The following is a 144,179-nucleotide window of genomic DNA, read 5'->3' as shown; positions in this document are numbered from 1 at the left end:
ATGTGAAAGTAAATAATTACCGAAAATTTTGGAAGAGAACTTTTTTTCTGGCTATGATCACAAACCCTGATGAATCCCCATGGATAACAAACTAAAAGTTTATTTTACTAATTTTTTAATTTTTTTACTGTTCGGCTTCAACTTTCTTTTTTTCACTCTTCTCCATACAACACACCACCCATCTCTGAGTAATCACTGCTCCCCCATAGATTCCCCCACCTCTGCCTGTATAAACTTTGTTCCCATCTTAGAAGGTTTTCATCTCAGCCCATTAATATCCAATTTCAGTATCTTGCCCAATATCAAATGTTAGAACATTCTATTTAGCAGAATTAAACTTGGGCTCATCTATGCTCTAAAAGTAACTGGCTTATGACTTGATTAGAACACTCTCAATATAAGTAACAAAAACAAACAAGCAAACAAACAAACAAAAAACATGTCTAGCTAACAAAATCAAAACCAGGAGCTTTTTTATAAAAATAAAAGGATGACCTAAAGAACAAATAATCCAATCAAGAAATGGGCAGAGGACATGAATAGACATTTCTGCAAAGAAGACATCCAAATGGCCAATGGACACATGAAAAAATGCTCCACATCACTCAGCATCAGGGAAATACAAATCAAAGCCACAATGAGATACCACTGCACACCAGTCAGAATGGCTAAAATTAACAAGTGAGGAAATGACAGATGCTGGTGAGGATGGGGAGAAAGGGGAACCCTCCTACACTGTTGGTGGGAATGCAAGCTGGTGCAACCACTCTGGAAAACAACATGGAGGTTCCTCAAAAAGTTGAAAATAGAGCTACCCTATGACCCAGCAATTGCACTACTGGGTATTTACACTAAAGATACAAATGTAGTGATCCGAAGGGGCACATGCACCCAAATGTTTATAGCAGCAATGTCCACAATAGCCAAACTATGGTAAGAACCTAGATGTCCATCAACAGATGAGTGGATAAAGAAGATGTGGTATATATATACAACGGAATACTATGCAGCCATCAAAAAAATGAAATCTTGGGGAAAAAAAATGAAATCTTGCCATTTGCAACAACATGGGTGGAACTAGAGGGTATTATGCTTAGTGAAATAAGTCAATCGGAGAAAGACAACTATCATATGATCTCCCTGATATGAGGAAGGGGAGAGGCAACGTGGGGGGTTTGGAGGTTAGGGAAAGAATAAATGAAACAAGATGGGATCGGGAGGGAGACAAACCATAAGAGACTCTTAATCTCATAGAACAAACTGAGGGTTGCTGGGGGGGAGGGGGGTCGGGAGAGGGTGGTGGGGTTTTGGACATTGGGACGGGGATGTGTGCTGTAGTGAGTGCTGTGAAGTGTGTACACCTGGCGATTCACAGACCTGTACCCCTGAGGCTAAAAATACATTATATGTTTACAAAAAAAAATAAAATAATACCTAACTGGAAAATAAATAAATAAATAAATAAAAGGATGACTTAATGAATGCATTCAGAACTTAGAAAAGGGCTTGAAGTAGGAAATCTAGAGTCAGGGACACATGGTATACTGTTTCCATGTGTCCTGTCCACTTTCTATGGCTGATTATTTTGCCCACCATAAATTTGACAGGGCAGAATTTAGTCGTATGTCTATTAAGGAGACCAGCTCAAGCTGCATCTGGAATCTGTTAGTTCTAATTTCATTTCCCAGGGAAAGAGCTTTAATTTGGGTTGAGTTTAATTAGTTGTTATCCTGGGTATGGGTCATGATACAAATATACATTTCTTACTAACTGAGAGGGGCACAGTTATTGTTGGCACACAGACTGATAAACAAGCTCAAAAGTTTCCCGTGGAATTCCCCAAAGGAAAGATCATTTGTCATCTTCATTCAAGAGACATCACATGCTGGTATTCTTTGCAAAGCTGTAATAGTATTATTTTTAGAATAAGGTTTTTCTAGTTTCTGGAAGCATAATACTTTTAGGCAGGATCCTGAGAGGAGTTAACTATAATATAATAAAAGGATTAGATGGTTTAGTACTTGCTTATCATTGGCACAGTTATTGCAGTGGTAACCATCAGTATTTTATTGTCTCCAGTATTTTGCCTTTTTCAGAATATCATATATTTGGAATCAAACAAAATGTAGCCTTTTCAGATTGGCTTAATTCATTTAGTAATATGCATTGAAGGCACCTCCATGTTTTTCATGGGTTGAGAGTTTATTTCATTTAGCACTGAATAATATTCCATTGTCTGAATATACCACAATTTATTTATTCATTCTTCTACTGAAGGACATCTTGGTTGCTTCAAAGTTTTGGCAATTATGAATAAAGCTGCTATAAACACCCATGTGCAGGTTTTTGTGTGGACATAAGTTTTCAATTCACTTGGTAAATACCAAAGACCATGACTGTTGTATCATATGGGGAAAATGTGTTTAGTTTCATAAGAAATAGCCAAATTGTCTTCAAAAATGACTGTACAATGTTTCATCCCCACCAACAATGAATGAAAGTTCCTTTGCTTCACATCCTCACCAGCATTTTGTATTGTAAGCATTTTGAATTTTGGTCATTCTAATAGGTGTGTAGTGTTTTAATTTTCAATTTCCTGATGACATGACATAGAACATCTTTTAATATGCTTATTTACCATCTGTATATTGTCTCTGGCAAAATTTCTATTAGTCTCTGGCTCACTTTTTTTAATCAAGTTGTTTGTTTCCTTATTGTTGAATTTTAAGAGTTCTTTGTATATTTTAGAGAACACTCCCTTGTCAGATGTCTTTTGCAAACATTTTCCTCCAATTCTGTGGCTTGTCTTCTCATTCTCTTGATATCATCTTTCACAGAGCAGAAGTTTTTAATTTTTACAAAGTCCATCTTATTATTTATTTAATGAATTATGACTTTGATGTCCTTTCTAAAATGATATCAACATACAAAAAGTCATCTATGTTTTCTCTTGTGTTGTCTTCTAGGAATTTTATAGTTATGTGTTTCATTATTGGGCCTGTGACCCATTTTGAGTCAATTTTTGTTTTATGAGAAAAAAATATTTATTGGTGTTTCTTAGATTTGGAAGGGAGAGGGGGACTATAGATATTTAATGAATTTTCCCCCATTAAAAAAAATATTTCATTTTATTCAGTGTTCCAAGATTCATTGTTTATGCATCACACCCAGTGCCCCATGCAATACATGCCCTCCTTAATACCCACTATCAGACTCACCCATCCCCCCACGCTTCTCCCTTCCAAAACCCTCAGTTTGTTCATTTTTTGTATGCATGGATGTCCAGTTGTTCCACAGCATTTGTTGAAAAAACTATCTTTGCCTCATTGTATTTCCTTTATCCTTTGTCAAAAATCAGTTGACTGTAGTTATGAAGGTCAAGTTCTAGACTCTATGTTGTTCTATTTATCCATTTGTCTTTTCTTTTAACTGTCCCCTGATAAGTAAATTTTACAATATTTGAGTGTGGGGGTGTTTTTCAAAGATACGGATACAATCACAGAAAATAGTTGACCTTATTTAATTTTGAAGATGACCTGAGGTAATTTGTATTATAAATATTTACCTGAAATAGAGCATGATTGATACTCTGTCCTTTGCATTTTAGATTATTAAAAAGTGAGATAATACAGGAGGGATATGCCCATACCAATGTTTTTTGGAGGTGGAATCCTTCATCTCTATGTGTCAGGCTAACCTTCATTTTATCAACCCATTCCTAAATTCTGAAAAGGCCACTTAACCAGGGGTTGAACTCTTAAACAGCAACAATTACTTCCAGCCACATAGTAAATGAGGCTGGAATCACTCTTCTAAAATTCTTATGTATTATTAATATATTCTATAACAATATAACAGTATAATCACATAATAGTAATTATATCGTCCTAGGGAACGTAGTACATCTGGTGTTCATACATAGGAGTGTGACACATAGGGAAGACATTGTGACATATTTTATAGTTTGTTTTCAACTTCAAATATAAAGAACTTCAGATTTCAAAATGAAAGCTGACTAAGAATTTATATTGGTGACAGAGAAGGAATCTTCTTTGCAAAGGGCAACTAAAATTGTTAGGAATAAATCTCTATATCTTCATCATGGGTTGAAAAGAATTAGGTTATTAATGCTACTTCTCCTAATGGTATCTATGATTTACAAAACTTATGCCATATTTCAAGCTGTGTGTAAGTGCTTTAAATATATTATTTCTAACATTTTTATTAGCCTTGCAAGAGCCTCCATTAATCTTTATTTTATAAAAAGGAGAATGGAAGCTTAGAAAGGCTGAATGATTTGACCGATGTCAAAAGCAAAGTGCTTCTGTTGGACCTGGGAGTCAAACCACACACGTTATCTCCATCACCTGTGTGTTTCCAAGTACAAAGTGACTTCAGAATTACACAGTTAACCACATTTTATTTTTATGTATAATCCTCTGAACCCAGGGGGCTTACCTTGCCCTCTCTCATCCAACAACTAAAGTGTAAATGCTCTGGCCCATCTGATAGCCCACCATAACTCCAGTTCCCGCCTCCACCAGCCAAATTTAATTGAACATCAGCTTTGCTCAGTTTGGTGTGCTCTGATAATCTTCAGGCATTAGAAAGGGTCAGAAATTTCAGAATATGTATTCCTGCTACTTATAAGTCACCAGAACATCCTGCAAATGATCATGTCTTCCAGCTGCAACAACTTTCCATTATCATGATATGAATGAGACTGAGAGTGAAGCACAATATTCCTAAATGACCTATCACAGTTTAAGAATAACTGGAGGATTTAACATTCTTTTATTTTTGGGATTAATTACAATGACATAAAATTTCCAGGAGTTTTATGATTCAGACACTAATTGAAACTTAATCATATACTTTGTATTTTTTATAGACTTTGTCCTTTAATTATGAATCATTTTCACAAATTAACTTAGATATTAATTCTTCATGCATAATCAATAACTTTGTTAATTTTGTATGTGCTTTCAGTGTCATTGTTATAAGAACATTTTATGTGGAAAATTTAGTTTTGAATTTATTCTTTCATTTACTCAGAAATATTAACATCTAATTTGTGCAAGGCTCTTAGATTAGACCGGGAAACACACACTCTCAGAATCATTCTCTCATAATAACTCCAGACTTCTGTGCTCTGGTTGTCCTCTTTTCCATGGAAGACATAGTCAGTGGAGGATATTCTCTTTTTCTCTTTAAGGTTAATTCTTACACAGTTGCATTTGACCCTAAAGCCCCCTTATTGTTTCTATTTCCCCACACAAGTTATACCTTTTCCTTTTCCCATATATTTAACCTCTTATTGCTACTAGAATTTGTTCATGGACCAGCTATAAAAGGTGTTCCAATCATCCCATTCTAAAGCCCACATAACCACACGGAAATTATTTTTCTTTAGTTTATTGCTACTTGTCTCCATGTAACTCCTCAACAATATATATTGATTTTAATAAATTGATATTACAAAATAATACAGATCAGGTATTCAAAGGAAGATATTTTATGTCTATGATAATTAATTAAAAAAAACTTTACATGTAACTACTTATCTGATGATTGAAAATGTTATTTAAAAATACACTTCTGCAAAATTTTTTCAAGGTAGATTGATTATTTGCCTTCTTCAGGAGTGGGGCATATTTAATTTGGTTTTCTGAGTGGTTTCTCACCACAGAATAAGCATTCTCAAATGAATTGTATTTTAATTATTGTTCATTGTTAAATATTCTCCTTGACATGATATTATGAGCCCAAATGGTGAAAAGTGAATCTTCTCCCCCTAAGTACTGTTTGACTAGAATTTCTATGTAAATCATCTAGTTACACTGTTCCTCCAATAAATTATCACTAAGTACCATTAAGGCTGAGCACCTACTTGTGCTTGAGGGGCATGACATGTCATGCCATGTCATTACCATGTCATTACCATGACAGTCTCACTGTGCCACAATCCCATACTTTTATTTCTCTGTGTTCCCTTACATCTATTTGGACCCTTTGGGGCCTGTGCCCTAGCTGGGATCTACAGTACCACCATTCTCTTGTTCATGTCCTTAGTACCTGATCTTTGCAAAGGCTTACATAAGCAAACATATATAACTAGTCTCCCAAAAACCCACAGCCTTCAGAGGAAAGTCTTTAGTGCACACATTTTTCCCTGGATGTTGTTCATTACCTCTCATCCACAATTACTGCTTTGGGTCGCTCTCCAAGGGTCATTTTATGATTGTTTTATCATATTGTTTGTTTCTCTTGATTTTTGTCCCTCAAGTATGACCAAGGGCCTTTTCTTTTTTCTACAACATGAGTCATGGAACCTCTATTACAGAGCAGATATACTAGCTGCTTTACAAATTTAGTCACCATATCTATGCCACAAAATGGGTATTTATATCCTCATTTATATAGATAAATAGGGTCATGAAAAGTCAAATTACTAGATATATTCTTCCAAATATGTACATATTCCTATGACAATTATTTTAATAAATATTATATTTATTATGTCAGTATAATAGCAATTTAAATGAAAAATAAATGTATGCTATTAAACATTTCTAATTTAATTATGGAAGTTATATATTATTAATTCCTAGAAAAACAGCTACATTAAAAACAATGTTAATAAGCTCTTCAAAAGTACTTTACTAAAAACAATTAGATGTAACATTTTTATAGCCTTTGTTTTCATCCTATATGCTTTTCTAAGGATTTTATAAATCTTCTAAAAAAATCAATATTACCAGTTAATAAAACTTTAAATGAAAAGAAGGATGAGATTCCATTTTCTCTCAAATTTTAAATAAAAATTATAATATCTAATTATGTGATAGTCTAAAAAAGCTGCTGAACTAATACATTGGAATATATTATAAATTAACAAGATTACATATTAAAATTAGCAAAATTGTATATTTGTGAATATGAATAATTTACAAATAATATATGACCTATAATATATTTGTAATATAACATATATTTCATGCCTGGGTATGTACTTTAAGAAAATAATACAAAGGAATTAAATCAGCATTCAACAAGATGTTGGATGCTCTGTGTTTCGATGTTAGAGAGGGAAATAACTACAAATATGTGAGGTGGAGATAGAGTTTGGGTGTTCAAATTTCATGGGCTGTTAGACAACCATTCAAAAAAAATAAAGATGCAACTGACTGGGTTCCCAGGAAGCCAGCTCTAAGATGGGGAACAGTGCATGGGAAGTGTACCAGGGAATGCTAAAGAAGGGAATGGCAAGGAAGAACAAATGAGCAGAAGCAGCAGCTCTGACATGGTTTCAATGGAGGACTCAGCCAACTGCATGGGGGTTCTAAGCTCTGGAACACTCATAGCTGTCCCTGGTGGGAGTGACGGGATAGGTGTTTACACAGTCATGCTTGCTAGTTCTTGAATGTGGCCACATCAGAGAGACAGTGACACTGGCTGAGGAACCTCCCCTTAGCTGAAGCTGTTCTTGTCATGGGCAAGTAGCTGAGGGCTTGCTGGTAGAGCTGTCCCAGCCATTCTAGAAGAAATTCCTTCATTCATGAAGGGAGAACATCACAAAATTCACCAAGAAAGATCATATAGTAACATAAAGGATAAAATAAATAAAATAGCACAAAATGCCCAAACAAAATGGAAGCTTTTTTAAAATAAGATTGTATTTATTTGAGAGAGAGAGAAAGAGAGCACAACAAGGGAATTGCAGGCAGAGGGAGAGGGAGAAGCAGGCTCCCTGCTAAGCAGGGGCTCGATCCTGGGACCCTGGGATCGTGACCTAAGCTGAAGGCAGATGCTTAATGACTGAGCCACCAGGTGTCCCCAAAGTGGACACTTTAACTGAAACTTTGCTGAAATATTATGTTCAGATGCAGAGGCCCTAAGGCAACATGAAGTGAATGGTAGTCTGAGAAATATTTCTTTGTATTATTTTTGTAATTTTACTTTAATGTGACCAAAGTCCAGGCTAAATTCTCCAGACAGTCTACTATTTTAGGGAGATTGTTTTCTATTCCTGGGTTCTAATCATTCTTTCATTATTGGGTATTGAAGGTTATTGAATGATTTTGAGATTATTACATGATTCCTCTCCATTTTCTAGTCATATGGTGAGTTATTATTGACTGATTTTCTTATTTGAAACCACTTGCTCAGTGGAATAAACCTGTTCAGTCAGCATATAATTTCATACATAATGAATGTTAACTTGCTAATTGCATCTGTCTGTGACAGAGATTGATTAGTAAATTTGTTTCTTGCCATTTTTAGGCATATGATGACTTCATAAAACGTTTTGGAATGAGTTCCCTTTTTCATTATTATCTGTGGAATTTTCATAAGATCAAAGTCATTTCTTAATTTAATATTTGAAAGAATTCACTGCTCCATCTACCAAGTCTTAAATTTTTCTTTGAGTAAAGACTTACAAGAATGATTTATAATAGGGATATTCAAACTTTATATTTCTTCTTTTGTCAGTTTGGTAAATTATGTTTTTGTTATTGCATATAAATTGTCAAATTGTTGGCATTGAGTTATTTTATGTCTCCAAATGTCTGCAGCAATATCTGCTTTTTTAGTCCTTATATCAAGAAGTAGAATTTTTCCTCATTCTTTTGATCAATTTTGTTAGAAATTTATAAATTTTATTGATTTTTCTAAATGATCAACTTCTGGATTTTGTTATTTTTTTTCCTGATGTGTGTTTGTTTTTTATTACATAGACTTTGTTCTTATCTTTTTTATTTTGTACTTTGTATTCAATTTGGTATTCTTTTTCTAAATTTCTGGTATGAAAACTGATCTTACTGATTTTTAGGTTTTATTTTTTCCTCAATATATGTGATTTAACGTCACAAATTTGTCACTACTGCATATTTTAGATGTATCCAACAAGTTTTGATATGTTGTGTTCTTATTATAATTTAGTTCAAAATATTTTTAATTCCTGCATGTATTATAGATATTATAATTTATGTATTATTTAGGAATGTGTTGTTTAATACTTGAGTTTGAGATCCTTACAGTCTTCTCTTTGTTATTAATTTCTAGCTTGATTCAACTCTAGTCAGAGAACATACTCTGAATGAAATCAATTCTTTGTAAAATATTTAGGTTCTCTTTATGGCCCAGCAGATGGTCATTTTTAATACTGTTTTATAATTTGTTGATGTACATCAACAAATTATAAAATCCTGTCATTGTTCAGTGATGTGTTCTATACATGTAAATGTCATCAAGTTTCTTAATTATGGATTCATAGCTATGTTGCACAATTTCTTAATGTGTTATTCAATTTCTTAATTGTAGTACTCAAATACTTTACATTAGTGAACACTGGTTTTCCTGTCTACTTGAATTTTCTCAGTAATTATGAGATATTTTAACGTCTCCCACAATGACTATGGCCTTCTCTTTTCTCCTTTTAATTATCTCGTTTTTTGCCTTATCTACTTTGAAATTAAATTAGAATTTTTTAAGGATTTTATTTATTTATTTGAGAGAGACTGAATGAGAGAGAGTGCACGAGAAGGGAAGAGAGTCAGAGGGAGAAGCAGATGCCCCGCTGAGCTGGGAGCCTGATGTGGGACTTGATCCTGGGACTCCAGGATCATGAAATAAATTTTATTAAATTTATTTTTATAATTTATTTAAATTAAAATAAATATTTTAAATATTTCATTCTCAAACTTTATCATTTAAAGTGTGAATCAGATATATAGATAGATTATAAATATAGATATAGATACAGGTAAAGATATAGATACAGATATAGATAGATATAATAGAGTTAGATTTTATATTTTTATGCCATAGCATTGTTTGATTTTCCTGAGAAGATCCTGAGGCAGGATTTGGATGTACATCATTTATTTCAGAGTTGATTTATGAGTCATTGCCAAGTGAATAGGTAAATTAGATTAGAGGGACAGAAAGCAATAGTGGGTAACTGAGATAAATCTAAGGGGGTGTGCCTATGACAGACAGCAAAGTATGCACACCTCAGACACACTTCCCATAGGCCAAGAAGTAAAAGGGTTGGTCTGTTCATTCATCAGCTCTGAAGAGGCATTGCTTGAGAAGCACTCCTGAGAGGCAGTTTGGTAGAGTACAGTAGCCGAAAAGGACTGCTTCCAGATAAAGACACATAGGAAAAAAGACTAGAGACTGGCCCCATACTCATGAAAACAGTAAAGGCTAATTGACATGGGCAGACCAATATCATCACCAGCTACATCAAGTTTGTCAAAATTTGTCTTTAATTGATTTATGCATTTATATATAGTATATAAATATTTAGTGTGTATATTAGATTTAGTGTGTATTTATATTTAGTATATATGATATACAGTGAATATATATGTTAACATTTGACATACAGAAATGTATATAATATTAATTAAAACTCAAAGAGCATACCAAATAAGAACAAATGAGAAAACGATGCTTTCATTCCCTCCCATCATGCTGCTAGAGAAAGGTGAAATCTCATAATAAAAACTGCAAGTGGAAAATAATATATCCTATCTGGCTTTGTTAGGTATTGGGCACTTAAACATCTTTCTAAAATATTTACCTTAGAGCATTTCCTATTGATTTTTTCCTTGGAAAAATACTATACATAGTAAAAAGTATTTTTGATGTGTTGTTTTCTGTCATAAATATAACTTCTTTCTTATTTAGGACCATATGTCTTCTCTTTGCTCTTAATTTCCCAGGTCTTTTATGTCTGAATCCTTCAGATGTTGTATTTACCATATTTATACTCAGTGATTGAATAACTATATTATAGGATTATTTATACTATTTATATTAATTATAATAGCATTAATTGTAATAATATGCAATTAGCGTCAATATGCTAATTATAATATGCAAATACAGTAATGATAATACACTCAAATTTGTGCTGTATGAGGGGATGGCATCAAACATGTAGTTATGACTGACTGGACAACTAGAATATAGGTCAGATCTCAAGAAACACAGGTCTAATGAAGATAGAAAGCAATCATCTCATGGAGATCAATATCAATTCGTTAACCCCTGTATGCTGAGGAGCAGCATAATATTTGAGAATGTAGGCATTAACTTAGGTAAAGACCAGTGTTTATAACCTAGTCTTATTACTAACCATTGAGCTCTGGAAAATTTTTTCTACCCTGCTGAATCTTAGAGTCTCTATGCTTAATAGAGGAAATGTTAATACACATATGTTATAAGTGATCTACCAATGAGGGAGATAAGTAATACAATTACTAATTAGTTTGGCATCTGACTCTCCTCACTGCTCAATAACTAATAGTTATTTTTTTTTTTTTAAAGATTTTATTTATTTATTTGAGAGAGAGGCAATGAGAGAGAGCATGAGCGAGGAGAAGGTCAGAGGGAGAAGCAGACTCCCCATGGAGCTGGGAGCCTGATGCGGGACTCGATCCCAGGACTCCAGGATCATGACCTGAGCCGAAGGCAGTCGTCCAACCAACTGAGCCACCCAGGCGTCCCACTAATAGTTATTAATTCCCTGCTGCCCTGACTTCTGGGATTACTTACTGTGTATGCATGTGTGTGCATGATTTAAATTATATTTGTGTGTTTAATTTAATTTAATTTAAATTATACTTGTGTGTTTATGCCACTTACATGTACAGGAGAAAAATTAACTGTGTTGACTGCTGAGTATAAAATCCCCTTTCAGATCTCCATGTCAATTTTGGCCTTTGTCTTGATTCGATCATGAATGGGTTTTGCTGCTATGAAGACAGCTGACATTTTTGAATTTGTGCATTGCACAACCCTTTTATGTAACATGACAGTGAGAGAACAGTGCATTGCTGGATGGCAGTTAGGTTTCCTTCAAGGAACAAAGACACATACATAGTATCTCTTCCACTACACAAGAAACAGCAAGAAATGCCTATGCTTGTTCAGCTATACCTGAAAGTTATGTCATGGAAGGTAAATATTCCTTAGGCAGAAAATAATTCATATCACCTAGACTCAAAACAATCTGTTTTCCAAATTGTAAAAGAAAGAACAGTCATAGAGGAAAAAGAAATATATTAGTAGGTGTGAAACATTAGATGAAGTACTGAAGTGTATTATATGTAAAGTACAATTCTATGTAATAAAGATATGGGGGTGCCTGGGTGGCTCAGTGGGTTAAAGCCTCTGCCTTCGGCTCAGGTCATCATCCCAGGGTCCTAGGATCGAGCCCCACGTCGGGCTCTCTGCTCAACAGGAAGCCTGCTTCCTCATCTCTCTCTGCCTGTCTCTCTGCCTACTTGTGATCTCTCTGTCAAATAAATAAATAAAATCTTTAAAAAAAATAAAGATATGTGAATGACATTTGGAAGGATACAAATACTCCCTTCTCTTTGATTGAAGGATGATGTAAAATGATCTTTACAAATAAGCATTGGTATGCCAGTCATGCATATTTGTGGACATTTAATCCTGCAGTTTTATAGTGGCAAATTCAACCTGTAGTTGTAAATTTTCTGGGGCTGGAATCAGTGTTTCCTTATCCTATGATAATAAATATGCCTATGATTAATATGAGTAAATGTTAATATGATTAATGATATTCAGTAAATAGTTGCCAAGTTAATGAATTGTTTAAAATAGTTGTTCAACTAATAGTTTCATGTTGCATATTTTGAAAACAATAATTTTGCTCAAAAAACTACCTGTACTTCCTTCACTGATTTGTTAAACAATTATATAGTACTTATGGTGTGTCAGGTAAGATTCTAAGTACTTTACATATGTTAACTAATTTAATATCCACAACAACCCTAGGAAGTAGTATTTCTATTAACCTATTTGTTAGCAGAAGAAATCTAGGCAAGTAGGCTTAAATTCCTTGTCTAAATTCTCACCAACACTAAGTAGGAGAACTGAGCTACCACCAGAGTAGCATCAGAGTTCATGTTCTTTTTCTTTCTTTCTTTCTTTCTTTCTTTCTTTCTTTCTTTCTTTCTTCCTTTCTTTCTTCCTTTCTTTCTTTTTTTTTATTATTTATTTGACAGAGAGCAAGGGAGAGAGAGAGAGAGAGAGAGAGAGAGAGAGAGAGAGAATGAGTGAGGGGAAAGACCACAGGCAGAGGAAGAAGCAGGCTTTCTGCTGAGCAGGGACTCCAATGCAGGGCTTGATCCCAGGACCCCAAGATCATGACCTGAACCAAATGTAGATGCTTAACCAACTGAGCCACCCAGACATCCCAGAGTTCGTGTTCTTAACACTATGTTCTGCTGCCTCCTGCCAATGCCAGCCAACAGTTAGCTCCCTATAGATAGTGAATATTAAAATGACACATATTCTCCTTAAAAAGTACTTTCCTATGAAGTTGAAACAGATTTAAAAATTTTTTGCTTGTATTTAGGCCATACAAAATATATTTATATACAGTGAACTGCCAAAGGACACTTCATCTCTCCTATAGAGCACTGAGGTGGTGGCAGGGGCAGAAGAAACTGCTCTGAAGCAGTTGTTTTGGGATTTCAAGCTTCAAGACAGGGTAAAGGAAAAAAAAATACTCATTCCCATGGACACTAGGGTACATAGAATGATTTTCTAACTAAACTGTGGATACCACCATTTTTATGTTCAAAGATAGGTTGCTTTGGTAGTAAACCGTAATCATGGTCTTCATAGACATCTTCAAATGAGGCCAAATTATAAACATTCTCTTAACATTTCAAACTACTAAAGTGGTTGATGGCTAGTTACTTTGTCTTCACAGTGTCTTACCTGGATTATCTAAAGAAGTCATCAATGTCTTTTTCTTTGCTTAGCTTGCAGAACTTATTTGTAGCAATTGATGCCATAATCTCTAACTGCTATCTCTTTGAAAATACATATTTTAAAACAGAATATATTCTAATCTCTTTTTTAAAAGTTACCTTAAATTCTTTTTAAAATTTAATTTAATTTAATTTTTTTCAGTGTTCCAAAATTCATTGTTTATGCACCACATCCACTGCTCCATGCAATACATGCCCTCCATAATACCCACTTTATTGCAATGTACTCTTTTAGCATATGTACATAAAATTTTATTTAAGAAAAAGGCACAAATGCCAAGTCTGGCCTTTTGCTTTATAAAAATAACATGTTTAATTTCTCTCTCTCTCTCTCTCTCTTTTTTCTTAGTCTTTTGCTGAAATTTCTCCTTGGATAATAATGTGCTTAACTGTCTTAGAATTCCAAGACATCTAAGAGATATCATATATTTATAGCAGTTTTAATAACAATGATACCTCACATTTAGGTATTATCTTCTATGGGTCAGGTACTCCAGAAAGTATATTGCATAGACTCGATAAAACAACCTTTAAAGATTATTTTATAATCCTGTTTTCAGAAAAGGAAACTGATCTCAAAGCAATTTTTCTGAGGTTTTGTGGCTTATAAGTTACAAGTCAAAGGTTCACCTCAGCCTTTCCTTTAAAGGACATTCCCAACTCACCCTTTACCATTTTTCAGTGCTTTAACATTCTCAATCTATTTCTTTCTTACAAATTCCCTTAGGAGATGAGAAGTACATTGACTAATGAAGAAATTAAGGTTCAGGAAAGTTCAGTGATTTCCACATGTGAATAATGTTAAAGATAATTTTAAAAACCAGGTATCATGCCTAGTTCAGAGATGGAATCGACATGCCACTGAAATGATTATTTGATCACTTGTTTTAACTTTGACCGAGCAGAAAGATCAGTGTGGTACTGGCATACAGTCAACTCAATGAGGTCTCTGAATTATAATTCTCCTTATATGCCATGTATACTCTCTTTACATCACAGTTGGCATATTCAAAATCTAATACTTTATTCCTAGGGCACCATCTTGATCTAAAATGCCACGAACTGTAGAGTAGCATCACGAAAGTGGTGATACAGGTTGTTCCTGACTTCGTTCCCTCTCACAAGAAGAATAACTATCACCTACTCATGAACAAGACACCACTGAGATAATGCTAGCATCAGAGAATGTGGTTGAAGCAGTCACTGCACCTCAGAGACCAAGACAGACAGCCCTGGAAGGATAAGAGAAGTGGCTACGTGCTCACTGCATTGTCCTTCCCCCAGAACAGTCCACAACCACACATAGATGTCTCCCTTCAGCCTCTTGCTCCTCCAAGGGGAAAAAGAGCCCATAGGGAACAACTATCCCCCTCCCTCAGCATTGGGGTCAATTTGTAGGACCTCCTGATCTGATCTCACTCCAAGGAATTGCAGGGAAACCAGTGGGGTTCAACCACCAAGTACCTGACTGTGATAGAGAAAGGCTTGCAATAGCCAGCACATAGGTCTAGGCAGGCTGAGTTCCCATCTGCAGAGCACAAGCAGTAATTCCAACCAGTGGCTTGGTTAATCTACAGAACCAAGCTTGAAACACCTTCTGACCAGGTAACTTGTTGAGATGAAGATCTTCCTGATCCTTAGACAAGGAAGTGTGCTAGTCCTAGAACCCAGATTGCCCAGGCCCAGATAAAGAGTGGAATCACAGCCTACTGTAGAGAGTGTCTTCTTGCCCCATATGACCAGGAGGGATGGAGACAATTCTTAGAAGCTGAATGGCTCAGCAGCCCTTGAGCTCAGAAGCAGATGGGCAGAGCTGATCACTCTTAGAGCAAAACTAGTACCAGGCATGGAAGATTCCCATGCTTGTCTCAGGTATAGAGATTAATTCATAGCTGAGATTGAGAGTACTCACTAGCCCATTCCAGATGAAGAGTCTGTCTGGGAAACTGACAGTAGCATGGAGTGGCTTCTTCCCCTCCTTTTCAAGCAAGGCATCCTAGAAATAGTCCCCCACACACTGTTGAGATATCTTTTAGCTCCATTTAACCAGAAGGTATAGTGACAACTATTGGAAGCAGTGCACCCCAACAATACTCAATTCTAGAGAAAGGTAGACAGACCCAATAATTTGCAAAGCAAATACAATGGCCCTGTTTGGCTAGGAAATTTGGGGTGCATGTTGGCTTAAAACAACAAAGAATTTTATTGACTTTAGACCAGTTTCCCTTGTTGCTTCCAGGAAGGAAATCTAATTCATAGTATCACTCATTACTGAATATAGCTCTCAGCCCAAGGACAAGGAGCATAACCACATAGCCAATTCATCAGCTCTACAGGCAGTGGCATTTGAATACAGAACATAGCCTTTGGCTTCCCCCATTATGGAACAAAACTTGTGACCTCACCTGAGCAGGGAATTCAGTGCACACCCCAGCATGATTCAGATAATGAAACAAAGAGCTATATAGGCCATGGGTCCTGTCCTACTGCCCTGCCAAGGCAGGGAAACTAATTCATATCCCTAACTATTACTAATATATTACTCAGTCTCAACCATCTATTAAATCTGACCAGAGAAATCAGACAACTACACAGCCCATCCTTCAGGTTCACTTGGATAGATAACAAAACCAGCAGTTCTAGCCAACTATTCTCAGCCAGAGGCACATCCTGCCCCTATCCATGCCCATTCTCAGAACTCAAACATCTGTCTCACCACAAAATAGACCATACTTGCAAGTCTCATCTGCCCAAGGTCCTTACCAGCAGATGCACCCAGAAACCCAAAGTGAGCTGACTGGTAAAAATGGTCTCTGCCAAAGCAAATCTACAAAGTCTGGAAGAGGAACACATTACTCAAATATGCAGATACCAACATAAGGAATTATGAAGGATTATGAACAAGCAGGTAAATACGGCACAACCAAAGGGAATTAATGAAGTTTCAATAATTGACCCTAAGAAATAGAGATCTATGAACCGTCAAAGACTTTAGGATAAGCCCCTTAAGGAAGTTTAGTAAGCTACAAAACAACAACAACAACAACAACAACAACAAAAACAAAACCAAAAAACCCCACCACAGATAGCTAAGTAAAATTAGGCAAATGATGCTTGAACAAAACAAGAAATTTGACAAGAAAATAGCAACTATCTAAACAAAAATAACAAAACCCAGAAATCCTAGAGTTTAAAAAAATAACTGAAGTGAATAACTCAATAAAGTTTCAAAATTAGATTCTACCATGCAGAAGAAAGAATCAGTGATCTGGAGCAGAGGGCACTGGAAATGATCAGTTCAGAGGAGTAAAAAGCAAAAAAAGAGTGAAGAATGCATATAGGAATTATTGGGCATGATAAAATAATCACATTATGTGAATTTCCAAAGGAGTAGAAAAAAGAAATAAAAAGAGAGAGAGAGAGAGATAGAAGATATTTATTTATTTATTTATTAAAGATTTTTTTTTATTTATTTGACAGAGAGAGATCACAGTAGACAGAGAGACAGTCAGAGAGAGAGAGAGAGAGGGAAGCAGGCTACCTGCTGAGCAGAGAGCCCGATGCAGGACTCGATCCCAGGACCCCGAGATCGTGACCCGAGCCGAAGGCAGCGGCTTAACCCACTGAGCCACCCAGGTGCCCAAGAGAGAGAAGATATTTAAAGCCATAACAGCTGAAACCATCTTAAACCTGGGGAAAGAAATGGGTATCCAGATCCATAAGATCTAAAAGACCCTAAATAGGTTGAATAGAGTAACACCAACATACAATATACTTAAATTGTCAAAAGTCAAAGACAAAGGAAGAATTTTGAGAGCATCAAGAGAAAAAAGAAGGTACATGAAAGGGAACCCTCATGAGAGTACTGAAAGTTCTCTCAATAGAAACTTTTCAGACTAGGAGAGAATGAAATGACATATTCAAAATATTGAAAGACAATAGCTGAAAAATATATATACACAATGAAGATGTCCTTCAGAAATGAGGGGGGGGAAATGCCAAACAAACAAAATTTGAGGTAGTTTGTTGGCACCAGACAATCCTTACAAGAAATGCTAAGGGAAATTCTTTAAGTAGAAGTGAAAGAATGTTAATTAACATTATAAATGCTAATTAACATTATAAAATCATAGAAAGATAATCTCACTGGTAATGGTAAATATATAGTTATAGAGTTTTTCAATATGATAGTAATGGTGCATAATCACTTAATAATCTAGTTTGAATAATAATAATCTAGTTGAAAATTATATATATGCATATATATATATATCAAAAATAACCATAACTTCAATAATCTATTGGTTACACAATATTAAAACAAAAACAAAAACAAAAACATGTTGGGAGCTTGGGTGGCTCAGTTGGTTAAGCGTCTGAGTTTTGATCTTGGTTCAGGTTGTGACTCCAGGGTCTTGGGATCAAGCCCCACATTAGGATTCTCTCTCTCTACTCCTTTCTCTGCCTCTCCTGCTTGCACCCTCTCTCTCCCTTAAAAAAAAAAAATGTGATACCCATACTGAAATTTGAAGAAAAGAAGAAGTAAAAGTATAAAGTTTATGAATTTCCTAAAGTTACATGGTTGTCCGTATGAAGTAAGATGGTGTAAGTTTTAAATATTTTATGCAAATCACATGGTAACCACAAGGGAAAATCCTGTAGCAAAATGATTCAATAGCAGCAGCAAGTGGAAGCAGAAGTCACCTGGCTTCTTCCAACATGGGGTGAGGGGGTGGGGCCTGGTCCAGACAACTAATCAACTGAGGGTGTTGGCAGGGGGGTCTCGGTCTCAGGGAGAGAAGATGGGTTTAGGCACATGTCTGGTAGGGAGGGACCCTCCTCTATTGCTAGAGGATGGGAAGCAACAGGGACCAGGGAGCCAAGGTACAAGAAATAAGCACTTTAAAGAGGATTTCCCTTTGGTATGAGTAAGACCCATGGAGACATCCAAACAAAACAAGAAGGCCAGGATTGAGACCTAAACATGCAGTGGAAGGGTGGGCTCCAGGGCTCTTGGCCAGCAAGATGGAGCATGCAGCCTGCACAAGGGACTGTCACTGCAGGTGTGAAGCTGGTAACACCCATGGGGCTTCCCTGTCTGGCTTCTTCTAGTTAGAGCCCAGGATCAGCTGGGGATTATCTACTATTTTAGTCTCAATGCCCTTATTGTTGCCTCCACAGATCAGCCTAGGAAAGCAAAAGAACATAATAAAGAAGTCATAGCATAATGATACTAAAGACATCAAAATACTAAGAAAAGTCAGCAGATTAGAAAGCAAAGAACAATGGGGTACCTGGGTGGCTCAGTTGGTTGGGCGTCCAGCTCTTGATTTCAGTTCAGGTAATGATCTCAAGAGCATGGGATCAAGTCTCACATCTAACTCAGCACTGGCCATGAAGCCTGCTTGGGATTCTTTCTCTCTCTCCTTCTCTTTCTGCCTCCCACCTCAAAAACAAAACAAAACAAAAAAGAAGTCAAAGAACAATGAATCTATAAGACAACCAGATAACAATGAACAAAATGCCAATAATAAGTCCTTACTATCAATAATAATTTTAGATGTAAATGGATTAAATTATCTAATTAAAATACATAAAATGGCTAATTGAATTAAAAAAAATGATGCAACAATATGTTGCCTAAAAGATCACTTTATTTGTAAAGATATGTATAGACTGAGAATAAAGAAATGAAAAAAGACATTTAAGAAAATGGTAGCCAAGGGGAAAAAATGCAGGGATAGCTATACTTAGACAAAATACACTTTCAACTAAAAATGGTACAAAGAGACAAAGAAGGTTATTATATAATGATAAAGGTGTTCATGGATCAAGAAAACACTAAAAGTAGTTATGAGCCAAAATCAAGTCACCTAAATATATAAAGCAAAATAAATAAATAATTAAATAAATAACAGAGCTATAAAGAGAATAAACAGTAATAGAATAACAGTTGGGGACTTAATATTCTATTCTCAACAGTGGATAGATCACTCTGGCAGAGAATCAATAAAGAAACAGAAGATTTGAACAACACTGTAGACCAAATGGACCCTAACAAACATTTACAAAGCATTCCATCCAATAGCAGCAGATTATACATACTGCTCAAGGGCACATGCAACATTTTCTAAGATAAACCATATATTTTGTCCACAAAGCAAGTCTTAGCACTTTAAAGATTAAAATCATACTAAATATCTTCTCTAACTATAGTGGCATGAAACTAGAAATCAAGGAAATCCAGGAAAACTGGAAAAAATACCAGCAAACCAAATTCAACCACATGTTAAAATAATTATTCACTGTGAAGTAAGACTGATCTCTGGGATGGAAGAATGGTTCAACATATTTAAATCAATCAACATGATACACCACATTAATAAAATGAAAGAAATAATCATATGATCATTTCCATAGATGCAAAAAAAGCATTTGATAAAATTCAGCATGCATTTATGGTAAAAGCTCCTAACAAATTAAGCATAGAAGGAACATATCTCTACATAATGAAGGCTATGTATGACAGACTCATAGTCTGCATTATACTCAATGATGAAAGATTGAAAACTTTTCCTCCCCTAAGATCAGAAAGATGACAAGGGTGCCCACTTTCATCACTCCTATTCATCATAGTACTAGAAGTCCTAACTAAAGCAATCAGGCAAAAAAGAAGGTGAAGAAGAAAGGAAGGAGGAGAAGAAGGAGGTGGAGGAGGAGGAAGAGGAGAAAAATAAGAAAAGGAAGATGGAGGAGGAAGAGGAGAAAGAAGAGAGAAAGAAGAGGTGTGAGAATCAGAAAAGAAGAAATCAAATTGTCTCTGTTTACAGATGATATGTATATGTGTGTGTGTATGTATGTGTGTGTATATATATATATGCATGAAACATATACATATATGATTTGTATATGTTTATATGATATGTACATGTTTATGTATAGAAAATCATAAGGACTCAACCAAAAATCTGTTAGAGCTAATCAATGAATTCAATTAAATTGCAGGATATAAAATTAACATACTAAAATTAGTAATGTTTTCATACACTAACAGATTTTGAAAAAATAAATTGATCTGATTTACAATAACATAAGAAATAATAAAATACTTAAAAATAAATTTGTTTTGTTCTCTGAAAACTACAAATCATTGATTAAATAAGTTGGAGAAGACACAAATAAATGGAAAGATAGCCTATGTTCACGGATTGGAAGAATTAATATTGTTAAAATTTCAGTGTTACCAAAACCCATCTGTAGATTTAATCTACACTTAAAATTATAATGGCATTTTTTACATAAGTAGCAAAAAACTCCTAAAATTTATGTGGAACTATAAAAGACCCCTGAACAACTAAGGGAATCCCCAGGAAGAAGAACAAAGCAGGAGACATCGCACATCCTAATTTCCAGCTATACTATAAACCTGTAGACATAAAAACAGTATAACAGTAGTATAAATATAGACAAATAGACCAATGGGACAGCACTGACAGCCCAGTAATAAAATCAAGCCTATATGGTTAACTAATATTTGACAAGGGAGCCAAGAATACCCAATGAAGAAAAATAGCTTTCTTTAAATAAATGGTGTTAGGATAATTAGATATTTACACACAAAAGAATGAAACTGGACCCCTATCTTGGACCACTTATAAAAATTAACTTGAAATGGGTTAAATACTCAAATTTAAGATCTGAAACAGTGAAATTACTGGGAAAAAAAAACAGGAATAAATGTCCTTAATATGGCTCTTGGTAACCAAAAAGAATTTTTTTAAATATTTTTATTTATTTATTTGACAGAATGAGAGAGAGTACAGAAGTAGGCAGAGCAGCAGGCAGAGGGAGAGGGAGAAGCAGGCTTCCTGTGAACAGGGAGCCCTATGTGGAGCTCGATCCCAGGACCCTGGGATCATGACCTGAGGCGAAGGCAGTTGCTTAACCAACTGGGCCACCCAGGGCCCCCCCAAAACATTTTTTATATCTATAGCACAATCACCAAAATAAAAACAAACAAGTGGGATTATGTAAAACTAATAAGCTTCTGTACAACACAAGAAACCATCAACAATGTGAAAAGACAATGTAAAGGATGGGAAAAAATATTTACAAACCATTTACCTGACAAGGGGCTAATATCCAAATACATAAATAGCTTATAAAACTCAATAGCTCCAAAAGCCAAAATCCCAATTAAAAATGGGTAAAGTACCAACACACGCATTTCTCCAAATAAAGGCCAACAGGTACATGAAAATAGGATCCAAATCACTAGTCATTAGGGAAATACAAATTAAAACCACAAGATAAGAGATAATAAATGCTGCCCTGGAGAGAAGAGAACCCTTGTGCAATCTTGCTGAGATTGTAATTTAGTAGCACCACTACCTAAAATAATATGGAGGGTCCTCAAAATTGAAAAAAGAATGGTCATATGATTTAGCAATTTCACTTCTGAGTATATATTAAAAAATTAGATCACTAATTCAAAAAGATATCTGCATCCCCAAGTTCATTATTTATAGTAGACAAGACATGAAAATAATATAAGTGTCAATGGATGGATGAATGGATAAGAACTCATGATGTATACACATATACATGTATATATACACACACATACACATACAAAATATTTAGCCATAAAAAAGGAAAATGGGGAAATCCTACCATTTGCAGCAATATGGATGGACCTCAAAGGCATTATGTTAAATGAAAAAAAAATCAGAATAAATTAATAAGAAAGATATCAGACTTGTGGTTATCTGAGGTGGAGTTAAAGGATAGTGAAAATTTGAAGAAGGTAGTCAAAGGTACAAACTTCCAGGTATAAGACAAATAATTAGTAGGAATATAATGTCAACATGATGCCTATTGGTAATACTAATGTATGATATATTGAAACATTGTTAGGAGAATAAATTCCGAGAGTTTTTATTATAAGGATATTTTTCCTTTCCTCCCTTTTCTTCTTTGTTATACCTTTATTAAAATATGGCTGTTACTTGAAGCTACTGTGGTAATCATTTCACAATATGCATAAATGAAACCACTATGATGTACAGCTTAAACTTATACAGTAAAGTATGTCAATTATTTCTCAATAAAACTGAGGGGAAACATGCTAAATGAATTTACCAGGGGAAAAATGGTTTGAAATATGACATTTACTTACAGTTACAAATAAGAATCACATAGTCCTTTTTTTTCTTTCTTCTAATATGTGTTTATTTTAGAGAGAAAGAGTGCATGAACAAGTCAGGGGAGGGATTGTGGGAGAGTATGTTCAAGCAGTCTCTCCACTGAGTACAGAGCTGATGTGGGGCTCCATCCCACAACTCAATAGATCAAGACCTGACCAAAACCAAGAGTCAGACACCTAACCAATTGAGCCACCCAAGTGCTCCACAGAGTTCTTTTTCCAAAGAACAAATACTCTAATAGGGATGGAAGAGGTACAAATAAAGAGGTTGTTGCTGGAAGTGTATACAAAGTGCTGTGCTCACTGCATCTTGGTTGAGTAAATTTTGCACCACAAAATTGTGTTGATTTTGTCCTCCCCTGCGCTGTAGCAGCTAAGGAAGTGCCAGTCCATCAGAAAAATATAACAATCATAATGCTATATGGGACTAAAATGCATGAGTCCAAAACTGATGGAAATGAAGGGAGAAATAGCTTAAGCAACCATAACTGGAGACTTCAGTATCTCACTTTTAATAATCAATAGAATGACTAAGAAAATGACCAAAAAAGAAATAGAATATTGAGTAAGACTAAAGATAACTAAGCCTAGCAGACATATATAGGCTATACTACCCAACGTTCTCAGACTACACATTCTTTACAAGGGCACATGGAACCTTTTCTAGGATAGAGCACATGGTGGGCCATAAAATAAACCTTAGTAAGTTAAAAATGATAGAAATGAAAATAAATATGTTCTCTTACTGAAATGGAAGGAAATTTAAATAATCAAAACAGAAAGAAGTTGGAAGCTTATATTGTGGTAATTAAAAGTGCACTTCATATATAAACAACAAATGGGCCAAATAAGAAATCAAAGGAAAATTAGAAAATACTTAGACAACATATCAAAACCTACAAGAACTTACAAGAGCTGTTAAAGCAGTGCTTGGAAGGAAATTTATACTTTAATGCTTAGATTAATAAAGACTAAGCATCTTACATCAATAACCTAACTTTTAGCTTAAGATCCTGGAAAAAGAGCCCCACATTTGGCTCCCTGCTCAGTGGGGAGCCTGCTTCCTGACCCCCCCCCCCCAACCTGCCTCTCTGCGTACTTGTGATCTCTGTCTGTTAAATAAATAAAATCTTTAAAAAAAAAAAAAGATCCTAGAGAAAAAGAACCAAAGCCAACTAAAAAAGAGAAATAATAAAGATTAGGGTGGACATTAATTAAACAGAGAATAGAAAAATAATTAAGAAAATCAATGAAAACAAAAGCTGACTCTTTGAAAAGAACAACAAGATTTAAAAATCTTTACCTTGATTGACCAAAAACAAAAGAGAGAAGTCTTAAATTAGTGGAATCAGAAAAAAAAGGAGATATTGCCACTAACTTTATAGAAATAGAAAGTATTAAGGAATGCTGTGAAAAATTGTATGACTCTAGAAGAAATAGATGATTTCAATTGATTTGAAACACTAAGGAGATTAAATTATTAACCATTAAAGGAAAACTCATATCCAGACAGCTTCACTACCAAATTCTACCAATCAATTAAGGGAGAAGTAACACCAATATTCCAAACTCTCCTGAGAATAGAGGCAGAAAAAACACTTCCAAACTCATTCTATGAGGCCAGTACTACCCTAATACCAAATCCAGACAAAGACTTCAAAGGATGCTATAAAGCCATATCTTTTATGAATATGGATTTCAAAATCCACAATAAAATACCACTGAACTGAATCTAGAAACATAAAAAGAATTACAGACAATGCCCAAGCAGGATTTATCTCAGGAATACAAAATTGTATAGAAAAGGGATTTGGGGAAGAAAAAAAAAGTACAGGTACCCTTTTGACAAAAACACTCAATAAACAGTGAGTACAGCATACTTTATTATGCTTTGTTCTATTTTTGCTTAGAAGATACTGTTTTTTTTTTTAACAAATTAAATGTTTGTAGCAACAGTGCATCAAGCAAATTTATCAGCTCCATCTTTCTAAAAGTATTTGCTAACTTTGTGTCTCTTTGTCACATTTTGGTAATTCTCACACTATTTCAAACTTTTTCATTATCATTACATTTGTTATGGTGATTGTTGATCTTTGATGTTATTATTGTAATTGTTTTAGAGTGCCACAAACCAAATCCATATAAGACAGTGTATTTAATTGGTAAATGTTTTATGTGTTCAGACTGCAGACATGGTGGGAATAGCGCGAGAACTAGAATCAGAAGAGAAGTCTGAAGGTGTGACTGAATTGCTGCAATGTCATGATAAAACTTGAACAGATAAGGAATTTCTTCTTATAGTTGAGCAAAGAAAGTTGTTTCTTGAGATGGACTGTTCTCCTGGTGAAGACTCTGTGAAGATTGCTGAAATGACAAAAAAGGAATTGAATATTACATGAACTTAGTTGACGTAACAAACTTGATTGAAGTTTGTTGAAGTTTATTGATAAAGCAGCAGCAGGGATTGAGAGGATTGACTGCAATTTTGAAAGATCCACTGTGAATAAAATGCTATTGGTCAGTATAGCCTGCTACAGAGAAATCATTTGTGAAAAGAAGAGTCAATTTATCAGCAAATTTTGTTGTTGTCTTATTTTATTTTATTTTATTTTTGAACTAGAGGTTACATTTATTAAAAGTAATATTGTCATGGACATCTTTCTCAGTAGATTGTATTTACTCATTCTTTTTTACTGCACACTTAATATTTTAAGAAATTATAGCTACACCAACCTTCAGCAATCACTCCCTTGATCAGTCAGCAGCCGTCAACACTGAGGCAAGACCATTCACTAGAAAAAAAGATTATGACTTGAGAAAAGTTGAGATGACGGTTAGCATTTTTAGCAATAAAGTATATTTAAATAAGGAATGTACATTGTTTTTAATATGAAATACATTAAATTCACTTAAATATAGATCTCATACTAAAACTTATAAAAATCATGGTTACATTAATACAAGTAAATTATGTAAATCCAAACAGTATAAAATAATAACTTAACTAAGAAAAATCAAGGAGTTGGGTGTGCCTGGGTGGGTTAAGCCTCTCATTGGGTTAAGCCTCTGTCTTTGACTCAGGTCATGGTCTCAGGGTCCTGGGATCAATTCCCGAGTTGGTGGGGGGGGGTCTCTTCTCATCAGGGAGCCTGCTTCCCCCTCTCCCTCTGCCTGCCTCTTACCTACTTGTGATCTCTCTCTCTGCCAATTAAATAATAAATAAAAATTTAAAAAAGAATAATCATGGAGTTGGGAGAAGGGATATAGGAAAACATATTCTTTTCATTAGTTAATTATGTCTAAAATTGAAGCATGTAAGAAAAAAAATAAATAATGACTGAAAACTTTTCTTCAGTGTTTCTTCTTATTCTTAGAAGGACAGTTTAAGAAAAAGTATCTCTTGTGAAGAAAGAACACTGAGTCAATGTTCACAGTTTTTTCTTCTGTTAAATTCAAGTGAAATTAAATTCAGTACATTTTATTAAAAGTGGTATGATCCCATTTAAGTAGGTGACATTTATTCTATCTACCTATTTGTCTGTCATCTGTCTATTCACTCATCCATCAATTGATGGGTATGAACAGACAAATGCCTCCTTTGTAGGAGAGATGAGAGAGGGTTCTTTTCTAATCCTTAAGTTGCAAGGACTTGTATGGGGCCAGATGGACAGCTCTGAAATGTGGTCTCCATAGCTGGGAGACACAGAGGACTGGGGTCTGACAGCTGTATTGGAATTCCAGAGTGTGAGAGAAAAACTAATAACTGCTCTGGTGGCAGAGTCAGGGAGGCAGAGAGAGAGGAAGACAATTTTAAGCAGACTCCATGCAAAGTGCAGAGCCCATCCCAGGACTTAATCTCACGACCCTGAGATCATGACCTGAGCCAAAATCAAGACTCAAATGCTTAACCAGCTATGCCATCCAGGCATCTTTAGGAATATACATTGCTTTTTAAGACATAATATTATTGCATACTTACTTATCCACAGTATACTGTTAACATAACTTTTATGTTATAAAAAATTATTTGAGGGGATGCCTGGGTGGCTCAGTTGGTTGGGCAGCTGCCTTCGGCTCAGGTCATGATCCCAGCGTCCTGGGATGGAGTCCCACATCGGGCTCCTTGCTCTGCGGGGAGCCTGCTTCTCCCTCTGCCTCTGCCTACCACTCTGTCTGCCTGTGCTCACTCGCTTGCTCTCTCTAACAAATAAATAAATTTAAAAAAAAATTTAAAAAAATTATTTGACTCACCTTATTGCAATAACTACTTTATTGCAGCAATCTAGAACTGAACCCAAAATATTTCCAAATATGCCTGTAGAGGGAAACACCTTCAACATGATGAAGGGTATCTATGAAAGCCCTAAGCTGGCATCAAATATTCAATTGTGAAATACAGGATTCTTCCCTCTAAGATCAGAAATAAGACAAAGATGTCCACTTTAATCAATTCTATTCAACACTTTACTGTAGTTTATCTCCAGAGTATTAGGTAAGAGAGAGAAATAAAAATAACTTACTTTGAAAATGAAGTAAATCTATATCTGTTTGCAGATGACATGACCGTGCATATAGAGTGCACTAAAAAACAATTAAAACAGGGGCACTTGGGTGGTTCAGTCAGTTGAGAGCCGACTCTTGATTTTGGCTCAAGTCATCATCTCATGGTCCTGGGATGAATCCCACATCAAGCTCCATGTTCAGTCGGGAGACCACTTGAGGATTCTCCCTCTTTTTCTGCCTTTCCTTTTTCTGCTCTCATATTCTCTCTCTCTCTCTCTCTAAAATAAATAAACAAATCTTAAAAAAAAAAAAACAGTTAAAACTAATAAGCCCTGCAAGTTTGTAGGCTATGCAATCAACATGAATAATCGTTTTTATAAACACATGCAATAAACAATATTAAAATCTTAAATACTGTCCAATTCTATCTACAGTAGCATTAAAAGGAATAAAACACTTAATAAAAATTTAAGGGGTACCTGAATGGCTCAGTCTGTTAAGCACTTGCCTTTGACTTGCGTTATGATCCCAGGGTCCTGAGATCCAGCCCCCAAGTCAGTCTCCCTGCTCACTGGAGAGTCTGCTACTCCCTCGGCCTCTCTCCCAAGCTTGTGCTCTGTCTCTCTTTCTCTCAAATAAATAAATAAAATCTTGTCTCTTTTTTAAGAAAGAAATTTAACTGAGGTGATGAAAAAATATATATTGAGAACTACAAAACATTGCTATTAGTATTAAAGATAAAATTACATAGAAAAAAAATCTCACCTTCAGGGAACAGAGAATGTAATATAAGATGGCAATAACTCCCAAATTAATGTACAGATTGAATGCAATACATGCTAAAATCCCAACTAACTTTTATGTAGAAATTGAAGATAAAATTCATATGGAATTGCAAGGGATACAAAATAGCCAAATGAATCTTGAATAAAAAAGAATAAAATAGGAAGATGTGGATTCCCCAATTTTAAATTTTACTATAAAGCAACAGTAATCAAGACATTATGGTATTGGTACAAGAATAGACATATAATCAATGGAACAGAGTTGAGATTCCATAAGTAAAATATGTGTTCATTGATTTTTTACAAGCCTACCAAGAGCATTCTATGGAGAATAAGTAGTCTTTCAGCAATGGTGCTGGGACAAGTAGACATAAACATGAATGGATATTACCTTCACATAATACACAAAGGTATCTGAAAGTGGATCCAAGACTAAAACTATAAACTCTTGGGGCACCTGGGTGGCTCAGTCGTTAAGCGGCTGCCTTCAGCTCAGGTCATGATCCCAGGGTCCTGGGATAGAGCACCACATCAGGCTCCCTGCTTAGTGGGAAGCCTGGTTCTCCCTCTGCCTACTCCAGCTGCTTGTATTCCCTCTCTCACTGTCTCTCTCTCTGTCAAATAAATAAATAAAACCTTAAAAAAATAAAACTATAAACTCTTAGGAAAAAAGGAAGTAGAGCTAAATCTTCCTAATCTCAGATTTTCAAAAGATTCTTAAATATGATAGCAAGAACAGGAACAACAACAACAAAAATAGGTAAATTTGATTTCATCAAAATTAAACACTTCTGTGCCTCAAAGGGAGCTATCAGTAAAGTAAAAAAGCTCACCACAAAGTTTGAGAAAATGTTTGCAAATAATATACCTGAAAAGGGACTTGAATGTAGAGTATGTAAATAATCATTAAAACTCAATAAGACAACACAATTTAAACACAGGCAAAGAATCTGAACAGAACTTTATCAGAGAAAGATATATGAATGGCCAAAAATACATGAAAAGATCTTTGATATCATTAATCTTCAGGAAATGCAGATCAAAACTATTTAAATATTACCTCACACACACTAGGATAGCTAGAATCAAAAGTCAGATAATAGATATTGGTAAGGATGTGGGAAAATTGGAAACCTTTTACACTGGTGCTTGAATTTTAAAATGATGCGTCCTCTTTGGAAAACAGTCTGGCAATTTCTAAAATGATTAAGCAAGGAGTTACCATGCAACTCAGAAATTCTATTCCCAGGTACACATACAAGAAATGGAAATACATGTTCACACAGAAACTTGAACATAAAGGTTTACAGCAGGATTATTCTTAATAGCCAAAAGATAGAAACTAGTCAAATGTCCACTGACTTCATAATAGTTGATAAAACAAAGCATAATGGATTCACACAATGGACAATTACTTAGCCATGAAAAGGAATATAGTGCCGTTGTTAATGCAATGCTGTATCTCTGACCAGTAATACCATACTAAGTGAAAGAAACCAGTCACAAAAGTCCACATATAGTAAATTCATTCCATTTATATGGAATAGCCAGGACAGGCAAATCTATGGAGACCTAAAGTAATTCAATGAATGCTTAGAGCTGAAGGGGAAAAGAGGGATTGTGCTATATGGGGAAGATTATAGCAGCAGGATACAGGGATTCTTTTGAGGTGGTGAAAATGTTTTAAAATTGTGTGTGGTGATGACTGCAGAAGTTCATGAATATAGTATAATCCATTGACTTGTATACTTTAAATGGGTTGATTGCATGGTATGCAATTTATATTCTGCTAATTTTTTATATGGATATAGTTGATACACAATATTACATTAGTTGCAGGTGTACAACATAGTGATTCAACTTCTCTATATGTCACATATGCTCATCACAAGTGTGGCTACCATAGGACACCACATAATGCTATTACAATGCCATTGATTATATTATTTATGCTGTACCTTTCAACCCCATGATTTATTCATTCCATAACTGGAAGTCCCCCATTCTCCTTCACTTATTTTGCCCATCCCCTCCACCCCTTCCCCTCTGGCAACTACCAGTTAGTTCTCTGTATTTACAGTCTGATTCAAATTTCTGTTTCTTTCTTCTTTTAAAACTTAAAAAAATGTTGAAAGAATGAGACATTCAGGTAAAGAAGGGAGACTGTCTACGTATGGCACAGTCTAAGTGCAGAGGGAAGAGTCTCTGGGGAGGCAAGGGAAACAAAGCTGATATCTAGAGGTCCTCTTTAGTGCTAATGAGTTCAGATTTTATGTTGAGAGAATAGAATAAAATTCAAAAATTTTAAACAAGGGAGTGACTTAGTTAGCATGCTATTTTATTACAAACTGGTAGCATGGTGAACACTGGTTTGGTATGAGGCAAGATTGTAGGTAATAACTCCCAATAAGTAACCCAGGAGAGAAGGGTTAAGGACCTGAATTGGATATGGATGATATGGATGGAGAGGAAAGGGTATACCTAAAAGATATTTCAGACATGCAATAATCAAGTCCTGATGATACCTTCATGTCAGCAATGAGGGAACACTGGATAATAAAGAGGACTCTCAGGACTTCATGGGACAAGCTGGATGGTGAGTCCTTTGGTGGAGGGTGCCCTGATCCATCCCCTCAGACTCCTCTGTGCCTTAATGGCTGTTGCTTCTCAAGAGAATTTATCCTTCTGGCTGTGGCTTATTTGTGAAAGGAATTTAAAAATTGGATGCAGTAGCAGCTAAGTAACAAGGCATATAGGAATGTGATAGGCAGGATATTGACTTTGTATCTAAAAGTCAGTAAGAAACAACACAGCATATTGGCAACTTGAAATTGCATCTCAGTGGCAAAGAAATGAGTCAATGGTTTTAATTACAAAGGCTTATCAAGAAAATGTTTTCAGAGAACCATAAAGTAATCAGAAAAATGCATTCCTTTGTTCATTTTTAAAACCCTTTTGAATCAGTTTGCAGTACTTTAAAAAATATAACATTATTAAACAGTACATTAAAATATATTGATCAATATATAAATTATATTTTCATATATCATGTCAACTAGTAATTTAGAAAAAAAATTTCCAGTTTTAGCAATGACATAATTATCATTTTCCAGAAGAGGAAATTGAAATTTAGAGATATTAAGAGATTCAAGTTTTGAGTGGTAAAGTCAGATCTGAATTTCATATATTCTAGCACCAAACTCCATGTTCACATGCTCTTTGACATCTTACTGTCTATCTACCCATACTGTGTATTTTTATTAGCACATATTTGTTTTTAAAAATAAAGTACAGTACCACAGATATTACTTATCTTTTAAAGTTATCTAAGAACTGCCTAAATATAAAACCTCTTAAATCATTTAATTTGGTCCTTTTTAAAGCGAATTGAGAGACTTTATAAATGTAGTCATGTTGTAGCTACATTTTACTTTCCCTAAGAAAGCCATAAATAGGTCTATTGTTGGCCACACATGTTTTTCTTTGTCCACTTTCACTTGTGTAGACAGAAAATTGAGCTTTCGTAAAGAAAAATAATTTTCTGTGGAAATTAAATTGTAGTTTCATACATACTAAGTCATGGAAAGCATGATTTACAGATTGAAGGAGGTGTCAGAAGATTATAGCAACCATTTGGAATTAACATGGGTGGCAGTAAAACCACTAATGTCTTTCTCTTTATCAAGAACAATAATCAGTATTTTGAAGACAAAGAATAATTTGGTATTTTTATTAAGAACTCCTTATGAGATTTTGTCTCAAGAGTAGGAGTTGGGTTTTCAGACCTGGATCTTGAAAATAAATAACTCCAGTTTTGCCAAAACACAAATCATAATGGGCAGGTAGTAAAGGCAGATGGCTTTCCAAGTTATGGATAGTATTGCACGTGGAAGTAATTAGACCTATAATATATTCTATTATGAAATAACACCTTTTGAACAATGATAAATAAATGAGAAACCAGGTAATTTTATCTAGGCTAATAAATGAGATGGTTCTCATGTCTTTACCTCCAATCAGTGCCCCTTTCCTGGAGATTATTTTCCTAGGCTTCTAGAAGCTCTTTTATTGCTGTTGTTGGAATCTGCCTGACATCAGTCTTTATGCACTCTGACCTAATTTTTACATTACATCCGTTATTTTGTGTAGCACTTAAAGAAGTCTCCCTCACACCATCTTCAATCACAAAAGTGACAAATACTTTTATTATCTATCTAAGTGATCTTGAGAAATACATTTAACAGCTCAGGTCTCAGTTTCCTCATCTTTAAAGTTGGGGGAGGAATCCGACATCAAACAATGTAATACAGTTGAGGAATGGAATTTTGTACAATAATTTTCTAGATATTTTACATTTTGATGCATAGTTCCCAAAGTCTTTGAGATTAAAACATAGACTTCAGCATAATTTTTTTATTATGTTATGTTAGTCACCATACAGTACTTCATTAGTTTTTGATACAGTGTTCCATAATTCATTGTTTGCATATAACACCCAGGGCTCCTCAGTGCCTTTATTTTAAAAGAAGAATAATTCTTCTTTAAAAGAGATTTAATTCTAAATCTCTGAATTGCATCAAATATGGGAGCATTCTTTTTGGTTTGTTTTCTCCATAATGCATGACAACAGCTTTTCCTGAGTTCACCATTACCCCCTGTTACCAGCGCTATCAACAGAGCTCCAACTGTAAACTGGTTAAAATGGGAAATCTTTCCCACATTTCTTCCTTCTTTCTCCTTAGGCCACTTCAATTTTGTGACCCAGAAGACTAGCCAGTATAGAGATGATATTTCAAATAGTCTGTTAAAGTGCAAAAATTGCAAATACTTACCTGGGATATCACAGTAATAATGTATGAGTAGCTAGTGCCACCAGATGAGCTGATGTGTCAGAAAGAGGAAGGCACAGACATATCATTCTTTATGTACACATTTCTGATGAGGCTGTGAAACAGTTTAGATAATGTGCATCTTTCCTTGCAGAATGTAGCGGCACCATTTGAAAATAAGGTGATAATTGGATACTTACCTTTGAAATAATGTATTTGCCCAACTCCCCAAGGTAGTATGTACATAAACACAATGCTTGTTTTTCCATCCCAACTACTTCTAATTGCACTCATTTGCTAATGAAAGGCAGGAAACACCAGTGAAAATTTGGCATGCAAAAAGAGTTTTGTTACTTTATGAAAGTCGAATGTACCAGTTTTTTAAAGTTGTATTTAGCAACTGCAAACTGATCCTCTGTTGGTTTCACATGGGTAAAGCAGATTTTTATCTGAATCCTTTCTGTCCCCAGAGAGCAGCATCAATACTATGTTGCTAATTTAAATACCAAATGGGATTTATGCAAATCTCATCTGTATAGAAATTTGATTATTTTAAGGTGTCCTTATTTCTAATTCTTGGTATTATTTGTTATTCTGGTTGATGGAAAAATAACTGCCTAACCACACATGCTTTCCTTCAAGATTGACTTTTTCCAAAGTAATCAAGAAGTGTATCATATTGCAATATAGCCTATTCTTAAGTGCATTATTAAAGTAACATTCTTCTAAATCATCCTGGGAACACCCTGCCTTCAAACTTTCTAGGTAATGAGTATTATACCAAATTTATTCCTTTAGAACAGTGATCTATTAATGGTGAAAACTAGAGGAGGACAGGGTACCCTAAGGCCATCAGGGAGGTCTTGGCCATACTCATTCCAATTGGATATAAATGACATGGTTGGGTAGTACTAAAAAAATAAACTAAGACATATTAAAATTATAAGTATTTATTAGAGGAAAAATCACTTTGAACCAGGTAATGCCAAACTGGAAGTAGTTAGGAGGACTCCACCAGTAGAAGGCAGAGGAAAGATTTGTATAAAGAAAGTGTGGAAGCAAAGAAAGGAAATTATTTGCTTGATTAGGTTCAAATGCCATTGGCTGTTTGTCATGGGTTGTCCTTAGTGCTTTGATTTTGTAACCTTGAGGCATTTATAGGGTTAAATTTTGGCCTCAAGGGCATTAGAGCAACTTCAGTCTAATGGACTCCCTGCTTAATTAATTGAACAGTAGGAGTAACTCCCATAGTCCCCAAGTGGTTGCAACAAACAGTAAGATAGCTTTCCAAAGACTGAGTGAGGCTTGAAACTTTAAATGGTGAATTTCTAGGGTTTTTGCATTTTTTCCCTCTGGGATATATATTATATTTCACAATAAAACTTTGGGACCAAAATAACTAATACATTCTAGGCATCAATTCTGTGGTTGAATCCAACCATCATTCTGCCCTTCACTCAGTTTCTCCTTTTTTTTAAAATCCTTCTTTTTTCTTCTTCATTCTCTTTCTTTCCCTTCTTTCCATACATGTTCTCTACTTCTTTTTTCCTCTCCTTTCTTTTTCTTCCCTCTTTCTTTCTCCTTTTCTTTCCTCTCTCTGATTTCCTTTTTCCATTTGATATGTGGGCTTGCACCACAGTATAGAATTTAATAAGAGGTGGAGAAATAAAGACAAACAAACAAACAAAAATCATTAACCACAGAGGGATTTCTCATATGTTTTTCTCTTTTCCTGTAGGCACCTAGTGAATTTTCTTTTTTTTCTCTTATTTTACTTTATTTATGGAGGTGCTCTGCAGTAAAATCAAGCACTGACAGACAAATGAATCAGGGAAATACTCTCTTATATATCCCTTTTTAATTAATCATAATTTTCATGAACATGCTTAAATCTTTGAAAAGCTAGCACCAAAGGTGGATGGTATTCCAGATGGATATATTATAAACTTACTTGACATTGAAGATTTTCCCCCCCTAAATAATTCTTTGGGATATTCCAAAGAAACACTTTCAGAAAATGTCACTGTATTTCAGTCTCCTGGAGAACAATGGAACAATCCTGGAGAACAATGGAACAAAGATCTATCCATTCTGACCCTCAATACATCCTCCAAGAAAAGGAGTACAAGGTTTATACAAGGTTCCTGAGTTTTCTAGAAGTTGGAATTTGTTTTTCCAATCAAGCTGAAATTCTGTTTCCTAAAGAGCTTATTTAGCTCCTGCTATAATTTTTGGTCTACTTGTCCTAAATCTCTAAAACTTTTTTTTTCCCCCACATGGAAATTATTCAGGCATATAAAAGCTATTTATTTAATCATTTCACTGAATGAACTCTACTCTTAGCAAAACATTACTGATTCTTCATCTCTACTACAGATGGCATAGTTTAAAGTTTTCACCACATTTTTTCACTTTCCATGTATGCAAACATCATTTTTATAAATATATATTTTCTCCATTTGTAACTATTTTCAGCTAATCTATCAATTCAATTAAAGAAATGTTTATTGAGTGTCTTCTAGATAAGAGGCATTCCACTAAATTTAGAAGCTCACAAATATAAACACAGAATGATGTATGAGTACACAATTTATAATCTTTGCTGAGCAAAGATGAGATCAGCATTTAGCACGCATTCTTACCTCCTCTAGTGCATCTTTCCTCTAATGTGTTTGCCTACTAAAGAACACAAAGAACAAAAATGTACACTCTACATATTTTTGCAGTAAGAGTTCTAGATTAAAATTAGATTCAACAATTACTTGAGATTCAGGAGGTAAAAATGAAAAGAAGCACCTATTCTGCCTTCTTCTGCTGTTTGTAGCTGTAGAGCAGGGTTATGTAGACTCCTTTTCTGTATATTTGTTGTCTTCCTTTGCTTTTCTTTTTCTGCCATGGTATTCAAGGATCTAGTTTGTCATTGCAGGCTGATAGGAAGGAAATAGTGATACTCAGCTTTTCTTTTTTTCTTTTAGTGATTTTATTTATTTATTTCAGGGACAGAAAGAGAGCACAAATGGTGGGTGGAACAGAGGGAGAAGCAGACTCCCTGCTGGGCATGGGGTCCAACACAGGGTTCGATCCCAGGATTCTGGGATCATGACTTGAGCTGAAGGCAGATGCTTAATGGACTGAACCACCCAGGCATCCCTATACTTAGATTTTCTTTCTTTCTTCCTCTTTCTCTTTCTTTCTTTCTTTCTTCTTCCTTTCTTTCTTTTTCTTTCTTTCTTTCTTTCTTTCTTTCTTTCTTTCTTTCTTCTTTCTTTCTCTTTCTTTCTTTCTTTCTTTCCTTCTTTCTTTCTTTCTTTCTTCCAGATTTTATTCATTTGTCAGATAGAGACTGCACAAGCAGGGGGAGCAGCAGGCAGAGGTTCTCTGCTTGCTGAGCAAGGAGCCCAATGTGGGACTTGATCCCAGGACACTGAGATCATGACCTGAGCTGAAGACAGACACCTAACCAACTAAGCCACCCAGCCTGTACTCAGACTTTCAATGCTTCACTAGTGATAGAGAGGAACATGTGTCTGAAATATGAAGAAGCTGCCTCATTCTCATTTCTGATCCTTGGAGTTCAGTTATAGTATTGTGTTCTTGATTTCAGTGTCTCCAGTAGTGACTTCCAGACTCCTCAGCTTCACACGAGTGCCATAGGTAGTTCTTCTGATGAATTAGTTTTGGAAAACTTTCTCATCCAGCCTAAACTGGTCACACATTTCTTCCAAAGATTTTGTCAGCACTAATGTATTACATAATTTCTTGCTTAAAATACCTAGAGTGAATTTTTTTTTCTGACACAAAATTTGGATTAATAAGGTATTTGCTACCAGAAACAGTTAATGTCCAAAACCTGGAATGAAGGAAATGTGAGGTGGTGATCCAACTATAAATGAGATAAAGACAGTGAGGATTTATATGGTGTTGAATAATTAGAGTCCAATGGTCCAAGATGCATTGGGGAAAATGAAACTCAAATTGTTGCAATTGCTTTTTTTTTTCCCAGAATAAATCACATTTGAAGATAAGAATTTAAGAAATCAATATACTGCTAGATTAGAAATGGAATCTATCAATCTTCAGGTTGGCCTCAGCTTAACTTTGGAGAGTTTAAAAAGAAGAATGATATGCTCATGAATCAGGCAGCATAGTAGTGTGGATGCAGGTTATGTAAAGACTCAACAGCATTGACTTTCTGGACCAAAGGATATCTAGCTAATGTGACTATGATTGCCCAAATTGTCTAGTGATGAGACCAATGTTGAGACCCCAATATGGAATATTCTGAAGGAAGCAGAGTACACTTTTTCTGGATCTGGAATTACTTTCAATGCTCACTGTGGTCCACTACCATCCATAGATATCCTGAATGCTTTGTCCGTCACCACAGTGTTTCACACATTATTAACTCTGTTCTATAGACTTGCATTTACAGAAGAAGAAATGAATTTGTGGGTTCATACCCATTAGACATATTGTTTCCTATGTTTTGGGATCTTATAGAATGATGGAATAGAATATTTAAAACTCAGTTTTGTCATCAGGTGGTACCTTCTGAGATTAGGGTTTCATTCCACAAGTCTCAATGAAATAGTGATTAATATATACTGTGGTTTATCTTATTGTCAAAGAATAAGAGTTCTGGTTCAAAAAGACCTGTAACATGACACCAACCACAATTCTACTTTAGTGACCCTCATACCAAATATTTTATTTCAATCTTCTTGATCTTAGGGTCTCTTGATTATAGATTTTAGTATTTAAGAGTGAATGTTTCCACCAGGGGGAACTATAATCTTCCTATGGAAAACAAAATTTACCATTTGGAATGCTAATGCCCTGAACCAAGAAATTTTTTAAAAAAGTAGATCCCTCTGTTATCTGCATGCTAGATTTTTATCAAGGCAAGTATTATTGCAGTGATTAGGAAAACATTTATCTAGAGGCCAGAGAGTCATCTGGGATTCCTTCTTGTACTGTCATATTTGGTAGTGAAAGTTAATGGAAAATAATATTGGTCCTATTAAAGAAAACCTCAGACTTCCTAAAAAATGAGGATTTAGTAAACTACCTGATTATTAAAAAATGCTAACTTGCTTATTTTCTGGTTGAAGGCAAAAAACACTTAGAACAGAGGGTCAGGAAAGGAAGTGCTAAATTCCAGCTGTGGCCATATAGAGGAAAGATGGCATTTGTAGTCCATGGATCTTCTTGGTTTGCTCTACCTTTATTTATTACTGTCAATACATTTTTTCTTCTTTCTTTTTCTTTCTTCTTTCTTTATGTACTAATGTACATAAAGTATGTTAGTAGTGGCTCATTTATAATTTAGATCTTACATTGCAGGATATTAATTTGGAATTAATTAGAAAGTTAATGAACACCATCCAGAAAGGATGCAAATACTAATGGTAGAGAGAAGGTGATCATGTTTTTATTTATAAATAGGAAACTTGAATTATGTTATATGGAATGATAAAATTGATGTTACTTCTAGGGTTTTTTTGTTGTTGTTGCTAGGGTAAAATATGCATAATATAATATTTAACATTCTAACAATTTGAAAGTGTGCAATTCAGTGGCATTAAATGCATTCACAACTTTCTATAACTGTCACTACTATGCTTAAAACTTTTTCATGATCCCCAACATAAATTCTGTACTCACTGAACAAAATTCTCCACTCCTCCACCCTGCTTCTGGTAGCCTCTATTCCATTTTCAGTCTTCATGAATTTGTCTATTATAGGTACATCACATACATAGAATTATACACATTTGACATTCTGTCTAGCTTACTTCACCTAGAGGAATATTTTCAAGGTCTGTACATGTATTATATATGAAAATTTCTTTCCTTTTGGTGGCTTGGTATTATTCTATTGTATGTATAAACCATATTTTTTCTGTAGATGGGCACATTGTTTCAACTTTTTGGCTATTGTAAATAATGCTGCTATGAACATTCATGTACAAATAACAATTGCTTTCAAATCCTTTCCATATATACATACAAGTATAAATGTAGTGTCAAGGGGCAGTGGCTCAGTGGGTTAAAGCCTCTGCCTTTGGCTCAGGTCATGATCCCACCATCCTGGGATCGAGTCCTGCATTGGGCTATCTGCTCAGCAGGGAGCCTGCCTCCCCCTCTCTCTCTGTCTGCCTCTCTGCCTACTTGTGATCTCTGTCTGTCAAATAAATAAACAAAATCTAAAAAAAAAAGACATGCAGTGTCATACGGTAGTTGTATGTTTAACTATTTTTTAAAAAGATTTATTTATTTTAGAGAGAGAAAGAGGGAGTGGAGAGGGAGAAGGACAGAGGGAGGGCATCCTAAGCTGACTCCATACTTAACACAGAGCCTGACATGGGTCTTGATCTCATGACCCTGAGGCCATGACCTGAGCTGAAACTAAGAATCAGATACCTAACCAACTGTGCCACCAAGGTGCCCCTTAACTAATTCTTTTTACTTTCTTTTTATATTTTTATTTAAATTCCAGTTAGTTAACATACAGTGTAATATTAGTTTCAGCTGTATGATGTAGTAATTCAAAACTTCCATACAATACGCAGTGCTCATCACAAGTGCCATCTAAATAGGTGACATCTTTGTCACCTATTTAACCCATCCCCCACCCACCTCCCTTCTGGTAACCATCAGTTTGTTCAGCATAGTTAAGAGTCTGCTTCTTAATTTGTTACATCCTCTTTTTCTTTCTGTTTGCTCATTTGTTTTATTTCTTAAATTTCACGTATGAGTGAAATCATATGGTTTTTGTCTTTCTGACTGACTTACTTTACCTAACCTAATGCTCTCTAGTTTCATCCATGTCTCTGCAATTGACACAATCTCATTCTTTCTTATGGCTGAGCAATATTCCATTATATATTCACATACCACATCTCCTTTACTCCTTCACCAGTTGATGGCCACTTGGATTATTGTAGGTAATGTTGCTATAAATTTCATGGTGCATGTATCCCTTCAAATTAGGTGTTTTTTTTTGTTTTTTTTTTGTTTTTTTTGTAAATTACTGGGTCACAGAGTCTTTCTGTTTTTAACTTTTTGGGCAGCTTCCATACTGTTTCCCCAAGTGGCTACTCCAGTTTGTATTCCCAGCAACAATGCAAGAGAGTTCCCCTTTTCCACATCCTTGCCATGTATGTTGAACTATTCAAGCAAGGACTAAACTATTTTCCACAGAAGCTGCACCATATTACATTCCCACCAGAAATGAACACATTTCCAGATTCTCCATATCTTCCTCAACTCATGCTACTTTATTGTTTTTCTTAATTATTGCCAACCTAATAGGTGATAAATGGTATTTTATTGTGGTTTTGATTTACATTTCCATAGAGACTAATGATGTTGAGCATCTTTCCATGTGCTTATTGGTCATTTGTTAAATATTTTCTCTAGGAGAATCTCCATCTTTTACATTTAAATAAAGCTTTTATGTTTAGACTTTTGAGTTAATATCTGTACAAGGTATAAAGTATAGGTTCAAGTTCATCCTTTTGTATGTGAATACCCAGTTTTCTCAGCACCATTTATAGAAAAGAATGTTCTTTCCCCACTAATGTTTTTAACATTCTTGTCAAAAATGAACTGACCACATATGCAAGAGTTTATTTATAGGATCCCTATTATATTCCATTGGTCTATATGTCTGTCCTTATGCTTATATCATAATGCTTAATTAATGTAGCTTTTATAGTATGCTTTAGAGACAGGAAGTGTGAGCACTGAAGTATTTTTGTTCTTTTCAAAGGTTGTTTGACAGTTCAGGACCCATACAATTCTCAATTAATTTGAGCATTGACTATTTCATTTAGGCAACAAAGAAATTTGATAGTGACTATACTGAACCTATAAGTCATTTTGCATACTACTGACTTCTTAACAGCAATTTAAGTCTTCCTATCCATGAATGCAGATGTCTTTTTCTTATTTAGATCTTCTTTAATTCATTTTGACAATGTTTTGTACTTTAAAACATACATGTCTTTTATCTCCTTTTCTCCTACATATTTAATTCTTTTGGATGCCATTGTAAATGAAATCATGATTTTTTTTTTTATTGTTCATCATTGGTATAGAGAAACACAACTAATTTTGGTATTTTGATTTTGTATCCTGGAATTTTGCCGTTTCTTAGCTTTGGTATCTTACTTGCAGATCTTTTGGGATTTTGTATTCATAGAATCATATAATCTTCCAAAAAAGGTGGTTTAACTACTTCTTTCCAATTTGGATACCTTTTATTTATTTTTCTTATCTAATATATCTGGCTAGAAATTCTGGTACAATGTTAGATAGGTGTGAAAGTAGACATCATTGTCTTATTCCTTAAGAGGAAAACTGTCACCTTTCACAATGAGTACAATGTTAGCTACAAGTGTTTCATATATAGCTTTTATCATACTCAGCATGTTTCATTCTAATCCTAGTTTTTTTTTTAATTTCTTTTATCATGAAGGGGTGATGGCTTTTGTCATATGCCTTTTATGCACCAATTAAGAAGATCATTTGATTTTTCTATTAATGTGTTACATTACATTGATTGATGATTTTATGTTGAATCATGGAAATTTAATGTTGGATTAAAGATTAAGTGGTTGTTGGATTCCATTTGATATTCTTTGAGAATTTTGCATCTTTGCTCATAAATCATATTGGTTTAACATTTTCTCTTTTATGAGTCCTTTGGGTTTGGTATTAGAACAATAACTGGTCTCATATAATGAGGTAGATAGAAAATGTTCACTCCTTTTCAATTTTTTGGAATAGTTTGAGAAAGATTGGTGTTCATTCTTTAAATGGTTGGTATAGGTATGTCTGAGTGTCTTGCTCAGTTAAGTAGCCTACTCTTGGCTTTGGCTCAGGTCATGAGCTTAGGGTCCTGGTATCAAGCTCTGTGTTGGTGGGGAGTCTGCTTGGGGATTCTCTCTCTTCCACTGTTTCTGCTGCTCCCACTCCTCACTCACTCTCTTTCTCTCTAAAATAAATAAATAAATCTCTAAAAAATAATAATTGGTTCGTATAATTCACTGGTGAAGTAATCTGCTCCAGGACTTCTCTTTGTATGGAAGTTTTTGACTATAGATTCAATATGTTTTAGTGGTTTTAGTCATATTGTAATTTTCTATTTCTACTTGAATCAGTTCATGTAATTTATGTTTCAATACATTGTTTTCATTATTCCTTATTATCTAATTTGTCTTTCTTGAGCTCTTTGAGCATCTTCAAGACAATTGTTTTAAAGTCTTTGTTTAGGATGCCTGGCATCTGGATTTCACCATGGATAGTTTCTGTTGATTTATGTTGATTTTTAAGTGGGCCATACTTCTGTTTATTTGTTTATTTTATGAGTATTTTGTTGCTGTTGAAAACTGGACATTTGAATCTTACAGTGTTGTAATTCTGGGAATCAGATTCTTCCCCTTTGCCAAGACTTGTTTTTTATTTTTATTTTTCTTCTTTCTTTATTTTCTTTCTGTTTGTTTGTTTCTTTGTTTCTTTCTTTCTCTTTCATTTTTTTCTTTCTTTCTTCCTTTTTCCTTCCTTTCCTTTCTTTTCTTTTCCTTTTCCTTCCTTCCTTCCTTCCTTCCTTCCTTCCTTCCTTCTTTCCTTCTGATTTAACAAAGGAAATTGAAACAAACACTATATCTGCTTTTGCTATTTTTAATTATCAACAAGGGAATGTCATGGTGTGTTTTCTGCAGTGGAGTCTTTAGTTTCTTGGGTAGCAAATTTAGCATTTCAATATCCTGTCACCAATAGCTCCATGAGTGGGGGGAGCTATGGCAGGATTTTTTGGACTGTAGATTGGGCAGTGCATTTGTATTCAGTAGCTCTTAATGTCCCCTATTCTGGGTCACAAAAGAGTGCCAATTTTCTGAGTGTCTGGAGATCTTTTGAGACAGCAAGAGTGAAGCTTCCTCCTCCAATCTTTTTAATGGTCTCAATAAGCACCTCATTTACTGTGTTAGATTCCTTCCCCCTAGACTCCCATGGAATCTGTTCCCTGAAATGATTGTGATTGGTGCATAGGTGACAAATGAAACAAATAGTTGTTATAATCTCTAGAGACAGCAAAGAGAAAGAAGTGATTCATGCTAGTGAAACTTCTTCATTCTATTTGAATTATTAACCACACTTTTGAGTGCATCAGATAAAATACTAACATTGGGCTCTGTTTTTGGAGATTTTGTTTCCAGATAGTCATGTTTGGGAGCATGTGTACTTCCTTTATGACCTTGCTTGGTTAGAAACTTTGTCCAATAAGAGAACTTTGCATTAGATATTAGTAAATTATTTCTATGAATCATCTTTTCATTAGAATAAATTTCGACTTAATAGGAGTAATGACTCACTTGAAGTTACTTAATTCCCCCAAAGAGTAAAATCATCTATGTTTATCTATGCCAAGGAAACACAGGACAATACATAGATGTCACCTGAAATTGCATCTCTTCAATCCTCAGCACAGTCCCCAGCTACTTAATGTAACTAATCTCTATGTGTTAACAAATTTTACTACTATTTCTGTATGTATTTTCATAAATGAGTATGAAAGGTTCTTACCTTCTCATTTTCAGAGGTGACTTGTGTTTTTCATTAATTTACAAATTGGGAAAGAATAATGTAGGCTAATGCTCAGAATAGCTTTCTTTCTAATTTGATTTTACAAAGCTCATAATTTCTGCCCAAAAGGGCTTGGAGTAGAATCTATATATTATGAAATCTTGTATGTTACTCTGGAAACTTTTAAGTGAAATTGTTGCACATAGTTTCATGAATTTACTGTTTGCTGTTATTTAATGCAGATCATGTTCCATTCTACCCCAGATGTCTTCTCCAATGTGTTTCTGTGGAGGCAGTGTTGGTGCTGAATTGAGTATTACTATGATCCTAGGATTCATTTATCATTTTGGTTATACAGAGATTGTTTTGTTATAATGAAATCTGGATAATATTCATTTTTGACAACCTTATGTTTTCCAGTACTTATTCCCTAATTTGATCCTCATAGCAACTCTGTAATTTAGTTAAATCAGTTATCATGATTATCTAAATTTTTATCAATGAAGATAATAGAGATTAAAAGATGAAGCAATTTACACAAAATCACACAATTTAATATGATAATTTGGACACTGGCCTTCACCTCTTAATTTCGTGCCTTATGTTTTCTGTTATAATTACAATTCTTCCTTGGAGCACCTGACTTGCTAAGTTATTGCCTCCCCCCACCCCCATGAAGAGAAAAGGCAAGAATGTGAAACTAAATAGGTGAGGGTACCTGAGTGGCTCAGTCGGTTAAGGACTGGCCTTCAGCTTGGGTCAAGATTGAGCTCTGCATCAGGCTCCCTGCTCAATGGGGAGCCTGCTTCTCCCTCTCCTTCGGCCCGCTGTTCCCCCTGCTTGTGCTCTCTCTCTCTGTTAAATAAATAAATAAATAAATAAATAGACAGATAAAGTGAATAGGTGGTACCACATACCAATGCTTTTCCTGCCTTTCACTTCAAAGGCATAGAGCAGCCATGTGTCAGTGTGTTAAATGTGGTGGGAAAGGGTATAGAGAGAAAGAAGGAAGACAGTAATAAAAAAAGAAATGGAGTAGAACAAAAAGTGATGGTGTTTGCAAAATGTTGTCATGGTTGATGTCAGAGAAATTACTGTCTGTGTTCCCTTCTGGGATATTTATGGTTTTAAGTCTCACATTTAGGTCTTTAATCCATTTGGAATTTATTTTTGTATATGGTGTGAAAAAGTGGTCCAGTTTCATTCTTTTGCATGTAGTTATCCAGTTTTCCCAGCACCATTTATTGAAGAGACTGTCCTCTCCCCATGGTATACTTAATGGCTAGTGTGTGTGTGTGTGTGTGTGTGTGTGCGTGAATGAATATCATGCAGCCATTAAAAAGATTAGATCATGCCACTGTGGCAATATGGGTAAGCTTAGAAGGTATTATACGAGTTGAAATAAATGGGACTGAGAAAGACAAATATCATGATATCACACATTTGTGGAATCTAAAACAATAAATGAAAAAAAAAACAACAAAATCAGGCCTATAAATACAGAAAACAGACTGGTGGTTTTAAGAGGGAAAGGGCACGATGGGCAAAGAGGAGTGGAACATACAGGCTTCCAGTTATGAAATAAAAAGGAATAAAAAGCACATTATAGGAAACATAGTGGTGTTGTAATAGTGTTGTATGGTGACAGATAGTAGCCATACTTGTGGTGAGCAGAGCATAAGGTGTAGGGAAGCTGAATCACTGTTTTGTACACCTGAATCTAATGTAACATTATGTGTCAACTATATTTAAAAATAATTTTATTTAAAAATTGATAGTGCCTAAAGAGTTTCTTCAGCTATGTCTGAATGTACTTTAAGTGACAGAGAAAGAAAGAAAAAGTTTATGTGAAATATTGTCTTTTCAAATATATATATTTAACACTTATAAGGCTTGAGGTGATTTTAGGCTAAGAACTTTCCTTCTAAAATAACATTGTGAAAATTAAAGAAAAAAATCTCATATCTAAAATTAATACAGAGTTGATTCCCCAGTTTCCAAGATTTATTCAATATGAAGGCATTAAATATATCAAGCCATAAAATGAACTCTTTTCTCAACACAATTGTGGTTGTAATCTGAACTTTTAAATATGCCTCCTTACCTACTTGATTCTTTTATTGATTTATACACTCAACATTTTTCTTCAGACATAAGTATTTGGTTAAATCAATTAAGTTCAACAAATGCTTATTGAAAGTTTACCATTACTCACACAAAAAAGTCTGTAGAATAAAAAAGACCATCATAGAATAAATATTTGTCAAGATTTCACATATGTATCTTTTAGTATACATATACATGTATGTATATATGTGGCGTATGTGTTATATATGATATATATTATTCTTTTGCCTTGTCAGTTTTTAAATTTCATATTTAAAATTCATCAGAAAAGTTATCTTCTTTTATTATATTCTCACTGATGTTATTTGTATGGTATAAATATTTGTTTTTCTTTTTTATTTTATTTTATTTTATATTATTTCTTTTTAGTACACCACACGAAGTGCTCCATGCAATGCATGCCCTCCATAATACCCACCACTAGGCTCACCCATCCCTTCACCGCCCTCCCCTCCAAGACCCTCAGTTTGTTTCTCAGAGTCCACAGTCTCTCATGGTTTGTCTCCCCCTCTGATTTCCACCATCTCACTTCTCTCCATCTCCAATGTTCTCTGTGTTATTCCTTATGCTCCACAAGTGAGTGAAATCATATGATACTTGACTCTTTCTGCTTGACTTATTTCACTCAGCATAATCTCTTCCAGTCCCATCCATGTTGATATAAAGTTCAGTATTCATCATTTCTGATGGAGGCTTAATGCTCTATTGTATATATGGACCATATCTTCTTTATTCATCTGTTGAAGGCCATCTTGGTTCTTTCCACAGTTTGGCAACTGTGGCCATTGCTGCTATGAACATTGAGGTACAGATGGCCCTTTTTTTCCCACTACCTCTGTATCTTTGGGGTAAACATCCAGTAGTGCAATTATAGGGTCATAGGGTACCTCTGTTTTTAATTTCTTAAAGGAATCTCCACACTGTTTTCCAAAGTGACTGCAACAACTTGCATTCCCAGCAACAGTATAAGAGGGTTCCCCTTTCTTCACATCCCCTACAACACTTGATGTTTACTGTCGTGTTAATTTTTGCCATTCCAACTGGTGTAAGGTGGTATCTCAATGTGGTTTTGATTTGAATCTCTCTAATGGCTAATGATGATGAACATCTTTTCTTTCAAGTGCCTGTTAGCCAGGCACTTCTTTGGAGAAGTGTCTGTTCATGTCTTCTTTGGAGAAGTGTCTGTTCATGTCTTCTGCTCATTTTTTGATGTGATTGTGTTTTGCATGTGTTGAGTTTGAGTTCTTTATAGATCTTGGATATCAGCCCTTTGTCTGTACTGTCATTTGCAAATATCTTCTCCCATTCCGTGGGTTGCCTCTTTGTTTTATTGACTGTTTCCTTTGCTGTGTAGAAGCTTTTGATCTTGATGAAGTCCCAAAAGTCCATTTTCACTTTTGTTTCCTTTGCCTTTGGAGACATATCTTGAAAGAAGTTGCTTTAGCCAATGTCGAAGAGGTTACTACCTATGTTTTCCTCTATGATTTTGATAGATTCCTGCCTCACATTGAGGTCCTTTATCCATTTCAACTTTATCATTGTGTATGGTGTAAGAGAATGCTTGAGTCTCATTCTTCTACATATAGCTGTCCAATTTTCCTAGTACTATTTATTGAAGGAATTGTCTTTTTCACAATGTATATATATATTTTTCCTTCTTTGCCTAAGATTATTTGACCATAGAGTTGAGGGTCCATATCTAGGCTCTCAACTCTGTTCTGCTGCTCTATGTGTTTGTTTTTGTGCCAGTACCATGCTGTCTTGGTGATCACTGCTTTGTAGTAAACCTTGAAATCAGGCAATGTGATGCTCCCAGTTTTGTTTTTCTTTTTGAACACTTCCTTAGCAATGTTGGGTCTCTTCTGGTTCCATACAAACTTTAGGATAGTTTGTTCTAGCTCTTTGAAAAATGCTGGTGGAATTTTGACTGGGATGGCATTGAAAGTGTAGATTGCTCTAGGCAGTATAGATATTTTAACAATGTTTATTCTTCCAATCCATGAGCATGGAATGCTCTTCCATCTTTTTGTGTCTTGTTCAATTTCTTTGTGTCTTGTTCAATTTCTTTCATGAATGTTCAGTAGTAGGAGTAGTGTGGATCTTTTACCTCTTTGGTTAGGTCTATTCCCAGGTATCTTATGGTTCTTGGTGCTATAGTAAATGGAATTGATTCTCTAATTTCTCTTTCTACATTTTCATTGCTAGTGTATAAAAAAGCAACTGATTTCTGTACATTGATTTTGTATCCTGTCACATTACTGAGTTGCTATATGAGTTCTTGTAGTTTAGGGGTGGAGTTTTTGGTGTTTTCCACATTAAGTATTGTGTCATTTGTGAAGAGAGAGAGTTTGACTTTTTCATGTCAATTGGAATACATTTTATTTCTTCCTGTTGTCTGATTGCTGTTGCTAGGACTTCTAGTACTATGTTGAACAAGAGTGGTGATAGTGGGCTTCCTTGTCGTGTTCCTGATCTCAAAGGGAAGGCTGTCAGCTTTTTCCCAATGCGGATGATATTCACTGTGGATTTTTCATAGGTAGATTTTATGAAGTTGACGAATGTTTCCTCTATCCCTATACTTTGAGGCATTTTAATCAGGAACCGATGCTGTATCTTTCCAATTGCTTTTTCTGCATCAATTGAGAAGACCATGTGGTTCTTGTCTCTTCTCTTATTGATTTGTTCTATCACATTGATTGATTTGCAAATGTTAAACCACCTTTGCATCCCATGGATAAATCCCACCTGGTCATGGTGGATAACGTTTTTAATGTACTATTGGATCCTATTAGCTAGGATCTTGTTGAGAATCTTGGCATCCATATTCATCAGGGATATTGGTCTGAAATTCTCCTTTCTGATGGGGACTTTGCCTGGTTTGGGGATCAGGATAATGCTGGCTTCATAAAAAGAGTCTGGAAGTTTTCCTTCTGTTTCTATTTTTCTTAAACAGCTTCAGGAAAATAGGTATTATTTCTTCTTTGAATGTTGGTAGAATTCTCCAGGGAATCCATCAGGTCCTGGGCTCTTGTTTTTTGGGAGGTTTTTGATCACTGCCTCAATCTCGTTGCTAGATATTGGTCAATTCAGGTTGTCAATTTCTTCCTCATTCAGTTTTGGAAGTTTATAGGTTTGCAGGAATGCACCCATTTCATCTAAGTTGCTTAACTTATTGGCATATAACTGTTGATAATAATTTCTATGTCCTTGGTGTTAGTCGTGATCTCTCCCTTTTCTTTCATAATTTTATTAATTTGGGTCTTCTCTCTTTTCTTTTGGATTAGTTTGGCCAACAGTTTATCGATCTTACTGATTCTTTCAAAAAAAAAAAACCTTCTATTTTTGTTGATGTGTTCTACTCTATCTCTAGTTTCTATTTCATTGATCTCTGCCTTAATCTTGATTATTTCCCTTCTTGTGTTTGGGGTTGGCTTACTTTGTTATTGATTTTTCCAGCTCTTTAAGGTGTAAAGAGAGCTTGTGTATTCTGTTTTTTTTTTCCAGTTTTTTTGAGGGAGGCTTGGATGACTATGTACTTCCCCCTTAGGACTGCCTTTGCCATATCCCATAGGTTTTCAACCAAAGTGTCTCATTCTCATTGGTTTCCATGAATTCTTTAAGTTCTTCATTGATTCCCTGGTTGATCCAAACATTCTCAAGCAAGGTGGTCTTTAGCTTCCTAGTGTTTGAATTCCTTCCAAACTTTTTTTTCTTGTTGAGTTCCAGGTTCAAATCATTGTGGTCTGAGAATATGGAGGAGATAATCTCAATCTTCTGGTATTGGTAGAGCCCTGATTTGTGACCCAGTATGTGGTCTATTCTGGAGAAAGTTCCATGTACACTCAAGAAGAGTGAGTATTCTGTTGTTTTAGGGTGGGATGTTCTGTATATATCTATGAGGTCCATCTAGTCCAATGTGTCATTAAATGCTCTTGTTTCTTTATTGATTTTATGTTTGGATGATCTTTTATTACTGAAAGTGGCATCTTAATATCCCTTACTACTAAGGTATTCATATTAATATGACTCTTTTTCTTGATTAACAGTTGTCTTATGTAGTTGGATGCTCCTGTATTGGGGTCATAAATATTTAAAATTGTTAGATCTTCTTATTGGATAGAAACTTTAAGAATGATGTAGTGTCCTTCTTTATCTCTGATGACAGTCTTTAGTTTAAAATCTAATTTTTCTGATATGAGAATTATTACCCAGCTTTCATTTGTGGCCCATTGACATGAAAGATTGTTCTCCATCCCTTCACTTTCAGTCTGGATGTACCCTTAGGTTCAAAATGGGCCCTTTTATACAGCATATGGATGGGTCCAGTCATTTTATCTAATCTGCAACCTTGTGCTTTTTTATGGGAGTATTTGGGCTGTTCAGGTTGAGAGTGATTATTGAAAGATAATGTTTTTACTGACATCATGCTGGCTGTGAAGTCCTTGTTTCTATAGACTGTCTCTGTATATTTCTGTTCTATGACACTCTGTTCTTTCTTCTTTTAGAGAATTTCCCTTAATATTTATTGTAGTACCAGCTTGGTGGTCACATACTCTTTTAAACCTTGCTGGTCTTGGAAGCTCTTTATCTCTCCATCCATTTTGAATGTAAGCCTTGCTGGATAAAGTATTCTTGGCTGCATGTTCTCAATTATTATCCTGAATATGTCTTGGCAGCCCTTTCTGGCTTTCCAGGTTTCTGTGAACAGATCTACTATTATTCTGATGGACCTTCCTCTGTATGTAAGGAATCTCTTCCCCCAAGTTGCCCTCAAGAGCTCCTGTCTTAAATTATGATCCAACAGTTTCACAATCAGGTGTCTTGATGTCTTTCTGGATTCTCTGGTCTTTGGGGGTGATATTTCTGCCTCTAGGACAAGAATGCTGGTCCCATTCCCCAGACTGGGAAAATTTTCACGGACAATTTGTTCAACTATATCTTCTAGTCTTCTTTCTTTCTACTCCCCCTCAGGGATCCCAATAATTCTGATGTTGGTATGTTTCATGATGTCATTTATTTCCCTAATTCTTTTTCATAGTTTCTAAGCTGTTTGTTCCATGCCTCCTCCTGATCCTTTTTCTCTATCATTTTGTCCTCTAGATCACTAATTCTATCTTCTGTCTTACCGTAGCTGTTAGAGAGTTTAGATTAGATTGGATCTCATTGATAACATTTTAAACTTCTTCCCGGGCAGCTTTCACTTCTGCCCCAGTCAATTCCATGTTGTCATTAATGGTTTTCTCCAACCTAGCTATTGTCTGGATAATTGTTACCCTGAATTCCCTTTCCAACCTACTGTTTATGTCCATATCTAATGGAGAGGACACAGTCCCTGGATTTTTCCTCTGTTGGGCATCCCTCCTCCTAGTTATTTTGGTGAAAAGTGGTTGCGGGGATGTGTAGCTGAATAATCAACTGTGATCCAGGCAAGGTGTTCTCTGGAATGCTTCTGAGCAATTGGAAGTCACCACCAAAAAGAAAGAAAAAAGAAAAAAAATAGAGAGACAGAAAAAAAAACCAAAAACAAAAACAAAAAGAAGACCCATCCAGAATGGGCCCCAAAGATAAGATTTATAAGGTATATACAAACACAAACGGACAAACAAAAAGACCGAAAATAGTAAATGACAAGAAAAAGAAAGAACCCATACAAAATGAACCCAAGTATAAGATTTATATAATACCAGAACAAAAACAAATACACAGAAACACTGACAGAAGAAAAAGATTGTAGGGTCTTATAAACCCTCAATGTGGGCAAGGAAGGTTATTTTGATTCTTCCTGGGTGTATCTTGATATCTTTGTTAAAGGACTCAACTTTCCAAAGATAAAGGGAGATTAAAACTGATTTATATATAGGGATAGTATTGATTAGGGAAAGAGGATTACTTTGAAGCTAGTATCTATATGTATATTTAAAAAAAAAAGAAAAGAAAAAGAAAAACAGGTATATGTATGAAAAAGTTCAAGTTAAAAGGTTATTATGGAATATGTTGCATTAAACCTCTAGTTGTAACAGTAAGCAGGTTCAAAAATATTTTAAAAATAACAAGAATAATGAGAACAAATTAAAAATAAAAGTTGTATCTATGAAATATACAGGTTTTAGAGCAATTCTGGCAGTTTAATATCTTGTTTTCCCCTGATATTGGGGTTTTACAGTTTTATAGGGATCCTGTGGTGGTTGTCCTCTCCTTTTGGATGGCTTCCTGGGGAAGGGGACTGCCACATTGTTTTTCAAGCTGTCTTGCTTGGGTTGAGTCCTTCTGCTCCCTAACAAGGGGTTAGGGTCTGTGGAAACCAGTTTTACAGGCTTTTCTCTGGAGGTCCCCCCCCCCTTTGGTGGCTTTTTGTGGCCTTTTGGAGGATAAGAGGAAACTTATGCAAACTGCACCCAGACCTCCATCTCAGAGAAAAGCCTCCATCTGCTCCCCTCTATGTAGTCCAGAGCATACAGACTCCCCTTCTGCAAGTTCCACTATAGCACTGAGGCTGGCATAGTCCAGACCATCCGCTGGTTCTAGAGACTGCTGGTTAGCTCCAGGATGGAGTTTTCTCAGGGATGGAGGGGAGTGGGTCAGTCCCCAACCATGCAGTGCACAAAAGTTCTAGGGAGTGCAGGCTAGTGTTATCATCAGACTCCCTCATGGGGGACTGGAGTGGCCATGATGCAAGCCATGCAACCCCAGGTGTTCAGCTGCACTCTCTCTGGCTCAGGTGGTCACCAGCAGTTGCCATCCTGGGTCTGTGGATTTAGGCCTGTGCCCATGCCCGCCCAACTCCACCAGTTACCCTTTAAGATCTTTTGCTCTTTTTGAGTGCTTTTAACTAGACTACAAGATAATTCTGGTCCCCAATCACAGGGCACTCCCATATTAGGGTATTACTTTCCAATGGGTCACTTCTGGTGGCTCCCTCCCTCTTCTGTTTATCCTCTAATATCAGTCCCATCATTCCCAGTATGTTTTACCTCCTGACTGGTGTCTTCTGCTCCCGTAGAGATCCAGAAGTGTATAATCCTACATCTCAGGCTGATTTCATGGGTGTTCAGACTGTTCTAGTAGATAATTAGCTCACTTTAAGGCACCAAATGAAACAGGGTCTCCTATTTCTCCACCATCTTGCCCCCCCTCTCAATATTTGCTTTTCTGTTATGATTTCTTGATTTTTTCAGTCATTTCTTATTTTATTCAGGTCTTCCAGATCTATAATTTTCCTCTTCATTTATAAACATCTCAGTGAATACCTTCATATTACTGTGTGTAATTTTTTTGTTCTACATTATAAGTGGTGGTATTTGAGTTGAGGTATTGGTTTGAGACAAAAAAAACATAGCCCCTCAGACAGGATTTCAAAGAATGATATTAATTTAGAGTATTTACTCTGGTTCACAGACTGCTCCAAATAGAGTTAAGCAGAACTTGACCACTGATTCAGGATCATTTAGGGCACAAAATGCTCTATTTCTAAAAGAGAGATGAGAAGACCAGAAAAGCCATGTGTTCGGGCTTGCTTGGTCTGTATTTAGGAAAATCTATACAGAGAGCACATTAAAATGGGGGGGGGGAGATGGTTAGGTTGTGTAATCCTAATAACTGAAATTGCTAGATGCATATATCCCTGCCCTGCACCCCAGGTATCTTTCTGGGGATGGACACTCCTGCTATATCAGCACACCTTTTCTTCCAGACAATGCTGCAAACACATTGACGCACATTTTGTACAATTTTCTTTTCTATTTATTTTCTTTCTTGTGTATGTGTTTTCAGGCCCATGTTATCATCCTTCAACAGAAAAATTGAAATGCCATAAGACCTAGCTTTCTTAGGCATTTTTAATCCTGCCTTGCTGAGATTAAAACTATGTTTTTGAATCATAAATCACTAGACATGATTTTACCTCGCAGTAGATTTATATTTAACCTATGAAATTGATCCCCCCAAAATCTTGTTTCCATACTTTTATTAATTTTGGTTAAATGGTTGCAAGTCCAAAGTCAGTGAGATATTAGCTCCCTCTCACACAGAGTGGAAATAAACCACAAAAACACTTCATAACCTTCCATTATCTATTGAACCAGACCTCCCTTATTGTGTTGGCAAGCAAAGGTAGCTCTTGCATATGCACTCATTTTTACAGAACTATTTTTAAAAACTGATTTGAAATTCTATGTTTCTTTTTATGGTTAATTTATGCTTTATTTCACAGGTTAAGAAAGTGTAAATAAATTTTGAAAATCCTTTGGTGTTTGAAAATGCATAACTGAGAGAACACTAATTAGTAGAATTGTTATAGATTGTTTTTCCAAGGTGAACACTTGACAACTGCCTGTTACCTGTACTCTATCAGCTGGTTTTTGAGAATATAGTATAGTATACAGAGTCACAGTTCAGGTACTGCAGTGAAATTACATAAAATTGGGTAACCAAAAGCTATCATTTTGGTTCTAAGACTGATTTACTATAATGCAGAGATTAAAAGATTTTGAAGCAAGATAAAATGGATTTCTACTGAGAACTTTCTGATCCAACCCCTCCCCATGCACACAACTCATATCACATATTCCTTATAAAACCTCTTATCTTTGAATACAACATGTTAGAGGACTAGGCTTTGAAAATACAGAGATTAATAAGCAAAGCCATCATGAGAGCAGATAAGAAGACAGAAAAGAATAAGAAATCACATGTAGTTTAATTTCATGTAGACAAGAGGCTCTGGAAAAGCTGAGGGTACAAAGGATTTGCAGATGACTATAATGGTGTAATCATAGCTATAATTCAAGAGTGATTAGAGCAGGCCTCTATGAAGAAGGGGTAGGTCAGGAGAGACTCAAATGTGTGTGGGTGGTATTCATGTGGATATCTGGAGAAAAAGATTTCCTAGAAAACATACTTGCAAAGGACCTAAGGCAAATATGAGTTTGGTGTGTTTGGCATGCAGGAAGAAAGCCAATGTAGCTGTGGTGACAGTAAAAGAATAGAGAGGAGACAGAGATTATTCAGGAAGTACTTACTGGCCACAGCAAGATGTTTGAATCTTATTTTAAATGTGGCAGGACAGTGTTAAAGTATGTCAAAAAGGAGAAAATAATAGCTTGATTTATTTTAAAAGATAAATTTGACAAGATAGCAACTTACAGTGTGAAATGTTCCCTAATTATAGAGAGCAACTCTTTGCTCTGTACAGAACAGAGAGTGGGGAATAGGCAGGAATACAGGCAGAGAGACTGGGTGGCAGGCAATTTGGGTAATAGAACATTAAATAGTTGACTATTTAGTGGCAGACATGGATGTAGTGAGAAGTGGTCAAATTTGGGGTATATTCCAAAGGTAGGACTTAGCAACTCTAAACTTTATAGGTCGTGATAAATTAAAACTACCAAATACCTCTAATCTATTATTGTTTGAGAAGCTTGATGACTAGTAGTGACATTTATCAAAATGAGGAAGATGAGAAGGGTAGCTTGGGGGTGGATAGGGACATGGGAAAAGAAAAAGGGAGTATGAAAGCAAGGTATTTATTTGTTTATTCATTTAAAAGATTTGATTTTTTATGAGGAGGGATGGGCAGAAAGAGAGAAACTCAAGCAGACTCCCCACTAAGCAGAGAACTTGTTGGGGGATTGATCCCACAACCTATGAGATCGTGACCTGAGCCAAAATCATGAGTCTGCTGCTTAATCGACTGAGCCACCCAGCTGCCCCAGCAAGGTTCTAATTTCAATACATCTGGATTAGGTTGTTTCTTAGATTTCCAAGTGGATACAGTAAATAGATAAGTAGATACAATGTTCTGAAGTCCTGGTGAAAGGTTCAATTAAATAACTTGGGCACCATTGCATCATACCTATATTAGTATAAACATGACCTTAGAAGTGGTAGAAGTAGACAAAGTTCTGTAAAGATTGGATGTAGATTGCAAAAAAGAGTTCTGAAAATCCGTTATGGAATGTGTATATCAATATTTAAAGGTTAGAAATGGGAAGATCCAGTGAAGAAGACAGAAAAAAAAAAAGAATGAAGAAGAAAAACATAAGATTACAATGTTTTGAAGGGGAAGTAGAAAAAGTGTTCAAAGAATGCAGAGTGTTCAAGTAGTCACTGCTTTTGAGAGGTCATCGATTTAGTACTGAAAATTGTCATCAGTTTTGACAACATGAGACCACTGAAAAGTTTGGGAGTGAAGAAGTGGTGCCAGTAGTCTGATTGAAATGAGCTCAAGAAAGAATAGAAATTTTTGGAGTGATTACAATGTAAAAGACACAATAGATCTTTTCTCTTTACATAACAATAAGACAAATTCAGACAAAATTGAAAGAATACTTTTGTGTTGTCTGTGATGATTTTATTTTCAATAGGCTATACTTCTTCCAGGTGAGTTGCTTCCCTTTAGAGAAAGGAATGGTGTTCTGGCACTGGATGAAGGGGAAACTTAGAAGTAATGGTATGAGAATGGAAAATGTCTATTTCCCTTACCTGTACCATTTTCAAACACTAGAAATAAGTGTAGAGGTGCAAGTCTTATGAATGAGAGTGAAGAGTTGCCTCATAAGAGTTGCTTTATAAGAGGTCAAGATATGGAAGACACTAGAGATGTTTTTGTGTGGATAAAACAAGTAGAGGTATTTAATTCACTCATAGCCTGTGGGTCATTTTGAATGAAAGAACTGTCTTTCTTGACTTGTTTTTTTCCCTATTTTACCCAATGAAATAATTTACTTATTGCTACCTCTTTTATCTCCTCAGCGTTTGAACCACGCACAGTATGTCACAAAACATTTAGTACTGACATGCCCTGTGGAAGCTGAGAACACAGCTACTCTCTTCTCACTGAAATAGTAAATGATGACAAAAGCTATTTTCACTGAAAGGTAACATGTCAGTAATTGAACGTCATACTTATGGTAGAATTCAACATGAGCATTAATAGTTATTGATTTAGAAAGTTCATTTCTTCATATATATATATGTATCATATAACATTACATATAATATATAATGTATATTCATATGAATAATTTAATTATATATTTATATATTATGTAAAATATATAAATATATTATATATATATTATGTTATCATATATTTATTGGAAACTGTGAGCATATATTGTTTTGTATACAACATCATTGCCTGTATCCAGATATTGAGAAACAGTGTGGTAGAAAGAGGAAAGTATTCCCATGAAACACTCATCATGATTAAAGTACAAAATGTGTGAAATTAAGGTTAAAAGTTTATTCAAGTTCAGAAATTTATTGAACATTTTTTGTATGCCAGGAACTATGTGTTCACAACTGCATTTGAAAAACTCACAATCTAGTCTGGGAGAAGTTATTTAAACTAAATACTTCAATATCACTTCAGAATTAAAGGGAAGTCTGTCTAACCCAGGCTTCTTGAGGAGTTCTTAAAGAATTCAATATGTTAAACATGGCTAATAGTATTGGTACAGAACTGTAGTTAATTGTGCATTTGTGATTTTATCACTCTTGTTTGTTTATTCTTGGGAGTCATTCAATAGGCAGTGATATCAGAACCAAATCCTTAGAGATAAATGGCCATTAGCCTCATCAAGGACATTTGATAAGCTTACAAGGAGGAAGGAAGGAATTTATGTTGAAAATTACAGCATGAAAATGGTCTTGAACCAGCTTTGATCATTTTTTTCCCCTCATTCCTGAGATGGCTTACTCTTGACATGACAAAGTGAAGTTGAGCTCCTTAGCTCAGCATCCAATGTCCTATACTTTTGGATTACAGTTTATTTTTCTAAATTCTTCTCATTTTTTTATTTTTCCAAAAAGATATGTATAATCAAATTTACTTCCACTTGTAAGCCTTGTCTTTTCCTGTTCTTTGTGATTTTGCTTATCAGTAAATGAGTAAGGAACAATTTTGTCTTTGTTATTACATGTCTCCTTTCCACTAATCTTTAAAGTAAAGTGAGTCCCCAAGCAACCAGAAGGACACCATTTTGTTTTTTATTAAAAACATAATGGAGGGGCACCTGCGTGGCTCAGTGGGCTAAAGCCTCTGCCTTCAGCTCAGGTCATGATCCCAGGGTCCTGGGATCGAGCCCCGCATCGGGCTCTCTGCCTAGCAGGGAGCCTGCTTCCCATCTTTCTCTCTCTCTGCCTGCCTCTCTGCCTACTTGTGATTTCTGTCTGTCAAATACATAAATAAAATCTTTAAAAAAAAAAACAACATAATGGATTGGACTTTGGCTGGATTACCTGGTTCAGCACCCATCTCTCCTGTTGTACCACTTCAGCTAAATTACCTGACCTCTCTGGCCTCCAGTTCTTAATTTATACAATAGAAATAATAAAAGTCTTTATCTCAAAGGGATTTTTTGAAGAATATATTATCAATTTTATATTGAAAATTAAGTACATTAGTACGCATTGAATAAAATACATCAAAATTGGTATAAACCTCTGCAGCCATAAACTTTTCCCTAACAGTTCTCTAATAGTGATTTCCACATAATAAGAAATTAAGGTGTGACAGTTTATGTGTGCTAGATCAAGCTAGGTAGCTGATTTAGGAAGACTGGACTGTGCTTCAAGTAAGATAAATCTAGGTTTGTATCCAAGCTCTACCATTAACTGATTGTATGACCTTAAGTATATCATCAAACCTCAATGATTCAAAGTTGCTACCAAATTAAATGAATTTTTATAATGATTGTGACATTGTGATTCATATATGATGGGCAATTAATAAATAACCTTATTGTTATGTTTTAATTCTATAACTAATAACAGTAGTAGTAATTATTGTTAAATGATACACACTAAAAGATAATTTGCATGTAAAGTTATAAGATACCTTATATTTTAAGTGTTGAACATTAGCCTTAGGAGTTGAACTTTGAGAATTATTTTGCCTGAGTATCAATTTTCCTTGACAGACTGTATATTCATGTTTCAAATATGTTTGAACATAGCCTTTTAATGTAATTTCTCTTACAGTAGGAATTAGAAAGCTAATTACTAGATTCTACCAGATTGCCTAGTGACTGGGATTCCAGATGCATTTTGGATTTAGCTAGTTAGATGCTGGTGGGAGAACTGGAGAATGTAAGCAAGGCATAGGCTTCAATGTTGCTCACCATGTATGTGCTTTGTGCTGGCAAGCATGTGGATAAACTGGCATTGGGTTTTCTTGCAAAAGTGTTCTGTCACAACCATCTCAAGTGCTGAAAGGCAAGACATTTGTTATTCATTTCCTAATGGTACTTATAAATAAATAGTACATCATAGTTCTTCATCTTGGTCAGCAGCTCAAGTGAGAAAACGTAAGAGCAGCTTACTAGCTTACATTTGAAGTGGTGTTTATTGAAGCTGAGGTTTCAGGGGCATATTTCCAGTTCCCTACTTCTGAATGTCACAGATTTACCATTTTCCTTGGCAGGCATGCTCTAAAGCATTATCTTGAAATCATTTTTGGAGGTAAAACACAGAACAGGTGGGTTGTTTTTTGTTTTGTTTTGTTTTTGTTTCTGTTTTCATTTTTGTTTTTAGTCCCAGCAAAAGGCAGGTAGAATGTTTTGGGTTAATTGCAAAAGTATCCTGTGGTAATAGTGATGGTGCAGGCAGTGGTTTTGAACATGACTGGTGTTCTAAGTTATATTTTTGTTTGTTTGTTTGTTTGCTTGCTTGCTTTTTATGCAACATTAACGAAGAAGAGGAAGAGCAAAGCTGTTGCTTATTGCACAGAGAAAACATTCTTAGATTTTATATCAGGGAATGTTCAGGACATAGTGATTAGTCTGCTTTGTTGGAAGGGCATTTTTAATTAAATGAATGAGTCCTAACTGAAATAGCAAAAAGACTTTGGATAACTTTGATTTTGAATAAACATACAAAAAAGGAGCATCATACAGGTCTGTTGAAGGACATTAGTGCTGGTTATCCGTTTGCTTCCACAGAGCTCTGATGGTTTACAAACTGCTTCAGATGTAACGGAGAACATTCTGTAGGAAAGTCATAGGTCTAGCACATTGTACACATTTGCACTTGTGTAAATTAAAACTGATGAAATGTCTTTAACTTCATTTTAATTTAAATGTTGTCAAAAGATGTACTCTAGGGGCACCTGGGTGGCTCAGTGGGTTAAGCCTCTGCCTGCAGCTCAGGTCATGATCCCAGGGTCCTGGGATCAAGCCCCACATCGGGCTCTCTGCTCAGCAGGGAGCCTGCTTCCCTCTCTCTGCCTGCCTCTCTGCCTACTTGTGATCTCTCTCTGCCAAATAAATAAATAAAATCTTTAAAAAAAAAGGATGTACTCTAGCTGCAATTTTGTATAGTTTTGTATCAAACCATATTTTCCAGGGAAATTACTATAAAGCCCTAAAAATAGAAGTTTATAATAAATAGAAGTTTATAATAAAAAGTGCCAGTTTAATTCATTAAAACCCACAGAAGCACAATAATGTGAATTTCTTCTGTGAATTGCACTCAGTGTATGGCAACTAAAAGTATGCAAAAAAGAAAAGTACTAAGGGAATGCATTGATTTTAGAAAGGGTAACAAACTCTGTTCCTATCACTTTCTGGCAACCAAAAAAAAAAATTTCTAGTGTCTTTATTAAATTGCATGTTTTGTTCTTAATCGTTGTTGTGGCTGAGAAAAATAAAGACCCATGGATGCCAAAAATAAAGAAGCCTACAAGATAGTAAAATTGACAAAATTTATGGTATAATTTCAACTGGCTAGAGAACAGAACCTATTTTAAGGTTAAGCTTTCTTGTTTGAGATCAGAATTTCTTCCAGGTAAGTGTTTTTATTTATTTAAGTATACAGAATATCAGTACCATGAGTTCTCAGAAAAAGGCAAGTAATTTATAGTTCCCAAATTTTGGTAAAACTTAAAAGCACAACATTTGAATGTAGAAAAATATAGGAGCAGAGGATTCAAAAAGTAGATAATTTTTGGCATAAGAGTCTTCTTGTAGTCTTTAAAACAGTATCTTTTTAAATGGATGATGTTTCCTTGTTTAAGTGTAGATGAAATTAGTTCCGCTCTTAGGAAAGAAAAAGGTTAACACAAATAGCAGAAAATATTGAATAGTGCATTAACTCTAACTCTAATTGAATCAACTGGCTTGTTTCAGTGTTAACTTTATAGTCAATGTTATTATTTTCTTGCATCAGTGAAATATTTATTTTGCATCTATGTTTTTGTTAGAGAGTGTTAATTTGGTTGATGCTCTGACCTGACTTATTGCACTATAACTTATTTAACTGGGCAAAGTCTTCCTTAAGTCACTTTTATGCTTAGTAGTGATAGATGACTGATCAGCTGAGTACATGGATTTGCGATGTGGTAAACATTTAACTTTATTACATGTTTTCTACGTTTATTTTGTTTTATTTTTTTAATTTAATTTAATTTTTTTTCACTTTTCTGGGATTCATTGCTTATGCAGCACACCCAGTGCTCCATGTAATGTGTGCCTTCCTTAATACTACCACCAGGCTCACCCATCGCCTCAACCTTCTCCATTCCAAAACCCTCAGTTTGTTTCTCAGAGTTCTCAGTCTCTTGTGATTCATCTCCTCCTCTAAATTCCCCCAATTCACTTTTCCTTTCCTTCTAAAGTCCTCCATGTTATTCCTTATGCTGCGCAAGTAAGTGAAACCATATGATAATAGACTTACTCTGCTTCATGTATTTCACTTAGCATAATTTCCTCCAGTCCCATCCATGTTGATACCAAAGTTGGGTATCCATCCTTTCTGATGGAGGCATAATACTCCATAGTATATACTGACCATATCTTTTTTATCCATTCATCTGTTGAAGGGCATCTTGGCTCTTTCCACTGTTTGGCAACTGTGGCCATTGCTGCTATGAACATTGGTGTACATATGACCCTTCTTTTCACTACATCTGTATCTTTGGGGTAAATACCCAGTAGTGCAATTGCAGGGTCATAGGGTAGCTCTATTTTTAATTTCTTGAGGAATCTTCACACTGTTTTCCAAAGTGGCTGCACCAACTTGCATTCCCACTGACAGTGTAAGAAGGTTCCCCTTTCTCCACAGCCTCTCCAACACTTGTTTACTGTCTTGTTGATTTTTGCCATTCTAACTGGTGTAAGGTGGCATCTCAATGTGGTTTTGATTTGAATCTCCCTAATGGCTAATGATGATGAACATTTTTTCATGTGTCTGTTAGCCATTTATATGTCTTCTTTGGAGAAGTGTCTGTTCATGTCTTCTGCCCATTTTTCTAACATCATTATCTGTTTTTTTGAGTGTTGAGTTTGAGGACTTCTTTATAGATCTTGGATATCAGCCTTCTGTCTGTAGCGAGATTTGCAAATATCTTCTCCCATTCTGTGGGTTGCCTCTTTGTATTGTTGACTCTTTCCTTTGCTGTGCAGAAGCTTTTTATCTTGATGAAGTCCCAAGTTCCATTTTTGCTTTTGTTTCCTTTGCCTTTAGAGACAAGACTTGAAAGAATTTGCTGTGACCAATGTCAAAGAGGTTACTGCCTATGTCCTCCTCTAGGATTTTGATAGATTCCTGTCTCATGTCGAGTTCTTTTATCCATTTCGTGTTTATCTTTGTGTGTGGTGTAAGAGAATGGTCAAGTTTCATTCTTCTATACATAGCTGTCCAATTTTCCCAGCATCATTTATTGAAGAGACTGTCTTTTTTTCCACTGGATATTTTTTCCTGCTTTGTCAAAGATTATTTGTCCATCCTCAAACTACTAGAACTCATACAGCAATTCAGTAATGTGGCAGGATACAAAATAAATGTACAGAAATCAGTTGCTTTCTTATGAACTAACAATGAAAATATAGAAAGGGAAATTGGAGAATCAATTCCATTTACTATAGCACCAAGAACCTAACATAAGATAACTGTGAGTAAACCTTTAATTTATTTTAACTTTTTATTATTTTCATAAACATTCTTATTCTTTTATATTATTTTATTTTAGGATACTTCCATCCATCCTGCACCCACTTCTCAATCCTTTTGAAGGATTTTTGAGCAACTTCAATTAACCATATTTAATATGGTGCCTATAGAAATAGGACAATGTTCTGTCTAAAAGTACACAGTGCCATAAACATTCTTTTAAAACATGGAAAGCTCAAGTATGAAGCTCAGTTCATATTATTATGGGGAGTGAGGCCAGGTACCATGGCCACACAGGATGAGTGGAGGCCAGGAATTTGCTCCACATGGAGGTCACCTTACAAACAATATTAGAAGATGGACAAGAGGGGATCTGGCTATGACAGCTCTGTCTTCCAGGATCACCTTAAATAGACCCCTTTTGTGGCTTTCAACAAATTAATTCACAAATTTTTTCAAATTGTTTAATGAGATTGCCTTATGTTGTCTGTTCCTAGCTTATGGCATTTGTTATTTATTTATATTTATTATTATAATATTTATAAATTTCCCTTCCAGATAGCTACTCATCTTATTATCTTATTATAGGAGGATTATATACTTCTCTTCAGAACTCAGATGTACACATATAACTTTCATATGTTACCCAATAAAATGTGATAATAATGTTCACTAATACCAGAAAAAGCATTAAGACCCCAAATTGTGGTTTACCATATTGCCTTTTCCTGTGTGTGGTAGGCAGAATAATGTCCCCTAATATATCCATCCTTATTCCTCTGAATTTGTGAATATATTTTCTTACATGCAAAAGGGTCTTTGCAGATATGATTAATGTAAGGACCATCAGATGGGGAACACTTACTGACTATGGCAGAAGGAAATGTGACATAGAAGAGAACAAGAGACAGTGGTATGAGAGACACTAGCTTTTGAAGTTGTGGGAAAAGGGATGGAAGCCAAGGAATGTGTGTTGCTTTCTTAGGATTTCTGTAACAAATCACAAACAAAAAATTTATTCTGTCACAGTTCTGGAGGGCAGAAGTCCAAAATCAAGGTGGTGCAGGACCACATTCTTGACATTCCTGCTAAAGACTCTAGGAGAGTGTTCCATTCCTAGCCTCTTCAGGCTTTGGGTGGTTGCCAGCCTCATTGGCTTATGGTCACATCACTTTGATGCCTGTCTCCATCTTCACATCACCTTCTTTTCTTTGGGTCTGTTCAATTTCCTTCTCCCCCTCAGATAATCCAGGATAAATTCCTCCTCTCAAATTCCTTATTTAAACACATCTTTTTGTCATATAATAGAGTATTCACTTTTTTTTTTTTCCCCACGTGAAGTAATATTTGCAGGTTCTGGACACAGACAGAACTTTTAGAGGGCCACCATCCAGCCACTACAGTGGGTGATCTCAAGAAGTTTGAAAAGCAAGAAGATAGATTATGCTAATGAGCTTTAGAAGGAATACAGGCCTACAATCTTGATCTTAGCCTGTTGAGACCCTTGTCTGACTCCTGAGTTCCAGAAGTGTAAGATAATAGATTCGTTTTGTTTTAAGCCCTTGAGTCAGAGATGTTTGATTTAACAACAATACAAATGGAGGCACTGTGCCTAGATAATATTCAATGTTCTAGATGGAGCTGTTTTGTCAACCCAATGGGTAGTACAGATAGTGTGGGGCAGAGCCATCACTGATGGACATGTGGAAGGATCAATCAACCCTTGTTATTATAAATTACAGAGTTTTGAGATATTTTTTAATGGCAGCATAACCTAGCCTGTCCTTGATGATAAACAACTATTTTGTTTTTAGTCTTTATGACTCTGGGAAATTAAAAAAAAAAAAGCAAAATAAGCAAACAGACAAAAGAGACAAAGAAACATAGGATTTGAAAACAGGCAGACATGATCTCTTAAATGTCTCTCTTTTTCTTTTCTATCAAATGGAAATAAAAGTAACTGAATTTTTAGTATTTTCAGTTGTGTTTAAACTTAACAGTTTTGCATAACTATAATTATGCTTAAATGGACATGTTACTAATTATCATTCCTTTAGAATGTTGAATTATCTTTACACTTAAAAAAAAATAGCACTATCTAGTTTCTTCTACTCAGTTTACTCTTATGGTCTCTGAGATTAATATACTCTGGTCAGCAGTAGCTTGTCAGTTTGTGTTTTGGACACATATGTTAAAGAAGGTCCTGCACAGATTAATGTAATTCCTAACTGCATGAGGATTGCATATTTTATTTTGTTTGTTATATGTTAAAATACTCCTACTGAGTTTTTATCAAATAACATAGATACCTGAATTTACAAAAATCTTTCTGTTTTCATTACCCCTGGAATAATTTTCCTTTTGATGGTAAACCTTGAGAGCACTTCTTAAGACAAAATAGCCAACATGTGATAAAATATTATAATTGGCCCTTCATACATGTAAGTTTATTGAATTGAATAGGTCCACTCCTTATAAGCCAGGATGAAATTTCTATTGTCATTCCAAAAAAGATACATTACCAAAGACTCAATAAAAATATCACTATATGCAACAACAAAGAAATTGCAATATCTTCACTGTAAAAATATGTACTATATTCCTCTCTTTTTTATATGTTCATGTAACAAGAAAAAGCAAATATATACATTAATTGCTATAGCTTCTATAAATATTTATATAGGAATATGTTTATCAAAGATATTTGTTATTTTATATGACACTTTAAAAAAAAGTCTGTAGTTTTGATTTACAATTTTGTTTTAAAACATATCCATTTTTCTAAAGCTTTAAATTCCAGGGTCACATTTCTAAACAGTCATTGTTTTGTTTTTAATGAATATTTTGCATTCTTTGTATGGGCATTTATGTGAATACACTTACATATACATGCATTCAGGTAAAAATGAATATTGTAATTACTCTAACTCCTCTGAAAATCTAAATGTAAATTTCACTGCATAATATATATTTGGAAGCATTTGGGCTTTTTTTGTTCTTTTGTTTTGTTTTCTTTTGAAACACTGATGTTGATAATTTATAACTACCAAAACCCATAATTGGAGGAAATAGAAAAGGCTTCTGAGCTAGTAGACTTATGAATACATGCTGTTGGAAATGGAATTCTCAAAAAAGTAACACCAGAAAAAAGCCCAAAGATAGAGTGAAAGTAATATTACTGATAAATGGAAAATATCATTCACTTGGTCTCAGCACAGTTAAAATATGTCCTTCTTAGCAAGTATGAGATATATTCCTGCCTAAACTTCTCACAGAGTTTTCTAATGAGATAATAGTGACTTGGAATGAAATCTTATTGGAAGAAATTCAGTTTTATATATTTCCAGAGGAACAAAATAAACGAGTACCAACATGATTAATTAGTTAATTTTAGCATCATTGTAGCATTCCAACACTTATCTTCTCCTACTCCACGTTTTGTTTTTTTTTTTGTTTTGTTTTGTTTTGTTTTTTGCCTATGTGTATTATATAATAAGGATGAGGTGGAATTGAATGAAGTACCAAGAAGTGATTGAATGTTTTTTGCCAACTGTCACGTCTCAATAAACTTAATTGCTTGTCTACTATGTACCCTCTGAAAACATCAGACTTACCATCTACTTGAGCCATGAAAAGGTGAAAAGCTCAAAAGAATGATTGTTTACATTTTTGCCATTAGTAGATAAGGAAAGCATAATGATACCCTCATTATATGTATGATTCATAGTGGTTTTTAAATTTTTTTAAATTTAAAATTAATGCAGTTACTTTTTCTCCACAGACAACAATTATTTTCTTTGTACTTAAATCTCTGTAAACAAGTTCATTTTGGGACTTCTACAAGGCAGGGGTAGAGAAAAATTTGTGTTAGTATAATAAAGTGTGTGTGGCAAGCTATAGGTGCATATAGACTTGTCAGCTGGTTGTGGATTAAGGAATAATTGACTTAGAAATTAATTTTTTTAAAGTATCCAAATTCAGGCCCTGACATGAGAACATCTTTTATTCAAATGATGAGTTGAATAGTAAGATTTTCCCTGGAGTCAACAATTGTTTTATAATTGGAATGTTTAATCCATTAATATTGAATCTACTTATTAACATGTGAGTATAGATGGGTATGTTTTCATTATGGACTTTTTGTTGGTACTCTGTTCTTTTCCTCCCTTCTTGTGGATTGGAAAGGGAAATCATGATCTTATGACCTTCAATAAAGTTCTGCTTCAAAACAAAACAAAACAAAAAAACAGAATACAGAATAGCCAAATAATCTTTGGAAATCTTGGAGGAACACTTTCATTCTTTATCAATCTATCTGCCTCCTCAAAAATATAGTAGTGCAAGATAATGGGATCTCCTCCTCCTAAGTGGGAGACTATGTCATTTGTCACTTCCAATCCATCTTAATACATATTCTGAGCTGCTAGATTGGAAGCTCTGGCTGACATTGGGTTGTGGTGGGAGAGGAAAGGGCTTTTAAATTTCACATGAGATAGTGTTGAAATGAATAAATCTGAATTTTAAATCAAATTAAAATGTCTTTTTAAAAAATATTGTGAAAATAAATTCAAGTGTTCATAAATAATTTGAGAACATTTTAATAGAAACCACATTGCTGCTCATCTTCAATAATTATCAACATGTGGGTAATTTTATTTCGTGTATAAGTCCTGACCTTCCAATTATTTTCTCTCTTGCTGAATATTTTTACACAATTCTAAGACTTCAGTTTAATCTGTAACTCTTCAGTACATATTTCTATGAGATGAAAACATAATATCCAGTTCATATTCAAAATTTCTCAACCAAACCATAAATAACTTTTTAATCAAAGTTTTTTGTTTTTTGTTTGTTTATTTGTTTTTTGAATTAGGCTAAACATAAGGTTACTATGTTGCATTTGGCCTGTATGTCTCTTAAATTTCTATTACAATATCCAGTTCCAAATACTTCCTTCTTTGTTTCTATTTATTTGTTAGGAAATAGGGCTTCTGTCTTGAGAATTTAGTACATTTTTCAATATATGATGCTTGCCCTGTTCAATCTTTTAGCAGGTTTCTGTTGGTTCATAAGCTCCTCAGGAGCTTCCTGGATGTGATCTGAAACTGACCTTCTTATACCTGGAGGGCAAGGAGAGACCAAAGAAAGAGGCAAGTCATTCTGGCTGGGTGGGTGGCAGGTTTAATAAGCAAGGGAACTTATAGACAAGACTTGTCTTGGGGGACAGAAAGGCAAGTGGATCACACCTTTTTACCAGAATCTTAGAAGTTTATATAATACAGGCCTTAATTGGGCTCTGTGATGCATGTTGCCCAGATGAGCTCAGCACCATGTCACCATCTTAAAGCTGTGTTCTTAGCACATCCTTTGGGGGTGGGGAAGGGAAGTAGAATACATATTCCAAGGATAGGGAATGGGATGAGGAACCTCAAATTGACCTATTTAGCTTCCAAGTCAAATGGTCATGCCCCTTTGATGACCTCCCCCCACAGTCCACCCCTTGGTGACCCACTCTTACACTTTCACAGGTACCCCTCCCCCCAAACCTTCTGCAACATGTCCTGAGCCCAAGTAGGGGTTTCATGAGATTGGAGGTGGTTCCTTCGACTGCTATCTAGCTGCACTGGAGGCAGGTGCCACAACAATACAGGTTCATGAAAGAGAAAACACAGATTAAGACAATGATTCTCAAAATCATTCACAACTTTTTCTGTCAAGAACCCCATGATCTGAACCACTGCTTTATTAAGTTTTGTATACTGTGGTTCAATTACTCAGGGCATTCACTTGTGTGCTCTTGTGATTTAATAAATGTGATGCATTAGAAGTCTCATAGATATGAACACACAGCATTCTGTTTAGATAACAGTACAGTGTCTCCTTGTGAAGCAGTTATAATGTCCAAGGCTATCCTACTTTGAAGGACAGTTTTCATTATCAGAAACATTTCAGTGTTGAGTAAGGACAGGTTTTGTTGGCTATCTTTCAAGGCTTGTTGAGTGAATTTAGTAAGGCCTTCTATGTGTTCCATAATGTCCCTGAGGCCAGTGGAGAAAACAAAGATGGCAGCTCAATGATTATATCAGTGAAAGACAAAACAAGCCCATCTGACCTTGAGGAAAGGAGGATTGGCAGCCATTATTACCATAAGGCAGATTCTTCCCTGTGCCCAGGGAAAGCCCAGGGAGTAACAGCCCATTCACCCAGATAGAAGCCATGACCAAAGAACTGTACTCCACAACCATCAGTCTCCATTTGGTGTTACCCAATAAATATGTTGGAAGTATGACCAGTCAATGTCAAACCAGTGAATATCCCTTAACATCAAAGAAGGGGACTACACAGTTTTAATAGTATCCACCCCAATATATTTTGGTACAATTGAGTTGATTTCTTTGGAGTGGTTTTTCTATTACTAGCATAGGGGTGCATGGGTGTTCAAATGTCCACAACCCAGGGTAAGCCATGCAAATCTATCTCAAATCTGGGCATAGCAACCCATGGCTCTGATAATGGTATTTTTAGGATCTTTGTGGTCAACAATTTGATGGGTTGATGTTATAGTTTGTTTGACAGAAAAAAATACCCTACCCAGTGTTATTGATAGTATGTGCCATAGGCCATGTTTCTGTATTAGTGTTGGTAATATCAGATGGCCTGAGTAGTAGCCCTACTTTGTTCTTTAATGTACAGCTTTCAGATCTTTCAATCCATTCTTTGGAGTGGTCATAACCACCATGGCAATCCTGATGAGCTACTGAGGGGCATCTGCTCCAACAGTTGGATTGATTTCTTTGTTGGGCATATAAGTTGCCCACTGTAGAAAGGCAATTCCATCAGGCACCCATCCCGTGGCCAGACACCACAGGCACAGCAGAAGTCTAAGGTTGAAAATACAGATAGCAGAAACTTGTATGGGAAGGCCTTTTTATACTATAAGAATTATTTTATGGCCTGATATTTTAGATGTTAATGTGGCTGCAGCTTTAAGAATTTGACCAGTTTGTGCATACCAAACATGTTGGTTGGAAGAGATGGACTGGGGAAAGGATATGCTAGACAAAGACCCTCACCTCTCCTCTCTTTCTATAGTTTTTGTTCCATTTCATGCATTGTTTGTTTCTAGCTTATAGTAAGATGTTGGGATCTCAGCAGAGAAGTGGTAGTTCTCCTTCACCCAACTGTACAAAGCAACTCACCCATGCTGGCATGATAACTCACTGTAAATTCTAGTAGACAACTCCTTTTCCAGGTGTGATGAGGCTTGGTGTTCTCAGAAGTATAGCATAGCACATTGATCCACAATGAGAGGGCAATGGTTGTTTTCTGGGACTCCATACCTTTATAGTATTGAGTGCCTTGGCAGGATTCCCTAGTTCAGCATATGGGACCACAGGCCCTACTGGTTGATCATTCAAATGCTTTAAAGCCTGAGACAGTACTTTAGTCTACCCAGCCAATACGGTTTTACCTTTTAACAATTTAATTGGCTGCTTTAATATTCCATTTTTCCTTTTTACCAATACTGCTGCTAAGGGAGATGGAATCTACATGACATTTCATGATTTTTATTCAACCCTGCGTATCATGACCTTTGAAAAGTGATCCTTGAATTTTGTCCACTCAACAAGGATATCCATATGTGGTACTCAGCTTCTCTAATTCCTGAATGGCAGAACCTTGGTTTAGGCCAGATTCAGTGTCCACTTGAGCCAAGGTAAATTTTAGAACGGTCACATAAAGGGCAGGGGCCAATGTAACCAAATTGCCAATCCTTCACAAGCCAGAAACTCCAGTAGATTGCCCCAGATTCCTTTGGCAATGCTTTGAGCATTGTTTAGAACACACAGGATATGTTGTTACTCCATTAAGCAAGTCATTATATTTCAAGGGCAAATCATCATTCTTTTTTTTAAATTTTTTTATTTTAATAAACATATAATGTATTTTTATCCCCAGGGGTACAGGTCTGTGAATCCCCAGGTTTACACATTTCACAGCACTCATAGCACATACCCTCCCCAATGTCCATTTCCCCACCACCCTCTCCCATCCCCCCTCCCCCCAGCAACCCTCAGTCTGTTTCTTGAGATTGAGTCTTTTATGGTTTGTCTCCCTCCCAATCCCATCTTTTCATTTTTTCTTTTCCTACCTCTCCCCAACCCCCCCCACCTTGCATCTCCACTTCCTCATATCAAAGAGATCATATGATGGTTGTCTTTCTCCGATTGACTTATTTCGCTAAGCATGATACCCTCTAGTTCCATCCACGTCGTCGCAAATGGCAAGATTTCATGTCCTTTGATGTCTGCATAGTATTCCATTGTGTATATATACCACATCTTCTTTATCCATTCATCTGTTGATGGACATCTAGGCTCTTTCCACAGTTTCGCTATTGTGGACATCGCTGCTATAAACATTCGGGTGCACATGCCCCTTTGGAGCACCACGTTTGTATCTTTAGGATATATACCCAGTAGTGCAATTGCTTGGTCGTAGGGTAGCTCTATTTTCAGTTTTTTGAGGAACCTCCACACTGTTTTCCAGAGTGGTTGCAGCAGCTTGCATTCCCACCAGCAGTGTAGGAGGGTTCCCCTCTCTCCGCATCCTCGCCAGCATCTGTCATTTCTTGACTTGTTAATTTTAGCCATTCTGACTGGTGTGAGGTGGTATCTCATTGTGGTTTTGATTTGTATTTCCCTGATGCTGAGTGATGTGGAGCATTTTTTCATGTGTCTGTTGGCCATCTGGATGTCTTCTTTGCAGAAATGTCTGTTCATGTCCTCTGCCCATTTCTTGACTGGATTATTTGCTCTTTGGGTATTGAGTTTGATAAGCTCTTTATAGATTTTGGATACTAGCCCTTTATCTGATATGTCATTTGCAAATATCTTCTCCCATTCTGTCAGTTGTCTTTTGGTTTTGTTAACTGTTTCCTTTGCTGTGCAAAAGATTCTGATCTTGATGAAATCCCAATAGTTCATTTTTGCCCTTGCTTCTGTTGCCTTTGGCGATGTTCCTAGGAAGAAGTTGCTGCGGTTGAGGTCAAAGAGGTTGCTGCCTGCATTCTCCTCAAGGATTTTGATAGATTCCTTTCTCACATTGAGGTCCTTCATCCATTTTGAGTCTATTTTCATGTGTGGTGTAAGGAAATAGTCCAATTTCATTTTTCTGCATGTGGCTGTCCAATTTTCCCAGCACCATTTGTTGAAGAGGCTGTCTTTTTTCCATTGGATATTCTTTCCTGCGTTGTCGAAGATTAGTTGACCATGGAGTTGAGGGTCTATTTCTGGGCTCTCTATTCTGTTCCATTGGTCTACATGTCTGTTTTTGTGCCAGTACCATACTGTCTTGATGATGACAGCTTTGTAATAGAGGTTGAAGTCTGGAATTGTGATGCCACCAACTTTGGCTTTCTTTTTCAATATTCCTTTGGCTATTCGAGGTCTTTTCTGGTTCCACATAAATTTTAGGATTGTTTGTTCTATTTCTTTAAAAAAAATGGATGGGATTTTGATAGGGATTGCATTAAATGTGTAGATTGCTTTAGGTAGAATAGACATTTTCACAATATTTTTTCTTCCAATCCATGAGCATGGAATATTTTTCCATTTCTTTGTGTCTTCCTCAATTTCTTTCATGAGTACTTTATAGTTTTCTGAGTATAGATTCTTTGCCTCTTTGGTTAGATTTATTCCTAGGTATCTTATGGTTTTGGGTGCAATTGTAAATGGGACTGACTCCTCAATTTCTCTTTCTTCTGTCTTGTTGTTAGTGTAAAGAAATACGACTGATTTCTGTGCATTGACTTTATATCCTGACACTTTACTGAATTCCTGTATAAGTTCTAGCAGTTTTGGAGTGGATCCTTTTGGGTTTTCCACATATAGTATCATATCATCTGCAAAGAGTGATAGTTTGACTTCTTCTTTGCCAATTTGGATGCCTTTAACTTCTTTTTGTTGTCTAATTGCTGAGGCTAGGACTTCTAGTACTATGTTGAACAGCAGTGGTGATAACGGACATCCCTGCCGTGTTCCTGACCTTAGCAGGAAAGCTTTCAGTTTTTCTCCATTGAGAATGATATTTGCGGTGGGTTTTTCACAGATGGCTTTGATAATATTGAGGTATGTGCCTTCTATCCCTACACTTTGAAGAGTTTTAATCAGGAAGGGATGCTACACTTTGTCAAACGCTTTTTCAGCATCTATTGAGAGTATCATATGGTTCTTACTCTTTCTTTTATTAATGTATTGTATCACATTGATGGATTTGCGGATGTTGAACCAACCTTGCAGCCCTGGAATAAATCCCACTTGGTCGTGGTGAATAATCCTTTTAATGTACTGTTGGATCCTACTGGCCAGTATTTTAGTGAGAATTTTCACATCTGTGTTCATCAAAGATATTGGTCTGTAATTCTCTTTTTTGGTGGGATCCTTGTCTGGTTTTGGGATCAAGGTGATGCTGGCCTCATAGAATGAGTTTGGAAGTTTTCCTTTCATTTCTATTTTTTGGAACAGTTTCAGGAGAATAGGAATTAATTCTTCTTTAAATGTTTGGTAGAATTCCCCTGGGACACCGTCTGGTCCTGGACTTTTGTTTGTTTGGAGATTTTTGATGACTGTTTCAATCTCCTTACTGGTTATGGGTCTATTCAGGTTATCTATTTCTTCCTGGTTCAGTTGTGGTAGTTTATACGTCTCTAGAAATGTATCCATTTCTTCCAGATTGTCAAATTTGTTGCCATAGAGTTGCTCATAGTATGTTCTTATGATTGTTTGTATTTCTTTGGTGTTGGTTGTGATCTCTCCTCTTTCATTCATGATTTTATTTATTTGCGTCCTTTCTCTTTTCTTTATGATAAGTCTGGCCAGGGGCTTATCAATCTTGTTAATTCTTTCAAAGAACCAGCTCCTAGTTTTGTTGATTTGTTCTATTGTTTTTTCAGTTTCTATTTCATTGATTTCTGCTCTGATCTTTATGATTTCTCTTCTCCTGCTGGGTTTAGGCTTTCTTTGTTGTTCTCTCTCCAGCTCCTTTAGGTGTAGGGTTAGGTTGTGTATTTGAGACCTTTCTTGTTTCTTGAGAAAGGCTTGCACCACTATATATTTTCCTCTCAGGACTGCCTTTGTTGTGTCCCACAAATTTTGAACTGTTGTGTTTTCATTATCATTTGTTTCCATGAATTTTTTCAATTCTTCTTTAATTTCCTGGTTGACCCATTCATTTTTTAGAAGGATGCTGTTTAGTCTCCATGTATTTGCGTTCTTTCCAAATTTCCTCTTGTGATTGAGTTCTAGCTTCAGAGCATTGTGGTCTGAAAATATGCAGGGAATGATCTCAATCTTTTGGTACCGATTGAGACCTGATTTATGACCCAGGATGTGGTCTATTCTGGAGAATGTTCCATGTGCACTAGAGAAGAATGTATATTCTGTTGCTTTGGGATGGAATGTTCTGAATATATCTGTGATGTCCATCTGGTCCAGTGTGTAATTTAAGGCCTTTATTTCCTTGTTGATCTTTTGCTTAGATGATCTGTCCATTTCAGTGAGGGGAGTGTTAAAGTCCCCTGCTATTATTGTATTACTGTCGATGTATTTCTTTGATTTTGTTATTAATTGGTTTATATAGTTGGCTGCTTCCATGTTAGGGGCATAGATATTTAAGATTGTTAGGTCTTCTTGTTGGACAGACTAGTTGAGTATGATATAGTGTCCTTCCTCATCTTTTATTTTAGTCTTTGGCTTAAAATCTAATTGATCTGATATAAGGATTGTCACCCCAGCTTTCTTCTGATGTCCATTAGCATGGTACATTGTTTTCCACCCCCTCACTTGAAATCTGGAGGTGTCTTCGGGTCTAAAATGAGTTTCTTGTAGGCAGCATATTGATGGGTTTTGATTTTTTTTTTTTTTTATCCATTCTGATACCCTGTGTCTTTTGATTGGGGCACTTAGCCCATTAACATTCAGGGTAACTATTGAGAGATATGAATTTATTGCCATTGTATTGCCTATAAGGTGACTGTGACTGTATATTGTCTCTGTTTCTTTCTGATCTACTACTTTTAGGGTCTCTCTTTGCTTAGAGGACCCCTTTCAATATTTCCTGTAGAGCTGGTTTGGTGTTTGCAAATTCTTTCAGCTTTTGTTTGTCCTGGAAGCTCTTTATCTCTCCTTCTATTTTCAATGATAGCCTAGCCGGATATAGTATTCTTGGCTGCATGTTTTTTCTCGTTTAGTGCTCTGAATATATCATGCCAGTTCTTTCTGGCCTGCCAGGTCTCTGTGGATAGGTCCGCTGCCAATCTAATGTTTTTACCCTTGTATGTTACAGACTTCTTTTCCTGGGCTGCTTTCAGGATTTTCTCTTTGTCGCTAAGACTTGTAAATTTTACTATCAGGTGACGAGGTGTGGACCTATTTTTATTGATTTTGAGGAGCGTTCTTAGCATCTCTTGGATTTTGATGTTTGTTCCCTTTGCCATATTGGGGAAATTCTCTCCAATAATTGTCTCCAATATACCTTCTGCTCCCCTCTCTCTTTCTTCTTCTTCTGGATTCCCAATTATTCTAATGTTGTGTCGTCTTATGGTGTCACTTATCTCTCAAATTCTCTCCTCGTGGTCCAGTATTTGTTTGTCTCTCTTTTGCTCAGCTTCTTTATTCTCTGTCATTTGGTTTTCTATGTCAATAAATCTTTCTTCTGCCTCATTTATCCTAGCAGTGAGAGCTTCCATTTTTGATTGCACCTCATTAATAGCTTTTTTGATTTCAACTTGGTTAGATTTTAGTTCTTTTATTTCTCCAGAAAGGGCTTTTATCTCTCCGGAGAGGGTTTCTCTAATATCTTCTATGCCTTTTTCGAGCCTGGCTAGAACCTTGAGAATTGTCATTCTGAACTCTAGATCTGTCATGTTCCCAATGTCTGTATCTATTAGGTCTCTAGCCTTCGGTATGGCCTCTTGTTCTTTTTTTTGAGGTGAGTTTTTCCGCCTTGTCATTTTGTCCAGGTAGGGTTTGTTTTCTCCTGCTGTGGAATTCCGCTGTTCTTGGTGACTGAAGTTGGTTTTGGATGGGTTTCTTGTTGATCTTCTGGGGGAGGGGCCTGTTGTAGTGATTCTCAAGTGTCTTTGCTGCAGGCGGAATTGCACCGCCCTTGCCAGGGGCCGGGCTAAGTAATCAGCTCAGGTTTGCTTTTGGGAGCTTTTGTTCCCTGAGTGCTTTCCGTAGAGTTCCAGAGGACGGGAATGAAGATGGCGGCCTCCCAATCTCTCGGCCCGGAGGAGATGAGAGCTTGGGGTTCCGCTCCTCAGTGCACTCTCAGAGCAAAGCACCCAACCGCCCCGCCTCCCTGGCCTGCGGTCGCGCCTTGAGGAAAGCAGTCAATTGCTGGAGCTGGAGAAAAGCGCCGGGTCGCTTTCATCTCCGTGGCCTCCGGCCGCGCTCCGAGCCCACCCAGCCTGCGACCAGCACAAGATAACCCAGGGCTTAGAGCTCGCTCCTCGGCTTTGTCACTGTAGCCAGCTTCCCCGCTCTAATACCTGCGAGCTCTGCGGCACTCAGACACCCCCAGTCCTTCTGTGACCCTGCGGACCCTGGGGTTATGCTGGCCCCGCCTGGGTTTCCCCCCAGTTTATCCTCTGGAGCGATGTTTCCCAGTGGAGCCGACTTTTAAAAGTCCCGATTTTGTGCTCCGTTGCTCCGCAGCTTGCCAGGAGCTGGCCCCTCCCCCCGGGGTCTATCTTCCCGTCGCTTTGGATTCACTTCTCCGCAGGTCCTACCTTTCAGAAAGTGATGATTTTCTGTTTTTAGAATTGTTGCTCTTCTCTTCGATTTCCCATTGGATTTGTAGGTGTTCACAATGGTTAGATAAGCTGTCTAGCTGATCTCCTGCTACCCGATGTCATCTCAGCCTGCTACCTCTCCGCCATCTTGACTCCTCCCATCATTCTTGATAATATACTATCTCACCCAAGCTCTGTGGTGGTAACTCTTTCTATGCATTCAGACTGCTCTATTTATTGAAGGGTCAGTTGTCAGAGCTCCTAACTGAACTAGGACATTACCTTCCTGATTGCTAAGGGATGTCATGAACTTGGACATGAAAGACAGTGAAGACAACCTCAGGCTCTTACAGATAGACCCAAATGCCTTTCCACTTATCCTGACACAGTAAGAGCTAATTCATGATCATCCATTCCTTGCTTCCCACTATCCAAGCCATAGGATTAATCACTTAAGAGTGGCTCACCTGTAAGTTCAAAGGGTTTTTTTCTAGGTCTCATGAGTGATCACCAGCCAGATAGCTTTGAGCTCTACTAACTGCTGTGTTTTGTTCTTGTTTCCATCCCTATGATGTCATTATTGAGCTGAATAGTGACTGCAATCCTCTACTGGACCCATCATTATACCAGGCATCAGCAAAAATTTCTTGCTTTGCAGCCTGCAGAGGACACCACAGGAACAGGGGTGGGGACATCTTGGAGGATCTACATACCCTTCAGGTCCTAATAGCACCCAAATTTTAGAGACAGTGGTCTGGTGGACAGAGTGCTCCTGAGCTGTAAATAGACATGCCTCTTAGTCAGTGGGGGTTTAAGCCATGGCAAAAGTGGATCACTGGAACATTTTTACAACCCATCTCTTGACAAGCAGGGAAGATCTTGTCTCAGTGTGCTCTTCATTAGTGAGAGGTTCCACCTGGAGGAATGCTGGTTGCACTGCTAGGAGCTATTCTATAGGGACATAATTAGGTTGTGCCCCGCTCAGAGCTGAGACCAAAAGCCTAGGGGTACTCTCCTTCTCTTGTTTCTGCCACATGCCCAATCCACAGCTGCTGGAATCAAAGACACATCTAACTCAAATGGTAACCCCGTGTATGGGATGCCCAGAATTTTAACCTGCTTCACTAATATTCCTGCCTTCTCAAAGGTGGCTTGTTGCATAAGCCAGTCCCTCATGTGTCCTTTCTTTACCAGGTGATATGAGGGATTAAGGCACTATACCAAATGGGAAATAAAAGTCCTCCCCAGGGGTGCTTGGGTGGCTCAGTGGGTTAAAGCCTCTGCCTTCAGCTCAGGTCATGATCCCAGGGTCCTGGAATTGTGCCCTACATCAGGTTCTCTGCTCAGCAGGGAGCCTGCTTCCTCCTCTCTCTGCCTGCTTCTCTGCTTACTTGTGATCTCTGTCTGTCAAATGAATAAATAAAATCTTTAAAAAAAAAAGTCCCCAAATCCCCAAATCCCTATAATATCTTATGCCTTTTTCACATTCTTGAGGGCTAGGCAGGCTCACATCCTATCAGTCATAGCTTCTGGGACAACATGAATCTTACCTTACCAAATAATTCCACAAAACCTTATGATGATGCCTAGTCCTTGTTTCCATATATATATATATATATATATATATGCACACACACACATATATGTGTGTATATATATGTATATATGTGTGTGTATGTGTGTGTATGTATGTATGTGTGTGTGCATATATATATATGTATGTGTGTGTGTGTGTATGTGTGTGTGTGTGTATGTATATATATATATATATATATGGTTTATTGTCCATGCTCTCCCTTGCAGATGTTCCAGCAAAGCTTGCAGACTACCCTGCAGCAGAGGCAAGTTTTCACACATTGACATTATATAATCAATGTAATGAGACCATTTAACTGATATGGGGAAAGAAAGCAGGGACTGCTCTTTTGCTATCATCCTCTGTTATATGGTGGGGCTGTGCAGGTAAACTTGAGGAAGCACTTGAAAGGTTATCATTGCCCTACCCAGGTGAAGGTAAATTGATCTTGTGACTCAGTGGCCAGAGATATACTGAAAAAAAATGCTAAATTCAGCCTGGCACAATACATTCCTAGGACCATGGCCAAGGTATCTAAGATGGTGGCAGTGTTCGGCATAGCCACATGGATGGCAGCACTACTTGCTTCAATTCGTGGTAAGCCATTGTCATCTGCCGTGAGCCATTTGGGTTTTTTTACTGGTCATACTGGGCTGTTGAAAGCATTAGGGGCAGGGCATACAATACCCACTCAGGGCAGTTATTGGATGATTTCTCCTATTTCCATATGCCCCTTGTTTAATTTATATAATTTGGAGCTTACTACTCTTTATGGAGGTGGTAGACTTACTGATTCCCTTTGCACTGGTTTGATTAATCTAACTCAGAGGCAGAATTCAGCAACAGAGGTTTGTACTTTCACCTTGTAGGAAATCAATGCCCAGTATGTTCTCTGATATTGGAGGGATAAAACCCTCCCATTCCCCAGGGATAATGCCCAATTTCCAGGGTCAAAAAGACCTTCTTGGCCATAACTGTTTGCTCTCTGTAACCATCATTGGCACTAAGGGGATGAGAAACTTCTGAGGGTTATCATGTATTAGTACATCCAGCTTCAATGTCCTCCAGGCTGTTACTTGCTGTTTATTTCTGGGGAACCAACCAATAGTAAGTTCAACATGGGACCTCCAACTGCCCCCAGTGACTCTCAGTTGGAGGCAGTCTTGGCTGCATCCTCTACCCAGGTGTGGAAAGCACCCACCCCAAATAGAATCATATCCCTGAGGCCTCTACTGGAAAATGTGAGAGTATCAGGGATGGTAGGGACAGATAAGGTAGATCTGAACTGTTGTTTAGACTTTAAGGCTTTCCACAGGCAAACCAAAACAATACTGGATTGTCAGTCTATCTTTTCAAGTAGGGCCCTAGCAGCAATGAGGTCAAACCACATTTACTTCTGGGTTACTTTTAGTGGACCCTTTATAGCCAACTGGGATAAGCTTTAAGCTTCTTGAGTTCCCTCTCTGTCTGGGGTCTTTCCTACAGCCTGTACTCATTCCTGGGATTTGTCAGTTTCCTCCAGATCAATAAGAGACTGTCCAACATCATATGTCCTTTTCCATGACTGGGCTCAACATAGATATCAATGTCCAGTACCAATTGCTGGAGGCAAACTGAAGTATCTTGGCCTCTGTTCCTGCGGTGAATGTGACCAGCACATTCAAAGACAGAGGCATAGATGTTCTGTCTCATTCTCACCTCCCTAAGGATTTGTTGTACCTCCTCTATAGATTTCCAGTGTTCCACATGTCCAAGGAGACCCCCTTCATTGTGTCAAGAATCCCTGCAGGAGAGAATGATCCTATTTATAAGGGAGTGAATGCCTTGGACCCTTAGGCACCAGGCAAGTGCCACTGGAGGGCAGTATATGTAGTGATATTGCTCATTTTCTCTGCTTTCCACCTAGTCATAGAAATGTCATTGCACACACACACACCCCCACCAATTCCAGAACCGCACTAACCATGCCTGGATACTTTCTCTGACTTTTTGGTTTGAACTTGACAGCTATGTCAATAAGCTCAGCAGGCATATATTCTCTTATTATGAATGTTTCCTGAACTGGGGTTACCCAAATGGCCAAGGTTGTTGCTGTGCTTTCTGTTTTCCTTGGTAATAAGGATTAGATGGCATGAGTGCTTTATCTATTTCATTGTCAATCACCATAACAACCTCTTCTTCACTGTATTCATTTTTCCAGAGACTCCACTGCTTAGCATCCCAATCAGGTTTTGTTACAAGAACTCAAACCTTAATCTGAGGCAGCTTGTGCCCTCTTAACTTTGTAAAATAGCACATTAAGGTCTTCACCTCTCCCAGTTTTTTTGTTAGCCTGAAAGCTAGCAGAGTAATGGACATCCACACACCCTTTTGTAACCTAGCCTTTCTTCCAACTTTCTAACTTGAACTTCAACTTTTACTTGGGCATTGTTGGCCAGCAGAATAGCTTACAGTAGAGACCATCTCACTGCAACATCCATCCATCTCCCTTCTTTGCCACAGTGTGCAATGGACAGTTCCCCAAACACACACATTAAACCAGACAATGGTTTCAAGACATCCCTGCACTCATGCAGCAGTCCACAAACATCTAACATATGCACCACCACTCATCCCCACATAGATGTCGATGGCCAACCTGGGATTCCTTCTGCAGATGACTCATTCTCAAGGTCCATTTCTTTGGCCCCTTGTCTGGCTCACCAATTGTTGGTTCTTAATCTCCTAAGATGCTTCTCAGGTATGATGTGAAGCTGGTCTCTATCTATGTGGAGGGCAGGAAGAAATAAAAGAAAGACAGAGGCCATAGCAGATTGGTAGGTATCAGTTTAAATAAGCAGGGAAACTTGTATATGAGGCTTCTTGGATGGCCTCAGGAGGAACACATCTCTGCATGTGCCCACCAAATCTTAAATGTTATTTAGAGGCCTCAACTCAGTTCAAATCACATGTACTGCCCAGATGGTTTCCACACATCACTCTCTCAAGGCTACTTCCTTGGAACAGCCTCTGGGAGTGGGGCAGGCAAGAGGAACTCACATTGCAAATATAAGGGAGCCTCCAATTGCCCAGGTCCAGTTCATGAGTCAACCAGTCACACCCTCCCACAGTCCCCCATCCCTTATTTGCAAGTGGTAGTTAGATCTAGAGGACTTGGCAAAAAGCTTTCTAAGGTAATGATGTGTTACTCCTACAGCATCATACCAGGAATCCTATAATTTCTAATAGCATTTAAATTAGTCACATGACTCAATTCGGGACATGACAGGATAACTTGCCACAGATCAAGATTCCAGCTGAGAGGGACGCCTGGGTGGCTCAGTTGGTTAAGCGGCTGCCTTCGGCTCAGATCATGATCCCAGCGTCCTGGGATCGAGTCCCACATCGGGCTCCTTGCTCAGCAGGGAGCCTGCTTCTCCCTCTGCCTCTGCCTGCCTCTCTGTCTGCCTGTGCTCACTCTCTCTGACAAATAAATAAATAAAATCTTAAAAAAAAAAAAGATTCCAGCTGAGAGCTCTTAGAAAATCTAGATGATTTAAAAGCAAATAAATAAATAATTTATTTAAACGTAATTTGGGGCATGACAGATAGCTTGCCACAGATCAAGATTCCAGCTGAGAGCTCTTAGAAAATCTAGATGTTTAAAAATAAATAAATAATTAAATAAATAATCTCTTTAAATGTATCTAAGATTTACTGAGATCTGAAACAGCCCAGAGCAGAATGTCAAGTTTGTAACAGTGGAGTCACAAGAAGAGACAAGTTGGCAATCTGCAGCAACCTTTGTCTTGAAGCCATTTTCCAATTTAGGGAAACAGAAACAAGGCCAGTTTTCTATCAAAGAAATTGCCTTTGGAGGTGATGGGTATGTGTATTACTATTTGCAGTGATGGTCTTACAGGTGTATGCATATTTCTATATTCATCAAAATGTATGCATTAAATATGTACAACTTTTCATATATTAAGTATAACACAGTAAAGCTGGAAAAAAAACATTATATTCTACTTTATAAAAAGAAAGAAAGATGAGAAAGAATGAAGAAAGAAAGAAAGAAAGAAGAAACCTGTCCGATTCTGAAGTGGTGTAGTATAGCATGCTAGGAGCAAACATTAATCTTCTGAAAATCAGAACGTTATTTCTTCAACATTGTAGCAAGAAACAACAATCAAACTTCAGAACCTACCTAGGTGAAAGAGTTCTGCACACATCATTATGTCATTTGGAAGTTTTGGTGGATTTTACCCCAGTTTCAGGCCAGCACCAGAACAGACAGACACAGCACATTTATAACACAGCCCTGCATGACTGATCAAGTCATCCATTACCACTGTGTCTGACTAGTAGAGGGTAGACTTTCACAGAGGGAGATAATAGCATCACTAACTTTGCTTACACAAGTAGCTGGCAACAAGTCAGTTGCTGCACATATAAATACTATGAACTGTATTAAAATGCAAAAAAACAAATTAAAACACAGAAACTAAATTAAAATGGACTCAAAACTAATACCTATATGGTGTTACCAACAAAGACACGGACAGAAAATAGATGGAAAAATGTATGAAAGAAAAGCTAAATTCACCAGAGAATTAGAATTTGTAAAAATTCCGAGTGAAAATTATAACATATAAATTAACAAAAAATATGAACTCAATAATTGAATTTAGCAATAGACATAAGAGAATAGACCACTTGGGAGGTGTTATTATTTAAAGAATGGAAAAATGAACAGGAAATCAAAATGTTTTGGGAAAAATAAATTTGAAAGGAGGCAATGCCAGTTGACATGCACTAAGAGAAATATCAAAGACAATGATTCAGGTGGAAGAAAAATGATTGCACATTTGAGCACAGAAATACACAAAGAAATAGAGAATATATGTGAAATTAAAGCAATTATGAGATCATTATGCAAATTAGGGGTAATTAGGTTTGAAATGTTCTGAGATTAAACATATTTAGGAAATTTAGATACACCATATGTATTAAATCACTAAATTGTAACCATGAGCCAGTGTTGAGATACTAACTTCAATTTCATTTAGACTTTTTCACCATTTTCATTTTAATAAGGGAAACAATTTTATTGTCAATGCCTACCAAGTGCAGAGGCTTGCGCTCTTTTTAACTCATGCTCAGTAAAGAAACTTTGATTTCACATGAAATTCATTGGTTGATAACCAGAATAGAATTTATTTAAAGAAAAAAATGAAATATAAGGATAAGAAAATCAATACTATGTAATTTATAGGGAATTCCATATAGGGAAGCTCAGAGCAAAGATTAATTTTTAAATTAATCTATCTGTTTATTTTTATTTTTATCTTTTTAAAGATTTTATTTATTTATTTGACAGACAGAGATCACAAGTAGGCAGAGAGGCAGGCAGAGAGAGGGGGAAGCAGACTCCCTGCTGAGCAGAGAGCCTGATGCAGGGCTCCATCCCAGGACCCTGAGATCATGACCTGAGCCGAAGGCAGAGGCTTAACCCACTGAGCCACCCAGATGCCCTAATATATCTGTTTATTTATCATTTGTGTCATTCCCATAAGTACTTGGGATTCCCAGAAAACATATTTAAAATGTAGAGAGACTGAAAAAAAAAATGATGCTTACCTGGTGATTCTCTTTACCACAGTGGTAAACAATATCTTGCAACAGGCCATATAAAAATGTATCAGAAATGTCTAACATACTATTATTATACCTACTGTGTTCATTTACTGCTCCACAATACCTAAGTTATGTAGAATTTCTATTTGAGGAGAAAAGTGGGTATTTTTCCACATCTGTTCAACTATTTTGAAATCAGTAAAATACAAAAAGTCTATGCCATGTCCCTTCCTCCCTTCTAGAAATCCAACCACCCTCGTTATCTCTATTGCTGAAGAAGATAGAGGTCAGGATAGAATAAGATGAAACAAGGGAAGGGGACCAATGACTCTACATGGCATGTGTTGTCTTTGATTCATCATAGTTATCAGGCTTCCAGGAGTTTCTACATCTGTCCACTTATTTCTTTAGTCCTTAATAACTAAAAATAATAAATTAGTTCATTTAATCTACAAAATAAATCTTTATAGTAAGTATGAAAGTTAGTAATGTCATCAACATGAAAAGAAGAAATATGGGAGAATGAATGAAAAGTTAAATTGATTTGGCCAAGGGTCAAAAGTCTTGACTGCCCATTCAGTTCTTCCATTTCTGCATCTCAAGGATAATCTCACTCTTTACCTCTCACATATATGAACACAGACTAACTCTGCACAATGGCAACCAACTTTTCTACCTTGCATGACTTTAATTAGTAAAGATGTGGAAGCAAATCATGATTATTTTCTACAGTTAAATTCTACACTTCTCTCTCCCCTCATTTCCCCTTTCTGACCATTTCTGTTTCTCATTTCTCTTACTGGGAGTGGTCCTTGAGAACACTTCTTTGGATGTCACACCATTGAGTCTTGCTTTAGTCCAAGTGCTCTGAACCCCGAAAGATTACAGATTGATGGAATGCTTAGAATTAGGCCTGATGACCTTGACTTGTGAGATGCAAGATATGGATAGCCATTAAAAGCAAGACAGAAATGATAGGTTCCTAGTGAAATCATGAGCTCTCTGGAGCCAGCACCAACTTCCAGGCCATGACCAGCCAGGATCCTACAGGAATGACTACTGGTAAGACTTGAATGTTACCTGCCATTGATCATCTCAGATTTAGATCATACATCCTTACATGCAGATGTGGTGTGCTACCCAGGCCATCTCACCTTCCCTAAGCTGTCAGTATCCCCAGCAAATTCTTTGTCTCTGTAACCTTGTAGTCTTTCCAACATACAAACAAAACTCAAAGCAAGTGATAGTTTTACGGAAGAAGAGATTTATTTGTCTATCTTGTTTTTGAGCTCTTCCTGGCTTCAAAGCAAAAAGAATACAACAACAAAAATATAAGGTAATTATAGTGATGATGGACTGGACATGACTCTCTTCAACTTTGAAACATCATTTCTGAGACACCTGGCAACATCTGTCCTCATACAACTTACACATGGTTTCTTGTTTCATGTTTTTGGTTATCCCAACATATTTCCTGTAACCCGGAACATAGGTTGTTTGGACATACAATCTCTTTTTGCTGATATTTCAACCTTTACATACTTCATAAACCAATGACACAGCTAACTTTGGCAACTGACTGCTGGTATTGGTTTGGAGTACAGTGGAGACTAAGGAATCCCATGACTGAAGTCCCGGAGAACAGATTTGGAGAGATACACCATATACAGTTATGTCTTTGTGGCTTTATTCAAGTTCTTCCTACCAGATCAAATATGCTTCTTCTAGCCTCTAATCCATCAAAATCTCGCCAAACCTCCAAAAAAGACCCATATTCCTTATGATGATGCACGTTTCCCTTCTCTTGTTTTTCTTAATGTTCATTTCACAGTTTTATAAATTGTCTGTCTCCCTTGGTTTACAGATTCTTGAAGGATGAGGCCTCCTCTCTTAATCAGTTAGACTAGTTCCCCATCAGTCCCATTGCAGATGGGGCACCTGAGTGGCTAAGATGGTTAAGCGTCTGCCTTCAGCTTGGGTCATGATCTCAGGATCCTGGATCGAGTCCCACATGGGACTCCTTGCTCTGAGGGGAGTCTATTTCTCCCTCTCCCTCTGCCTCTCTCCCTTGCTCATTCTCTCTTTCTCTCTCTGTATCAAATGAATGAATTAGAAAAAAAATCTCATTGCAGTTATTTTATTTCCTCTCCAATCAATGCCTCCAAAATGTTTAGTAAAAAACATGTGATCATGCCAGACCTTGCTTAAAATATTAGAATTACTCTCCAGTGCTGAAAGGAGAGTATCTAACTTCTTCATACCTCAAGGGGTACATGGGGAGGTCAAGAAAAGGTACAGGCAGAGAGAGGGACAGAATCTGGGACACATAGCTTATTAGGGTCCATGAGTAAAGTATTTTGGGGTTCTCAGGTAAGGTCAGATTGGTAAATTCAAACCAAAGAATGCAGGATTTTGGTAAGTTCTATGAGGTTTTGCATGGGAAGTCAGGGAGACTGTTGATCACAAGGCCATGGGGAAGTCATATCAGGAAACTTCCTTTGCTTGTGACTCTGTGGGCTGCTGTCCAGGGCATGCATTTGCATTGTGGGGGTGAGGGGCAGAGGTGGGGCTAGTGTCAGTTAAAGATCCTTGCAGGACACTTGGCCAACTAAATGGATGCTGGAGCAGCAATACTATGCACTGTCTTAACTGTAATCTTCTCAGTGATGCATAAAAAGAAAGTTTTTTTTTTTTTTTTTTTAGGAAAGTAATAGCAGTCGATTTTCAACTAAATATTAACTTATTCCTTTGGTACAGTTTGATGAAATTCCCCTCACACTGAGGTGACCTAGGTAGCACACCACAGCTGCATGTGAAGATGCATGATCTAAATCTGAGATGATCAATGGCAGGTAACATTCAAGCCTCACCAGTAGTCATTCCTGCACGATCCTGGCTGCTCATGGCCTGGAAGCTGTTGGTGGGTCCAGATTGCTCATGATCTCACTAGGAGCCTATCATCCCTGTCTTGCTTCCTATGGCCATCCATATCTTGCATCTCACACTGTGACTTGGAATTTTTAAGTCTCTTCCTAATCTGTCAGTGAATTCCCAGATGGTTGTGAACCAGTCACTTTGGTTGTCTTGGTTACTTTTCATCTACTATGAAATGAAGGGTTTTGACTGGATTATGCATGAGATTCTAATATTCAACATTTAGGGACTTTGACTTGAGGAATATTCAATTTTAGGGTAAGGGAAATAAAGAGAGAAAGATACTAATTATGGCAGAGAATTGAAGTTATAGAAATTTAAAATTAAAGAAAGGTAGATGACAAATATAAATAGGTGATGATAGAAGATAGATTTTATAATAGGTTAGCATTTTTTTTCTTTTTTTAAGATTTTATTTATTTATTTGACAGACAGAGATCACAAGTGGGCCGAGAGGCAGGCAGAGAGAGAAGAGGAAGCAGGCTCCCTGCTGAGCAGAGAGCCTGATGCGGGGCTCGATCCCAGAAGCCCAAGATCATGACCTAAGCCAAAAGAAGAGCCTTTAACCCACTGAGCCACTCAGGCACCCCAGGTTAGCATTTTTTCTTAGATGATTTTGAAATACGTATTTTCTCCTTATTTCAAGACCCTGTAACTCAACCACATAATGAAGCAGGGGGAAAAAATGCACTTTATGAATGTAGAAAATCTAATTGTGAAACAACAATTGTCTTCCAATCTCAACTTTAGAAACTTTATTTTAGAATTCCACTTAGATATTGCTATCCATACAAAAAGATAAAATCATATTGTACGGTCTCGATAATTTTTTCTAAGATGACGTATATAATCTAAAATTCAACCAGTAGTAAGATATATTAAGACTTTTCTAATTGTTTTCCTTTTTTTCTGGAAACATATTTATTATGCAATCAAATATAGTTTCATACAAAATATCAGTTTCTGATGGGGATGTAGTAAACACTCTGTAGTCCATGGAACTGAGAATTAGGAATTACATGGAACATTAAATGTTACTGGAATTCAGAAATTTCCTGTTTAGAAATTATGACTGTTGCATCATAATATTGCACTTTGCCTTTCAAACAAACATTATTTTGGGAGAGCAGAAATCACTCTGGTTTTGCTAACCATTGATGGCACTGCACTTGGTAAGTCACAGACTAAGTCCCAATGTCCTCCAACTGAAAAGTGGGATTTGTATGCAAATTAAATTATATATGAAAAGCTCCAAGGATAATGCCTAATGCATAGATTTGTAGACATAATTTTATTACCATGTTGTGAAAATCCAGAGAGTTTCAAAAAATTGACTAAAAGGGCAACATTTTAGTGGTGGAACTATCCTTAGAATTTACATCACTGGCTGGAAATTCTCTTCTTTTCTTTTTGCCAGTAATTACTCTCCTGGTCACAAGACACCTGAAAGAGAAGGCTAAGCACAGACATTGGTAAGAGAAAGGAGGAAAGAATGTAAACACGGATTATCTATAAAACTGGCAACCATTGAAAATAGAATAGAATAGAGTACCGGTAATGAAAAGTCATAGCAAATGGACAGGAGTGATTGTGGAATATGAATCTTATCTATTAAAATAATATAATTTGTTTCCATTCGTTTTACAGGTTTTGCAGCATGTTCAAGTACTAACTACTGTTACTAAAGAAGACCTCCCATTCCAAGAAGGCTCGTTATCAGAATCATGTGAAAGCAGTTGTCTTCCAGATTATCCTGATTAGGATGTCAGCACGCTGGTCCCTTGCAGCTTCTCAGCACCCAGAACCTCTCTCCAGAAGCCTACCTGCCAGTTCAGCTTGGACGGACTCATTCCAGAAACACTAGAATCTACGCAGCCCTAGAGCTATTGTTAATTCTAACTTCCTAGGATCTTAACTTTTTGGGATGTTTGTTTGTATGTTTGCCAAGGTTTACAGGTTTGTAGAAACTATGGACACCTTGAACATTGTCAGATTTATTGGAAAAGTTCACAATACAAGATATGAAATTTGTCTTCAGGATGTAGCAACAAGGAGATCAAAGATGAGTTTTCAAAGTTTTTTTTTTCCAATAATATATGCAAATGTCAGAGTGCATTGTGTAGAATGCCCTGGAATTTCACCAAAGTTGGCTCACAAATTGCCACCCAGAGAGAGGTTATTTATGTAAATTAAATGATGAACATACAGAACCAGGAAAAGTCTGAAAGAATATAAGAAAATCAGTAAATTATATTCTTGGAGTATAGTTTAATAAATTCTTAAACCAATTCATACCTTAGCATTCTACATCTTTCAGGAATCTATGCATTTTTTAAAAAGGGGTTACTATACTCCTTGTTAGAACAAAAAGTAAAATATTTAAATTCATTTTATAACATTAATAGTGCATTAGAGTTTTGCAGTTGACTAAATCATAAATGTACACTGATGTGGGTAAAAATTCAACTCTTCTAATAATATTCTTGTTTTGAGTTTAGGTATCAGAGAAAACATTTCAGAAGGTATTTGTTAAGAAAATTACCTTAGTAAGAAAGGTATCAGATGTATTGCTTTTCAAAAAATTAATTTAATCCTCTAATTTGTTAAGAAGAAAGTATTGTATCAGTAATAGCATCATATCCTGGGAGTTTTCATTTGCACTGACTATTTCTGAAAGTGATTATATTAAAGAAAAGTATTTCCTTTGACTACAAATATTCTCTACCCTCTTTTATGACTAATTGATTCTCTAGCTAATTTAATTCAAAACCTATAAAATATATTTATTAATGTCCAAGTATCAAAATGTGTAATTAAGAAGGAACTCATTGAACTTACATAATGAATTTCTGAAAATCTAAAATTATCATTTGATGTACTTTAGAATCTTTAATCAGAGTTCCATAAAAAATGTTCAGTTAAAAATCAGTAACACATTGACTAAACATTTCTTGCACGCTCTGGACTGGATGTTATATCAGGTTACATAAAGAGTGACCAGTGTGATCCTACACTGCCACTTTAGTATTTTATGTGGGGCCACCATCCTAACACATCCCTACACAAACACCCAACCTACTAATTCAACAACAATTACAAAAATCAAATAATAAAATATCAGTTAAGGTGAATCCATAGAATTTGTCCAGCAGGGAGTCTGAAAGGTTAAATTTTAAATATGTCAGAATAAAATATTTTCTTTTAAAAAGCGAGCTGCTTCTAAGGAAATGAAGAATTAGCTAATGTTGACAAAGGCCATCTTTCTCTAAAACTCTGTCTCTAAATGTTGTTGAAAAGTAGTGTGAATATATTCATTGGAGCTAAGATTTTTTTCATGAGAAATGGGATCAAGACCCTTATTCATTCTGCTGCAAAGTTCAGACTTGTTAGAAGGACTCATGGATTTATGTGGCCCTGACTGAAGTTATCTGGCACTGGAATGCACCTTTATCTTAACAGAGAAACTCAACTTCAAAAGTTGTTTTTTTTTTCCTCTTTCTTCTTTCTTTCTTTCTTTCTTTCTTTCTTTCTTTCTTTCTTTCTTTTGAACAAGTATCCTGGGCTTAGTATTAGAGCCACACCTTATAGAAATTTGGCTAAAGGTTGCTCATAGGATGTGGTGTGTGTCTGCCCCAGCAACACCCGACTAGCTATTGTGGACCCATGGGGTGTCAGGGAGGGGATGAGGTATGAGGGAGGGAATGGACAGAGAGGGGATGGGGTGTTAGGGGGTGGGAATGACTCTGTGTATGTTTGTGTGAGGGGTATTTGTTAAAGAGAGAAAGCAAAACATTAAAAAAAAAAGTGTTATTGCAAATCTGGGTCAGTTTTGATCCTGACAACTTTGTGCACTCTAGAATTGTGAATTTCTCCAGAACTATGAGAAATTCCATGGTGTTTGGGCTCCTTTCATAAGAAGAGCAGCAAAACCAGAAAAATGTAGGTTTTCAGACTTTCCAGGTTTCAGTTAAGCCCAGACCCACCTCCAGTACTGGTAAAAATAGCAAGGCAGTCCAACCTGAAACTTCAGCATCAAGGGCAGTTTGTTAGCCTTAGGGATTGGCCTGAGTTCTGACTCAGAGGACAAGCTACAGGGTACCTGAAGTAACACTGCTTGAGTTGTTTTAGAATCTTTTTATAATGTTTCAAAAGGGCTCTAGGAAAAGATAAATGAATCAATGTTAAATAAAATCCAATATTATTTCTTGTTTTGGTCTGGTGAGATGTCACCTATTTATTATACATATGAACTGATATAGATTAGCTTTTAGGTATTAAAACTGAGTTGCTTAGAGTAGTTGGCCTAAGATGGAATTAAGTTGAAAAATTAATCAAATAAAATGAATTTTCTGAGAGTATATCTGTATTCACCATGAAGAGAAGAGAGAGAGCAGACTCACGGAGATAGTAGGGTATTAGTCACACTCAGTCTCAGTCTATGTGACATATCAGTCACACTATACGTCACAGGTGAGTGGAAGTGGAGGCAATGAGGAATGTTGGATCCTTGTTATTTTTTATGCTTCCATTGACAATAATAATACTAGCAAAAAATAAGGAAGCAGACCTGCCAGGGATGAGCTGATAGCTGCTCTGGCTCTTGCAACTACCCCATGGTGTTCTGTTGTCAAACAAGTGATTTCATATATCACATTGGACAAACATCCTGTGACTGTCATAGAGTAAGGGGAAAAAAGGAATGCTTTATGGTCAAATCTGAGCTCAGATAAATATGAAAAATGTGCAAGCCAGAAAACACCCTGAACAGCCTCTTCCAGCTAATATGAGTACCTGTTACAACTTTACCAAGTACAGCTTTAATTTTTCCCAGTGCCCCCTATCTCCTAGATAAAAATTATATAGATACTTTATTATAGAAATGTCCCTATTCACAGCCTCCGATCTAGAGCAAAATCATGAATCCTTGCATCTTCCCCCAATCATCTAATTTCAAGTCCAAATCCTACCACAAAACCTTCCAAACATCCTCTTATTGAGATGGCCCATGGTCCCTCATGATGTGGATTCTCCTTTATTGCAAATATTACGAATGAACAGACTGTTTAGATGCAGGTGTGTTCCTCAAGATCTTTGGCTGATGAACATTGGCAATAGTTACGCCCTTCTAAAGAGATTAGGGGTTGTTCTTATCATCTCTTACTTTTATAAACACTACAAACAGCTGTTATTCATTAAGAACCTACCAAATTGTAATGAATTTGGATAAATACTTAAGAATGGTCAGTAATATCACATATTAAGTGATATCATAACATATTTATATGTTATATCATAACATATTTATCCTATACTTTATGAAGTAGTTCACATTTTATAGATGAAAATATATTAACTAATTTCACCCGACTTCACAACTTTATGAGGATGATATTAATTTATCATGATATTAATTTATCTTTTAGATAAAGCAGTGGGGCACAAAGAGTTCAAGAAACTTACATAAGGTCACTTATCTAATGCATAACTGAGTTAAGATTCAAAATCAGGAATTGGGCCACAGACGCCATATAGCTAACTATTGTTCTTTACTTCAATTCTATATATTATTTCATTGAGGGACTGGAGAAGCTAAGTAGTAGGGTCAACAACATGACTGAACTCTTATTCTATGGCACTTCAAAACACATATGTTTACTCATCATTTAAATGCACTTCTCTTTTACTATTAACTATAGAGAGAAACTGAGTGTTGCTGGAGGTGAAGTGAGTAGGGGATGGGTTAAATGAGTGATGGGTATAAAAGAGGGCAGTTATTGTGATGAGCACTGGTTGTGATGTGTAGAGGATGGATCTGAATTCTACTCCTGAAACCAACATTACGCCATATGTTAACTAACTATAATTTAAATAAAAACTTGAAATAACAAAAAAAAATGTGTCCTCTTTTTCTTTTCCTCCAAATTCATTTGTTTTGTTTCTTAAATTCCACATATGAATGAAATCATTTGGTATTTGTCTCTGTCCAGCTGACTTATTTCACTTAGCATCATACTTTCTAGGTCCATCCACATTGTTGAAAATGGCAAGATTTTGTTCTTTTTTATGGGTGAATAATACTCCATTGTATATGCCACCTCTTCTTTATCCATTCATCAGTTGATGAGCACTTGGGCTCTTTCTATAACTTAGCTATTGCCGATAATGCTGCTATCAATATTGGAGTGCATGCGTCCCTTCAAATCAGTATTTTAATATCCTTTGGGTAAATACCTAGTAAACCGAGTGTTGGATCTTAGAATAGATCTGTTCATTCGTAATATTTGCAATAAAGGAGAGTCCACATCATGAGGGACCATGGGCCATCTCAATAAGAGGATGTTTGGAAGGTTTTGTGGTAGGATTTGGACTTGAAATTAGATGATTGGGGGAAGATGCAAGGATTCATGATTTTGCTCTAGATTGGAAGTTGTGAATAGATCTGCTGGATCTATTTTTAACTTTTGAGGAACCTCCGTACTGTTTTCCAGAGGGTTTGTACTATTTGCATTCCCAGGAACATCCATACTGTTTTCTAGAGTGGCTGCATTCCTACCAACATTGTAAGAGTTTCCCCTTTCTTCACATTCTAGTTAATGCCTTATTTTTCTTGTATTGTTAATTTTAGCCAATATGACGAGTGTGAGGTGATGTATCATTATAGTTTTGATGTATATTTCCCTAATGAGCAATGTTGAGCATCTTTTCATGTGTCTGTTAGCCATCTGGATGTCTTCTTTGGGAAAAAAAAAAATGTCTCTTTATGTCTTCTGCTCATTTCTTAACTGGATTATTTGTTTTTGGAAGTTGAGTTTTCTAAGTTCTTTATATATTTTGGATACTAACCCTGATTACTTGCAAATATCTCCAATTCTGTAGGTTGTCTTTTAGCTTTGTTTATTATTTACCCCACTGGGCAGAAGTTTCTTATTTTGATGATGTTTCAATAGTTTGTTTTTGCTTTTCTTTCTGCCTCGGGAGCCATGTCTAGTAAGAATTTCCTACAGCCAATGTCAAAGAGGTTGCTGCATGTGTTCTCCTCTAGGATTTTAATGGTTTCCTATCTCACAATAAATGTCCTTCTCTACTTTTATTCGACTTTCCCTCATGACCTACTTACTTCTAACTATTGTAATTTTTGAATTATGCAACTAAAGCTTGAAGGAGCAGGAAATGGGAAGGTTAGTGTCAGATATCACATTACTACCTGGCACCACCACAGAGTTCATCATGAATTCAAGATTACAGGAGCATTCAAAAGTTACCCAAATGCTGAAAATAGGTGAGCTTGTTAATTCATTGGACAATACCTGTACCATAACTTAGCAACTTATAATTAATAAAGTTATTTGGTGATGATTTGGGTATTTTGTGGTTAGAGAAGTTGACAAAAATATGTGAAATAACATCCTGAATATATGTAAACCACAAACAGAGAACTGACTGGACAGTGAAGATAGACCATATAGCTTTTAAACAGAGTCTGTTTGAAAAGTAGCACCAAGAATCATTGACCACATTGTCATACATGTTTTCTTCTTCCTCAAGAAAATATACATCTTCCTAATTACTTTTGATATACTCCGATTGTCAGTAACACATGCAAGATTGAAACAAAAATCAAATTTATAGAAAACCTTAAGGAGTATAAAATATTTAAGAGGAAACCAGTAAATGACAGACAATGGAGAGATTTGTGGCTGTTACCATTTTAAGAAGATAGTGATTTTCCCGAATGTGTTGTAGATTGTTTAATGTGTAGCTTTCAACATATCCCTAACATAAGAAGCTAGAGATTGTCCTCAGATGTAGAGTGAGCTGGGATTTCTGGATGGCATTTTAGCACAAGGCATTTCTCTTGTTTCCCTGGACATTTTCTCAAGACTTCTTCACTCAAGTGAGTAAGATGATATTAGAGCTGAAGACTGGTATTTTTGTTAAGAACATTTGACTCATTAGTGTGTACTTTTTTCTCTATTTGTATATTTTCTTCTTATGAGACTATAGCATCTTTATAGTTATGATTATTTGTTAATATTTATTATCTATTTTATAATGATATCATCATGAAAGATACATATTTTTCTCTATTTTGCAATACTTAAAACACTCCCCCCCCCAGGGATACTTCTAAAACTCATAAAACTTTTTTTTTTTAAATCAGCATATAAATGTTAAAAAGATGTTCTGAGATGTAATATTGAATGTTCTCATTCTTTTGTGTGGGTGATTCTATTTTAAGAAAATTGCAACAACCTCCCCAGATCACATGCTTTTCCACCATGTGATCTTGCCTCTTTGCCTTGCCCTTGAGTTGAGGAAGGCTCATTTCCAGAGTATGGTAGAAGTGATCTGGTGAATTCTGAGGCTTTCAGAAAGGCCATGCAGTTCTATTTGGTTTTCTTGAAGTGCTTATTCTAGAGTCAGTCACCTACTGAGATGTCTGAGTGCCGTGCTCGAGTCTACATGAGCTACATAGAGGTTCTGGTTAGCAGTCACAGCTAGTCCCCACTAAGTTATTAACTGTGTGACTGAGTCATCTCATATGCTCATACCTACCTTCTTGCCATCTGAGTTCCACCGCAAGGTATCAGTGTACACCAAGGGGAGCAAAATGAAATCTGGCTGAACCTGGACCATAGCAGCTATGAGCATAACAAAGTGACTGCTATCTAACACCACTAAGTGTGAGGTAACTTTTTACACAATAAGAACTGAAATTATTTATATCAAATTAGCAATGGGTTTTAAAATGATATTTGACAATTATTGAAATGTATATTGGTTTATCCTTGATGGGAAATAACTTTGTAATATATCCAGACTTTTTAACTCTGTGAAACCACCCTTAGGATATGACTGGGTATACAGATGAAACCTCAAAGTACAAAATACTAATGGCAACATTATTTATAGTAATTTTCAGTTGCATATAAATCATCCAACAATAAATAAACCTTTAAATAATTTCATTCAAGGAAATCACAAGCTCATTAATTTATACTACATAAGAGTTTTTAGTAATGTGTGTACAAATGAGAGTTTAACCATGAAAGAGAAGCAATTCTAACTATTTAATCACAGTTAAGAGGAAAATTTATACTGACAATTGGTTTGACATGTAATATACGAAATGAGAAGCCAAATTAAGGATGGTGGAGCACTGCAGAGATCATTGAGAGCAAGCTGCAGGACATAGGTAGAGTCCCTGTTCCCAACACCAAGGGTGGAGTCACCTAAGCAGAAACCAGAAGCAAACCAGCAGGCTTTCCAGGAGGATTTGGAAGTAGGGAGAACACTCTCACAGTGTGGCTTTTGCCAACTATAAAAGAGAGAGAGGAAGAGAAGATATGCCCCAAATTCTCCCTTCTGTTGTCCTCTAATTAAATCCAACTAGAAGATTGCTGATCTAGAAGCCAAGTACAGCACACAAAGTATGTCCCTTGAAGTAAAAAGGTGAGCAGAAGGGGAGAGAGTGGATCTAAGGAAAATAGGCTGAAGACTCACACAAGATGTGGGTTGTGAAAATATTACTGCAATGGCAGCCTGAATGTATACATCTGGACATGTGCTCACACATACCTGTATGATGATATCAGTCCATTATTTTAAATAGGAAGGTGGTGGGTGGGGGGTGGGTTAAATGGGTGAGGTTATTAATGAGGCACTGGTTGTGATGAGCACTTGGTGTTGTATGTAATTGATGAAGCACTAAATTCTGCTTCTGAAACCAATATTACACTATATGTTAACCAACTAGAATTTAAATAAAAACTAAAAAAACGAAGGGAAGCTCAAGAAATGTGAAAAAAACCAGAAATAAATAAATAAATGATAAATAAAGTATTCTTTTAAAGTGATTTAACTTGAGGGAAATGTTAACGATTTTGAAAGCTGACAAAACCTTAAATCAGAGTTGTCAATATTGATGAATTTCAGTTAATAACACAAGATTTCAAAAGAAACTTCACTGGACTAATTAATTTTTATTCAATTCTTTCTTCATAGAAAAAACTACAAATTTTTCTTTTTTGTTTATTCGTTTTACAGCCATTACTTTAACCAGCATCTTTTCTCTTCTACTTATTTTTTAAGAAAAGAAATATACACATATCAATTGTCTTACTATTTGTTTATATCAAAATATAGTGATCAGAGTTTCTGACATTTTACATTTTCTTTTCTCCTTGTTTAACTTTTAAAAAAGGTGGTAAAACCACATGGCGACCTAAAACTATCAGAGCCAAGAAAGTGGGGTGAAAGATCCAGAAAAATCTCACTAGGACCAGGCCCTCTTCCTAGAAAAAGAGGGAGTAGCTATGTATGTGGGAAACTCATGCTCTACATGCCATGCTTATAAAATAATGCAGTTTTAAGTAAAATATTTTTAAAGATTTTATTTATTTACTTTACACAGAGAGAGATAGCAAAAGAGGGAACACAAGTAAGGGGAATGTGAGAGGGAGAAACAGGCTTCCCGCTGAGCAGGGAGCCCAATATGGTGCTTGATCCCAGGACCCTGGGATCATGACCTGAGCCTAAGGCAGATGCTTAACTGCTGAGCCACCCGGGAGTCCCAAGTAAAACATTTTTAATCTTACTCTTCTAGGACTTCTGAAATCATGAGGTTGTTTGTGCAACCACCACATGGTCCTACAATACTGCATGTAACAATCCAGGAGACACCACTTCCCCCAAGCTGTTGGCTTCTGCTTTAAGCATCTAGAAACTAAAAATTCAAAGTTCACAATGAAAAAATAAAAGAATATGTGTTTAGAAATCATCTTAAGATCTTGGAGGAGTAAGATAACAAGGACATAGAAGAATAGACATAACATATTGGTTTGGGCAATACAACATATTGTCATAGATCACACCCCTTACTGGGGACTCCTGGAATGGACCGCACCTTCCAACACAGATCTCTGGAGCCAGTACAGCAATCAATCAGCTCCTGTGATGCAGAGTGCTAACAGCTGACAATTCACCCTCCTTATGTCCTGCAGCTTGTGAAGACTGTTACAGGGTTATAGAAACCAACCTCTGACTCAAAGAGAAGCAAATCATCTGACTTGCTCCAGAATCCTTCCCTGGATCAGGCCAGAGGCAGATGTCGCTGGAGATCAGAGTTTTACTTACCTCCCATCTTTATCTTTCCTTCACACGTTTTTCCTTAAAAGTTCTCAATAAATCAAATACACCCAAACTTCCTAGAAACTATCATCCATTACCAGAGGCTGTCCTCTACTCCTAGGTGGCATTCTCCACTCCCAGAGACTGTCCTAAAACCAAGAAGCCTAGACTCCTAGAGGTTATCCTCCACTTCCAGAGGCTGTTCTCCACTCCTAGAGGCTGTATTCTACTCCTAAAGACTGTCTGCCACTCCCAGAGATCATTCTCCACTCCTAGGGGACACCCTCCACTCTCAGAGGCTATCCTCCACTCCTAGAGGCTATCCTTCATTCCTAGATGCTTTCTTCCATTCCTAGAAACTGTTGTGTACTCTTAGAGGATGTTCTCCACTCCTAGATGCCATACTCTACTCCTAGAGGCCAACTTTTACTCCCAGAAGTTTTCCTTCACTCCTAGATGCTATCTTCCACTCCTAGAGGACATCCTCCAGTTCCAGATGCTGTCCTTCACTCCCAGAGGCTGTTTTCTACAAGTTCCTCAGCCTAATTGCTTACTTCATCAAGCCAATGAGAGCTTTCTCTAGAATAAGTGGTTAGTAAGACTGAACATTATATGAGGTAATACAGTCATGAGAGTGACATCTCATCTCTTTCACTATATTCCATTGGTTAGAGGCAAGTTCCAGGTCAGGTTCTGCCAGTATTCAAAATAAGGTGATTATGCAAAGGTGTGGAATTTGGGAAGTAAGGATTATTATGGGGCTATCTGTATGACTGTAAAGTTTCCAAATGTAAGACTCCCAGACCCTTTTTATGGCAGAGACTTATGAGTAAGGAGAGAAGAATTCTGTTCAAAATAGGTGGTTCCAAAAAATAGAAAGAACACAATAAGGTTTTTTAAATTATTTTTCTCATCACCCAAATAAACATTTCTGAACCATGTTAACTTAGAGGTAGTTTTCAAGATGTTAGAAAGAGTAATCTAAAATATATGATTTATAGTTAAGTTAAACCAGAAAAAAATCTCATCAATATAATCCAGCATTATTTCTCACCTGACACATAGATGTATTCCAAAGTATACTTAGGAATTTGTATAAATGATTCAATATTTCATATTTATTTATTGTGAAATTGATGTAATTGATTGGCTCTATTGCACTTAAGTATAATACTTTAATTAATTAATTAATGATACTTTAATTAAGGAAAGAAAACTAAATAATTATCAAATCAACCTTGGCTTTAAAAAAAAAAAAAAAGATGGATTTAAAGCCCAAATGAAAAATGCTTTTGGATTTGTTTTTTGTTCTCTATTTTTACACTTGAAAGAATATATATATATGTGTGTGTATATATATACACACATATATATATATACATACATACATAGATATCTATATATATAGGTTATATCATGTTTACTTGAGAGAGAAATGGAGAGCTGGGGCAGGGAAAGGGGCAGAAAGAGAGAGAGAGTGGAGACAAACTTTCTACTGAGTTTAGAGCCCAACTTAGGGCTCCATTTCATGACCCCAAAGTAATGTCCTGAGCCAAAGTCAGTCACTTAATGACTGAGCCACCAAGGTGCCCCAAAAGAAGACATAATTTTAAGAGTTAAAAAAAAAATGCAGCAAAGAATATTGTGTCTCTGAATAGAGAATAAGCATGTGGAAGCAAAGAAACAATGTCAGCTTGGGGTAGTTGTCACTAGAAATTAATCCATCATGTGTTGTTTCATTTTTGCTTTTACTTATGAATTTTTTTTGTTGTTTTGTTTTGTTTTGGAAAACAGTCATTTTTTCTTTGGTTACTGCTTGGCTTTGTTTTTGATTAATTTTAAATGCATACCATTTTCATATTTCACATGTATAGTCAAGTCTTGGTAGAAACTGACTAAAAAGAAGAGGAAATAGTTTAATCTAGTGAATAAAACTGAGCAAAAACAACTGAGTTTTGTTTTTGTTTTAGGAAGAAAACTTTTTAGTCATTTCCTTGGAAATATCACCAACTGTTGAGGACATTAGCAAAAGTGGTACCTGTTGAAAACATGAATGAACTTCTATATTCATAAAGATTTCTAACATCATAACTCCCAGAAATTAATAAAGATTATTTTGCAAAGTGAAGAGTAGAAAAACAGAGTCTTTTGTAGAAGAGATAAGAAATAAAAATGCTTTATAAGAAATAAGCCAGAATAGCCACACTATCACACAGTTTTGATTGGAAAACTCCATTTCTCACCCCCCCCACAACCAACGGTAAAAATTACTTTTAGTGTGGTCAGATTTATACTATGAGGTGAATATATGGTCTAAATATTTTAATTAATAATTCAATTTAAATTATATAAATAATTTATAAAATAAAATATTTAATTAATACTATAAGTAATTTAATTTAAATAATTAATAATTTAATTAATAAATTAATGGTCTAGATATTTAAATATTTTATATATTTATTTGAGAGTCAGATAAAGAAAGCATGAGCAAGGAGGAGAGGGAAAAGCAGTTTCCCTACTTGCAGGGAGCTCAATGCAGGGCTTGATCCCAGAACACTGAGATCATGATCTGAGCCAAAGGCAGATGCTTAACCGACTGAGACACCCAGGTGCTCCTGATTAAATGTTTCTATGCAAAGAACATGAAATTTAAAAAGCCCTATAGATCACACTACCTATAAAAACTCAGCATAAATAATCTGAGTTGGAGTATATTCTTAATGCAAACCAGTTTAAAAACAAAACATTTTTTAATGTATGAGACATAATCTGATGACTTAAAATTATAATTAATTATGATTTTTTAAATTCATTCTAAATCCAGTTTGTGTGTGTGTGTGTGTGTGTGTGTGTGTTGTGACTTTGTATGTCATATATTCTTGTAACTTAAATTCAAACATATACATTTGGATTTATAGTATTTTCTTCTTATGCTACTGTATAAACATTTTTGATGTGGTGAGTTAGTTCATACACTTAAGTGTTTATCCCAAGGAAGTTGAAAACAACCTAATCTTTTAGATACTGAAGTTTATATTCTGTTACAAAGACATAAATGCAAATTAATGTTAAGTGTTGGATTTAAAATATCCAAGTTAGGGGTGCCTGGGTGGCTCAGTGGGTTAAAACCTCTGCCTTCGGCTCAGGTCATGATCTCTGGGTCCTGGGATGGAGCCCTGCATCGGGCTCTCTGCTCCGCGGGGAGCCTGCTTCCCCCCCCACCTGCCTCTCTGCCTACTTGTGATCTCTGTCTGTCAAATAAATAAATAAAATCTTTAAAATAAAATAAAATGTCCAAGTTACCACCATAATTTAAATAACTTTATTGGACTGTAATGGGAACATTGCAAGATAATACCTCTGAGAATAGTTCTAGTATAAGAATTATATTTTTAGTTTATTGTAAGAATAAACTTTAATTTTAAATGCCTGTCATGGGCTCTAAGTAAATCTAGCATATTCTATCTTTTAGAATTTAAGAGGATTTAATAGTAACTTGGTAAGCCTTATAGCCTTTTCTTAAAATTGTAGGATTGTAGCAGGATTGTTATTTTCTATATATTCTTGCTATTGCCAATTAGAGAAGAGAATTACTAGAAAGAAGATTGATTGAATCTTTTTTTAACATCTGAATGAAAATTTTTAGGATTAAAATTTATCCAGCTTTCTAAAATTGGATTGTCTGTGGGCAATCTCCTAAATCAAAGTATTTTGCAATAGAGAGAATGAGAAAATAAAGTAATAACACTTAATTCATTCAATTTGTCACCAAAGTATAAAAGATTAATATCATTAAAAGAAAAATAGAAGTAAAAATCAAATGGAAATTTACTATGACTATCAAAAAGTAGAGCTAAATTTTTAAAATATTAGCCTTACATGTAAATGAAATACACATTTTTGCATACAAATTTATTAATGATTTCACATCATGTGTCAAAAGCTGTTTATATGTTCACATAACAAATTTGCCTTGCTTAGAGCACATCAAAGTCCTTGAATTAGTTTTTTAATGGAGTTTTTCATCAGTCAGGAACATCCATTTTGGAGTGAGTTAAAAATGAACTCCTTTTGTAAATAAATACAAACCACTATTCTCAGCAACTATTATAAAATTTGGAGATTGTGAACTTTGAATTGTTTTGAAATAAAATGTAGCTCCAATATTAGAAACTAAAGGTTAAACAAAATATCAACAGTTTGAGAACTGAGTGTACAAAATGGCTATATATATATACACACACACACACACATTCTAAGAATAATTATAACAATGTAGTTACAAAAACCACCAACAATTTATTAATATTAGATAATGTGGTAATACAGTATAAGAGAAGTACCAGAAGAATTACTAAAAACCAGTAGAACTTAATTTCTGACTCTCTCAATGTAATCTTTTGTAAATTACTTAAATTTTCCATCTTGCTGCTTCCTTTTCTATAAAATGGGAATAATAAGGCTTTAATATGATTCTTATGAGAATTGACTGAAATAGCCAATGTCTAGTCTGTTGCACATAATAGTTACCTTGTACATTTTTGTTCTTTCTTACTTTAACTAATTAAAAATGAAATAAAATAAAATAAACTACATGAAAAATATTATAAGGAACTGCATTTTCATGCAATAATAAATTTATTTTGTTAGGATGACTCAAAATTGTAGTTTCTACACCTCCATTGAATTAAACTTCAACTTTCAGAAATTAGTTTCAATTGTTTTAGAAGCATTTGTATAACATCAGAATGCACACATATTTTAGAATTTTAACTATATTCTTAATAATAAATAATTTTATGATGATGAATACTCAATGTAGTTTCTTAAGATGACCACTGCAATTTTACTTTTTATTATGATCATTTTAATTTAAAGTAGTGATAATAAAAATAATAGTTAATATTTATTGAGTGGACTTTCACCCACAAAGTATACATTTATTATCCTACTTGATCTTCACAACAATGCTAGCAAATAAGTACCATTATTATTCTAATTTTATAGATCAATAAACTAAGGTTTAGGAAAACAAAGTAATTATTCTATATCATTCAATTAGTAAGTGGTAGAGCCAACCAAAACCTTGCTTTTTGCACCATAATTTTCACTAAAGTCACCAACTTAATTGTAATAAAATTTGTAGACTTCCATATGAATACACATATGGGTGTCTTTATTTTTAATGTAGATTAAATAATTGCCTGGGGAAGTGCATATATACATATTATAAAATCAATAATAGATTAAATAACATAGTTAATTATTTTGTACATCCTGAGGTCTATAGTTTAGGCACAGCAAGCCTAGGGAACAACACTCACAAAGAACCTAATGTAGAAAACAGGTTCAGTATATTTGAGAAAATAAGAGTCAATGTGTTCAGAGCAAAATGGAAGATGTGGTTGAGATGAAGCTTTGAAAGGTAACTATATTGCATGTGGCCTTGTGCAGAGTAGACCATGATAAATTTGGGTAACAAAAAAAAAAGTTTGCTTCTCATTTTACACAAAGCAGAGTCTTATTTCTTATATGTTTATCAGCTGCAAGCAGTGTATGACAAAAAAAAGTTTTATTTGTTGGGAAAATATCCTATTTTGGAGATGAAGGATGATCTGTTCACACAAAAAATGACAGTGTCCTTTCATCCTCCTAGTGATTCATCTAAATTTGGTGCTGATTAGAATAATTTAGTGAAAAGGAAGGAGGGAAGAATGGAAGATGAGAAAGAGTAGGAGAAAAAGAAATAAAGAGATTAAGAAATTGAAAGACAGTTGATGAAGAGATTTGGAGAAAACATGATGATCAAAAAGCAAAGCCTTGAAAATGCCAGCAACTTCAAGAACAAAAGAAGGGATTAGTGTCATATGAGGAAGGAAGGGTAAATCCCTTACTCTTAAACCAGGAAGGATAAATAAGTCAGGTACTGGCACAAGTTGATTCATAGAGTTGCTGCTGAGAAAATAAGAGATATCCCTTCAATTCCATCAAGGATTATACAGTTATCCATAATGGGGAGTGGGGTGTGGTGGTGGGGGAGTGAGGGCAGAGAAAGGTTATGAAAGACTTGTTTTGGTGAGAAAGAAGCTAAAGAGAAAAATGCTCAGAATAACATAGTAAAGAACTTTAAAAACTCATTCCTACAAATGAAACACAGAACATTGGCAGTGTTGTCATTCAACTTTTTCAGAAATCTTGAGATTAACCAAAGGCATGGAACAATGCAAAGAACATTTATTCAAGAAAAACCATTGAATCTTGATAAGAATAGCAAGTTTTGTGGCTTCTTAACATGCCCTATTAATCACTCCATAGATTCACAGTAGACTGGAAAACTAGCTGCAGCCTTACAGGCACAGCACCTATGAAAATCAATAGCCAACCAACCACTGGACGATGTAAAATGGAGCTTCCCAAAAGCAACACCCCAGAGGATCTCACAGCTTGTCCTTATGTGATCCAACTCAGAGTTCACTTTGTATAAACATCCCTATCCTCAGGTAATTCATCAAAAATAATCAGTGCAAATGATTAACATCAGAGCTACTTAGGTGGCAATAGCAGATGGGGGTACCAAGAGGGTGAACAAAAATCTTAGAAGGAAAACTGGAACTAGGTCTGACATAGTCATGAGAATCTAAAACATCATCTGTGTGTGCAAAGGTGTGTACATGTTGAGAAAAGTCCCAATCACACCCGAATTCTCTCTGGCTGACCTTGAGGCCCTGTGCAAGCTGAAATTGATGGCTAAAAGAACTGGAAACTCAGGGGCGCCTGGGTGGCTCAGTGGGTTAAAGCCTCTGCCTTCGGCTCAGGTCATGATCCCAGGGTCCTGGGATCAAGCCCCACATCGGGCTCTCTGCTCAGCAGGGAGCCTGCTTCCTCCTCTCTCTCTCTCTGCCTGCCTCTCTGCCTACTTGTAATCTCTGCCTGTCAAATAAATAAAATCTTTTAAAAAATTAAAAAAAAAAGAACTGGAAACTGGAAATCACCTGTTGGAGTATTGAAAAATGAATCCAAAACACACCCAGGGCCACTTGGAAAAGACTGGGAGACAAATTTATTCAAAGCATTTATAGAAGTTCTTACACAATAATTATCTAATCACTAAGCTAATTGAGCAGATGATTTAACAATCACACCATGAAAAAGAATACAGACTTATAAAATTGGTACAGGAGACTAACTACAAAAACAAATAAGAGAATGACAACAACAACAAACAGCAATAATAATAAACCCTGGGGTGGGGCTGGAGGGTCTGATGTTATCAATAAAAAAAATTAGGCAAAGTAGGAAAGTATGGTCTCTATACAGACAAGTTAAAAGTGATCAATAGAAACTGTCCCTGAGGAAACCCAGACATTGTACTTACTGGACAAAAGCTTTGGATCAGTAATTATAAATATGGTCAAAGAAGAAAGGAAGGGAGGAGCAAGATGGTGGAGTAGTAGGAGACCTAAATTTTGTCTGGTCCCAGGAATTCAGTGAGATAGTTTATCAAACCATTCTGCACACCTACAAACTCAACAGGAGATCAAAGAAAAGAATAGCAGTAACTCTGTGAACAGAAGAGTGACCACTTTCTGTAAGGTAGGAGAAGGTGGAAAAGTGAATCCAAGGCAGTATTTGGGAAGATAGACCGCCTGTGGAGGGGGCCTCCATCAGCTGGCTTCCAGAAAGTGACAGAGCAACAGAGCACAAAGTCAGAAGTTTTAGAAACTTGCTCAACTGAGAAATGTCGCTCCTGTGGCTAAGCAGGGGTGGAACACTTGCTGCAACAGTGTGGTCTCAGGACCCTCAGTTCACAGAAGGGCTGAGGGTGTCTGAGTGTAGCAGAGCTCCCAGGCATTGGAGGAGGGAAGCCAGCTGCAAAGACAGAGCTGAGAAGTGTTCTCTCAGTTCTGGGTTGCCATAAGCCATGATCCCCAGCACAGTCAAGCCACTGCTCTTTGAACTGGGACCCAACAAGTGGCGGATCTGGGCATACCCCTTCTTTCCTCCACAGGGAGGAGCAACATAGGTGTGTGCTGCAGGAATCTGCTGGGTTTGGAGACTCCAAACAGGATCAGATACCCGAGGTAGAATGCTTGGTCACAGGCCAGGTGAGCATGGAGTGCAGCTAGAGATGAAGGAGACAGGAGTGATTTCTTTTCTCTGTGGGCTCACTGAGGAGGAGGGCCCTGAGCTATCACCTCCTCCAAGCCAGAGACTGGGAAGCTGCCACTTTCATTTTCATCCTCCAAAGCTGTACCAAAAGCTTTCAGTGAACAAAAGTGACCATGAGCAAACCCAAGCAGATTACTTAGACTGGTCCTTGGCAATGGCAGTTCAATTCCACTGGGGCAAAGACATTCAAGAATCAGTGCAGAAGAATCCCGCAGAAGATCAGCAAGAACACCCAGCCAAGACTAAGTTTACCAATCAATGAGAACTGCAAAACTCCAGTGCTAGGGGAATACAGCATATGGAATTCATGGATTTTTTGGCAAGATTCTTTAGCTTTTCAGAGTTAAACTTTTAAAATTTTCTTTATTTTTTTCTTTTTCTTTTGAATTTTTCCTCTTTCCTATTTGAACTAACATCTTATTTTAATACCTTTTGTAATTTTTTTTAAGATTTTATTTATTTGACAGAGAGAGATCACAAGTAAGCAGAGAGAGAGAGAGAAGGAAGCAGGCTCCCTGCTGAGCAGAGAGCCATATGCGGGACTTGATCCCAGGACCCTGAGATTATGACCTGAGCCAAAGGCAGCAGCTTAACCCACTGAGCCACCCAGGTGCCCTGTAATTTTTTTTTTAATTTTCATTTTTACAGTCATATTTTACCCCTTCATCATATGATTTTTTTTCTTTCTTTAAAATTTTGGAATAGTTTCTTCTAATAGACCAAAATATACCTTAAATCTAGTGTATGGTTTTGTTCTAGTCTCACACCTGATCACATTCTCTCTCTCTCTCTCTCTCTTTTGTTTAAATTTCTTATTTCAACCAACCTATTATCAATTCCTTTTTAATTTTTTTTTAAATTTTCATCTTTACAGTCATAATCGATCATATTTTCCTTTATTTTTGTACATATATAGTTTTGTTTCTTTAAAATTTTGGGAGGCAGCTTCTTCTAACAGACCAAAACACACCCAAAATCTAGTGTGTGGCTCTACTCTATTCACCAGCCTGGTCATATTCTTTCTTTCTTTCTTCTTCTTTTTCTTTTTTCTTTTTTTTTTTTTCTTTTAACCTTTCTTTTCCTCCTGGTTGCAGGTCTCTTCTGATTAGTTTAATGTATATTTTTCTGGGGGTGCCTGGGTGGCTCAGTGGGTTAAAGCCTCTGCCATCAGCTCAGGTCATGATCCCAGGGTCCTGGGATTGAGCCCTGCATCAGGTTCTCTGATCAGCAAGAAGGCTGCTTCCCTTCCTCTCTCTCTGCTTGCCTCTCTGCCTACTCGTGATCTCTATCTATCAAATAAATAAATAAAATCTTTTAAAAAATAAAAAAAGTATATTTTTCTGGCATTTAGTGTATATTTTTCTGGGTTGGTGTTACCTTTTTAGCATTTTCTTCTCATTAATCTGTTCTTCTCTGGGCAAAATGACGAAACAGAAAAACTCACCTCAAAAAACAAAAACAAACAAAAACAAAAAACAAGAGGTAGTACAGACTGCCAGGGACCTAATCAATATGGACATTACTAAGATCCAAACTAGAGTAAGGAATTACAATTATAAAGATACTAGTTGGGCTAGAAAAAAGCACAGAAGATATTAGAGAATCACTTTCTGGAAAAATAAAAGAACTAAAATCTAACCATTGAAATAAAAAAGGCTATTAATGAGGTGCAATAAAAATGCTGGGATAAATACTACTACGTACTGCTGGGATAAGTAAGGCAGAAGAGAGAATTAGTGATATAGAAGATGAAGAATAAAAAACCTGAGAAAAAGAGAGATAAACAATTACTGGATCATGAGGGCAGAACATGAGAGATAAGTGATACCATAAGATGAAACAATATTGGGGCACCTGGGTGGCTCAGTGGGTTAGGGCCTCTGCCTTCAGCTCAGGTCATGATCCCAGGGTCCTGGGATCGAGCCCTGCATTGGGCTCTCTGCTCTGCAGGGAGCCTGCTTCCTTCTCTCTCTCTGCCTGCCTCTCTGCCTAGTTGTCATTTCTCTCTGTCAAATAAATAAAATATTTTAAAAAAAGATGAAACAATATTAGGATAATTGGGACCCCAGAAGAAGAAAGAGAGAGGGTTGCAGAAGGTATATTGGAAAAAATTATCACAGAGACCTTCACTAATTGGGGAAGAAAACAGACATCAAAATCCAGGAGGCACAGAGAACACCCCTCAAAATCAATAAAAATAGGTCAACATCCCATCATCTAATAGCAGGCAATACTTACAAGTCTCAGAGACAAATAGAAAATCCTGAAAGCAGTTTGGGACAAGACATCTGTAACATACAATGGTAGAATATTAGACTGGCAGCAGACCTATCCACAGAGACTGACAGGCCAGAAAGTACTGGCATGATATATTCAGAGAACTAAATGAAAAAAATATGCAGCCAAGAATACTATATCCAGCTAGGCTGTCATTGAAAATAGAAGGAGTAATAAAAAGCCTCCAGGACAAACAAAAATTTTAAAAAATTGCAAACACCAAACCAGCCCTACAGAAAATATTGAAAGGTGTCTTCTAAGCAAAGAGAGAGCCTAAAAGTAACAGACCAGAAATAGAGACAATCTACAGTAACTGTCACCTTACAGGAAATACAATGGCACTAAATTCATATCTTTCAATAGTTACCCTAAATGTAAATGGGCTAAATGCACCAATCAAAAGACACAGGGTATCAGAATGGATAAAAACACAACCCATCGATACTCTGTCTACAAAAAACTCATTTTAGACCCCAAAACACTTAAAGATTTAAAGTGAGGGGATGGAAAACAATTTACCAGGCCAATGAACATCAAAAGAAAGCTGGGGTTGCAATCCTTATATCAGACAAATTAGATTTTAAACCAAAGAGTATAAAAAGAGATGAAAAAGACACTATACCATGCTTAAAGGGTCTTTCCAAAAAGAACATCTAACAAATTTAAATATCTATGCCCCTAGCATGGGAATAGACAATTATATAAACCAATTAATAACACAATCAAAGAAACAGATCAACAATAATATAATAATAATAGGGGACTTTAACACCCCCTCACTGAAATGGACACATCACCTAAGATAAAGATCAGCAAGGAAATAAAGGTTTTAAATGACACACTGGACCAGATGGACATCACAGATATATTGAGAACATTCCATTCCAAAGCAGCAGAATACAAGTTCTTCTCTAGTGCATGAAACATTCTCCAGAATAGATCATATCCTGGGTCACAAATCAGGTCTCAACTGGTGCCCTGCATATTTTCAGACCACAGTTGTTTGAAACTTGAACTCAATCAAGAGGAAAGTTGGAAGGAACTCAAATACATGGAAGCTAAACAGCAACTTACTAAATAATGAATAGATCAACCAGGTAATTAAAGAAGAATTGAAACGATTCATGGAAACAAATGATAATGAAAACAGAACACTTCAAAATCTTTGGGATGTGGCAAAGGTAGTCCTAAGAGGAAAGTATATAACAATACAAGCCTTTCTCAAGAAACAAGAAAAGTCTTAAAAATGAAAAAATAAAATAAAATAAAGTTATACTATGTCACTAAAAAAAAAAAAAAGAAAAGAAAAGAAACAAGAAAAGCCTTAAATACACAACCTAACCCTACCCCTAAAGGAGCTGGAGAAAGAACAGCAAAGAAAGCCTAAGCCCCGCAAGAGAAGAAAAATAATAAAGATCAGAGCAGAAGTCAATGAAATAGAAACCAAAAGAACAGTAGAACAAATCGACAAAACTAGGAGCTGCTTCTTTGAAAGAATTAATAAGATGGATGAACCCCTGTCCAGACCTATCAAAAAGAAAATAGATAGGACCCAAATTAATTAAATCATGAATGAAAGGTGAGAGATCACAACCGACACCCAAGAAATACAAACAATTATAAGAACATATCATGAACAACTATACACCAGTAAATTTGATGATCTGGAAGAAATGGATGCATTCCTAGAGACATATAAACCACCAAAACTGAACCAGGAAGAAATAGAAAGCTTGAACAAACCCAGGACCAGTAAGGAGATTGAAGAAGTCATCAAAATTCTCCTAACAAACAAGAGCCCAGGGCCAGAAGGCTTCCTAGGGGAATTCTACCAAACATTTAAAGAAGAATTAATACCTATTCTCCTGAAACTGTTCCAAAAATTAGAAATGGAAAGAAAACTCCTAAACTCATTTTATGAGGCCAGCATTACCTTGATCTCAAAACCAGACAAAGACCCCATCAAAAAGAAGAATTACTGACCAATACTCCTGATGAACATGGATGCAAAAATTCTCACCAAAATACTAGCCAATAGGATCCAACAGTACATTAAAAGGATTATTCACCATGACCAAGAGGGATTTATTCCTGGACTAAGAGGTTGGTTCAACAACTGCAAATCAATTAATGTGATGAAATGAACAAGAACCATATGATACATTCAATAGATGCTGAAAAAGCACGTGACAAAGTACATCATCCTTTCTTGATCAAAACCCTTCACAGTGTAGGCATAAAGGGTACATACCTCAATATCATAAAAGCTATCTATGAGAAACCCACAGTGAATAACATTCTCAATGGGGAAAAAGTAAGACCTTTCTCCCTAAGGTCAGGAACATGGCAGGGATGTCCACTATCACCACTGCTATTCAATATACTACTACAAGTCTTAGCCTCAGCAATCAGACAACAGAAAGAAATAAGATGTATCCAAATTGGCAAAGAAGAGGTCAAACTCTCAGTCTTTGCAGATGATATGATACTTTATGTGGAAAACCCAAAAGACTCTACCTCAAAACTGGTAGAACTTATACAGGAATTCAGTGAAGTGTCAGATTATAAAATCAATGCACAGAAATCAGTGAAGGGTCAGGATACAAAATCAATGCACAGAAATCAGTTGCATTTCTATACACCAAAAGCAAGACAGAAGAAAGAGAAATTAAGGATTAATTACAATTGCACCCATTTATCCCTAGGTATCTTATTATACCTAGGAATAAATAAGATACCTAGGAATAAATCTAACCAAAGAGGCAAAGACTCTGTTTTCAAGAAACTATAGAATACTCATGAAAAATTAAAAAAAAATTAGGAAGACACAAAGAAATGGAAAAATACTCCATGCTCATGGATTGGAAGAACAAATATTGTGAAAACGTCTATGCTACCTAAAGCAATCTACACGTTTAACACAATCCCTATCAAAATACCATCAACATTTTTCAAAGAAATGGAATATTCTTAAAATTTATATAGAACCAGAAAAGACCACAAAGAGCCAGAGGAATGTTGAAAAAGAAAACCAAGGTTGGTGGCATCACAATTCCAGACTTCAAGGTCTATTATAAAGCTGTCATCATCAGGACAGTATGGCACGGGCACAAAAACAGACACATAGATCAATGGAACAAAATAGAGAACCCAGAAATAGGCCCTCAACTCTATGGTCAACTAATCTTTGACAATGCAGGAAAGAATGTCCAATGGAAAAAAAGACAGTGTCTTCAACAAATTTTGTTGGGAAAATTGGACAGCCACATGCAGAAGAATGAAACTGGACCATTTCCTTATACCACACACAAAAATAGACTCTAAATGGATAAAAGCCCTCAGTGTGAGACAGAATCCATCAAAATCCTTGGGGAGAACACAGGCAGCAATGTCTTCAACCTCAGCCATGGCAACTTCTTTCTAGAAATATCATCAAAGGCATGGGAAGCAAGGGCAAAACTGCATTATTGGTACTTCATTAAGATCAAAAGCTTTTGCACAGCAAAACCAAAGTCAACAAAACCAAAGACAACTGACAGAATGGGAGAAGATATTCGCAAATGACATATCAGATAAAGGGCTAGTATCCAAAATCTATAAAGAACTGATCAAACTCAACACCTAAAGAACAAATAATCCAATCAAGAAATGGGCAGAAGTTATGAACAGACATTTCTGCAAGGAAGACATCCAAATGGCCAACAGACACATCAAAAAGTGCTCAACATCACTCAGTATCAGGGAAATACAAATAAAAACTACAGTGAGATATCACCTCATAACATCCAGAATGATTAAAATTAACCAGTCAGGAAATGACAGGTGTTCAAGAGGATGCAGAGAAAGGGGAACACTCCTACACTGTTGGTGGGAATGCAAGTTGGTACAACCACTTTGGAAAACAGTATGGAGTTTCCTCAAAAAGTTGAAGATAAATCTACCTTATGACCCAGCAATTGCACTACTGGGTATTTACCCCAAATATATGAATGTAGTCATCCAAAGGGGAATGTGCATCCCAATGTTTATAGCAGCAATATGCACAATAGCCAAACTATGGAAAGAGCCTAGATGTCCATCAATTGTTGAATGGACCAAGAAGAAGTGGTATATATTTATACAATTGAATATTATGCACCTACCAAAAAGTGAAATCTTGTCATTTGCAATGATGTGGATAGAACTAGAGGGTATTATGCTTAACAATAAGCCAATCAGAGAGGGACAATTATCATATGATCTCACTGATTTGGGAAATTTGAGTAAAAAGGCAGAGGGTCATAGGGGAAGGGATGGAATAATGAAAGAAGAGGATACCAGAGAAGGAGACAAAACTTAAGAGACTCTTGGTGTCAGGAAACAAACTGAGGGTTGCTGGAGTGGAAGGGGGCAGGAGAGGTGAGGTGCTGGGGTGACAGACATTGGGAAGAGTATGTGCTATGTTGATTAGTATGAATTGTGTAATACTGATGAATCACAGATCTGTACCCCTTAAACAAATAATACATTATATGTTAATAAAAAAAGAAGAAAGGAAAAACATGTCTAGAAGTTAAAGGGATATATGAGGATGGTATTTCATTAAATGAAAAGTATCAATAAAGAGTTAGACATGATTTTTTTATAGAACCTAATAGACATTCTGAGATTAAAATTAAGATAACTGGAATGAAAAACTCACTAGAAGAGCTTGAGAACAGATTGGAGAAAGTAGAAGAAAGAATCAGCTAATTTGAAAAGATTGATTGACATTATCGTCTAAGTACAAAAAGAAAAATGAAAAGTGAACAGAGCTTCACAGATCTGCAGGACATCATCAGGTGTATCAACTATTTATAATGGAGAATTCCAGAGGGAAAGGAAAGACAGAAAGGAAAAGAGAATATCTGAAGAAATATTGTACACGAACTTCCCAAATTTGTTGAAAAACAATTGACACATCCAGAAGTTTAACTAATTCGAGCATAAATTCAAACACACACTCAGATATATCAGAGTGAAAATGTTGAAAGCCAAATATAGAATTAATTTATCATGTAAAAGCTATTTTCAAAAAGATTAACAGCTAATTTCTCATCAGAAACTATAGATACCATAAGGCAGAAAGACAGTATGTTTTGTTTGCTGAAAGACAATAGCAATGTATGCCAATGAAGAATGCTGTCAATCAATAACTCTATATCCAGCAAAACAATGCTCCCAAAATGAGCATACATTAAGACATTCCTAGATAAACAAATCAGAGAATTCTCCATGAGTAGAACTATAATTTCCTTTAAAAATTATAAAGGGAGTCTTTCAGACTGAAATGAAAAGACACTAAACAGTACAAATACACATAGGAGGCACCTGGGAGGTTAAGTCATTGGACATCTGCCTTTGGCTCAGGTCACGGTCCTGGGGTCCTGAGATCGAGGCCTGCCTTGGATTCCCTGCTCAGTGGAAAACCTTCTTCTCCCTCTCCCACTCCTTCCGTTTGTGTCCCCTCTCTTGTGTCTTTCTCTGTCAAATAAAGAAATAAAATCTTCAAAAAAATACAAACCCATATAAAAAAATAAAGGCCACCTAGGGTGTCTGGGTGACTCAGTTGTTTAAGTGTATAATTCTTGGTTTCAGCTTAGGCCATGATCTCAGGGTTGTAAGATTGAGCTCAGTGTTGGACTCTGTGTGGGCATGCAGCCCGCTTAAGATTCTCTGTCCCTCTGCCCAACCCCCTACCCTCTCTAAAAAAGAAAAAAATAATAAACTTTTTCTAAAAATAAATAAATAAATTTTTAAAAAGAACACCTGTAAAGATAACTACATTGGTAAATATATGAAAAACAAGTATGCATACTTTTGCTTATAATTCTTTTCTTCTCCTATACGACTTCTCAAAATTGTGCAGAGCAATAATTAGAAAATTTGTTGATGGACTTATAATGCATAGAAGTGTAGTTTGTATGGAAATTATAGCACAAGAGGAAAGGTAGGGAATGAATTATATTGGAGCAATATCTGTTTTTGTATAAATTTGAAAATAACTTGGAAGTCTAAACTCAATCACTTTATAGTACATGATTGTAATCCCAGTGAAACCCCTAAGAAAATAAATCAGAAATATTTTTAAAAATAACAGTATTGGGGCACCTGGGTGGCTCAGTTGTTAAGTGTCTATGTTCAGCTCAGATTATGATCACAGGGTACTGGGATCAACCTCTGCATTGTGTTCCCTGCTCAGTGGGAAACTTGCTTCTCCCTTTCCCACTCCCCCTGCTTGTGTTCCCTCTCTCACTGCGTGTCTCTCTCTGTCAAATAAGAAATAAAATCTTGGGGCACCTGGGTGGCTCAGTGGGTTAAAACCTCTGCCTTTGGCTCAGGTCATGATCCCAGGGTCCTGGGATTGAGCCCCGCATCAGGCTCTCTGCTCCTCAGGGAGCCTGCCTCCCCCTCTCTCTCTGCCTGCCTCTCTGCCTACTTGTGATTTCTGTCAAACAAATAAATAAAATATTTTAAAAAATTAAAAAATAAAATCTTAAAAAATACAGTATTAAAATTTTATATTTGAAAAGATCTATTTAACAACAACAAAAAAAGGAGTAATGGAAGAATAGGAAAACAAAAAGACTTCAAATACATTGAAAGCAAATATCCTATCCCAATAAATCCTATAATATTAGTAATTTAATGCATATGTAAATGGATAGCACATCAATCAAAAAGTAGAGACTGGCAAATGAATAGATGATTCAACTGTATGCTGTCTACAGAAGATGCTGACTGGATACAAAACATGAATATATTGAAAATAAATATGTGTGTGTATATATACATATGTATGCATGTATGTATATATATATGTATGTATAAATAGAGACAATAACATGTATATGGACAATAACCAAAAGAGACCTGTGATCACTATATTAATATTAGAGAAAAATAGACTTTAAGACAAATTTATTATTAATTTATTAGTTTATTAAAGATAAATAAGGACATTTTATAATGGCAAAGGGTCAAGCTATCAGAAAAAATAATCATAAGCATACATGTATCTAAAAACAGACACCCATGAAACAAAAACACCAGAATGGAGGAGAGAAGTAAAAAGTTCCACAATAATAGTTAAAGTCTTAGGTATTCCAGTCTGAATAATGGATAACAAACCTAAGTAGAAAATCAAGAAGGAGAGAGAAGACTGGAACAACAATAAAAAGCAGCTAGAATAACACATTTGTGAACATTGCATGCAACAGCAGAGTGCACTTTCTTCTTAAGCACATATGAAATATTCCCCATATGTTAGACCATTAAGTAAGCCCCCAAAATTGAAAATAATTCCGATCATATCCAGCATTTCCTCCAACCACAATGAAATAAAATTGAACAGGAGGAAATTTGGAAAATTCATTAATATGTGTAAATTAACACACTCATAAATAACAAATAAAGTGATAAACTGCAGTGGAAATTGAAGTTTCTTCTGAAATGAATTGAAATGAAAAGAAAAATGCAAAAGTTATGATTTCAAAGGGCTTTATGTACCCATGTTATAAAATTAAAGTTTTCAAATCAATATCCTACTCAGCTCTCTCTAAAAATTTGGATTAAAAAATGCAAACTAATTCCCAAGCAACAGAAGGAAAGAAATAACAATGATTAGGGTGAAAGGAAGTGAAATTTAAAAAATAAATAAAGGAAGTAAAAAAACAAAAGTTACTTCTTTTTTTAAAATTTTATTAACACATAATGTATTATTTGTTTCAGGGGTACAGGTCTGTGAATCATCAGTCTTACACAATTCACAGCCCTCACCATAGCATGTACCCTCCCCAATGTCCATCACTCAGGCAAAAGTTACTTCTTAAAACACATAGCCACAAAAAAATAACTGACAAAACTTTAGCTAGGCAGAATGGGAAAAGAGAGAATACCTCAATTAATCAAGAATGGGAGAGAAGACATCTCTACCAGTCTTACAGAAAGGAAAAAAGACTAAAAAATACTGTGAACAAATACATGCTAACAAATTAGAAAGAAAGAAATTCCTAGAAGGACACAAAGCTCCAAAACTGACTCAGAAATATTAGAAAATCTGAATAGAAATATAAAAAGTAAAAGTCTTGAATTGGCAATAAAAAATTTTCTGATGAACAAAAACTCAGTCTCATTTGCCTTTCTTGGTGAATTCTGTTAAATATTTAATGAATTAACCACAATCCTTCACAAAAGCATGAAAGTATTGAAGAGAACATTTTCCACCTTATTTCATGTTGCCAGTAATACATAGATACCAGAACCAGACAAAAACACCATCAAGAATGAATCTATATACTGGTCTGTTTTGTGTTTATAGATGCAAACATCATCAGTGAAAGGCTAGTAAACTTAATCTGGCAACATCTAAAAAAGATTAGGTACAATGACCAAGTCAGTCTTATCCCAAGAATACAAGATAAGTTAACATGTGAGCACCAATGAATGTAATACACTATAGTAACAGATCAAAGGGCACAAACTTCATGACCCTATCAATAGATGCAGAAATATCCTGTGACCAAAGCCCACATTCTTTTATGACAAAAAACATATTAAAATAGGAAAAAAAATAAGAACATAAAAAAGCTTCATCAACTTCATGAAAGGCCTCTATAAAAAATCCATAGCTAACATCATAGCTAACATCATGCTTAATGAGAAAGATTAAAAGCTTTCTCCTGCATGATGGTCATGCAGACAGGGAGTGTGTGGAGTGCATGACCTCCAAAGATAAGTGATTCTCCTAAATACAACATTTATTGCCTGGATGAGTGTATTGAGCTGCAACAAGAATCTGGATGTTTTCAACCCAGAAACCTTAAAGTGGCCCAGTTTTCTGGACTCTCCTTCTTTGCTTTTATACCATTTTCATCCAGGGAGGTATGTGTTTATTAAATCTTCTTTAGCCAGACATGATGAATTCCCACAAACATATGACCTAGCAAGTCCATCCCTAAAAATATGCTCAAGAGACTTATAACATGTCACTACAAATGTGTACATAAATATATATACTATTATTCATAAATGCCCCAAATGGAAACAAATCAAATACCCACTAAATGATGAATAAATAAATAAAATGTATATTCATATAAGGGAGCATATCAATAATAAGGAATTAAATAGTGATATGTGCTATAACATAGATGAACCTTAAACACTATGGTAAGTGAAAGAAACCAGTCACATGTTAAATGATTTCATTGGTATGAAATGCATAGACTAGGCAAATCCATGGGGACTGATTATGTATTAGTCACTAGGGAAGTGGGGAAGTGGGAAGGATGTCTAATAACTACCAGTTTCTTTGGGAGTGATAAAAAAATTCCAAAATTAGGTGTGATGGTTGCACAATTGGGTAAATATATTAAAACTACCAAATTGTACACTTTGAAAGAGAAGAGTGATTTTTAAGGTGTATTACTTATATATCAATAAAACCACTAGAAAGAGAAAGAAAGGGAGAGAATGAGGAAGGAAGAAACCAGGGAGATACGTGGTAGGATCTAGACAATGTTAAATCTCCATTTGATATACTCTATCATTAATTTAATATATAGGGAGTCACCATAACTATGTACTTTTCCAAAATGTATGTTCAAGTGTGCATATGCTTCTTTGGGGAAAATCAACTACTGGGCTCAGCCACAATATTTATTTTCAAATTTTTATTTTTTAATGACAGTGAAATATTGGGAAAGAGTTCTGAGGGTATTTGCAAGCAATTATTGTAATAACAGATCAGGGAATCTAAGTGATGGTAGGAGAGAAAAGAAGAGAGGAAATATGAATAATAGAAAGAACTTGGGTCATGAACTGGGAATATTGAAGTCAATAGATGTTTGCAGTTGGGATAATTTGCAATGGAAATGAAAAGATAAGAGATGGTGATTGGTTAGTAGAAGCTTTGGAATTAGTATTTTTGGGCTGATGTCATTTGTGGCATGGGCTATATCCCAAATGTGAACATGAGCAGTCTGCTGATATAAAGTGAAGAGATCACAGGATATGAAAAAGTCAATGAAATGAGATCCTGCGTTTTGAATGGACTTCCCTCAGGCTGCTATTTTCAATGAAGTGTCAGCAGAAGTTGAAATGCTGTAACCAGGTGCTGTCAATTAAAAAAAAAAAAAGTGAGAATGATGAGTTCTGAAGATGGAATCAAAGGAAAGTATGCATGATGGTAAATAGTGAAATAATAAACCTTAAGTAAGCATGGAAGACTGTGCAGTAGGTAAGATTTCAAATGTGAGAACAGGTAAATAAAAGGACATTTATGTCACTTTGTGACCTTGAAATACATGGGCAATGAAGAAAAAAAGATTAAAGAAGCTTTGAGGTAAGACCAGTTTTCACATGAAGGAATAGAGTAGAGACAATGCTGTGAGAAGAGGTGGGGATATAAAAAAGAGATTGCAGATTAGAGAGCACAATATCCAAAGAATATAACATATTTCTAATGAAGGACAAAGATGCAATGAAGGATATTCAGCAGGTTGTATGTGGGTTCTGGGATGAAACAGCACTGCAGCTGGTAAGAGCATGGATGGTAAAGGGTGGCCACAGATGTTTGCATCCAAAGTGTACAAGATATTGAGGTTTGATGCAATCAATTATTCTGAAAATATCTTAGAGGAAAGTGGAATTGATGAAAGAAGATAAGATTTAAAATTGTTTAGTTTTAAATTCCGGTAGGTCATTGGTGATTGTCAAGAACTTCTGAAATTTTTTCTGATATTCTAAGAAATGGGGGGGAGATTATCCCTAATGCATTTTATCTTTCTTGTAATGTTACATTATTAGTTAAGTTTTTGTCATTATTAGTGTTAAATTAGTTATTTTTATATAATCATGCTTGATTTAACTTAAATCTACAGCATAGGACTTATTGTGTTACTATATAGAGACAATTCAAATGTTTATTCAAGGGTTGTTGTGTCTTCCATTGGTATTGTGCTACTGAGTAATTTTGTGACAATAGAAAATGCAATTGCTCTTTTTGTCTTCATTTTTGACAAATGGAAAATAAAGAATTTATCTTAGATAATCTCTGACCCTTTTGTGATATGACTACGTGTACATATATTTATGTGTGAGACTGTGTGTGCATGGATGTGTGTGTGTGTGTGTGTGTGTGTGTGTTTGAGATGGAGAGAGCAGAGAATATTACATTTTTCCCTATTAGCAACATGCTGAGAAATATTTATGTATCATTTCCCATATTTTCATTCATATTGAGTGCAGACAAAGGAATCAAAGGATACACAAGGAATGAATATCAAGTACTTGACACATACACAGACATACTTAGGTTTATTTTTGTAATGATAATTGTAAATGAATGAAATGTTCCTGATAGTTTCATTGTTGACATTATCATAAAGAGCTTTTGGGCCTATTACATGGTTGAAACACATGAATTGTTTTGAAACATGGGCTCATAATGCCTGACATTATTTATTTGCTATGCACTAAAGTAAATTTTTTTTTTTCTCTCTTGACAACTTAAATTTCAGTATTGTGGGAGAAAAGATTTAGTAACCACTTAAGCAACTTAGTTTCCTGACTTAAAGTAACACCTTTGGCAACTTAGTTTCCTGACTTAAAGTAACACCTTTGGCACAACACAACCAAGGAGTTGTGATTGCTTGTGCATCCTGAAGTATATTATACTATCATTTTCCCAATAAATAAAATGTCCTTAGTTTGTGAAGAAGAATGATTTTTAGACATATAGTTTTAAAGTCCAGGTTCTATATATATACACACACACACACACACACACACACACACACACACACACATACACACACACATAAATATATATACATATAAATATATACATACATATATACATATGTGCATACATATACATACATATATATACATACATATACATGCATATATATACATATATGTATATAATATATACATATAAAATCAGAAAAACTGTTATTGAAAGAAACAGTTTTAGGTAATATAACATGATCTCCCATTTGTCTTTCCCTCATGATAACACTTTTTATACATATATGTAACCCAATTTTTGGAGTTTGAATATGGGAACATCATCTGTGAATCTTTGCAGTAGCCAATGTTAATGTGTTGGAAACAAATAAATAAAATGAGGGGAAAAACAGTCAAAGGGTCTCAGCTTAAGAGTGGCATTATTGCCCAGAGTCAATGAGAGCTTCAGTCTACTAGTTAAGGATCATCTGGGGTGACAGAGCTTAGCCATGTGGAGCCCTTGCTGTACTCCTGGAGTGTCTCTAATGAGGAACCTTTGGCAGATTCTGCATTCTAACCCCCAGTGACCTCAGTTTAGGGGATGAGTGGAAGGAGTGCTTTCTTAGTCCTGCCAAGAACAAAGTTTGCCAGCTGTTTTCTGGGATGAGTAGTTAGAAGGAATTTTGTGCAAAATGAAAGACAATTCTTATGATTTTGATTTTCATTTCTCTTCAATTTTTTGCACTCTCATAACCACTTTTTTTCTGCAATAAATAAACAAAAAGGGATATAGAAATCAGTGGAGAACTGTAGGGTCTTGTGGAAATCTCAGTAACTCAAGTCACATGAATCCTTTCTCTATTTTTGTTCTCAGTTAGGGAATGAATATATATATATATATATATATATATATATATATATATATATATAATGATTCCTTGTACAATTTCTCATTTCTCAGGCTTCACACCCCTCAAGAACAATAATCCTAGTCAGACTATTACTTTTCTGCAGCCTCTTCCAAGCCTCCTGGAATTCCAAATACAAATGTTTTGTCTTCATTTTCCTGGCTGATATTCGTGTTTGAAGTATATAAAGGGCTTACTCTTCAAATTCCTTTCTCCCTCTGAGTTTTCATGAAACCAATGTAAGATTATGTAAGATGAATTATAGTCTTTGGGCCATGGCACTGCTGGCTTCAGAGAATCTCAGATAAGCCACTACTTTAGGCCATAGTATCAGAAAAACATGTTTTATTTGTCCTGGTAAAAGATAGTTTAAGGAGGATATATTCTTACAAGTAATAGATCTTTTAATCAACTCCAGCTGCACCAGAAGAACAGTGTGACACTGTTCTTCTCTCAATGTGGATGAATAAAAGACTCTTTTCTAACCTTCCAAGCCCCTTCTTCTCAGATCCCATACCTAGTGTTTCTCCCACATTTCTGCTTTCATCATTTCCTAACCCTATATTAGGGTCTTTGCAGACCATTTCCTTGGTTTCTCTGGCTTGGATGCCTTCTTTCCTAATCTTGGTTTAACAAACTCCTACACATTTTTTTTTTCACACAATAACACAAGAGTTATTTCAGAAAGCCTTCTGTGATTCTCTATGGGCAGAGCTACCCATCAGTACCCACTCTGCAAACAAATAAAGGAATATCTATTTGTAAATATAATGTTGGAACTCAGTTCCCTGGAAAACATATTCTGAGGTAGAGGTTTACACTCAGGAGGTTTAGCTGAGACCACTGTCAGGACACCTGTAAGAAAATGATGGAAGCTTAATTGGGTGGTGAATGAAGCTGAACTAGGATGCAATTGCAGTGGAGCACCCTGTTGGTCCTAAAAGGAACTGTGGAGCTTATTTGGCTTTTAAGAGTTGTCTCAAATATAGGCAAAGAGATCAGCCTTTGCATTTGCACACTGGTCTTTGGATACTGACTGTATATGGAGGGGAGCATGAAATGAGTCAAGAAAGTGCCCTATGGCAGTGCCAAGAGCAATTCTTAAGTAAGGACCTGACTGTGAGACATCAGCAGCTAATACTCTTGGAAGAAGGGTTGGAAGGCAAAATGCACTACAGCCCATTGTGGTGGAGCTCAGAACCATTTGCTTCATATAGAACCTCTTTCTTCTTGGAGAACAACTTTCCCTTCCAAGACAAGTATTCATGATATGATCTATGCACACTTGATCTTGGAGAAACTCACAATCAGCCTCCATTCTAACCATACTAGCTTCACTTTATCTTCAGCTAGTATTTTTGCTAGTTAAGATGGATTAACTTGTTGAGTGACCCGGACCCTCATTTTCAAGTGATCTGAAATGTTGGCCATTTGAGTGTCACTGCTTCACTTGTTCACTTGTTGAATATGGACAAAAAGTTCTACAAGATTTCTTAATGGACCACTTGGGTACCATGTGTGTTCTTCCCCACTTTCATTATATAATGACAACTCTATGTTCCCCTGATGATCACTGTCTATTATGCCAGCTAGGATGGTAACTTCTGTCTTTGTTTGCTAATTTCTTGATATAAAAAGCCTGAACTGACCTTTGTAGAATCAATTGTTCTACATTAAAAGGACTCTTGCTATGCACCCTAGGAGAAGCATTGCCTTTCCTGGGGTAAATATGCACTATTCATGCATTGTCCAGTGTTTTTGGTAGAGAAACTATTCAGTAAACTTCTGAATGGATCATGCAGTACAAAGGTTAAAAACTTATTATAATAGAGATCATTCTAAAATTGGTGGTAATACTCCAAAATATATCAGCAATTATGTCTATAATATCATAGAACATTTTAAATAAGCTTTTTTCCTCCTCATGTAATACTGTTACATGACACTGATGAAAGTATATGATTAATTTTTTTTTACTGTTGTTTTATTTTCCCTTTTTACATATAGTAACCAGAGACAGATTTTGTTAATAATAGTGCAGAAAATAAATGTTCATGTTCAGAACACACAAGTCCTTCTCTCCTTGCTATTCAAGCACCTATGCATTAGGTGAGAAATTTGGACATAAAGCTCAGGGATTTGCCGTATTATCCATATTAGTTTGACTGTGTAGCCGTAGACAAAATGCAAGTAAAACTGCAAGTTAACCCAAAAGTTTAATTTGTAGAATGATTATTTTTAATGGTATGCCCAGAATAATTTGGATGCCATTGAGCAGTGAGTAAGTATAAAAGTGGTGGAAAGTAGTTATCTTACTGTGGATAGGATAAAAGAAATATAGTTGGGTGAAGATGAAGAAAATCCTGTGGTATTGACTGGAATTAGAATTATCTATATAAACATATACTTTAGAAAAATGCTAATTCCTTTGTGTCAGACTTAGTAAGTCACAGTAGACTAATGCTTTTGGTACAAGAGATAGGAGAAGTTGGATAAAATGCAAAAAGGAAGAGATTATGCTGAGTGAAATAAGTCAAGCAGGGAGAGTCAATTATCATATGGTTTCACTTATTTGTGGAGCATAAGAAATAACACAGAGGACATGGGGAGATGGAGAGAAGGGAGTTGAGGGAAATTGGAGGGGGGGGATGAACCATGAGAGACTATGGACTCTGAAAAACAATCTGAGGATTTTGAAGGGGTGGGGGATGGGAAGTTGGATGAGCCTGGTGGTGGGTATTACGGAGGGCATGTTTTGCTTGGAACACTGGGTGTGGTGCATAAACAATGAATTCTGGTACACTGAAAAGAAATTTTAAAAATTTAAAAAAAATTTAAAAACGCAAAAAGAATATTGTAATGGCATCATAAACTGGAAGAAACAATGATTGGGTAAACTGCAACTCAAGAGGAGAGGTGGTAATTTGGTATTACCTAGTTATTTTTCTGCTCTAGAAACTTTCTTATTCTTGGTGTGGACAAAACAGAAAGTTTCTGATGGGGGTAAAAATCAGTAAACTATTTGTATTCATGAATGATGGCTATTAACATATTAAAACTTGCAGGGCTTCAACAACATGATAGGTTTTCCCTAGAACACTTGCTGAGCAGAGGGGCTACACAGAAGTCCAGAGAATTATGCTGAAAACTTCTAAATGGCAGACTAAAATTTCCTGAAGTCCAATCATGTGCTCAGACACAATCTTATTCTCCTTCTTAAGACATTAGTCAGATTTTAAACTACATATGATAGGAAGGTAGAGAACCAGATTGGAGTATCTGAAGCCAGAAGTGGTTCTCCCAGAGTCCTGCATGGTTGAGGAGCACAAGGCTTTTAATCAAAAGCCAGAAAGACCCTGATCAGAGCCCAGTTAGCTCATCTTACATAAACTGGAAGCAAAAGTTGCCCCCAATAAAGTCTTGATTGAAGTGAAATAATAAACCACTTACCTTATCTTTACGTTATTTACCATAATGAGTTTGGAATCTCAAGAATTCCATATATTATGTTTAGCCTGCAGTCAAAAGTACAAGATATATTTAGAGGCAAAAAATTACCTCCCCCCCGAGAGAGAGAGAGAAAGAGAAAAGAAAACAGCATAGTCACATAGTCAACCAAGTGTTGATTCAGCAAGCTCCTAGAGAGCTTTCCAATTGTAATCTGTAATCTGTAATCTGAAACCAGGCCCAATTCATGGAGGGCAGCGATATATCAAAGAAAGAGATAGGCCACTCCACCTGTGTAAGTGGCAGATTTAATGTATCAGACTTATACAGGAAGCTTTTCTTATGTGGCAGCTAGACTGGTAGATCTTCTCACCCAACATCTCAATCTTAAATTTATGTGGAAGCCTTAACTGGGTTCAGTCCTGTACACTGACCAAATGGTCTTCACTTCACCATCCCTAGGCAGTGTCCTTGGAGAAGCCTCTGCGAGCAGGAAAGACAAACCCACATTCCAAGGACAGGAGTGGAGGTGAGGGTCCTCAAATTGCTAGGATCCAGCTCACAGTCAATGGTCTCCTCCAACACCAAGACACTGAATTTACAAGCAAACAAGGACTATACCATCTAAGACAATGGTACTCTGATTCACAACTCTATAGCTGCCAGGCCAGGATACTGAAATACAAACTCTGCAGCAGCCAGTCTGGCAAACAAAACCACAACATTTGCAGTGATTAGCCCCAAATAATCAGAACTTAGTCAATAACTACTAAATTCCACAAAGAAAAAACAAGTAAGAATATGATACACTTAGCAGTAATTATATTAAATATGAGTGGACAAGATATTATAACTCAAAGAAAAAACCTTGTCACAGAGGATTAAGAAAGGGGGACTTACATGGCAATAGGGAATATAGTCAATATTATTGTAATAACATTTTATGTGACAGATGGTAGCTATGTTTATGGCGAGCATAGTATAACATATAAACTTGTTGAATCACTATGTTTTACACCTGGAGCTTATGTAACATTGTGTGTCAACTGTACTTCAATAAGAAGGAATGAAGGAAGGCAGGAGAGTAGGAAGGCAGGAAGGCAGGAATGTAGGCAGGCAGGAAGGAAAACCTAACTATACACTAATTACAAAGGGGCACACTTTAAATATAAGGCCAAAAATTGATTGAATATAAAAAGGTAGAAAAAAAGGGGTGCCTGGGTGGCTCAGTTGACTAAATGTCTGCCTTTGGCTCAGGTCATGATCCTGGGATCAAGTCCCCACTCAGCTGGGAGTTTGTTTTCCCCCTTGCCTGTTGCTCTCCCTGCTCATGCTCTCTCTCTCTCTCTGTGTCAAATAAATAAATAAATAAATAAATAAATAAATAATAAATAAAATCTTAAAAAAAAGGTAGAAAGAGAAACATCATGTAAAAACAAAGTAGAAGAAATGTAGTATTGTAAAAATAAAAACAGATTTAAACATAATTTATATAAAATAGAACTAAAATATTGCTAGAAATAAAGAATTATAATTTATAATTTACAATTATAAATTATAATTATAAAAGAATCAATTCAACATAAAATGTATGATACTCCTAAACTTGTATGCTCTGGATAATATATCCTCAATATACATGAAGCAAAAATTGCCAACAAAAAGAGAAATAAAAAGATACACTTGGATATTTTCACATACTTCTCTCCATAACTGATAAAACAGAGGGAAAAATATCTATAAGAATTTAGAAGAATTGAACAATGTGATTAAATGACTTGATCTACTAGTTATTTGCATAATTACTGAAAATACAATCACAGAATGTACATTTATTTCACATGCAACTGAAAGATTTGCCTGAGTCATAAAACACGTATCAACACATTTCAAATGATTCAGTTCACAACCAGTATGTTCTTTGAGCAGAATGACATTAAAATTGAAATCAACAGAAAGAGAACTAAAATATCTCTGAAGTTTGGAAATTAAGCAAAATAATTCTAGATAGCCTATGACCTCTTTGCCTCCCAAACTAATCATAATAAAAATTAGAAAACTTTCAAACTGAAGTAAAAAAGGAATATATGAAAATATGTGGGGACGCCTGGGTGGCTCAGTTGGTTAAGCAGCTGCCTTCGGCTCAGGTCATGATCCCAGCATCCTGGGATCGAGTCCCACATCGGGCTCCTTGCTTGGCAGGGAGCCTGCTTCTCTCTGCCTCTGCCTGTGCTCGCTCACTCTCTCTCCCTCTCTCTCTCTGACAAATAAATAAAGAAAATCTTAAAAAAAAAAAAAAAGAGAGAAAAAAAAAAAAGAAAATATGTGGGTACAGTTAGAGCAGGAATTAGAATTGATAGCTCTAAATGAATATATTAAAATGAAAGAAAGTTTAAAGACTTCATGTCAAAAAACAAGGAAAAGAAGAGCAAAGGAACTCCAAAGAAAATTAAAAAAAAGGAAATTATATTGATGAGAGCATAAATTAAGGAAATAGAAAACAAACTTTTAACATAGAAAGTCAACAAAGTTGAAAGTTTGTTGTGGGAAATTATTAATAGCATTGATCAACCCCTACCGAGACTGATATAAAGAAGATAATAAGAGGACATTATAAGTAATTTTATATCAACATGTTTGATGATTTGGATGAAGTAAAATAACTTAACAATTAAAACATTTACTTGACAGAATAGGAAATTTAAAAATTGAGTTTTCCTATAACAATTAAGAAATTATTTTTTAAAAGATTTTTATTTATTTATTTGAGAACAAGAGAGTGAGCAAGAGAGAGAGAACATATGTGTGGAAGAGGAGCAGAGGAAGAAGCAGACTACCCACTGAGCCCAATATAGGGCTCAATCCTGGGATTCCAGGATAATGACATGAGCTGGAAGCAGACACTCAATTGACTGAGCCACCCAGGTGCCCCAACAAATTGCATTTATAATTAAAAACAAACTTCCTTCAATGGTAACCTCAAGACTGTGTGTTTTTACTTGAATGTTCTCTTAAAAATTTTTATGACAACAGCGTAATTTTTATTCCAAAACCTGATAAAGATATTTTTAAAAGAAAAAATAAAATAAAAATTCAGAAACATAATATTTTAAAAATAGTAAATCTAATACAGCAACTTGTGAAAAGGATATCACATTAAGATCAATTGTGTTTATTTCAGAAACACAAAGTTGGTTGAAAGTTTGAATATTAATCAATGAAAACATATTAATAAAGAATAATAGAAAATCATATGATCATATTAATAAATGCAGAAAATGTTTTTGATAAAATATGACAGGCATTTTGTTAAAATTAACAGCTATTAAATTTAATAGTCTGGAAAACAAAACACATTTTCTTAATCAGATTTTTATTTATTTGATAGACAGAGATCACAAGTAGGCAGAGAGGCAGGCAGAGAGAGAGGGGGAAGTAGGCTCTCCTCTGAGTAGAGAGCCTGATGTGGGGCTTGATCCCAAGATGGTGGGATCATGACCTGAGATGAAGGCAGAGGATTTAACCCACTGAGCCACCCAGGCTTCCCTCTTAATCAGATTAATAGTATTTGCAATAAACCTACATTAGCCATACTTAATGTTTGCACTAGAACCTATGACCTTTCTTCCCTACTCAGCAGGCTTGGGTAGGTATCACTGATAGAAAGTGATGTGTTTACTTGCTTGATATTTATTCATGAGCATATGATGTTTCCATTCTTGGAGGGTAAAAGCATTTTGGTCTCAATATTTTTCAGATGCCAAGACCTAAGTGAAGTATCTTAAAAAAAGATTAAGATTGGATAGTTTAGTTCCATCTAGGTTCATATATTGTCTGGTTAGAAACACATATTCTTTTATGGGGAGTGTGGTAATAAGACAAATGGTCTATCTGAAGCTCCATGGTCAACACCAGGTATAACTGAAAGTTGTTGTGAGGGAGTTTTTGTGGATATCATGGTGTTATCAGGGGTGGGTGCTAGCCAATACTCTAAGTCAGTATGTTTGCTTCCTGAATCTGAATGTAATGTTATCTCCCATTTCATTCTGCTTCTACCATAGCATTGTCAAATTTAGTTTTCAATCTATTTTCCCTGATAGCATAAGCTTTTGAGGGCAGAAACAATATTTATCTTTCGAGTAAGTAGTTAAATATTTGGTATAGATCAGATGCATGATGAAATGTGCTTAACTAACTGCTAGCCTGTTGTTACTCTCAGCCATGCCAAAGAGACCCTTTTTTAATGTATAAAAACCTCTTATATCAAATAACTCACACAAGATAAAATATGTTATTTTAAGCACATGATCTGTTCTTCCAAATCAGAGATACTTAGAAAACTTGTTACACTTTCTAAACATACAAGAAACTGTTAAAAAGCCACTTATTTTAGCCTCAGGTTTGGCTAATGCTCCAAGACAATAGATTCCTCATTCCAAAGAGATGATTGACACTACCCAGCACTCACAAATTTAGTGAAATACAACTAGATTTTTACTTTTGGTCCACAATAGAAAGAGAAAGTCTAAATTAAGAAGAGAAAGCTATGGGTCTTCTGTGATTCTAAATGCACAAGGAGATGTAAGAGGGGACTCCATAGTTACACCTGAGGCCTAGGGAAATGAGCTGTGCTTGATCCACTTTGCAAAGCTTACATAGGGTGGATTCTGTGAATAGATTTCTAATTTATATCTTTAAAAAAAGCTCTCCTGAGATTGGAGCTCCAAACAGGTAACTGTTAGGAGTATGCTAGTAACTATACGTTTTTTATGAATATTGTTGTAGTGCAAAATCCAAAACTGTGAGAAAGCTCTGTAGATCAATTTGTCCCATATGGGTTATTTACCTAAGAAGGCTGGATAACGTTGGAGTCCATCCAAGTGACCCATCAAGCATGTGAAGAGCCACTGGGTCACAAGAAGTAGAGGAGGAGTCCAATAATCAAACCTACTGTATTTTCTCCCTGGACATAGAGAAAGACATTTCCTTAAATGGTTTGCAAAAATGTAAGACTTTTTGACTAAGTTCTATTTAATGGGGGTGGATAGAAATGATACATGTTACTTTAAAAACTGGATTATTCAAAATTCCACAAATAAGTCTCTATTACCTCATTCACAGCCTTGAAGGTCATATGGTAGTGGTAGTAAGATCATAGAAATGTGAGCTCCTGGATTAGTATATGGATCAGATTCCTTGAATGTCTGCATTTGATTTTCATGTTATCAAGCAGAACTCTGTGTGTGTGTGTGTGTGTGTGTGTGAGAGAGAGAGAAATCATTGAGATTTCAGGTTGTTTTTTAAAAAAACATAACCTGGGTAACAAACAAGAGGAAAAGGTATTCACCTCTACCCAGAGAACTGCAAGTGAGAGAACCTTAATCATGTTTGTGGCAGAGTTGGTGATCTTCTGAAAGTCTTTGAAAGAGTTCTAAGAGATTGTCAATCCACTGTTAGTTGTCAATCCATTGTTAATCCATTGTCAATCCATTGTCAATCCATTGTTAGTATCTGTCAGTCCCAGACAGTCGGTACTAGCTCATGAGGAATACAGTGTGAGAAAAAGGTGTGGTTGGCTTCTTCGTCAATCATAGTTCTCATGCTGTCATGGGCTTGCCTTCAACAAGATGTGGGGCAGAGCTGTAATTTCAAGTAAAATTTAAAGTTGTTATTACCAAGGGAGAGTCCAAGACAGTGGAAGAGTAGGAGACCTGAGTTTCATCTGGTCTTGGGAATTCAGCTATAAAACCATTCTGAACACCTCTGAATGCAACCAGAGATCTAAGAAAGGAATAACTGCAACTCTACAGATAGAAAATCGACCACTTTCTGCAAGGTAGGAGGTATGGCGAAGTGAATCCGAGGTGATATATGGGAAGATAATCCACGGGTGGAGGGAGCTTCTGTAAGCTGGCTACCAGAAAGTGATATAGCAGTGGAGCACAAAATCACACCTTTTAGAAGTCTTCTCAGGAGGGGGACATCCCTGCCTGAAAGACACTGAGTTGATGAAGTGGGACAAAATCCTAGGTAGGACAGTGGGATCTCAGGATCCCTAGGGTCACAGAAAGAGCAGGAGTGCCTGAGTGTGGCAGAGTTCTCTGACACTGGAGCAGGGAAGCCAACTGTAATTAGCAAGCCTAGGGGGAGGCTCTCACCTCAGGACTGCCATTAACCACAAACTGCAGCATGATTGGGCAACTGCTCTCTGAGCAAGGGCCCAGCAAGCAGCAGAAACATGACAAGAGCCCCCTTCCTCCTCCAGGAAGAGCAGCACTGCTGTGCACCATAGGACTCTGCAAGGTTTGGAGATTTGAAATGGGGTCCCATGCCTGGATACAAATGGTTAGTCTGGGTGAGCATGGAATACAGACAGAGACTAGGGAGACAAGAGTGGTTGACTATTTTTTCCTGAGGGTACACTGAGAATTGGGGCCCCAAGCTCTTGGCTCTGGGACTGAAGATTGAGAAGCTATCATTTTCATTTTTTTTACTTTATTTATTTATTTTAAAGATTTTTTTTATTAAATTGTTTATTTATTTTCAGCGTAATAGTATTCATTGTTTTTTCACCACACCCAGTGCTCCATGCAATCTGTGCCCTCCCCAATACCCACCACCTGGTTCCCACACCCTCCCACTCCCCGCCCCTTCAAAACCCTCAGGTTGTTTTTCAGAGTCCATAGTCTCTCATGGTTCACCTCCCCTTCCAATTTCCCTCAACTCCCTTCTCCTCTCCATCTCCCCTTGTCCTCTATATTATTTGTTATGCTCCACCAATAAGTGAAACCATATGATACTTGACTCTCTCTGTTTGACTTATTTCACTCAGCATAATCTCTTCCAGTCCTGTCCATGTTGCTACAAAAGTTGGGTATTCGTCCTTTCTGATGGAGGCATAATACTCCATAGTGTATATGGACCACATCTTCCTTATCCATTCATCCGTTGAAAGGCATCTTGGTTCTTTCCACAGTTTGGCGACCGTGGCCATTGCTGCTATAAACATTGGGGTACAGATGGCCCTTCTTTTCACTACATCTGTATCTTTGGGGTAAATACCCAGCAGTGCAATTGCAGGGTCATAGGGAAGCTCTATTTTTAATTTCCTGAGGAATCTCCACACTGTTCTCCAAAGTGGCTGCACCAGTTTACATTCCCACCAACAGAGTAAGAGGGTTCCCCTTTCTCCACATCCTCTCCAACAGCTATATGAAGAAGAATGAAACTTGACCATTCTCTTACTCCGTACACAAAGATAAACTCGAAATGGATAAAAGACCTCAGTGTGAGACAGGAATCCATCAGAATCCTCGAGGAGAACATAGGCAGTAACCTCTTTGATATCAGCCACAGCAACTTCTTTCAAGATATGTCTCCAAAGGCGAAGGAAACAAAGGCAAAGATGAACTTTTGGGTCTTCATCAAGATCAAAAGCTTCTGCACAGCAAAAGAAACAGTCAACAAAACAAAGAGGCAACCCACGGAATGGGAGAAGATATTTGCAAATGACAGTACAGACGAAAGGTTGATATCCAGGATCTATAAAGAACTCCTCAAACTCAACACACACAAAACATACAATCATATTAAAAAATGGGCAGAAGATATGAACAGACACTTCTCCAATGAAGACATACAAATGGCTACCAGACACATGAAAAAATGTTCATCATCACTAGCCATCAGGGAGATTCAAATCAAAACCACATTGAGATACCACCTTACACCAGTTATCATTTTCATTTTTATCCTCTAAAGCTGTGCGGAAAGCCTTTGGGGAACAAATGCCACATACTGCAATCCAGCATACTACTTACCCTGGCCCCTGACAAGGGCAGTGTAATTCCACCTGGGACAAAGAAACTTGAGAATAAAAGCAAAGGCCCCTCGCCCAGGAGATCAGCAAGAACAACCAGCCAAGACCAAGTTTACTGATCATTGAGAACTGTAAAACTCCAGTGCTATGGGAATAGACCATATAGAATTCATGTGTTGTTTTTTTCCCACAATTCTTTAGTCTTTCAATTTTAGTTTTTTTCTTTCTTTCAACAAATTTCTTATTTTATCAAATCTTTTAAAGATATTTTTCTTAATTTTCATTTTTGTAGTTACATTCTATCCTTTAATTAATTTTTTTTTTCTTTACAATTTTGGGATACAGTTTCTTCTTTTTTTTTAAGATGTTATTTATTTGTCAGAAAGAGAGACTGCATACAAGCAGGGGAAGAGAAAGGCAGAGGGAGAAGCCAATTCCCCACTGAGCAAGGAGCCAGATGTGGGACTTGATCCAAAGGTAGAAACTTAACCAACTGAGCTACCCAGGCATCCTGGAATGCAGTTTTTTTCTATATGAACAAAATACACCCGTAATTTACTGTATGGATCTATTCCCTTCCCTTCTCCCTTCCCCTTCTCCTCATGTTCTCTCTCTCTCTTTTTTCTTCTTCTTCTTTTTATTTTTTTGGTGTTTTTAAAATTTATTTTTGTTAAAGGCTTTTTTAAATTTCATCTTTACAGATACATTCTATTCATTGAATGTATTTAATTATATAGATATATAGGTAGATAGATATTATATATCATTTATATTATATATAAAGTTTTTCTTACCTTACAATTGTGAAATATAGTTTCATTTAATAAATCAATCAAAATATATTCAGGATTCATTGTATTGCTCTATTCTGTTCACCTATCTGTGTATATTCTTTTTTTTCTTTTTCTCTACTTTTGTTCATTTTCTTTTTTGTACTTTATCTTTTAATTTTCATTTTTATACTTATATATTCTATCCTTTCATTGTATTTAATTTTATTTTTGTACACTTACAAGTTTTCTCTTTCTTTACAACTTTAGGATCTAATTTTCTAGCAAACAGACTTAAATGCACATGGGATCCAATGTATTCCTCTGTTTAGTCCATCTGTTTGATTATTTTTTTGTATTTTTTAGGTGTTTTTCTTTTAATTTTTAATATATATGTATACATATATATGTTAGTTTCAGGACTCATCTGATTTGTTTAGTGTACACTTCTCTGGGTCATTGTTGCCATTTTAGTATTTTGTTCTCTTGTTCATCTCTTATTCTCTGGAGAGAATGACAAGCCAGAAAAACTCACCCTAAAAAAGAGAGTAGGAGGCAGTACTGTACTGACTGCCAGGGACCTAATTAGTATGGACATGACTAAGATGTCAGAAATAGGGTACAAAATAATGAATATAGAAATACTATCTGGACTTGAAATAACCACAGAAGACACAAGAGAAACCCTTTCTGAAGATATAAAAGAACTAAAATCGAATCAAGTCAAAATAAAAAAGGCTATTAATGGATAAAAAAAAAAGAGGCTCTAACTTCTAGGATAAATGAGGCAGAAGAGAGAAAACATGATATGGAAGACCAAATGATGGAGAATAAAGAAGCTGAGAAAGAGAGACATAAACAACTACAGGATCATGAGGGGGGGGAATCAAGAGATAAATGATACCATAAAGCAAAAACATATTAGAATAATTAGAATTCCAGAAAAAGAGGAAAGAAACACAGAAAGATAGGGGTTAGGGGATGGAAGGAATAGTCAAGAAAATTATAGAAGTAAACTTCCCTAATCCCAGGAAGAAACAGGGTTCAGAGAACTCCTCTCAAAATCAATAAAAATAGGTCAACAGCCTGACATTTAATAATGAAACTTGCATATCTCAGAGACAAAGAGAAAATCCTGAAAGCTGCTCAGGACAAGAGATCCTTAACCTACAGGGGTAGAAACATTTGACTGGCAGCAGATCTATCCACAGAGACCTGGCAGGCCAAAAAGGACTGGCATGTTATATTCAGGATACTACAGGATAAAAATATGCAGCCAAAAATAATTTATAAAGCTAGGATACCATTCAAACAGAAGGAGAGATAAAAAGCTTCCAGGACAAACATTAACTAAAAGAATTTGTGATCACCAAACCAGCCCTGCAAGAAGTATTAAAAGGGATACTTTAAGCAGAGAGAGGGTTCCAAAATAACATAGACCAGAAAGGAACAGAGACAATCTACAGAAACAGGACTTTATAGGTAATAAAATGGCACTAAATTCATATCTTTCAATATTACCCTGAATGCAAATGGGCTAAATGTCATAATCAAAAGATGCAGGATATGAGATTGGATAAAAAAGCAAGATCCATCAATGTGCTTTCTGCAACAGTCTGATTTTAGACCCAAAGACACCTCCAGATTGAAAGTGAGGGGGTGGATAATGATTTCTTATGCAAATGGACATACAAAGAAAGCTGGGCAGCAATCCTTATGTCAGACAAATTAGATTTTCAAACAAAGACTGTAATAAGAGATGAGGAAGAACACTATTTCATAATTACTAAGTGTCTACCAAACAAAAAAATGTAACAATTATAAAAATTTATGCACCTAACATGGGAGCAGCAAATTATACAAGATAATTAATAATAAGATCAAAGAGACCCATTGGTAATGATACAATAATAGTAGGGGATTTTACCATCCCCCTCACTTCAATGGACAGATCATCTAAGCAGAAGATCAACAAGGAAGTAAGGGCTTTGAATGACACACTGGCCCAGAAGGACTTCACAGATATATTCAGAACATTCCATCCTAAAGCAATGAATTCATATTCTTCCTGAGTTAACACGGAACATTTTCTAGAATACATCACATATGAGTCACAATGAGTTCGCAAATAGTACCAAAAGATTGGGTTCATTCCCTGCATATTTTCAGACCACAATGCTTTGAAACTGGAATTCAATCACAAGAGGAAATTTGAAATGAACTCAAATACAAGGAAGTTAAAGAATATCCTACTAAAGAATGAATGGGTCGGGGCGCCTGGGTGGCTCAGTGGGTTAAAGCCTCTGCCTTCGGCTCAGGTCACAATCCCAGGGTCCTGGGATCGAGCCCCGCATCGGGCTCTCTGCTCGGTGGGGAGCCTGCTTCCTCCTCTCTGTCTCTGCCTGCCTCTCTGCCTACTTGTGATTTCTGTCTGTCAAATAAATAAATAAAATCTTTAAAAAAAAAAAAAAAGAATGAATGGGTCAACCAGGAAATTAAAGAAGAATTTTTTTTAAAAATCCTGTCAACAAATTGAAATGAAAACACAACTGCTCAAAATCTTTGGGAGACAGCAAAGGCAGTCCTCAGAGGGAAGTATATAGCAAGACAGGCTTTTCTTGAGAAACAAGAAAGGTCTCAAGTACACAACCTAATCCTACACCTCAAGGAGCTAGAGAAAGAACTAAAGAAAGCCTAAAGAAGAGAAATAATAAAGATCAGAACAGAAATCAATGAAATGGAAATCAAAAGAACAGTTGAACAGATCAATGAAACTAGAAGATGGTTATTTGAAAGAATTAATAAGATTGTTAACCTCCTGGGCAGAATTATAAAAAAGAAATTAGAAAGGACCCATATAAATGAAATCATGAATGAAAGAACCACACCCAGAACTGAAGAAATACAATTATAAGAATATATTGTGAGCAACCATATGCCAAAAAATGAGGCAATCTTGAAGAATTTGAGACATTCCTAGAGATGTATAAACTACCAAAACTGAAACAGGAAAAGATAGAAAACCTGAACAGAGCCATAACCAGCAAGGAAATTGAAGCAGTAATCAAAAATCTCCCAACAAACAAGATGCTAGGGCCAGATGGCTTCCCAGGGGAATTCTACCAAACTTTTAATGAAGTATTAATAGCCATTTTTCTGAAGCTGTTTCAAAAAATAGATATGGAAGGAAAACTTCCAAGCTAATTCTATAAGGCCAGCTTTACCTTGATCCCCAAACCAGATAAAGACCCCACCAAAAAAGGAGAATTATGTACCAATATCCCTGATGAACATGGATGCAATAATTCTCACTAAAATACTAGCTGATAAGATCCACCAGTACATTAAAAGAATTATTCAGGGGGGAGACAAGATGGCGGGGAAGTAGGAGGAGGCGCCTTTTCAACCTGTACCCTAAAGTGAGCTGATTACCTACCAAAGAACTCCGGTCACCCATGAAATCAGCCTGAGATCAGAATTATACACGTCTGGATCTCTACGGGGGCCAGAAGACGCCAGTGGGCAGGTAAAGTGGAGTGGGAACGTCGGACTGATATCGGAAGATAAACAAAAGGGGGAGGGAGCCACCAGAGGCGACCGATTGGAATATAATACCCCAATACGAGAGTGCCCTGCATCTGGGGACCAGCATTAACTTGGAGTCTTGTTGAAAGCACTCAAAAGAGCAAACGATCGCACGGGGAAATTGTGGGAATCGGGGAGGCTAGGGATAGGGGCTTAAGTCCCCAGACCCAGGGCAGCCTCCCCTGGCGCTGAGCCAGAGAGTGCGGCGGAGAAACCTGGTCTTTGTCCCGGAGCCGCCAGTGCGCCCGAGAACGGGTGGAGTCCGGCTCCCGTGAGGGGCTGGGAGCCACACCAGACGGCAGAACGCGCACCTTACTGAAGATGGGCGCGTGCCTCACCCTCCCCTGAGAGAGGTGCACGAACGCCCAGCCTGGTGTTCTCGGACCCACGTGGCGATAGAGCCAATAGAGCTGGAGGCGCCTCGCCCCAAACCCTCCCCTGGGAGAGGTGTGCGCAAGCCCGGCGCTCTTAGCCCCAGCCAGCGGGAAAATCTCAGTGTGCGATCGCTGCTTGGAACCTCTCTGGCGCTCTGGAGCTGCCCAGACAGCCACAGCTGCCTTGGTTTTGCGTACAAGCAGGAGATCCTGCGTCCCCAGGGACCACGACTCAGAACCTGCTCTGCCAGCGGCCCAGCGGCTGCAGCACCTGCAGGGGAGCAGACTGAGGCTTCTCTCTGAGAGGGAGGTTGGGGTACAGTTTTCTTTCCTCTAAACCTCCAAAAACCATCAAAAGCTGTCAAGGCGAGAGAAAAGAAGTGAAAAAACATAAAAACCTCCAGAGAACAAAAACCTGAAAAAACTGTTTTTCTCAGAGCCCACCCCCTTGAGGGGGTCGGGAGGACTTAACTCAGGGAACATCATTGACTGAAAACCCACATGGCAGCCCCCTCCCCCAGAAAACAAATCAGGAAAGAAAAAAAAAAAGACTACAAGAGAACAACCACCACTACTTCATAGATACAACTTTTATTTTTAATTCTTTCCCACTATTCTGGTTCATTTTTTTTCTTTTTTTATATAGATAATTTTTTAACCTATTTACCATCACAGTGAGATGTCCAGTACATCAAATTCCATGATAAACTTCTAACCTGAATTTTTTGATACATACACATGTGTTTTTCTTTTGCTTTTCCATTTTCTTAATTTTTAAAAAAAAAATTTTAATTTAGTTTAGTCCAGTTTATTCCTTTTTTATTTTTATTTTCTAATATTCATATAGAGTTAAACTTCAAGGTAACCCCCTTTCTCCAAGCAATGCTACCCCTATAGGTGAACCAATTTTTAATCCCCCTTTTTCTTAGGAAAGTTGAGTCCTTTAACAAAGATATCAAGATACATCCAGGAAGAATCAAAATAACCTTCCTCGCCCACACCGAGAATCTATAACCATGCTCCCATCTTTTTCTTCTGCCAGTGTCTCTGTGTATTTATGTTTGTCCGGATAGTATATAAATCTTATACTTGGGGTTCTTCTTGACGAGGCTCCTCCTTTTTTTTGCTTATATATATATATATTTTCTCTCGTCATATACTTTTATCAGTCTTTTAGTTTGTCTGTTTTTGTTTGTATACGTCATAAATCTTACCCTGGGGCCCATTTGGGCTGAACCTTCACTTTTATCTTCCCTTTTTTTCCTGTCTCTCTCTCTCCTTCTTTTTTCTTTTTCTTTTCTTTTTTCTCTCATTTGGGTGGGGAATCCTGAGTGCTCAGAAGCGTTCCAGGGTGCACCTTGACTGCACCACGGTCAATACATCCAGCTACATCTGTCCAGTCATCTCTCACCAAAATGACTAGGAGGAGGAATCCCCAACAGAAGAAAAATACAGAGGATGGGCCTTCTGCAACAGAGCTAATGGCTATCAACATAGACAATATGTCAGAAAGAGAATTCAGGCTAACAATTATCCAGGCAATAGCTAGGTTGGAGAAAGCCATGGATGACCAAACGGAATTGATTAGGGCAGAATTGAAAGCGACCAGAGAGGAGGTTCATAATGTTAGGGCAGAGCTGAGGCCACCAGGGATGAGGTTCACAACGCTCTCAATGAGTTCCAATCTAATCTAAATTCTCTAAAAGCTAGGGTAACTGAGACAGAAGATAGAATTAGTGATCTGGAGGACAAACAAATAGAGAGAAAGGATCAGGAGGAAACCTGGAACAAATAGCTTAGAAGCCACGAAAACAGAATCAGGGAAATAAATGATGCCATGAAACGTTCCAACGTCAGAATTATTGGAATCCCTGAAGGGGAGGAGAAAGAAAGAAGTCTAGAAGATATAGTGGAACAAGTTTTTCATGAAAATTTTCCCAATCTTGCGAATGGAACCAGTGTTCATGTACTAGAAGTAGAAAGGTCCCCCCCCAAGATTATAAATTCAAAAAAAACATCCAGGCACCTCATAGTAAAATTGAGGAATCATACTTGTAGATACAATCTCTTGAAAGCCGCTAGGACAAAGAAGCTCCTTACATACAGAGGAAAGCCCATCAGAATAACGTCAGACCTGTCCACAGAGACCTGGCAAGCCAGAAAGGGCTGGCAAGATATATTCAGGGCACTAAATGAGAAGAACATGCAGCCAAGAATACTTTATCCAGCAAGACTGACATTCAAAATGGATGGAGAGATAAAGAGTTTCCAAGACCGGCAAGGCTTGAAAGACTATGCAACCACCAAGCCGACACTGCAGGAAATATTAAGGGGGGTTCTATAAAAGAGGAAAAATCCTAAGAATAGCATTGAACAGAAATATAGAGACAATCGACAGAAAGAAAGACTTCAAAGATAACACAATGTCAATAAAAACGTATCTCTCAATAATCACTCTCAATGTGAATGGCCTAAATGCACCCATAAAACGACACAGGGTTGCAGATTGGATAAAACAACAGGACCCATCCATATGTTGTCTACAAGAGACCCATTTTGAACTTAAAGATACACCTAGACTGAAAGTGAAGGGATGGAGAAGCATCTTTCACGCCAATGGGCCTCAAAAGAAGGCCGGGGTAGCGATTCTCATATCAGATAAATTAGATTTTAAACTAAAGATGGTAGTCAGGGATACAGAAGGACACTACATCATTCTTAAAGGGACTATCCACCAAGATGATCTAACAATTGTAAATATCTATGCCCCCAATATGGGAGCAGCCAATTACATAAGAAAACTATTAATCAAGATAAAGAGTCATATTGATATGAATACATTAATAGTAGGAGATCTTAACACGCCTCTCTCAGAAATAGACAGATCATCGAAGCAGAAAATCAATAAAGAAATAAGAGCATTGAATGACACATTGGACCAGATGGACCTCATAGATATATACAGAACATTCCACCCTAAAACAACAGAGTACTCATTCTTCTCAAGTGCACATGGAACCTTCTCCAGAATAGACCACATACTGGGTCACAAATCAGGGCTCAACCGATACCAAAAGACTGAGATGATTCCCTGCATATTCTCAGATCACAATGCTTTGAAACTGGAGCTCAATCACAAGGAAAAGTTCAGAAGGAACTCAAATACCTGGAAGCTAAAGACCACCTTGTTTAAGAATGCTTGGATCAACCAGGAGATCAAAGAAGAACTTAAACAATTTATGCAAACCAATGAGAACGAAGACACTTCACTCCAAAACCTATGGGATACAGCAAAGGCGGTCCTAAGGGGGAAATTCATAGCCATCCAAGCCTCCCTCAAAAAAATTGAAAAATCCAGAATACAACAGCTGTCTCTACACCTTAAAGAACTGGAGAATCAACAACAAATCAAACCAACTCCACACGTAAGAAGGGAAATAATCAAGATTAGAGCAGAGATCAACGAGGTAGAAACCAGAGATACAGTAGAACGTATCAACGAAACTAGAAGCTGGTTTTTTGAAAGAATCAATAAGATCGATAAACCATTGGCCACACTAATCCAAAAGAAAAGAGAGAAAGCCCAAATTAATAAAATTATGAATGAAAAGGGAGAGATCACAACTAACACCAAGGAAGTAGAAACAATCATCAGAAGCTATTATCAACAGTTATATGCCAATAAGCTAAGCAACCTAGATGAAATGGATGCATTCCTGGAAAACTATAAACTCCCAAAATTGAACCAGGAAGAAATTGACACACTGAATAGACCAATATCCAGTAACGAGATTGAAGCAGTGATCAAAAACCTCCCAAAAAACAAGAGCCCAGGACCTGACGGATTCCCTGGGGAATTCCATCAAACTTTCAAAGAAGAAATAATACCTATCCTCCTGCAGCTGTTTCAAAAAATTGAAGCAGAAGGAAAACTTCCAGACTCTTTTTATGAAGCCAGCATTACCCTGATCCCCAAACCAGGCAAAGACCCTACCAAAAAGGAGAATTTCAGACTGATATCACTGATGAATATGGATGCTAAGATTCTCAACAAGATCCTAGCAAACAGGATCCAACAGCACATTAAAAAGATTATCCACCATGACCAGGTGAGATTCATCCCTGGGTTACAAGGATGGTTCAACATTCGCAAATCAATCAATGTGATAGAACAAATCAATAAGAGAAGAGAGAAGAACCACATGATCCTCTCCATTGATGCAGAAAAAGCTTTTGACAAAATCCAGCATCCGTTCCTGATTAAAACGCTTCAAAGTATAGGGATAGAGGGAACATTCCTGAACTTCATCAAATCTATCTATGAAAAACCCACAGCAAATATCATCCTCAATGGGAAAAAGCTTGCAGCCTTCCCACTGAGATCAGGAACACGACAAGGATGCCCACTCTCACCTCTCTTGTTCAACATAGTATTAGAAGTCCTAGCAACAGCAATCAGACAACAAAGAGAAATAAAAGGTATCCAAATTGGCAAGGAAGAAGTCAAACTCTCTCTCTTTGCAGATGACATGATTCTTTATATGGAAAACCCGAAAGACTCCACACCCAAACTACTAGAACTCATACAGCAATTCAGTAATGTAGCAGGATACAAAGTCAATGTCCAGAAATCAGTGGCTTTCTTATACACTAACAATGAAAATACAGAAAGGCAAATTAGAGAATCGATTCCTTTTACTATAGCACCAAAAACCATAAGATACCTCGGAATAAACCTAACCAAAGAGGTTAAAGATCTGTACTCGAGGAACTACAGAACACTCCTAAAAGAAATTGAAGAAGACACAAAAAGATGGAAGACCATTCCATGCTCTTGGATGGGAAGAATAAACATCGTTAAAATGTCTATACTGCCCAGAGCAATCTATACTTTTAATGCCATTCCAATCAAAATTCCACCAGTATTTTTCAAAGAGCTGGAGCAAATAATACTAAAATTTGTATGGAATCAGAGGAGACCCCGAATTGCTAAGGAAATGTTGAAAAACAAAAATAAAACTGGTGGCATCACGTTACCTGATTTCAAGCTTTACTACAAAGCTGTGATCACCAAGACAGCATGGTACTGGCATAAAAACAGACACATGGACCAGTGGAACAGAGTAGAGAGCCCAGATATGGACCCTCAACTCTATGGTCAAATAATCTTTGACAAAACAGGAAAAAATATCCAGTGGAAAAAAGACAGTCTCTTCAATAAATGGTGCTGGGAAAACTGGACAGCTATATGTAGAAGAATGAAACTTGACCATTCTCTTACACCGTACACAAAGATAAACTCGAAATGGATAAAAGACCTCAACGTGAGACAGGAATCCATCAGAATCCTCGAGGAGAACATAGGCAGTAACCTCTTTGATATCAGCCACAGCAACTTCTTTCAAGATATGTCTCCAAAGGCGAAGGAAACAAAGGCAAAGATGAACTTCTGGGACTTCATCAAGATAAAAAGCTTCTGCACAGCAAAAGAAACAGTCATCAAAACAAAGAGGCAACCCACGGAATGGGAGAAGATATTTGCAAATGACAGTACAGATAAAAGGTTGATATCCAGGATCTATAAAGAACTCCTCAAACTCAACACACACAAAACAGATAATCATATTAAAAAATGGGCAGAAGATATGAACAGACACTTCTCCAATGAAGACATACAAATGGCTACCAGACACATGAAAAAATGTTCATCATCACTAGCCATCAGGGAGATTCAAATCAAAACCACATTGAGATACCACCTTACACCAGTTAGAATGGCCAAAATTAGCAAGACAGGAAACAACGTGTGTTGGAGAGGATGTGGAGAAAGGCGAACCCTCTTACACTGTTGGTGGGAATGCAAACTGGTGCAGCCACTTTGGAGAACAGTGTGGAGATTCCTCAGGAAATTAAAAGTAGATCTTCCCTATGACCCTGCAATTGCACTGCTGGGTATTTACCCCAAAGATACAGATGTAGTGAAAAGAAGGGCCATCTGTACCCCAATGTTTATAGCAGCAATGGCCACGGTCGCCAAACTGTGGAAAGAACCAAGATGCCCTTCAATGGATGAATGGATAAGGAAGATGTGGTCCATATACATTATGGAGTATTATGCCTCCATCAGAAAGGACGAATACCCAACTTTTGTAGCAACATGGACAGGACTGGAAGAGATTATGCTGAGTGAAATAAGTCAAACAGAGAGAGTCAAGTATCATATGGTTTCACTTATCTGTGGAGCATAACAAATAATATGGAGGACAAGGGGAAATGGAGAGGAGAAGGGAGTTGAGGGAAATTGGAAGAGGAGGTGAACCATGAGAGACTATGGACTCTGAAAAACAACCTGAGGGTTTTGAAGGGGCAGGGTGGGAGGGTGGGGGAACCAGGTGGTGGGTATTAGGGAGGGCACAGATTGCATGGAGCACTGGGTGTGGTGAAAAAACAATGAATACTGTTACGCTGAAAATAAATAAAAAATTTAATAAAAAAAAAAACAAAAATAAATAAATAAATAAATAAATAAAAAAGAATTATTCACCACGACCAAGTGGGATTTGTTCCTGGGCTGCAAAGGTGGTTCAACATCCACAGAACAATCAAGATGATACACTACATATATAAAAGACAAAAATGGCATGATCCTCTCAACAGATGCAGGAAAAGCATTTGACAAAGTATAGCATCCTTTCTTGTTTAAACCTCTTCACAGTGTAGGAATAGATAGATAGATAGATAGATAGATCCTTCAATATCATAAAAGCTGTATATGAAAGCCCACAGGGAATATCATTCTCAATGGGGAAAAACGGAGAGCTACCCCACTAAGGTCAGGACCATGAGAGAGATGCCCACTCTCACCACTGTTGTTTGACATAGTGCTAGAAGTCCTCGCCTCAGCAATCAGAGAACAAAAAGAAATAAAAGGCATCTGAATTGATAAAGAAGTCAAACTCTTGCTCTTTGCAGATGACATGATACTCTAGGTGGAAAACACCAAAACTCCTAGCACTCATACAGGAATTCAGCAAAGTGGCAGGATATAAAATCAGTGCACAGAAATCAGTTGCATTTCTATACACTAACAATGACACAGAAGAATGAGAAATTAAGGAGTCAACCCATCTACAATTGCACCCAAAACCATAAAATACCTAGGCATAAACCTAACCAAAGAGGCAAAATTTCTGTACTCAGAAAATGATAGAACACTCAGGAAAGAAATAAAGGAAGACACCAAGAAATGGAAAAAAAAAAAAAAACATTCCATGCTCAT

This window comes from Martes martes (genome assembly GCF_963455335.1).
Source record: "Martes martes genome assembly, chromosome: 4".
NCBI lineage: Eukaryota > Metazoa > Chordata > Mammalia > Carnivora > Mustelidae > Martes > Martes martes.
This window is presented reverse-complemented; position numbering follows the sequence as displayed.